Genomic DNA, 144179 nt, shown 5'->3' with positions numbered 1-144179 from the left:
AGTTTTATTTTTGTGACAAGTTATCCAAGTGATTGATTTCCAAGGGCAGTAAAGGAATGGAAGACAACTCTGATTAAACCTCAGTAGATCCAAAACCATAAATTAAAGAAGATAAATAAGGGAGCCTCCATTAGTCTAGCCTTTAAATAATTTATAGCAAGTGAGTACCCACCTGTAACAGGTTGTAGAGTTTTTTGTAATTCTTTCTTTTTGCTTAAGGAAGCAAGTCTGAAGCACCAAAGCACAAGAAAAAGAAAGAATATACAACTCAACCAAAATGCAGTTGTTGGTGTTACTTGTCTTTTACCCTATATTTGTATTGTGCCAAGGAGAGGGAGACTTTGCTCCTCTTTTTTCTTTTTGGCATGGCCTAAACATGACCTGAGCTAACGAATGACCAAGTCTGGGTTTTATGTCGGTGACATGCAGCACAATGACTGACACCAGCACTGTTTTCCTGCAAACAGGATCACGATGGCTCAACATGCATTTCTTACTAACATACTATTTTAGACCTTGATGTGGCCCCTGTAAAGCCTCAAGATGGTTTTGCCCTTCAGTACTTATTTTAGGGGTTAATTTTGTGATTGATCAGAGCTGAGGTGGGGGTTCTGCCACTGCCTTTCGGGCCTCTTTTTTGATAGCTCGAGAGTGGAGCTGGAGGCAGACAAACCTCACCTGCCTCGTGCAGATGTGGATATGGGGAAATATTGCTCTTCTGTATTTCACAGGGCTGTTGTGCTGGCCAGGCTGAACAGCAGCCATAGGGAGCAAAGCCATTCAAATTAGAACAAGCATTCCTGATCATGTTGTTTCAAAAACTGGCCCAATAATCCTTGATCTCCCGCTGGCAGATTGCCTTCCCCTGATTCCCCTGCCTGAAGAACCTTTCTTCAAGAGATTTCTTTTGCTGAAAATGCTTAAGCTTTTGAAAAGTCAGAACTGATAAGAAATAATCTCTAAGCCCCTTCACTGCTCTGCGCAAAGTGCCACCAGCTCCTGTCACTGCTGCATGATCCTGCAGGGAGGGACCTGCTCAGCCCCGGGCTTCTCCACAGCCCAGGGTATTGCCACCTGTGCTCAGCTTGGGCATGTGCTAATTTTTCCCCTTCCAGGATTTGTCAGCAGATTTGGTTAGTGTTCCTAGAAAATCCTTCAGAATCAGTAATGATTGATACTGGAGACCCTCAGTGCTTTGCCAAAGAGGCTGTAAATCTTCTCAGTGGGTAAGGCTGACACAGAGCAGCAATCACTGCTGGCAGGTGACCACTGCAGCCATTCCCTGCTCCTGCAGCTCCAGCAGCAGGTCCTGTGGATGCCCCCAGCCAGGACTAATGCCTTTGATCTTCCCCAGAATGGGGAGCAATTGCCTTTACTTATCTGTGTGGCCCCAGTTAAAATAAACCCTGCTTTTTATTCATGCTCTTTATTTTCAGTTTATACTTTCTGCCCTGCCCTTGCTCTTCATTTGAGCTTTTTGCTGCTAGATGCTCTAACAAGGCCAGGAATTGCTTTTTTCAAGAAGAGAGACTGAATTATCGCAATGGATATTTTATGTATCTGTGCACCTACACATCTGTGGTTGGTCAAGGTGCTCTCACTGCTGGGGTATCTGTGTCACACTCAGCATCATCTCTCTTCTAATACTAAATCAAAAGCCACCTCCTGAGTTCACAGGGATGTTATTCACCACTTAGTCATGAGTGAGTGGTGAATTGGGTGCAGTATCACCCCATTCATCTCCTTCAGCTGAAACTGGCTTAACCTCTGCTGGGACAGATGCACTCCTCTGGCTCAAATTAAATGCAAGTAGACTCCTCACAGTTTTCTGACTTGAAAACAGAGTTTAAAAACAGCAGCAGAAGTACATCTGATAAACTGGGTATTCCACTCATGAAGGAAAAATCTGTTTTTTCCTTTTTGCAATAAACATACTACACAAATATGTGCAAATCATCACTTTTTTTCTTGCTTCAAGAAACCCACCTATCCTGTCCGACCTCACACAAAGGCAGCTAACTCCAGGGAAATGCTGAACAGACTCAAGTAATAGCTCTACAATAAAAAATAGCTTTGCAGGCAGAGCTGGCTGTGTTCAGCCCCAGCCGAGAGCTCCCTATTAATTATTTATGTGGCACTGTGGATTAGCACGGCGCTTCACGGAAATAAATGCACAAGGAAATGCAGTCCCACCCCTTGTGAAGGCAGGGCCAAAGCCCTGCTTGCCCTGTTGGCTGTGCCCAGTGCTCTGCAGCCAGTAGTGGGAGTGGCACCACTTGTGGGAAGGACTGGATGGAAAGTGTCTCAAGGTCTGTGAGGGTTGGCAGTTTCCCTCTGATCTAGCCCCTGCTGTTCCAGTCAGGTTTGGCATAGAGTATAGGGTGAGTGATTTCAAAATTCCATCAAAGATTTTACTAACTCCAACCCATAAACTCCTTTCAAACTCCAGCCAGTAAGTCAATAATGTGGATTCTTCCTGATTCCCACACTCTGGTATTATCTGCTATAAGCATGGGAAGCGGGCTGAAATCCTCACCACACAGAAATCATCAACTCGGCTTCACTGGGATAATAAATTCCTCACCAAGTTGAGCTTTAACAAGTGCAGATACAGCTGAGTTGATTGTCCCCCCTTATGACAGAAATTTATGCTCCAATCTGAAAACTGAAAATAAAGAATTTGGAATCCTGGTCTTGCAGTGACCCCATCAGTGATGTCAGGCTAGACACACTTCTTTACTGACAGCTTTTCTGTCAGAAAAAAGCAGTGGCTAGTTATTTCACACCTTCCTCACAGTCAGTACTATGATTATAACTACTTTGTGGTATTCCTATCAATTCCAATTCTACTGGCTTTGAAAATTGCCAAGACCATAGCAGGCTTAGCCAGATCTTTTTTTTTTATCCTAGCATAGATTTCAGGGAGGGAGCAAGAGCGGGAAGAGGCAATCACAAAATCACATCCTGACAGCAGCTGCTTGCAGTGCAAAGAAACATTGCTGAAAGTACTCTTTGCTTTTTTTTCTTTCCCCAGCTGGAAATTTAGAGCAAAACTATAACTTTGTAGTTCTCCAGCTTTCCACAGACCACCAGCAAATTGCTTCGCAGAACAGCTTGGGAATGAACCTCAGGGCTATGTAGCTGCACAAGCATTAAGGACAGATGTTAGGGACAAAAATGAATAAATGCATTAAAAGACTTCTTAGTATTATAACAAGTATATGCCGTAGAAGCCTGAGAAAACTGTCTGGCAGTGAAAAACAATTTCAAATGGAAGGGGTTTCTGGAGGTGATCTAATCTAAGCCCCAGCTCAAAGCAGAGGTAATGTCAAAGTTAGGTATGTGCAAATATTTGCACATATTTCCTATCTACAGTACATATAAATAAGTAGTATTGTGTATCTAGTGAGCATATACATATTTTATGCACACACACCAGAGAGCAGAAACCTACAGCAGTGGAATCACTATCCAGCACTAGGATCTGCTCCCAAATGAATAATGACTTTGAGTAATGGCAAGTGAGCCTGTTTTTGACAAGATTCTCAGTCATATCCCTCAGAAAGTGATGGGACAGTGTAACCTCGGCCACGTACCCCTGGGATGCTGGGCACTGGTACGTCCTCCCATGCCAGAAGCACTTCCTCAAACAAGTCTGTGCAAGTAAAATAACTCGAGATGACAGCAAACTACAGATACACTGCAAAGCAGGAATATCTAGCTTCCCCTCCTTCCCCTGATCTCCCTGCAGACTGAGTGAAGAACTCATGTCCTTTCTCACCTGCCCCCCACACTGTGCATTCTCTTCAACAGGCTCTGTAGTAACTTGGGATGGTGTTTCCTTGGGCATCTCTCCTTCAGGGAATGCCCCAGAGGCTGGGTGCTCTGGGCACCACAACCACACAGATCCTGCCACAGAGACAGGAACCTCCAAGATCTGGAGGTTTTGTTGCTTCCCAAAACTTACATTCACAGCATTGCCTCTGGAAGGTCACGTGTATGAGCAGGAGCCCTAATTAAATGCCAGACTTTCTGCTCCACACTGGAGTAATGTTGAGTCCTGCAAATCTTGTGTCCCTCCCGTGCTTTTCCTGATGCTTTCAGTTTCTGGGAATGTCCCTGAGATATCTGCAAGTGTCAGGAATTCGGTTGTGTTTTGCAGAAATAGTCTTTAGACGTGTCATAAAGACATTTTGACAGCTGCGGTTTTCAAGCTGAACAATGTCTATGTTTCAGAGACTGTTAGCATTTTCCTCCACAACCAGACTAAGTTCTCACCAGCTGATCTCACAGACACTGGTCCTCTCTTTCCCAAGAACCCTTCCCGTCTCTAATGCTATTACCTGCTGTGGAAGCAGCATGAAAAGCACATGAAATATATATATATATATAGGTTAATAGAATGCTAGGAGGACAAGGCTCTATGTATTAATTCCCATAATTAATCCTTTTTTGGTTTAACTGATGTTTCAGGGATCACCAGTCCCTGTCTGTGCATTTGCACACACACAAACCCACATCTGCCTGTACCATCTGTCTCCCTACAAACAGCCCCAATACTGACCCCCAATATTTGCCTCACTTTCCTCAATAAGAAATACAAGATTCCGTTGTGTCGGCTCGATCCAGCTGGCATCTGTCCTTCTCACCCCCAGCACCGATGCACATACAGGGAAGGGCTCATGCTTTAGCAGCTCTATTGATCCACACAGACCTTTGGGTGAGGAGGAAAGCCTCTTTAATTACTTTGGCTGACTTTCAGGTTCTGTTTTGCCTTAACAATGTCTTCAGAAATCCAGTACCGTGTTTTAGCGTTGTTGTCGCTTAGCTTAGATTTGGAGTTTTGTTCCCCAGAGAGACACCTTCTACCTCAGCCTGGCCAGCCCATGCTTGGCATCAAAATCAGGACAAGTCATTCATTTGCCTTCTCTAAGGATTTGATAACCTCTACACTTCCCTTAGCCAGAGGTGTTTTGACCTTTAATTAAAAGGAAAATTTGTTGTCTTCCACTCAGAAGGCAGCAAATAATGAACTCATTAAAATGAGGTTACTGTTCAGGCCTTAGAGCAATAAGAGCCAAAGTCTCATTAGCAGCTAACAATCCAGAACACAGCACATAAATAAACCTAATATGGCAGAGCAAAATGCCTTGGTGTATTAAATTTGAGCAGAATCAAATGTTTACAGTCAATGATGTCTGGGGCATGAAGTTTTAATGTACTTAATGAAGGAAAGCAAATTGCTTCCTATTAGGCATGAAATGTTCCTGCAGAAATCGCCCCAAAAAGTTTATTATGTAAATGAAGGATAGAGTTATAATTAACAAGGACATAGAAGGAAAATACCACTTCTTCCTAATAGATGCACCAATTATGAAGAATAGAGACACGGCAGCTTCAAATCTACAAAAGGTAATTACATGGATTAATGTGAAAGGCTGCTGAACGCAATATAACGAAGAAACTGTATCTTGTGGGTGTCACAGAGAAGCCTCACTGGCAATGCAAATAATCAGTTAATAAAGTTAAATCCGTGAGTTTTGAGGGATTCCAGGCAATTAAGGGTTTGTATTTGAAAGAACAGCTTAGAATACCTTAAAAAAACCCCAGTTTTTGCTTAGTCTGGCACAGTAACGTGCCTGTTCGTCCACGTGCAGTGTCCTCCATCGTTCTTTCCTTGGAAAGTGATAATTATTAAGTATGATCTATTTAACTGTCCAAAAATAAAAACCTGTGGGTTCAACAGGGAATTCTGGTTGTATTTCCACAGGCGTGCAGTGGGAACAGGGATGGGATAGGGACCACTGAGCCTCCCCTGAGGAAGGGAGGATTCCTATGGAACAGGGGACAGGAGGCAGGACCAGGCAGAGTGGGAGTAGCTGTGTGGCACCCAGCCTTGGAAAGAGAACAGTTTTCCAGCTGTTAAAATTCAATAGCCCTTCTCCATCCTGCAGAACCTTCAGAATAAAATAAATACCTTCTCATGCCTCACATGGAGCCTGGGCAAATCTCAGGAAGGTTTCTGGCACTGAGTGCCAGGGATGTGCAGTCTCTCCACCCTTTCGTGAAAGACAGGGAAGGCAGACCCTAATCACCTAAAGAGTTTTTTCATGTTAAGGGTGTGGAAGACATTACTGCCCTTCCCCCAAACAGACAAGCTGTGACAAAGTAAGTTTGGACTGGCCTAGCTGACAAGATCTTCTTAGTGTTAAAAAGAGGGGAGGTCATGACAACAAAATTTAGCTGCATATTATATAAATTAATATGCATATATGGAGATTGAAATGGCAAAAAAAAGTCTTTAGGACCAAGCCAAATCCAGTTTGAGCGACAGATTTGCCCTTTAGACAGAGGAAAATGCTTGACACACTGCAGGTTCCAGGATTTACATCTTAATCCTCACTCTGTTTTTAATGAGACCTCTCTGGGCTGGAAGGCTCCTGCCTATCCTGCAGCTCTGTCATCTTAATTGAGATGTGAGGGGAGCAGGAGAGAGGAGCCCAGGTGATGAAATGATGTTTGTTTTGTGCCCCTTCTTGTGCTATATGTTAAGCGATGATAATTTCTCAAGATGTTCTTCCCTCAAAGGAAAATTAAATTGATTTTGCTCAGCCCATCAGTCTTTCTCAACATATCTAAAATGCTCTAGATAGTTTGGAAAATTACGTTCTAAAATATAATGACTCAGATTCTATGCTTCTGACTTTAATGGTGTCAATTTAGTGCCAGTTTTTACCAGCTGGGGATTTTCCTCAGTGTCTCAGCTAACAGTGGTGTTCATCTGTGAGGTTTTGCATTTTAGTGAACATTTACTTGTTATATATTATGTAAATATAGTCCCCCATGTGAAATTGTCACAGGATTGAAATAATCAACTTACTAAATGGCTGGCAAGATAGGCTGGAAACCACACAGCTACCTTAATATTTAATGCTAAAGCACAAGATTTACTGTCATAAGATTATTTCCTTTAGTAAGGAAAGGAATTTGCTTGGTGACTGTTGCAGCTGATAAACACTATCTCTGTTTTACATCTTCCTTGCTACCCAATGTATTTTTCTATTTAAAAAAACAAGGCAGTTGCACACTGCCTGAAAGTCTCCTGTATTACACTCACACACCTCAGCTGCTGAAACCCTGGTTTCATCATTTATCCTGCACTGGAGATACTTCTGGTTTATGGTCCCAGGCAGGGGTGGTGGTTGTTGCTTAAATTAGACCAAAAAACTATCTTCCTGCAACATTAAGTGAAATTATGACCATACAAATTGTAATTTTACAAATGAAGGACAACATTAGCTGGACTGGGTGTATGTGTGCAAACCACTGCAATCATTTTATCTTTGAACTCTGCAGGAACATGAAGGCCCAATCAATAGAAGTGTTATTAATAGATGATAGGAAGAGTTCTCTAGAGCCACATAATGGAGACACGGAAAATTGATGAAAACAGAGTTTATAACCCATTCAGCATTGGCAAGGCCGGAGGGAGATAGGGAGATAAATGCACTCCCCATCTCACATGCACCTCACCCAAATTCCATGGGCTGGGGATCCAAAGCAGGTCTGTGCACAAGGACCAGCTCTAGAAGCACTGCAGAGCTATAACAACCAATAAGTAAACATAGATAGCTCACACAGGCTTAACCATTCTCTCTTTCCCTAGTAGCTGGAAATATGTCCAAAAACAAAAATTGGACAAGTGGCCAAGACTACCTGTTTCTGCTATAAGCAACACCCTTTCATTCCATTTCATTTACAGTGGCCTTATCTTAGCTTGGAAGAGAGAATAAAAATAAAAATTAAATTAAAAATTCATTTATGACATATTCATTTATGGACACTGCTTCTACCATGGGTCAGAACTGAAGCTTTGCTCATTGACATTTAAGCCTGAATTTGCTATTCAGACACAGCCCAAAATGTTCCAGCAGGTAAGTAAATCCCAATGTCTTCATGCCTGGGTGGCGAGTAGTATTCCTAATTTTATTTTGGGTTTTAAGCACACGTTATCAAGCTTCACTAATTACCCAGAGCATGGGTGACTTAGTAATCAGTATATTGCTGCCTCTGAATGGCTGGATCTGAGTCCTACCATAGATCACTGCCCTGACAGATATATCCTGGGCCAAGCCACAGAACCATCACCTCCCTTGGGTACTTAGGCACCATCACTACCTCTTCTAGACCATCAAACTCTGATGGAACAAATTAAGCTCTCTGTAACAGTCTTATAAAAATGGATGAGCCCGAAATAACATTAACTTTTCTAAATGCATCTTAATTTCTTATTTATTTCAGGCTTTACTAGAGACTCAAAATTTACTGCGCACTCAGGTTGCAAATTTTACCTTCAACCTTGGATTTTCAGGAAAATTTTACCACACAGGTAAGAAGGAACTTTGTGCTCTCAGGTAGCTGCAGTTAAATAGGTGACAGAATTTTAAACCTAGCTTTAAACATTCCCTTTCTAAACAACCCAGTGACTCAGTGGAGCAGCGGGAAATAAGTGTTCCACCATTTCAGTGTCTAATTCAGGGTACAAAGGGTAAAGACACACTGTGGGTGAGCTGCTCAGGTACAACAAGGATACCCTTGGTGTTTTCCTGAAAGACGTGTGGTGGTAAATCTCAGGTTTATAAAGGAGGCAAAGTAGCTGCAGAGATCTCTCTAATTCCACAGGAGACAGGACAGCATGGAAGACAGAGTAGGGTTTTTCGGTATGATGAAATATAAAAGATTGGGAAAATCATGTCTCAGAACCTCTGAGGAGGCAGAAGCATTTCAATGGGATGCATAAGATTTTGTTATGCCTGTGAAGGTAATCTGTCTCAGGGATCTGCAAATCAGGAGGGATGATAAAAGGAAAGCATAATGAAAAGGAATTTTTATCGAAACCCTGCCCTTTCCACACTCTGCAGTAACAAGCTGCACACTTGCACTGTGCTTCTGTGGAAGATGAGGCACTTCCACATCTGCTCCTCCTACTCCTGACACCTTTCTCATTTTTGCTCCATTTCTCCACAGCACAACACCCCCTTTTTAAAAATTTTATTTCTTTTCCTCCTCTTTTGCCTTCCCCGTTGCTGAATGCACCTTCATTCAGGCTTCCCTCTGCTGCCTCTCAGCTGTGCTGGTCCCTAGTACTGCTGAAGCAAGAAGAGACTCCCTGCAAGGGAGAACCTCTTGTCCTTCTTTCCAAACCCCATACCCTTCCCACCCCTGCAGACCAGCTCCAAAATCCTCAGCTGTCAGCCTATTCAGCCACACTCACTGAGTGATACCAGGGAAACTTACGGAGCAGAGGAGGAGGCAGCAAGAGGATGGGAGGGTGAGTTTAAAACCTAGGAATGATGCAGTCCCTGCTTTCCTAGACCCTGAGGCAGCTGTGGAGTAAGGCAGGTCACCCTGGCAGAAGGGAGATGAGGAAGCCTCTGAGGAATGAGTAGAGAGAAGGCAACCAAAAGGATCTATTTGTATCACTGTCACTAAGTCCAGGCCGTTTTCCCCTTGTGCAAGCACTTAATGCTGAGCAACTGCTGCCCAGGAAACCTCATGGACTAAAGATACAGGCTGGAGAGCCTGGGGAAAAATTAAGAGGCAGAGAGAGATGGAATTACCTGCCTGGAGTCATATAACAAGGTAGTGGCAGACCTGTGGTCAGAGAGCAGCTCTGGAAACAGAACTACAGTGTTCTCCTCACTTCATCCTGACCTGCCTGTGTTGTTATTCCTTCTGGAGATTAATTGGACATGCGTGTAATACAGCAAAACAAACAAAAGCAGCTCGAGGCTCTGAGCTGCTCTAAAGCAGGAAGCTGCTTGGTTGTGGCCATCTCCAGAGCAGAGCTGGTATCAGTCATTCGTGTCCTCTGTGAGGTAAGGTGATCCATGGGGTAGAGGAGATGGAGAAGGAGATGGTTTTCTTATTAATATTATGACATAGTGGGCAGTGGCTGGCAGAAAACATGCAGCCTTTGTGAAAAACCCACTCCCTGACCTGCCACTATTTTTCCTTCCTTCCTTCATCCCAACACCCTCCACATTGTCACAGGGTTTCTGATACAAGGCTGACCAATTTCAGAGTTGCTACTGCTGTAGAGAGAGAAAAGAGGAGGATATGCACGTGTGTCCATCCTCCTAAGGCTCTCGAGGCTCCCCAAAACAGCACAGAACTACTTCCCGAGGTGAAGCATGCCCTTGGCTCCATGAAGGGCCTGGATGCAGCCGGGTTTTTAACAGAGCATTTCATTTATAGGGTGGGGATGGCCCTTTGGCACCTCAGCTTAGTGGAAAGGTTTTGGCATACTCTCCACACAACATGCACTTTTTTGACTCATTATAAATAAAGCACGGAAAGGTGCTCTTTAATTACTGTACACGTGGCTTGCTGACCCACAGAGGCTTTTACTATCAGATATTCAATGTGTTTTATTAGTGCACTGCACCTGCTATGCCTTACTGACTTCCTTAGTATGGGATTGTGCTTTCCTTTCCAAAACCTGGATCATTTTAAAACTACAGCAGGGAGATGAGTGTGGGGATGTGTTGGCAAATTAAACAGTTACACGTTTTCATGGAAAGATGCTGCTGACCCATCAGATATTGCAGTACATCAGGACACATCACCTGGTAGACTCTGCACTGTATTAACACCATGAACAAAAAGAACGAGCAGATCCTGTTAGTTCTGCAACTTTTCACTTGTTCATGCTGCAGCAGTTGAAATTAAGACAGCCTCAGAATTTGTATATAAGATGTACAAGAATATTGGTAGCAGCTTCCAGTTTAGCTTCAGTTTTGAACTCCAAAGAGACTCTAAGTTATGGTTATAGTTTTAAAAATGGAATTATTATGCACAAAAAAACCTTTGAATTACTACCTGTGTAAAGTGCACCCTGCATCTCAAAGCAGACACATGCTCACCCTGTTTATAGGTTTTACGCATTTTTCAGATTTAAATGAAGAAAGCTACAGAAAGAATGTTGGTTGTAAAAGAAATTAAAACCCCAAAATCCCTTGTTTAGCCTCCAATACTCTGAATAAGGGGTTGGGCAAAAAATATTTAAACAATATGAGCAACCACCAAATGCTCCATTAAAACTTTGCATGAGTGTTCTTTGAAATAACACTACCTAAGAATTCATAAAACCAAACAACGTTCTTTTCTAAGATTTGCAAGAAAAATAACCTCATAAGCAATGCCACTACCTAAGGTTAAACTTCCAACCTCTGGCATTACAGGATGGCATTACAGGATGGGGTTATGCTTCTTTAAAATGGAAAGCATTATGCTTCATCTTGTTTGATTTTTGTTACATTAAAAGAAGTGCAAAGTTTGATTAGTTGTATATCTAAATTTACAAAGAAATTTGTAGGAAAAGGTAGGATTTATTTCAAGACCCACACTCTACTTCAAATATTAATAAGGCACTAAATTATACTTTGACCTAAATCTACTCTGGTTGTAGTTCTTCATGTTTTTCAAACACTCACTTTTTTCCTCTTCATCACTAACTTTGGCTTATCACAGAGATCCTCAATTCCCTCACAAACTCCATTTTCTCCCTCCTCTGTCCTATTTTGAAACCTGTGTTAAGATTCTTCCCTTGCCCGTGGCCTGAGTGACTGCAGGTGAAGCACATAGCCCAAAACCAAGCCAGCAGTCATTCCAAAAATGCAGGGCACAGAGGGAGCAGCCGTCAGGCCTTTCTTTTCAGTAAGGAATTCCCTAGTAAACAGGGTTGTTTTCTTTTTCCAGTAGCACTCCCATCAGTGGGAGCAGCTTCCTTAGAACTTGCAGAGTGCTACAAAGAGGGGAGCAAGGGGACTCAGTGACTCTGGGAGAAAGTTTCAAAGTACTGCTCTCCTTGTGTAGTGGCATTCTTCAAAAACCACTGCAGAAATGGAAAATAAAAGCCAAGAGCTGAAGTGCAGGCACTGAACAGGCATCTCTGGATGTTCCTGCCAAGTAAACAGTGACATCCGTGAAGCATTTGCTTCCAGTGAGTTTTGCAAAACATTAAAAGGCCTGTAAGAAGATGGGATTTCTATGTTTGCATCTGGAGACTGATTTTGGCAATTACTTCTTAGACTGAAGCAAAATAAAAGCATTCAAATGGCAGAGAACACGGAGGAAAGCTTCTAAAAAACAAATGTTGTCGGGTAGTTTGAGGGTGAAGCTACTGGGATGTCACTTTGCCTTTCCAGGCTGGAAAAGCAGGGCAGATGTGTGTCCACAGATGGTAGGAACAGCACTGGGTCCTTTCCCAAATGGAAGGTTTCCTTTGTTCCAGCCACAAATCCTCGCTTCTGCCTGAAGCAGATACCCTTCACTAACACAGGAGGTTTGATTTGGTTTACTTTAAGATTAAATCTGACCAAAACTGAACCCTAAGAAACATTTGGAAGCCTTTTGCCATTAGAGCTTCATGCTTTCCACCTAATTATATTTTGAAACTTTTTCACACTTTACCAGAAATTATCAGATTTCAATTAACCAAGGCTAATAAAGTCATAGTTACAAGGAGGATGGAGGGGTGGTATTGATAAGACTTCATTTTTATCCATACATTGCCGTTACGGAAAGTATTTTGTATTTAACAGGGACATTATTATGAGGACAACATGGAAAATAACTGATATATACTGAACCTTTTCTTAACACAGATTGAATGTCTTCATTTGTCCAGCTTTCAAAAGACCTGGCAACCAGCATTAGTATTCCTGACACTGTTTTGTCACGTTAAATCCAAGCTGCCAGGTTATGGGCATGAAAAGATAGTGTGACATTAAATTAAAGCAAAGAGAGAAAACGTGGGGGGTGGGGGGTGGTTTTTCAGATCCCATATGTTAAAAAAAATTCTTACTGTTTATATGTAACATTCCCATAGTTTATAAACATAACAGTAACACATTGAGACACCCAGGCCAAGGACAGTAGGGTTTTTGGCAGCCTCTTCTGTGTTTAAAAAACAATTATGGGCCTTTTTCACTTTTCTAGTATTTTTTTTCTCCCTTTCTTCCCTCTGCAGGGACTGAGGAGGAGGATGAGGGCGATGACCTGCTGCTGAGATCTGTGGATGAGTTCTGGTGGTTTCCCCACATGTGGAGTCACATGCAGCCACACCTCTTCCACAATGAGTCCTCGCTGGTGGAGCAGATGATCCTCAACAAAGAGTTTGCAATTGTGAGTAGAAGTTCCCAAGAGATTTACTAGGATGCCTTCACTACCCTGGCCACGCTTTCCACACTGGTTTTATGCTTGTCAATACAATACCTATATACTTTCTCAGGTATGCAAACAGAGGCAGTGAGGTTAGAAACTCACCTGAACCCAGCCTTTTTGTGACTCAAAAGGAATTTGGTCTTAGCCTTTCCAGGCTTTCTGGAGAGGGAGCAGTCCTTCCCCAAGCATCCTGGCAAGACCATAGGGATCAGAATCAGTGAAAACAGAGCAAATACCAGCTGGCATTCTAAGCTTTAAGAAGCAGTTTGTACACAGGTTACCACCTTCCTAAAGTCTGCTGCAAATATCCTCACTAAGGCAGGGAGGAATTTGCAGTGAGCCTTAAACCTTGTATATGGTTTGGGAGAAATCTTGATGCTGACAGAGCCAACAAGTGAAGCTACTGGATTTCACTGTGCCTTTTTAAAATTACCTGCTTGAAATATGCTCTTGATATAACTAACCTCTTGCTAATATTGATAGATAATGGTGCTCTCCTTTTCCTCATGCTCTTGACTTCCAAGAGCCATCCTCCCCACCTTGCCCACAGAGCTCACAGTACTTGTGCTATTTACAGCCCTTTCAGGGTAATTCTGCTGCCTTATTGAGCACGACAAAGAGAAGCTGAAATCTATAGCTGCTGGCTTTGGAAAAGGCACTGTGTGGTCTCTGGTGAGGCACAGAAATGCCAAGCAACCAGAGCCACTCACAGAAGCAGAGGGACACAGTGGGGCTTTCTCAGCTGCTTTGGGAACAGCAATCCCAGCCCTTCCCAGCTCCAAAAGGCCAGGCCCCTTCCTCCCATCCCTGACACGAGCCAAGGCACATCAGGAGAAAGGCGGAGGCAGATGCCTGAACAAGCAGTTGGAAGCAATTTATTCTCTTGTTTATGAAAATATTTTCCTAACAACCTTTAAAGAAAATTAATTAAAAATGGCTTAACTGTTTACTCGTTATGCCAGACTTCCCCACTTCCCATCTCCTGCTTGGCAGGATGACTTCTTTTCCTTTCTACAGTTCTGCTTCTCTGTCAGCCTCATTCCTGGCACAGCCTGTTCATGCCTTTTGTGTAGCCTGGCCCAGAGACCCATACAGAGCTGAGATTTTAAATGCAAGAGTAATTTTTTAAACAATCCATATCTCAAAAATACACAGTCCCTTCATCTTTAAACCTACAGGGAAATTCTCCTAGTATTTTCAGGAAACACGAAGTCATCCAGGTCAAGCCACCTTTGGGAGTAAAATCTATAGCATAGCCTGAAAACAGAGCTGGTAATGGAATCTGTTTGTAACTTCAACTCCAGAAAGATAAAGCCCATGTCCTGAAGGGTAGAGACTCCTTAGGGTGCCTATAAATAAGGAGCTGATGTCAGTGAAAAGCTGCTGTTATTACACTTTTATTTCCTGCTAACATTTGGACAGGGGTTGTATCAACCCTTTGACCTTGAATCTATATGAGCTGTACAATTTACTTAGGAGAACATTCCTTTTCAAAAGCCTTCCTCTGAAATTCTCTCTTGTGGGAGAAATTTATCTTCCCGATATGACAGCCTTCCTGATAGCTATCAGAGAGGTCCCAGCCATGACTTCAGAGTGGGTTTGATTCCTCCCTGGCTTTCTCATCCTCAGCATCATGTCTTACTTGAGAAAAAACCTCCCTGTTCTGCAGCTGCACTACTCCAAGCCCTCCAAGTTAAAGCAAACCTCTTTCCATTATTCTTTGATTTCACAATGTGGATCCAGATTTAAATTAGACATCTGGAACAATGCATAGAAGATTTGCTTGTTGTTACACATGTTTTGTTTGTTGTCCACTATCTTTATTTAATACTATACTCAGGAGAACACAGCTTGATGCTGGTGCCATTTTCTCTTGCATTTCTCATTTATTGACCACATCTCCCCACCTCCTGTTTTGGCTGCAGATGGAGGTGATACCTTGTGTCAGCTTCTGCAAGGAAAGCTGCAGTAATTATTTGGAAATGTGATCACATTAATTCTTTACCTAATACGCGATTTCTTTGTTCACTTGTTTTAAACATGGCTAAGAAGGTAACAGGGTCTTCAGGAAGGGAGAGCACATCATTATATCCAAGAACAATAGTCAAGGTCGCTTAAGATCCCAAATAACACACTGAAGTTCTGTGTATTAAGACCTGTTGGCTCCTCTGGCAGGTAGATAAAAGCCTTGGCTCTGTTTCCTATAGCTTTATCCCCACCTCCTAACAATGCTCTGTAAAATAGGAGCTTACAATTGCAGCTGCCTCAAACAGCTCTGTCACAACACACAGACTGAAATCAGGTATCTAAACAGTTCTGTACACACAGAACTAATTGCTAATTAGGTATCTAATAGCCTTGATTTCAGTGCAGATATAGACACCTCTGTACATGTGGGGCTTAGTAAAAATCAACAGCCTTCAAAGGATTCCCCTCCACGTGCATTGCTTGTGAACCAGGGGAGTGCCTTCGACCAGAGCCCTCCAAATTGTTCTATCAATCACAGATATTTATCATTTCCACTGTTTCATGCCTACATGGTGAGAGGAAGAAACTCCCATCTTGCATAAATGTCATTGTCCCACCACTCTGGATCTGGCAGGCAGCAGGGGATGTTAGGCCTGGCAAAATCCTTATCCATGTGTACCTGAGTAACAGGCCCCACAGCTGCCCCATCCATAGCCCCATTCCCAAAGTCCTCACTGCCAAATCTCTCATTAACATTGAGATCCTCAGCCTCAGAGGATCAAGGGACAGAGATTTTAACTGTGGTAAAGTAAGTCGCAGAGCTTTGCTATCCCAATGCTATCCTGTTTATGTAAATATGGATGGTGTGTTCCAGAGCCTGCCTAAAGAAATGGGAAACTACAATTATTTTGATTATCAGTTGGGTTTGAGTTGATTGTGTTTTGTGGTTTGGGTTTTTTTCTTTATCAGACAATCCCAAAACCCTTTAAAGACACTAATCAACAAAACCTCAGATTAAATTTTACAAACGGATACTTCCTCAAGTATTATTCTCCTTGTTTATAGGCAATGCAATGGATACACAGAGAGGCAAAAAATTGCTCAAGCAGAAGTCTCTGATAGCATATATTCCAAAAATAAAGCAAACCAAGTTTTCCCTGCCATCAATAGCAAGATATTCCTCCTCCCCCTTTTGTACAGCCTTATCTGACAAAAACAAGTAGAATGTATCTAATCCAAAGCCTGTAGCTCTTTATTTCATCCCTTGATTTGTTTGCTCAGTGATTATCTTCTGTGCTCATTTGAGTACAGAGCCCAAAGCACAGCGGAGACAGGGCAAAAACTGTCACTGACTGTACAAGGCAGCTGTGAGCTGATAGGAAGAAGAAAGAAAGATGTAAAACTAAATAAATCAATTGAGAACCTGTCTGGCAGCACTCCTTGGCTTCCACCTGCTGCTTACAACAAGCTGCAGATGCACATCAGCACTTCCTCTGCCTGGAACTCGTGAGCTGCCCAAACCACAGATACACCATGAGCTTTTAATACACCAATTAAATGCCAACAATATGAGGCCCAGTGACCACATAGCCAAGGCAAAGTATCTACATGTGATGAAAAGAGTCTAATTTGTCCCATTATTAATACCTGTTGTTAATGTGGGGAAGGAGAGATGCCCACTGGAGATTGCCTCTAAAAATGGGCTGTAAATATAGGGATAACATCATCCTGTGCAGCAGGATGAGATTCATTCTGCCTCACCTTAATTTCTCCTGAAGTACTCATTTGCTGCATCACCTACTATCAGACAAAGCCAAAAGGTTTGGCAAACTTAGCTGAGGTTGTATTTAGCTTTTTCATCTAATAAAAGCCTTCATCCCTGCACTTTGACTGTGTGAAAAGATCTACATAAAATTTTTTAAAATTAAATGTTTGCGTTCTTATTTTCTCTGACAATGACCAATCATAGCTATTTTCCAAACTAAACAAAAAAGCACAAGTTTTGAAATGAAGAAAAAGACCAATGTACATTTTGAATGAAAAATCAGGAAATTGTTCCTTGGAATAGATAAGAAAATATGCTCAGTACAGGTATTTCTCATATCTTGACACACCAGTATACTTCTCCTTTAGCATATGAGTTTTCACTCCCAAAGTAAGTCTAATTACAAAATGAGAGGGAAAAGAAGAAAAGAGCAACAGAAAATTACTGCAAGGGGACACACAGTATTTAATCTTCCCAGGTAAACTGCAAATAGAATTGCCCAAAGAAAACACAATTATTTGTTAGTTGTTTCTTCTTAAATCCATATTGGATATCTGAGTGCCTGATGTATTTGTGTGATGAACTGTGTAGTGTGCAGGTTTTACTCAGAGGCCAATTTGCTTCTCCGTTGAGAACTCACGAAAAGCTGCCTTATTTTATTTGTGAATGGCAGATCACCATTCCAGTATTCTGTTGCTATGGCAATTCCAGCATCAAATAGTAGGGAGATAAACAGGATCTTACGCATATTCATCCAGATCCCTTCTTTGGGACAGGCCATCCAGAGCTGTGTTCATCACCAGCCTCAGGGCACATTCACCTTACATCTCTGTTTCTGTGGACTCCCTACCTCACATTTGGTGGAGGTTTGTGCATTCCAGCTGTGACAGGATATTCAGGTTAACAGTTGGACAGACTGAGCATCACAGACCTCTCAGGCATGGCAGTAAATGGCCAGATTTAAAGAAATCTTTTGATACAGCTTTTTCCTTTTACCATGTCCATGGCAAAAAAAAACAACAACAAACCAACAAACAAACAAACAAACAAACCCCACAAAAAAACCCCCCACAGAACAGGGTAATTTACCATCTCTCATTATAGAGCTATCCCTCCTTCCACCCTTAAACTGACTCATGCCTCTCAAGTAGGTAACAGCATTAATAAGCTGAAATTACGTTTTGTTCTCAATAAATTACAAGAGAGTTTGGGTTTCTCTTCTACAAGAACAGTCAGTAACCTGAGATCTGTACTGTAAGGAATGGATAATTTTAAGTGGTTGCATTATGTGATGTAGGAATGAGTGTTCCCTACAGATTTAACTTAATTTTTGCCAATGAATCAAAATCCCTTCTTGTTTAAGTACTTGAGGATGCCCAGCAGAACCTGTTGTTCCTGGAATTAAAGGAATCAATGGATAATGTGGGCAAAAGGAAGGGCAAAAAAACCCATAAAATAATCTCATACTTTAGCCTTTTCCCTCTGCACATCAGTTTTAAAGGAATAGAAAAGAGCCAATGTGTCCTGTAGTACTGGGAGCAAGATGAATTTGTGCCTTCAGAAGAGATTTTCAAGATAGCCTATAGATTATATTCATGAAGATGCACATATTTCCATATAGAAATGGAGCTAAATATAAGTATTTATAAAATGAAAAAGTAGTCCAAGCTATTTTTTACTACTACCTTAATACCATGGAAAAAAAATAAAGAGGTTCAGAAGATATGAGGAATATTTATTTATTAAATTAGGAAGGAATCTTGCTCCTATTCCAGAACTGGGAAACAAAATCCCATGTATGCCACTGCAACTTATTTTTTTTCCTGTTTACTAGCTTAGTAAATAAGCAACATTGGTTCACTGGATTACCTTTAAAAAGAACCAGACAGGTAGGATGCATATTAAAATAGATGCAATATGTAACAGAACAGGAGGCAAATCTATTCCATGCAACAGCAATGTAACATCATCCAGGAGGATTATTTCTCGCTGTAGTTGCCAAACTGTAGTTCCCTCCTCCTCCCCCCATTTTCAGCTGCAATTAGTACAAGTCTAAGGCCAGCAACTTCTCCAGTGCCACTGTGTGCAGGAAAAAAGCTTTGAATAATTACATGGCGGGTTTTTTTTGTATGTTCCTGACTCTCCCCATCCCTCTGGTGCACTGCAGGAGCACGGCATCCCGACTGGCATGGGCTACGCGGTGGCCCCGCACCACTCCGGGGTGTACCCGGTGCACATGCAGCTCTACGAGGCCTGGAAGAAGGTGTGGCACATCCGGGTGACCAGCACAGAAGAGTACCCACACCTGAAGCCTGCACGGTACAGACGGGGCTTCATCCACAATGGCATCATGGTACACTGCATTTCCATGTTCATAGCAATAGTACTGCAGGGACCCCAAAGGGGGCTGGTCTTACTGAATGCCTCAAGTTTCCCAGCATCGTTCAAATTCCCTGGGATCAAAGAGTTGTAAGGATGCCAAAAGAGTGCATTTGTTAAGCAGTTTAAAGGAGGGGGAAAAAACCAAGTCACACAAACTCAGGCAACTGCAAGAGTATTCCTGAGAAATTAAATGTGCTCGTGGTCCCATCAGCTGCCAACCGAGTCATGGCTGCACTCTGTGAAATCATTAAACTGCCTAAGACCTGTGTTCCAAGCTCTGCTTCATCTTTATGCATGGCAGGATTAGAAATCCTTCACCTGGGAAGGTGAACGGGTGTAAGTAATCTCCTCCAGCACTTCTCTGAGGCTGAAGTTTCAGCTCTGCTCCTGAAATTCCCAGAGCCAGGACTGGGACACCTGCCTGGCTCTTCCAGCCCATGCACGAATGTGAGGAGAGAGAAGGCTCCTCCCATGCGCCTAAAAGTGCACAGAGGACAGGAGAACTTACCAAGTTCTTTGGCCTGTCCTACCAGCCAGCTGCACCCTCTAGAGAGGGGAGACACAAAGATTGGCTGTGCTTAAGTGAAGTGACAAGTATTCCAAGGGTGGTTGAAAGTCCCAAAAGCTGATCTGATTATTGCCTGTGCATACCAAGTCAAAATTGTGATCCGCTAAACAAGGCAGAGGGAGTGTCTCAAAACCAAATTCCTGCACAGAGTCCAATTACTGCTGGAACAGACTCAAAATCAGCATTGTTTTTACACACGTATCCAAAAGCTCTGCTAAATGTCGGTTTTGGTTGTTGTTTTATCTGAGTGAAAAAAAAAAAAAAATACTGAATTAAGGGAAACAAAAGTCCTTGCCCAGGTCGATTATGTCTCTGCAATACCTGCAAGCTGCTGTTCTTTTGTTCCCAGGTGCTCCCTCGACAGACCTGTGGCCTTTTCACTCACACTATTTTTTACAAGGAATATCCTGGCGGTCCTCAGGAGCTGGACAAAAGTATCCGAGGAGGTGAACTCTTCCTCACCATTCTCCTGAATCCCGTAGGTACCTTCTTTTGCTCTTTTTCGGACGTGCTCACTAACAGGAGGGAGGGAGGAAGGGAAGGAGATCAGTTTGGGAAATAAAAACCAGGACCACTTGCTCAGAGGTAATAAGCAGTTTAAGAAGAAAGGAGAAAAATGTCTTCTGCCAATTTCCACCTACAACTGTACGTGCAACAATTTCCTGGGAAAAGCATTAATTCCAGCTCCTTAGTGTTTCCCAGCCTGAAGCCAGGTCCCCCTGAGAGACTTATCTGAGGCTGAAACCAACCTGTGAGGGTACAAAAAGCGGGTCTTGTTCTTTTTTTCCCCTTTTCCACAAGCTTAGCTCCTCAGGCTCTCCTGATACAGCTCAATGGAAGCCCCAGGGCTCAGGCCTGATATCATTCCTCCACCACTGGCTCCTAAAAATAGGTTTTGAGCTGCTAAAAACCTGCCTGGTGCCATTTACAACAGCAGCCTAGAGGTGCAAGGAGGAAGGGAAAGAGCCAAAACCCCCCATATATCAATTATTTTTTCTTGCCATTGTCCTCCCTCCTTCCCATTCCACCCAAACAAGCTGCACTAGGCACAAGATAAATGTCTCTTGTCTTGCCAGGTGGCCTTGTTTTCAGTGAGTTTAAACTGCAGTACTCATTGGCTCCTCTGCAGAGCTAAAGAAACTTCAGGTGGAGCTGACTCTCAAATCCAGGTCACTTTTATTTAGACAGCTAAATATAGATTTTTGGTATTATACAATTAGATGCTTGTGAGTGAAAATTTTGGCTGGGTAAGTAACATGGTGTCTGAGTCAGATTCAGTGGGCTTAAAGAAATGGGACATTTCTATCAGGAATTTTTCTATACTGTACACGACACCTCATTTGAGAATATAATATATCCCTCTTCTTTATCCTGTCTCCCCATTACTTGCAGTTCTCTCAGGCTGGCTTTTCTTCCCATAGTTTCCTTAAGTGTAACTTGGAATTGACCCTGAGCTTTATCATCCTTTGATCAATGCCTGTGCATTTCTCACTCATGTGAAGATTTCCTCAGACTTGGGCAGTGCAGCAGCCTGCAGCAGAGCATGTTCTTACCCCACAAACAACGCTGAGAACAGCCCAAATTCCTCAGCCAATCTATGTCCCAATAACATGAGAGTGACACAGATACTCGTGGTGGTATTTGAAAAACCTTCAATAATCAACTTTTGATTAAACAGTTTTTCTAGAGGTTTACAGAAACTCTGTCCCTTCCTCGGGTTGTGGTTAGCAATTTCAGTAAATGTATTACAAATAAGTATTAAGCTCAAATACCAGAAATGTTTGCGCTTCCATGAAGCAATACCACACAGACGGTTAAATCAGAAAGTGCCCAAGGGACACTGCACTGGAATAAAGTTTGCAGAGAGATTGTCAAGGGGATCTTCTGATGGAATTTTTTTTTAAATGGCTTCTGCTGCATACTCTGTGGCTCAGAGAGGTATTTTCACTTTCTAATTTATGAATCCTAAAGATGAGTCATGTCTGGCAGAGATGATTTAGTAGTAGGCAGAGGAGGGATAAATTCCACCAAGACAGACAGAAATCAAACCAACTTCCTTCGAGTTTTAATGAGGGTTATAAGAATCCCAGGCAGACCTTTGCAGAATCCAGCTAAGGCAGCAGGCTGCTCAAGTCTGCAGTTTGGGGTACTTACTCTGTGCATAAACACTTCAAAGTAAAGCTCATTAAAGTTAGTGGGAAAGGCTCAGCAAACAGACTGGGCTTGAAATAAACCCAAACAGTGAAACTCTTTCAAAAGGTATCAATCCAGCTCCCCTCTGAAGGGTTTCCTTCATTTGGAGGCTTAGAGCAATAACAAGGAGCTTCAGATGTATGTGCAAATAAATACAAATATAGTTTGGGGCAGAAAATGCAACATTATCTTCTTGAACTTTTGTTTTACTATTTCATACAAGCAAGAAAAATTTCAGTTGAAAGTTTCTTATCTCCCTTGCCAGGCCAAAGCAATAAGGGTTAAGTTATAATCATCTTTGATGTTATTTACTATGTGGTTTGACAAACATCAAAACCCAGTGAGTCACTAAATCTTAATTAGGACAGACCTCCCAAAAGCCGTAGCACTGCACAGCAGCAGTGAAAAGAGAGCAGCAAAACCACCACACTCACTAGAAAGAGGGGAAGAGGAAAAAATGACATCTAAAACTCCAATCAACCAAAATGTAAAAAAAACTTTACAAAACTGGTTTTGTGCCCAATAATTTTGATAGCAAAAGAAAACTTTTCCCAAGACTGAGATTCTTGTGACAGCATAAATGTCTCTATTAAGTATAGTAAGATCTTAAGCCAAGAAAACACATTATTACTCCAAATAGTGCATTGCTACTCATGGTGTATCTCCAAAGCCAGGAATTTAATGCCAAAGAGCATCAGACAAGAAGAACACCATGTCCTTAACAGGAATATAACACTACCCAGCTATGTAAATATGTTAGAAAATTCTCTGGTTCTGATCAGCCTTGTGAAAAAATATTTAGGTTTTCTGCAGGTGTGCAGCATTCCGCAGCTCCGGCAGCTGAAACAAAGTCAACTTGAAACTCCTAAAATTTAGTTTCTGTTTAAAACCATTTTGAACAGCATCACATAATTTTTTCTCTCCCTAAACCTTTCCAATTCTTTACAACTTTTTGCAATGTTTTGAGATGCCTTCAAAGATATTTTTTTAACATTTGCTTCACTGGGTTATGCAAATAGAAAAAAAATTTATGGCATTTCAAGGAGTTCAACATTTCAGTCATTTTCAGCCTTTTTAAAATTCTACCTATCATTATTTGCTTAGCTCAATTATGCTTTAGAATATCTTTTTCTTCTCACAGAATACATTCTTAAAATCTCCCTTCCTCATTGTTTCCTTCAGCACTGCTGTGCCACGTTCCTTTCCATTTAAACATCTTCCCATCAACTTTCCAGGCACTTCTGGTTTTGCCACACTCCATAGAGAAAGACAAGTTAACCAGCATTAAAACCAGCCTGCTTTGAGGTGCCTTTGTTTTTTTTTTTTTTTTTGGAAAGGGAGTTTGGTGTGGAAGCTGTGGTGTGCCAAGGTATCTTCCAAAGCTCCCAGCATCTGCTGTCATGACCAAACACGGAGCAGGAGGTGGAATGAACAAATGGGATGAGCGGAGCAAATCCCCTGCTTTGCTTCCAAATGTAACCCATGAAAATTCAGAATTTCAAAGACCCCATTTGTAACATACAGTCCCCAAAACTGAAATGCTTTCAGCAGCAAAAAAAAAAGCAAGTTTCTCACAGGAAAAGTTAGAGAACTCCATTGGAATTGAAGGGTTTCAGGGGGATTTTCCACATCTGAATGTCAGGCTCCAAACAAAGTGGGTTCTCTGACCGCTGCCCTTCATTCAGTCTCCCGGGAAAAGCTGTGACATGTTTAATGCTTTTACAAACCGTTCTATTTATCACCTCTTCAGCATCCACAAGGTCTCCCACTATCTGTTTGATAGCTCCTCTCCTTTCCTCCCCTGCTCCACAGGCCATAAACAACAGCCATAAACGTTTAACAGCCAAGATAAGCTAATAAATACAGCCCTAAATATTATTGCCTCTACAAACAACAGCGAGAGAGTCATTTCTCCTAAAAAACCCACCTCTTTAAACCAGAGAGCTTTTTATTAAGCCAGCAAGTGACAGCACAAAAGGCACCTCAGTGGAACACTGCAGCAGAAATCGGTGTGTGGGGCTCTGAGGAGACCCAGCAACACCCACTGGCTCGGTTGAGTTGTCAGTGAATTGGATTTATTTGCCAATGCGGTGCATTTTTTCCCATTACCTGGTCACCTTGAAAAGTGTTTGGATAACCCAGGATACTGCCACCCCCTTTCCTGCAGCACCCTTCCTATTCTTCCTTTCTTTGCATCCTTGTTACACAGCAATTTACCTGGGCTGACTCTTCCTCTCGCAGGGCATTTTTGTTCTGTCTCCACTGTCTCCTTTCTAAAGTTCCACCATAAAAATGGGCACAAGTCATTTTTCTCTATATTTTTATATATATAACCCTCCCTAGTCTAGATTTACACCTGCCTCACCGCATAGGATCTAGAGTCAGGCATACCCTGCACAACACTTGCCCACAAAACCAACAGAGTATCACGTACTTGCAACTGACAGATCAGGTTAAAAATGGAAAAGCAGCAGAAAAAGGGAGAAGTTAAACGCTTCTTCAGGCTTCTCTTCCCACTTCAATCAAACACCCGTAAGAAGCTTTAACCAGAGGTGAAACGTGGCAGATGAATTTCAGGAAGATTAGCTTCTTTTGCAGGAATTTGGTTGTCAAGAGCAAAATCAGACCTGTGATTGAAAGGTAACTTTGAACTCCCCTCAGCAGAAGCTACAGGCAGCCCATAATAATGTACATTATTATTCTAGCTCCCTCGGAAGTGGCATGGGACGCTTTTAATTCTGAAGGCCACTTAAAGGCATTTCCATTTTTAAACTCTCACCGTGACTAAAGGGTTATTGCTCGTTTCCAGCCTGTTAGATCAACATTCTCCACGTCCCGCATGTGCCACACTTGGAAGATTTTGTTCTTGTTTCCTGCTCTCGCTCATCACGGAGACAGAGGAGAATCACACGTTATTGCTTTGGAATATTAAAAGCAAATGCAGAGAGGGGTTAATTTATACCTTCCACTAGAGACTTGGGAATGTTATTATGAAACATCGTGAGTGTTGATAATATTTTTCTTTTTATTTGCTTTGTTTCTCTGAGCATAGCTGTAGAAGGAATAAAAAATAACCTTGGGCATTGTAGGAAATGTGCTGCAATCCAAAAGTAATTCACAGAGCAGTTCTGCTGAGGGCCCTGTGAACTGAGCATCTCAGCACATTTTGGGAACAGGAAAAAGCAGGCAGGCAACCTCCCCACTACATAAATGTCAATATTTGTGGAGCTGCAATTATCAGGGTACAGCCCATAGGGAGAGACACGTCCCTCTCCAATCCGACACTAGGGAAAGGTTCATTCTACCAAATTAAAAGGGAGTTTTGTTAACAAGTTACATCAGAATTTATCTTAATGGTGATAAACACACCAAATCAGCCCGACCTTTCTCATGTTTTTCAATCTTTTCCCCCCTTGGTAAATCATTATTTTTCCCCCTCATCCCGCATGGCTACCCCAGCTGCACAGAGCTACTACAGGGAAATATTATCCCATGGAAACTCAAGCCTTCAGTAGCATATTTAGAAACTAATTAGCTTAAAACCCAGAGCATGAAGAAAACGTTTCAAGGATAGCACATCTCCTTTCCTTCTTTCATGACATTTTCCAGCTTTATGAAAGCTGATGCTCCACTCCACATATTCTGATATTTTACCAGAATTACTTCCCAGCAAGTTGGGTGGTGGCAGAAATAGCAATAAATGACTGCGTGTCAACAAGGGGGTTATTGGGGAAAGAGGGAAAGAATCTGTTACCTTCATGCACACACCATGCAATAGTTTATTAAAGTGTCAGGAGCGAGCCTTTAAGGTGAAAGTGAGCTGACTCAGAATTCTCTGATTATTGAAAATGAATCCTTAATAGAAGTAAATGGACAAGAACAAAATTTCCTCGCTGTGTTCGCCATTCAAAATTAATTGGAAAGTGGATGATTTGAGAATATTATATCCTCTAGTGAACTGAAAATGCTGCGTTTTTTCTCTGAAACCAAGAGCGGGGAATTAAATTAACTCTGAGGTTTGTTTGCTCAGAGTAGGCCACCAAACTGGATTAATTAATCATCATTTATGAACACTCTATAACCCAGGGCAGTCAGAAAACTGCTAAAATAGCAACATGACACTAGAACCATTATAAAAACAAATGATAAATTTCCTTCATCTCCAAGCTGTATCAACTTGCCAGGCATTTCTTTGCAGTTGAAAAGAAAATATCCTGAAGAAAACTCTTACTTAGTGTTTGTAGGGGTGCTCAGAATAAACAGAATGATGTACTCTTGTTCTGCAACTTCATGTGCTGTGCAGGGTCCTGGGCAGTCATTTCCATAGGAAATGCCAGGATTGTGTTTCCTTCCTCTGCCTGAAGACTATAGGGTGTCGTGTTAGGGATAAAAGACATCATTCATCTGATCATTCCAAACTCAGTTAGAAGCAGATCTTAATTTACCACATCTCTAAAGAGAAATGGCAGAGAAACTGTCATTTATGGGCATTTATCCAAACTAATCATCCTTTGGACTTCTTTTTGCCTGGATGTCCCTTGCCCTCCATAGCTCTGCTTCATATTAAGCTTGACTTAAGCCAATAGGACCCAAACCCATTTCAACCTGCTTAATTTCCTGGACTTGAACTTGGGTTTATTCTTGAGGCTGAGCTGAATAGATTTATATTTTTTTTAGAGAGAGTTTATAGTCTAAGGAAGTCTTTTTAATGAGAAAACACAGATGGCAAGAAAAAAAATACCTATATCATGAATTTCACTAGAAAATGGAAATAACAAGAGGATTGAATTGCTGTAGACTTCTGCAAAGGCTTCCTGGGGCCCACAGATGTGAGTGGCAGCAGCGCATTTGGGCAGAATTTATTCAGCTTTGGCCACAATTAGCTGTGCTGCTGATCACTTACACAAGTGTGACAAATGACCAGACATAAAACATCCATTCAGATTTTCCACCCTCACGCAGCTACACGCCAATTGCACAAATTCATCAAAAGCAGCAGTTACTTTTTCACAGGCTCTGAACGCATGTGCTAAGAGGAAAAAATAACAAAATCCATTTTTTCTAATTGCAAGCTTTGAAAAATAATAGATATATTTGAAAAATAATATTATTTGAAAATTAATGGATATATAACTAATATACTTAACTAATGGATTAGAACTTCCCAACCAATTTTCTTCATCTGGGACCCCACACATCTGTGGTGTCAAAAATGTGTATGACCTGGGAAACAGTGGCTGTGTTGGCATGTATTCATGACTTAGCCTTTATTTTATAAGCAAAACTTGGAGAGATAATAGAAAAAAAATAAAATATCAAACCTAGCAACTGTATTCTCAGAAGGAAAAGAACAAGGCACAGGATTGTTCTGTCAATACTAAGGAATTCATTTAATCCTGCCAACTAAACAATGGAAAAGTAGAAAGTGTTCCCGGGTAAATGAGAAACAATTTTGCTCTTCCAGTAGGGAATTTTAAAACAACATAGAGGCTCTACAGCATTTCTACAGCTGTCCCAAGGCCACTTCCCACCAGTGATGGACAGCAGCTTCCACTCCCATCCTGGGAGCACTCGAGGTGGAGAGCAGACATGGTAACGAATATGGGCATGGGAAATAAAATGCCATTCAATGGTTTTGTTTCCCCTTCAATCAAAGACAAAAATGCTTCTGTCCAAACACTGACTTTGTTGCTTTCTTTAGAGATATTACCTTTGGAAAATATTTGATTATCCTGTCAAGAACATTAAAGTGTAAACAGATGTGCAGAGTGGAAAGGGAGTAAAAGTAAAAACAAAACAAAACAAAACAAAACAAAAAAAAAGGGCGATTTTTCAGGCACATAAATGATTTTGCTTCAGCAGCAGAAGGGTCATGAATATGAATAGTGCTGAATTCTAGAGAAACCATTTGTCATTATTAAAATTAGTGCTTTGTCAACACAAAACTCTCCCTCCCAGCTTCCTCTTAGCCACACAAACAGCTGCATTACGGGATTCATTATCAGGAAATGGGGCTCTGGCGGGACAAGCCTGTAATCCATAATGGGAGGCTGCTCAGGGTGGGAAAGGGATGAGACACTCCAGACTGAAAGAGGTGGTGCTGTGGCCAGCCTGGCACGGAGCTGCTGGCGATTAGCACATGAAAATGTGTCAGGTCTGCATTCCTGAGCCGTGGCCTCCCATTTGCACAGCCAGGAATCCAAGGGGCTGCCAGCCAGATCCCGGTCCGGGAGCCTGCGCTTGGAGGGGCCGCGCGGCAAAACTGTGAGCACAATGGAAAACCGCGGAGGAGCAAAATTCATTTCTGTGGGAGACAGGCGTGCGGGAGAAGAGCCGAGCAGTAAATGCACTTCCACATTCCTGCAAGAACACCACGGAGTGCCCGACACGCCTCTGTTATGCACAAGGCCCAGCTACAGCCCTTGCATTAATTCCTCCCTTCTTGCAAATCTTATTGCGAGGTGTAAACGCAAGGCAAAAAGCTCCTAATACAGTAAGCATCAGTTTCCTCTCAGAAGAGCAGAATTCCCACATGAGACCCATCTCTGGCTCCTAGGCTTTCCAGCTATGGGCCAGGGCCAAACAACCAGCAGGAGGAAAGGACCTAAAAGGGAACATTGATCCTATTTAATTATGGAATAGCTGAGAGGATGAGGTGGAACACATTTATACCTAAGTTTGGTAATTGATTTTTTCATTGCAAGTGTTTGATCAATGAATAGGGAGAGTTTCAGATATCATCAGAAAGGAATCAGCCAATATTTTATTCCCAACATGGGATTGCCATCCTTGAGATTGTGTTGCGCTTCAGCTGTGCCCTCCAAAGCAGGGGGCTAATCTTTGTCCAAAAACAAGCGCTTATCAGCTAATTTTCCCCCCTGACAATTACAGGGGGAAAAAACCCTCTTTATTCTGCATTAACAGGGCTGTACTTCCAGAACAAGCACACAAACTCTGAGTACAGAATGCAGTTTCAAGGCACTGGTTTTACATTCCAATATTTTTTTAAAGAAGCCCTTTGTTTCTCTCTACTAGCTACTGGAGGTTTCATTTTCTATGTAACACAAGCATGCACATACAAACATTTCATATAGAGAAAACACTGTATATCTAAAGTCTGGATGTAAGTGGTGTTAAATAGCCCTAGGAACAAAAACCAAATAGTGAAACAGTGTGATGGGCCTGCCATTAGTTTACAAACAATCTCATATCATCCATGCTCTAAGTATGAACAGTTAAAACCTATTGCCTTTAGTCTCAAGTGACTTGGAGGTAGAAGGCAAAGAACTAAATACAGTTTTATTCCATGAATAACGCATCATATCTGGGTTTTTTTCACTTCCAAAAAGACCAACAGGGCAAAAGAAGCCAAGAGAGATGTCCAAGATCTTTTGACTCCATAGAGTGATTAATTGGATCTTTTAAATTGGTTTGCAGCGCAATGAAACTCCTAAAATAAGCTAATACTCATCTCCTACAAGTAAATTTTAACATTAAAAACAATCTCATCCATTTTCAAGTGTAAACAAAGCACAAAGAGCACACAGATTTACTTGCTTACTTCATTTGCTGCAATAATATTAAATGTCATTGGCAGACCCTTTAGCACTTATCAAACAAACACTCCAGAGACGAGGTGATATTCTCCACCAACATTTCCTACGAGTCTTTTCCTTTTCATCACTTTAAAACAGTTTGCAGCAAGAACTTTTCACATTTACAGGAGTTGAACTGCTTGAAACTAGGAAGGTTCTGTTTGTGTTGGCTGGGGTTTTTTTGTGAGGAGAGAATGATTTATTACCTTTCTTATAAGTTTCTGGGGTAGTACATAGAGATATGCACCAAGTTTAGGGTAATTTTAAGATTCGCTCTGTTTATGTCAAATACTTGGGGTCGTAAAATGCACAGGCACTGGAATCCACCAAATCAATCCACAGAAAAAAAGAACTTGTACAGTTTCCAATCTCTGCTCAGCAGAAGCCCAGAGCAAAATAAAAGTGAAGAATAAATTACTTTTTGTGGCATGAAGCGTGCACAATGCAAACCCACTGCAGAGGGGCCATGAGGGACACTTTCTCCTAAGCTCCATCTGTCTCCCCCTTTCAAAAGTACTAAAAGCCTTGTTAATAATTTAACAAGCTAATGGATGTGTTTTCAAACATCGGGGGCTGATGTTTAAAGAAGCACCACCTCAGCACAGCAAGAGGGTGAGAGTGGGAAGCTAGTGGCTTCTTATCCCAGTGGATAGTGGCTGTTGTGCTAGGGACAACAGAGCAGGAGCCTGCTGGAGGGAAATCTCTCTCTCCAGGTAGATCAGTGCTAACAACCTTCCTGAGACACACACAGAGGTATTTTAGAGCTTATCTCCAGCATATCTAAGCCACACTCCAGGCTCCACAGGCATGCTGCCTGAACACTGTCCCCCATGCCTGGGTTGTGCAAGGTGTCACTCAAACTACATTCAGCTGCCCTCCAGACACATTAATTCAATTAATTTTGAGTTTAAAAAATCAAAATTCACTGACCTAAACATGACTCCTGTAGTAGTTTTCAAAGGAGGAGTTGCACGTGCTCTCCTGCAACCTCTTCCCTGCTGCCTGCACATGACTTTACAATCTCAGTCCCATTCCTAATCATCCGAAGCAAGGATCACCTGGACACAGCCAGCTCTCTGCAAAGCAAACCATTTCCCTGGGAATCAGGTGTCCTCACTGTTGATAGCTAATTCCTTCAGAATGAGGTGCTTCAGTCCCCCAAATCTGCCTGGTTTACACCCCCACCCCTCCCTGCAGCTGTAATCAAATTCCACTGTCAGTCCATCCTGTCTCAGGCCAATGCACTGACTAAAACAGCCAAGTGACAACATTCAGTTTGATGGCGTCTGCATAAAAGTAAATAATGACAATCTACAGGTAAACCAGCTGCAAAACTGAGTTTAATCACCTCGTGGAAAGAAAATGCTGCAAAATATATTTGTCACATTTTTCTTATAAACTCTCTTTACCCCTCTGAAGTAAATCATGAGATCTACAAAGCAGTGGCCACGTAAAGGCTGATAAAAAGACAGAAGTTATTTCAGCTTTAAGGAGAAAAAAAAAAAGACGTACTTAGGTGAGACACCATCATTCCCAAAGCCTGGGAGTTTTCCTGTGTCAGAACTTATTCCCCTACTTACAGCCATGCTATTCTAAGCAAGCCAGCCAGCATGGGGAGGGACAGCATATCAGATTTTTGGTGTGCCATGCCTGAAAGGCTCCTCTTGTCCCCAGATCAGCATCTTCATGACCCACCTGTCCAACTACGGGAACGACCGCCTGGGCCTCTACACCTTTGCCAACCTTGCCAGCTTTGTCAAGAGCTCCACGAACCTGAAACTGCAGACACTGCCCCCAGTGCAGCTGGCTCAGAAGTACTTCGAGCTCTTCCCCGAGCAGACAGACCCTCTCTGGCAGGTAAAATCACATCCTCTTCCTCCTCCAGCTGCAATCTGCTCATTGGAATAAGCATATTTTCCTCTAAAAAGCCTATTTTATGAATGGGAATGTGATCTCAACAATGTAATTTCATGGTTACACGTACCTGGCTCTTCTCTTAACTGTAATACCATGAGCCATGCTGTGCTTTTGGCTACACAGGCATAAATCCAGGGTGGCACCAAGGAAACCTGTGCAGTTATTTAGGGTTTACACTGGCAAAAAGGTGCAGAAATTTTCCCCTTTTATTTTTGGCCCAGCTACAAAGGAAGTATAAATCTATAATATTTCCACTGAGCTGCAGCAATTCCCATCAGTTAATGATTTCCTCCATTATATTTTGTTAATTTTATTCACCAGCAAAGTGCATCCTCTGTTAACAGTCAACACTTTGCAAAAGCAGCATCTGTATGATAACTGCTTTAAAGAGCAGCCAGTCCCAACCTCTTCTGCGGGGCCTTTTGTTCACAGGTTTTTATTTTGCATTCACAGGTAGTAGAAAGATAAGGAGATGAATAATATCCCACATTTCTCTTTTGTCCTTCCCTTTTGCGTTCTCACGTAAATTAAAATTGGCACTAAGCCCCGTGCATCTGAAACCATTCTGACAGCTCAAAAAGTAATGCCTCGAAGCTATTCAGAGGTTTCCATTTTAACCTCAAATGGAAACGTGATTAAATCAATGTTTCAATCTTTTTTTTCCACCCCTTCTTTTCCGTTTCTGCTAATGACTGAACCTAGTCCTCAGTCATTCAAAACCATTATACACACACTGTGGGATTTTACTACTCAGTGTAGGGCTCTGGCATTAGTGCATAACATTGAGACCCTGCAAAGATTTAGGATCCCCCCAGTGTGATGTGCACAACCACCTTTTCTCCTTCAGAACCCGTGTGACGATAAACGACACAGGGATATTTGGTCCAGAGACAAAACTTGTGACCACCTACCCAAATTCCTGGTGATAGGACCCCAGAAAACAGGTAAGAAGCACAAGTAGAGCTTTTAAAAAGTTTCTACCAAGTCAAAGGTATTTTATTTTTTTTCTGTTTCCTAATGGCATCTCTTTTTGTTGTCATAGGAACAACAGCCCTTTATTTATTCCTTCTTATGCATCCTTCCATTATCAGCAATCTCCCCAGTCCAAAAACTTTTGAGGAAGTTCAATTCTTCAATGGCAACAACTACCACAAGGGAATTGACTGGTAAGAAGAATGACAAAACCGAGGTGTTCATTCTTAATACATGGAAAATCACAATGGAACAATTCCAGGAGCAGGTGTGACATCGCCTTAATTACTGGATGAATTGGTTATGCTTGGAATTATCAGACAGAAAGAGAATCTAATTGGTAGTGATGGGACATGTAATCAAGCCCCTAATTTTGTTTAGATATTACAGGAAGAATTTTCTGAGTTTTCACACGAATGCAGGAGGCAGCTCTGTCATGATTTCTGTCTTCATGCTGAATAACATCTCTGTCTTGTCATCGCTGTAGGAGCTCTGACTTACACTCTGTTCCTTCCAAAGTGGCTTTTCATGAAGTGAGGTTTGATTCATCTCTTCACGAGAATCCATCCAATCAATTTTAGATGGAAAAGACCATTCAAAGCCAAAATTCAAATCTTGCATTCTGAAAGTGTCCAAAAGCAAAGATGTGTCAGTTCCAAAATGAAGAACTTCAACAATGTTAAATTTAAACAGTTTGACATTTAAATGTTGACATTAAATGTTGACATTTTGAAGCTTTTCCCATTTTTTTCTGCAGCTAAAACTGAACTCACTCCAAACTGGTGAAAGATATCCCTTTGACACTGAAGTTATTAGCAAAAATCCCATCCATCTCGGGAAAAACCTAATTACCAGACTTCATGAGGGCTTTAGCTATTACCAGCACCACCTAAGAGCCAAGATGCATTCCCATTATTCCAGTCTGGGCTGAGCTGAGAAATTCAATTTTGCTTCTTGAGAATTATGTCTGAAAATTCACCTTTTCACTCACCATGAAAATGGGAAGCATGGGGACATGACCCTTTTGTGCTGCTGCTAATTCTAACAAGTCTCTTCCCCTCCAAGGTACATGGATTTCTTCCCCACTCCTTCCAACATCACCACCGACCTCCTCTTTGAGAAAAGTGCCAACTATTTCCATTCTGAGGAAGCTCCCAAGAGAGCTGCTTCCCTCATCCCCAAGGCCAAGATCATCACCATCCTCATCGACCCGTCCGACCGCGCCTATTCCTGGTACCAGGTACGGCCCTTGCCTCAAGGAATGGACAGTGGGACCAGTGGCAGGGGATGATGGCCAGCATAGTGGGATTCTGTGTCCTTGAGCAAGGAGTGGGGGCTACTGCACAGCACTGGCACTGTGTGGAAGCAGGAGGATGCTGGATACCAGTTTTTGCAGTTGGCACCTGTGACACCTGTGTCAGAAATGATGAAACTTCCCAGCGCAGAGCTGCCACCAGCTGTAAACAAACAGTTTAATCTCAATTACAGCTGACAGGGCAGAGAAGGAGAGCAGTGCTCCTCACCCAGGGACCTACACAGGGAGAAGGAGGGTGGCCCAGCCAGGGAATCAGAGCTCCTGATGCTGAGGGTCTGGCACCACATCCCTTCCTCGAGTGTGTAAGCTCAGCAATGTGCAGCGGTGCACAAATGGATCCAGCATCTCCAGCCGTTTCCAAGCAGTTATGAAGAGCTGTGTCTGGAGACACTGGCTTTTTTCTCTCCTTGGAAATAAAAGCAAGGCTGTTGTTTTCCCCTGGAAACTTCCCCCTGGAAACTCTTCCTTGCCTTTTACTGAGCCCACACCCATCTGCAACAAAATCTGCACTATTTAAAACCTCTATTTTTAGAGAAATGTATAAGCATGCTTGTGAAATCTGGCGTAGGCGTACACATAAGGGAAACACTAAATGCAGTGTTAAAATAGACACAGATTAATAATGCTGGAATAAGCATGAAATACATCATTTCTGATACTGCCAGGAAGTTCTGCAAGGAATAAAACATGGCCAGGGGCTGCAGTTTGCACCCTTGTAATATCTCATTGACGCCTTTACGACTGCCAAGGCAAAGTAGTAAAACAATGGCTCCTCACTCCCCAGGGAGAGCCTTGACTGAATGGTGTCCCCACCCTGCTTCCTTGGCCCCCATCCCTCTCCTACCTGGCAGAGGTGGCACTGAGGGGGAGCCGAGGGCTGCCGGCACAGCCCTCCTGGCAGCTCCCGGAAGATTTAAGGCTTAATCTTCAGCGTCCTTGTGAAACGCATTTCAATATCTCCCACCAGCACCAGCGCTCCCACGAGGACCCGGCTGCCCTGAAGTTCAACTTTTATGAAGTGATCACGTCCAGCCCCTGGGCGCCGTCGGAGATCCGGGCGCTGCAGAGGCGGTGCCTGACCCCCGGCTGGTACGCGCTGCACATCGAGAGGTGGCTCACACACTTCCCTGCCTCACAGGTAATGGCCAGAAACCTGCAGCTGCAGCATGAGACATTGTGGGAATGTCTGACAAATTCCTTTAGAAAATTCCAGGGCTTTTTCTAAAAAGAAATTTCATCCTGCTTCCCACTCAGTCCCTATCATAGAAAGCTTCACATTTATTTGATCCTGTTGTGGAATTGGCCTTTCTCAGGGCTAGAGCATAGATTCCTTCTTTTGCCCCCTCTTCCTTCAGATATTTTATTGAATTGTCTTTTATAATCTTTCCCATGAAAAATTTACCCAAACACATAGACCTAAAAAAGATTTCCATTGCTAAAGTAATAATACTGAAATAACCCAAAGCAAACATTTTAGTACCATAAAGTACACGCATGGGCACTCTTTATCCAAGGACATGGTCACAGGTCAGTTCATATCTGTACCTACTGTAAGAAAAAGCTGTAAAAGGCTGTATAATAAGTGAACAAAGGAACAAGGATCCCCAGAGACTGCTCTGTGTGGGACAGAATTTTGCTGAAAGGAGGCAGAGCTGAGTGTTGCCTGCTTTGTCATGGATCCAGGGGAAAAAAAGAACTAGAAGCTCTGTCTTCTTGCACTCTTCCTTTTTTCTTTTTATACAGCCTCAGCTGTCCTACAGAGAGGAGAAGCAGGTCAGTCCCTTTTCCAGGAGAAAATCTCAGTTAGTTATTTACTTCCTTCTTTCACCTCTGGCCTTTCTACTCTTTCATAAATGGGGTGGGAGTCCTGCCCAGAGCTGCTGAGCTTGCAGCAAGGGCAGTATTGCCCTGGGAGCAAACAGGCCACGTCTCCTCATTGCCCACCTCATCTTGACTTAGTCCTCCAAAGGAGATGAGGATGTCCTGGCAAATTCTGAGCATGCAAAGTGTGCTGAGCATCCCATGCCCTGTTCCCTGGGCTCCTTCTCTGCTCTCACCTGGGGCTGCTGCCCTCTCTCCTCAAGATTTTCCACAGACACATCATAAACCTCAACAATATTTTACATTCTCTCCTTATCTCTTTTTCACAGAATTCTCTGAGACTCAGGTTTGGCTTGGGAGGTTTAACTCCTGCATGTGAACAAGGTGCCCACACAGAGTTACAAGGTGCCCACCTATGCAAATTCAACTCAATGAAGTAAAAAGTGAACCTAAGAAGTTCACCCATATGAATGTTATTAGCACTGTACAAAGTCATGTGCTAATTTAAATCCAGGTTGCCACAGAAGTGAAATAATGCCATTATTTTGTTAACCTTGGTCCTGTTTCCAATTAAGTGCCATATTTACCCCTGCAGTTGCTCATTATTGATGGACAGCAGCTGAGAAGTGACCCTGCTACTGTGATGGATGAAGTGCAGAAGTTTCTGGGAGTCTCTCCTCATTATAATTACTCTGAAGCCCTAACGTGAGTGTATTCCTCTTGTGTCTGCCCTGTGGGAGCCCAGGGTACGTCCCCTCCCACCAGGATTCCTTGATTATTGATTACAAACAGATCAGGACAATGATAATTTTGAAAAGCTTGGGGTTCTCTTCCCTCAGTCTCCAGGAGCTGAAGCCCGCTGAGTGTCAGGTGTGGAAAGTTTGGCTTAAGTGTTTTTATCATTCCAATAGGAGCCTGATGGCAGAGGTTGGGTTAGAAGCACTCGTTCCCTAATCCCATTTCCTGTCTGGATTTCCATGTACGGTTGAGACTCCTGCAGGGCCAGGAGTGGGCTGAATTCCCCTCTCCCCTCTTAGTCCAGCAGAAAATTGTAAGAAGCTTTTGCCCTGAGCTTCTCCGTTTGAGGAGCATCATCTCCTTACAGCTCCAGCCCTGGGATATCCATGGGCTGGGAAGCCTGGCACTGCAGTTGAGGCTTTTCCAAGTCCCCTGTGCAAGCAGAGAGCACGAGCCAGCACATGCAGTGGGAAGCAGAAGAGCCTCTACTTCACCTTCCCTGCAGGCTGGTCCTGAGGGAAAACACAACTGCGGACTTTCCAGCTGCCCCACACTGCTCCTCTCTGCTCACAATTACCATTTAATGTTTCCTCTCCTGGGAGGGTTCAGCTTATTTATATCATAGGTTCAAAGTAAGACTTCAGTGCTTAAGAAAGTTGGTCTGCCAAAACCTTTTTCTAGAGGAAATATTTTGGATTTCAGAATGCAATTTTTTAAGTCACTGGTTTCCTAAGCGGATGGAAGAGAGGAGGAGTCTGAGCACAGAGCTGAGCTACTGATGTTTGAACAACTCACAATTGCACATCTGCAGTGCCTTCTGCTGGGTTTTTAAAATACACACCCACAGACATACATCTTCCTTTCTGGAACTAAATTAAAGTCAGTGGAGTTGCACAGCAGGAAGAAATTTGGCCTCTCTACTGGTTTGGACAGGAAAACTGGATTGTAAACAGATCCATAAAATTATGCACTCCCTGTTTAGAGGCATCAAGAATGCAAATGGGCTATGGAAGCACACACTTCTGCACGGATTTGGGATGGAAGGGAAAAATGCATTAAAGTATGTAGCTGCTTTTTGTCCAAGGGGAAAAGATTGCATAGGATTCTTCCTAGTCATTACTGCCTAACAAGTGCACACCGCACGTTTTTAAAGGTGTCAGGAAGCAGCCTGAGGACCCAGTCCTGTGAACAGCACTGAGCAACAAGTCCATCACCCTGAGTAATTATGTGAAAGTCTTGCAGGGGAGTAAAATCGACCCAGGCAGAAGGGAGGCGCTATCCAGAGCCATGGGAGGGGAGCAGAGGGACCCAGAGGCGGGAGAGGCAGGGCTCGAGGAGAACACAAGATTAGAGGAGTGTGCTTAGGAAAATGTTTTCCCCTGGAGGGCTGCTACATTCTGTCAGAGAACAAGAGAAAAATCCTCATGGTGGCATTGCTTGGCTCTTCCCTCGGAGGCGTTCCCTGCCTGTGGCATCAGGTACTGCCTTCCCAAAACCCTGCCTCTCCCCCAGGCTTAGTCTGCAGGGATGGGAAGATAACCAGGCCTCAAAAGGTTTCTGCTGACAGCTCTAAAACGCTCCCCTGTAACTTTAGCCTTAGGGCTATCACTATTTTTAAATAAATACTTCCACTGTGCCCAATTACGTTTACAGAAGCCCTGAGAGTTCCGTGATTTCTGAACGCAGAGGGTTGAATTCATCCTGAGCTGTCTCACCCTCTTTTCCCTTTCCCAAATTTGCACATCCTTTTCATAATGTTCAGTAAGCTCCTTCTGAGACAGAAATATTGTTTGGGGCATAGTTTTGCAGTTTCCCTTTTACCCAGCACACGATATTGCTGCTCCTCCTGGGAAATTAATGCAAGGCAGCTAAAGCACTTCACCATGCATGGAGCAGATGGGAAAGGCCAAAGCAGAAATGAATCTATCATCAATATACCCATTTAAGCAATGATTTATTTGTTTTTAATTGATACAGCTACAGAGACAATTTAGGAAACAAAGGTCAGGCCTGCATTAATAGGCTGGGCAAGAAAAAACCCACGAAGAAGGTTCACCCTTCTCCTGAAATTCGTTCACTTCTGTACAGCAGCAAATTGCAGGTGCATCCGTGTTGTACGGACAGAGCTGGGGCAGAGAGGTGCTGTGTACCTAATTAACTCCGTGTCCTGGCCAATTATCCTTCATCTTTTTCAAACATCTGCTGAGCAGCAGGAATGTGCAGCGTTTGGATGTTTTATGCCTGCTGCAAGTCCCACAGCAATAAATTCCAAACTTAACGCCACGTGCTGTTCATTCCTCAGTGAGTGCGTGTTTCCAAGCCTTAATCTAAACCTCCTCTATCTCTGCATTTCAGACATCACAATCAAATTGCGTGCTTCAGATAAGGCTGCTAAGACAGTGTTTATGCTACAATGCCATCTTAGGAACGAAAATGGTATTTAGATGCAGTGATAGGGAGCAGCCAGCTTCTCAGGCGGGTTAAATCATCAGCACCCAACCTGCGCTTCCTTAGGAGACCTGCAGATCAACACTTCACCCCGTGTGCTGGACAAGTAGAACAAACATTAGCCAGTGCAGGTAGAGCACAATGGGAAAAGCTTCCCGCCTTGAGCTACTTCCAGGGCAGATTTGTGGGAAAAAATGAATCCCCAGAGTTTACACAGGAGAGGAAAGCTGTTTGCCACTCTGTCCTCAGAATTCCAGTCATCTCGAGAGATGTGTGCAGCATTAATTGTTGGCTAACACTGATGTCTCAGTAGCCAGGAGATGTTTCTGTAGTGAGGTCTTTTAAAAGATGTGATCCTCTATAGGTTTGACCCTCAGAAAGGCTTCTGGTGCCAGTTATTGGAAGGAGGGAAAACAAAGTGCCTGGGGAAAAGCAAAGGTCGGAAATACCCACCAATGGACCAAGAGGTAAGGGCTTTTCAGAAATTTATGGGAGCAGTTTTAATATTGACCCTAAATAAAGCACTTTTAAATTTTATTATTTGTTGTATTTTCACTGGGTTGATATTCCAAAAAATCAGAAACTTGAGCTTTGAAAGAGAGGGGATTAAGTGCCCCTGTGAGCGCCCTCTGTGGGGCTCAGATGCTCAGTGCACAAATGCCCGCCGGGTGGGTTTCCTTTAACCCTGATCCTGGTTTGTTTTTCCCCCTTCCCAGTCTCGAGCATTTCTGTCGAGCTACTACAGAGACCACAACGTGGAGCTGTCCAAGCTGCTGCACAGGCTGGGGCAGCCCCTGCCCTCGTGGCTGAGGCAGGAGCTGCAGAAGGTCAGGTAGCACCGGCGGGGACCCCGGCCAGGCCCATTCCTGCCCCTCAGACCCCCCCGCTCCTCCGGCTCACTCGGGATCGTCAGGACAGGACCTCATGGACACCGCTCTTCCCAGCAAAAACAAACCAACAAACCATAAGAGAAGAAAAAAACCCCAAATCCGACAACTGTTCGTATGCACGTGCTGACAGTGGAGTAGTGTCGACCCCTTTTGTCAGCTCCCAGGAAAGACCACGGAGCTACGTGGCATCCCCCTTTATCCAGACCAGGATCCGTGCGTAGCCTCGTTCCTCCCTTCACCAGGAAGTACCAGAAACTGTGTGTAGGACGGATTGACCTCGGATTGACAAATTGCAGTCTGCCAGGACACGGGCAAAGGATGGGAACATCTCTCACTGGACTGGGAGGTTGGTCATCCGCTGGGCTTTTTCCACATTTGTTTTCAAATCCTTTTAAATTCCAGGCAGGCCATGAAAGCAGGGCACTGCCAATAGCCTAATATTGACAGTTTTGTTTCTATCTGCAAAGCAGTGTTGTTGCTCTGAAGCCTTCAGACACTGGGTGAGTCATTTAGGGCCTCAGTCTGCAAGCTGTTGCAGAAAAATTACTTGAATGACCTTTTTTTTAATGTTTTGGACACAAACTACAGTCTGCTGAAGCACAAACTCTTTCTGTAGGCTTTTATGGAGTTGAAAGGACAAACACAGCCATTGTATATCACATATACATGTATGACATATATATATCTTCATTCCCAAATATCTACCTGGTGTATCTCTAGATCAGACACACAGTTAGTAGTCTTAAATGCCTGCTTTTTCTGCCCACAGGGAAATGAAAGGGCTTTTTACCAAAAAATGTTACATGAACTGTTCTTGGTTCTCAGAGCTGGGGGAGCAAGGTCAGCAAGGCTGGGCAGCAACTCGTTGTTTGTCCTGTATGGAGGTCATTCCTCAAAATGTGGAAGTGGCAAATACATGTATTTGTGTGTAACATACAAACTCACACTCCCTTATCTTATAGCACTGATAACAGCACAGATGACTGCAGTAAGGAGGGCTTTGGATAAGTAAGGCTTGGTCAGAGAAGAATATCTAAGTCGGCTACTTGATAGAATTATAGCTGTTAAAATGCATTAGAATTGGCTCAGCTTTAATTAAAAGAGGACTGCCTATCTTCTTGATTAAAAGCTAAACAAACATGACATTGGTTTCAGGAGTGTTTCAAGGAAATGAGACAAACACTATAAAATCCAGAAAATTATTTCTTGTTCTTAGCTTTTCATTTAGAAAGAAGTCTGTCTCTCCAGCTCTCAGCTCTGTAATGCCACCATGTCCTGAAAATACACCGGGTATTTTTATACCTCACTGTTACTTTTTAAGTTTGAATGGGCCTCACATTTCCGAGGGATCTCGTGTTCTATTGAAAAGTGACATTTGAATTGACTTCATTATGTGTCATAAAGATGAAATAACAGTATTTCCAAGTTTCATTCCCTCCACTTGTAACAGGACCCATCAGCACGGAATTTCCCTGGACCACCGTGTGACAGAGGAGCCTTTGTGACCTGTCTGTAAATGATCTCCGTTGCTTTTATGCCTTTTTATGTCGCTGACCACACATTTGCTGGGATTCTTACAGACCAGCAAAACAAAGGCAGCAAAAATGAAACAATTATTCATGGCGAGAGGGCTGTGGCTGGGAAAGATCATGCTGGTCCTTCTTTCCTGGTTGTAAGCCACAGGACTCCCATCCTTCACGTGCTGCAGGCTGGAAATCAGTAGGAGTTTTACACAGCAGGGAGGCTGCAGCTGCAGTTTGCTCCCATTCCCCTGGAAATGTGGATTCCAGGAGCCTCGCCACACTGGGGATGTGACCCTGTGGGGCAGACACAGGAGTCAGAGTCCATGGCAGCAGATTTGATGATTAAAGCAGGGCTGTGGCCCTCGGAAAGCCGAGCTTGCATAATTGAGGTTGTCTTTGAGCAAGAAGCAATCAGAACGGAATCCAAAACCCTCTAAATTATGCATTGACCTCTCAAGGTCTAAAATAAAGTTGTGGGATTAACTGCTCTGAGATGTTTTCTAATAAACCACGTTTCCTCTCTGATAGGGGAGCAGGCTGCCGAGTGTCCCCAAAACAAATTAAAATGGCGGAATCAGAAATTCTTGGGGGAGGAAATGGTTGCGTAATGAAAGCGCTGATGGGTCCAGGCTCTCTGATGTGATAATAAGGCAGTGGGGATGTGCCCTGAATACAAAAGCAGGAGCTGGGTGTTTTCTCCTCTTCCTTCCCCCCACTTCTTTCCCTCCCCATTCTGAGTCAGGGAGATGGGAGATCTCTCATCCCCTGAACGATCAGCCGACAATAAATGGGGTGTGGCGTGCTCATTTCCCCTCTGCTGGGCCACCAGAAAGGGAGACATCAACCAGTCATTTAGTTCCTGTCAGTAGCAAACTATGTTTCTAATGGGCTTAAAATTGATGTTTCTAACAGGAATATGAGTGTGTGACATCTGTGTCAAACAGGCACAGCACAGGTACATGGATCAGCAATGACCACCTGACAAATTTTATTGTACTTAAATAAGGCTGAGTTTGGGGTTTCTTTTACATAACTCTATGGCCATGGGACAGGAATTTCCCTGTCAGACAACATTTCTTACACTGTCTTTATTTCTCTTTTTATCCTTCCAGTTCATCCTTTTAGTGTGACTGCAAAGGTGTGGACCTTCCCACGGACTCGATTCCTCCATCACTCTCCTATCTAGAAAAGCTGCCAAAAAGAAATAAGGATTTGTAAGCGACACAGATTCTGAAGTGTCCAGTGCTCCAGTGACTGGATAACTTTTATAAGACGTCCTATGATTTCTGTAGTATTTCGGAACAAAGGACATCCTGTTGATAGAACTGAGGAAAAACTTCACTGTCTTGCCCAAGCTCTTTTTTTTAAATTTTTCTTTCCCCTCTTACGTGACGACAGCAAATCCAGTTGAAGAAATACTTGTTGTTTAAGCAGAAGGAATCAAAATAAATTTTGATCGCTCCAAGTATTTTTGGTGGGGGGGGTGGTGTGGGAGGTCAAGGGCTGTATTTGCTGGAATTGTTTCAAATAACTGATGTGCACACACCTGAATATCGGTTCTTCTCACTGCCGCAGAATAAACACTTCTGATGGTGTATTACCAAAAGAGAGAGCTCTGCTTCTTTCCTTAAGTCCTCTTTCCCATTTCCTGAGCCAAACCCTGCTCTTCAACAACCTGAAAGACAAAGCCATGTCTTTCAAATCATGCACCTTCCCAGCTCCTCCTGCCTCAGCATCTCCCCAAGGCTTCCACCCGCCCTCGGCACAGCGGCCCCGACAACGTGGGGTTTCCTGGTAGTGCCACTGACCTCCTCCTCCTCTTCCTCCCAAGCAGGAACACGGATCCAGGCAAGTGTGACACTTCAGTGTTTGTCACACACATTTCTGGGCCTGCCCTCCCAAAGTTTTGCCTCCCTGCACCCCATAGGAGTGGGACATGCAGCAGCCTCAAGCGAGGAATCTTAAAAGGCCCTGATTCCAACTATTGCAATTTCCTCAAACTGTGCACTCAGAAGTATGAGACAGATTCCCCCCCCCCCCCCCCCCCCAGTCTCATAGTGCTTCTACTTTTTATGATAAAATATTCATTTGTTTTAATGATCTGTGTCAGAATGAGGTTAAATCATATCAGAGTCAGGGATTCTTTCTACAAACCTTACAGAATAGCAAATTCCACCTCGCTAGAGCTTCTGTCACTGAGCAAATTAGAAGTGACATTACAGATACCTCACTACAAGTTTTGGCTTTTTCTTCCACGTCAGCCTAGTGCTTGTAGACAAAATTTTTAAAGGTAGGTAAAATTTTCAAAGTATTTTAGGAGTCTAAATCTGTTTGTAAAAAAAGCCTAAAAACTTGTAGGCCCTTAGAAACTAAAAATCAACTGGCTTTCCATCAGGCTTTCCAGGCCCAGGCAAGCTTCCTGCCCCAGACTTATTTAGTAAAACAATAGCAGAGTTCTTCCAAAAATTTATTACTTCCACAAAATTCATTAATCAGAGTATTCCATCCCAGAACCTGGAAACCTGAAAGCACCAAACAAACTTTTGAGGTGTTTGTGTAAAGAGCTTTTTCTATGAGGAGAGGAGAGGAGAGGAGAGGAGAGGAGAGGAGAGGAGAGGAGAGGAGAGGAGAGGAGAGGAGAGGAGAGGAGAGGAGAGGAGAGGAGAGGAGAGGAGAGGAGAGGAGAGGAGAGGAGAGGAGAGGAGAGGAGAGGAGAGGAGAGGAGAGGAGAGGAGAGGAGAGGAGAGGAGAGGAGAGAGGAGAGGAGAGGAGAGGAGAGGAGAGGAGAGGAGAGGAGAGCTCTTTGTCAGGCCTGTAAATATCCAAATCCCAGTCAGAAACTGATTTATAGAATGGCAGAAATGAATTCTGCATATAATTTATACTCCTATTTCCACTCATGAGGAATTAAAGACTTCCCAGGAAACCAGATTGATATTTGCATTTCAGTTGGCTGCAGCTGCTGGGTGGGGAGAAAAATGTTTAAAATACCTCAATAAAGCCATATCTGCCACTTTGGGTTTGCAAAGCTGTTTGTCCTGCTGCAGCTCACTCAAAGCAAACACAGGCCAGCTTTATAGTGCTCTTATTTCTTTGGGAATGGGAACGTGACATGTTAATACACAAATCTGTCTCCATCACAGAAGGTCAGCTAGGTTTATGGGCTGGTAGTTAGACTCATCCTGGGGTTTTTGCAGAGGTTATTTTCAGCCAGGGGAAGGTCAGCAGTGGGTGGAGTGGGATTTCTCAATCTAAGTTGTGATTCCATAAAATGCTGTGGGGGTTGATAAGTGTGGTTTATAATTTGGGAGATAATTGCATGCCATTCAATTGACTTTGTACTTGCTACTTCTCAGAGTCTGGTGAATGTCCTGCTGCCTTGCAGAACTTATCTGTAACACACATCCCCTGTTGGGTAATTTAGCTTCCCTTCAGAGGATGAGCTGAGCTTCAAGGAAGAGCTGGATGTACGAGGGGATGAGTTTTTACAGAACTTGCTCTGAGGCAGATATTTATTTACAGGGTTTTTCTTTAATTCTGTGTGTGTGTGCTTCACTGCGTTTGCCTTGGCTGGGGAATCATCTCCGTATTAAATCTGCATGCTCTCCAAAGGCACACAATTCCCATCAGCATCGGTGACAATTAAATATTCTGGTGAAGGAGAGAATAAACCCACCAACAGAAAATGTTATTTAATGACATTGTAGCTGCAGCACATCTTCCTGCAGAGCTTTGTGTAATCATACCAAGTAAGCAAAGAGAAATTGTTCTGCAACGTGAAGCGTTTAAAATTTCATAAGCAATCTCACCAAAAAAAAAAAAAAAAAAGCACAAAATCACCTTTTGAGTACCTTTTTATTTTAGGAGAAAGTTTTCTTTCTTAGATTTTGGGTTTTCTCTCTTCCTACATGAAGTACTGTAGCCTGCTTCCCCTCCATGGTACCCTGCTCACCCACACTCCTTGGGGCTACTTCTCATCATCAACATCTATTCATTCACCTGCAAATTTCAGTCCCAACTGACTTTCTTCCTTGGCTAACTTCTGCTCCTTGCTTCCAGAGAGGAAAACTGCAGATCTCCCAAGCAAGCATCACCCTTCATTTCCTAGACCATACATGCTTCAATTACTTTTAAGTTATTGCAGTTAATTAAGACAACATGTTCTAGGAGTGTGCTGAGGATCTCTTTGATGTGGTTTTCCTGCATTATTCCCACAGTTTTCCCACTGTTCCAACGCCCAGAAGCCAGGCAGGGAAGCTCCTCGGTCATAAAGCACGGCAGAGCTGGATGGCACCGCGTGTAAATCTGCCGTCATTAGGTTGGGAGCTGCAGTTAAATTATAAATTGTCATCCTAAGTAGGAAGAACATTTTTATGGATCCTGGCTCACCCTCTGCAGACTTCAGCTATTTCCAGTAACTGCCACACAGAACACACTAAAATTTGTCAGCTGCTTGGAAAAGGAGAGTTGAGCCTGGAGACTTAATTCCCTTCAATCTTCTTAAAAGATATGATCCCATACCTCGGGATGAAAGCTTAGGCAGGTACAGGGAGGCAATCCAAAGCAGCCAGGACAATCAGAATGGACAAGCACCTCGGCACAACACTAAAACTCATTTCTCCAAAGGTCAGATGCACACCCAGGATGCCACTTCTTTTATTTCCCTCCGTGTTAGAAATGTGGCAGAAGAAGAAACATTTGGAGGCTCGCCTGGATTGCTGTGGGAAGGTGTCGTGTCAGGGCTTTAACACAGACCACGTTGTCACATTCTTTCTAAAGCCCATCTCATGACAAGCAATTTTTTTCCCCTCCCACGTGGGACAAGCCGAGACACAACATTTTGACAGATGTGTTTTACACTGGTGACATCCTGCAGCAGTGTTTTGGCTCTGGTGTGCAAAACATCTGTAGAACAGAGAGATTTTACTACACAGGAGCCTGCTTGGCAGCTGAAGGTTTTAGTGTGGATCCTAAATCACCATTCCTGTAGTGCTGGAGATCCTTTTTTCCCAAATAGCTCCATATTTTCATAAACCCCAAGTGCTTTTACTTAAGGCTTGGCACGCTCACAGAACAGAGCCAACCACTAATCAGGCAATGAGGTGAATTGTGCAGGGTGGGTCGATGAGTGGGCTTAGAACAGAGGCAGGAATCAGGAAAATACTGTAAATTAGAATGTGTGTTTATAGGAAATCCTTAAGAAGGAGAATTGTGTGTCCTCTTGCAAATCTCAGCTGTGCTTAGAAAATTTACACAAAGATTTCACTGCTTTTACAGCTCTGGCTTGTCTGAAAACTCCAGCTCTTAGAAGCTGTCAAAAGCACAGGCTGGGCAGTTCCTCCCCTTCCCTCCACAGGCAGGTGCTGACACACCAGCACAGGGACATGTCCAGGCTGCTTCCATCGACATTCCTTCGTAAATGAGAAACTCATTTTTGCCCCCCTTCACAGAGACCACCCTGGAGAATCGAGCTCTGAGGGAAGTGAAGCATTTACCAACAGCCCACTCTGTGTGGGTTTTTTCCATAAAACATTATTTGACAAAATATTGAGTGCTAAAGTAGAAATATCCTTCACAGACTTGACTTTGCCATGGACCTATTTAATACTGGCACATTAAACACATTTTTATTTTACACATTAACGAATAATCATTCTGGACTCTTAACAGTGACACGATGAAGACATTATAAAATTTGGTAATGTGCAATAAAACTGCTTTCGTGAGTGCCCAACCTTAAGTACATCCATTTTCTGGTTTCCTTCCAGCGTTAACTTTTGCGCTCTTGCACCTTCAATTACAGAGCTTAGTGCCCGTTTAAAACAACTGTTTGGCCCACAGATCATTCCCTTTCATTTTGGCTGCCTTTTCTGTTTGCTACCTGTTGATTAATGGCCTTAATGATTTATTCCTTCGCTGCTTGGTTGTTTTTCCAATGGAAGAGCTGAATTGTGGGGCAGCCACCCATCCTCCTGGGCCGAGGAAAACCCTGCAGTTCTGTGTGTCCGGATTACAGAGGGCTTTCCCATAAAGCAGGGGCTGAGCACTGCAGGGAAGTGTCTTCTGACACCTGAGGGGAAAGCTTGGAGATCCAGTTTGGCCCAGTCACCACCTGAGAATCATCACTGCACTCAGACGTGTTGATGGAGAGGAGACCGTAAAGCCAGTGACAAATTATAGAAAATGGGGAACAGGAAATGAGTAACACATCCCCAAAGGAGAAGGCACTTCTTTGGAGACAGAATTTTGTCTATGGAAAAGAAAGTCTGGGTTCCTAGCAAACCGTCTCAGGAAAACCAAGCCCATGAGATGCTCTTTAGGGTCCCTTCCAAGCCAAACCAGTCCATGATCCTATGAATTGCCATGTAAAATCCAGCTGACCAACCTGACACCTGTGGCATTTCCCAAATTGAAAAGCACATTTCTTCCAGTCTCTTCTCACAGCACACAGGTTTCATGAACTTTGTCAGAGGGTTAAGCTTGTGTCTAATTTAAGAGGCGACTACCATGTATTATTTTAGCAAGTGAGAGTAGGAGAAAATTGGCAGCCGCATGAAGAACGAGTCCTCATCCAAGAGAATTCAGTGGCACAGGGATTGGATACCCTATCACAAGGGGTACTTCTGCAGGGCCTGGAGCACAGGAGCAATTGCCAGCTTTAAATACTCGGTGTTACTAAATGCTGGAGGAGTGCTGGAGGTACTTTCAGACACGAGCCAGCTGCTGGAAGCCAAGCCAGCCTGGCACGGCTTCATCGGGAATTCCCACTGCTGGGGGAGCTCCTGGGGTCCCACCACACCATCGCCCACAGACAGAAACCACTCTGGAGGTGCTGACCCACCTGACAGCTCACAGAGGGGGTTTTTTTGGCTGCAGACTCCCTGGGAAAGCCAAAACTCCCCCCTTCCAGGCGTGGGGCCTGCACCATGTGAGCCGCACCACAATTAGCATGGTGAATCGCAGCATCGCTCCCCAGCTTCCCAAAATAATCAAAAGCTGTGGGAATCCAAATCTGATCTCAAAATGCTGCTCTGGAGCTGGAATCATTCAGGGTTTAAAAGCGTAATCCTATTATGGTGACAGAGTTTAAACACTTTCCCTTATCCGCCGGAGCAAAGATGACAGCCAGCACAATGACCGGATCCCCACACCGGGCTGGAAACACTTAGGAGGAGCCTCTGGAAAATCCAGCTGCATGCCTGTAGGTACAGCCAGGGCAGAGGAGGTTCATGTCTGGATCTGCACTTCCAGCACCACAGGAAAGAGAAAATAGGGATTGAAGGAGAAAATAGGGATCAAAGGAAAAATCTGCATTAATCTCAAAAATCCCAAATCGCCGCTTCAGGAATAAGGAGCATAATGCCCTAAAATCCTTTGGCTGATCCCAAGAAGCCAGGATGACTCAAGGGTCTTGAGTCATAGACCACGCAGGCAAACCCGCTCTGCTGAATAGAGCTGCACGGAGCAAAGCTGAAATAAAGTGGTCAGGGCTGGAAAGAAGAGCAAGTGCTCGGAAAATTCTAACAATTTTTTTCAACCGCTGGAGCAGAAAGTTACCAGAAAAGTTAGAGATGAATAACACAGACATCAAAATCAGGTATTGTGCCTCAAAGCAACTGCCAAGTCAAAATTAAATCCTATATACAATCACATATATATAGTGCCAAAAGCGTATTTGCTTTGCTTTGTCTCCTCCCAGCATTTTGTGTTGGTGGGTAAAAAACCCAAATTCATCACTATGAGAAAAGCATGGAATCAGAGAATCATTAAGGTTGGAAGAGACCTTTAAGATCATCAAGTCCAAACACTACTATTAAAAGAAAAAGGGGAGGTGGGGAAAGCTTTGCCAAGACATTAGGTAAGGTTTAGCCAAATTTAGCTAGAAATTAGCACGCTATTCAACTTCTCCTTTCCTTGCACTTCTAAATATCTTGCAACTGTTTAACAGCAAATTCACAAAGTAACCTTGCACTCAGTATTTCTTTAGGCAAGGGAAGAATGAAAAGTGGGATAAATAAATGTCTATGTGAGAGATTAAAAATAAGATGCCTCCAGATGCAAAGTTCCCCAGTGTGTCAGCCTTCATTTCCCTACCAGCCCTGCAGTGAAGGAGGCACTTTTAATTAAGTGCAAGACAAGTATGGAAAACTGAGTTGGAGAAACAAGGAGGAATAGGATTATTCTAATCCAATGTGACATAATTAAATGCAGGAATCAAAGGCTCTTAGTGGCACAGAACTTGTTAGAGCCTTGAAGTGGGTATTTGCACTTTACTCTGACGTGCTGCAGCCTCTTCACAAAAACAAAGCTTTTTCAGAAGGGATGAAACGGTGACAGAGACGTTCGTAAATCACTTGGAAAAAAGGCAAAATAAGCAAAGAAACCCCATGAAACAATGTTACAGCAAAAGGCTGTTCCTCAAAAACACCCAGCAAAACAAAAGCAAAAAATCCCCTGGCAGCACTGATGGTGGCATTATTTTGAGATCTTTTTTCCCAGTTGTGTCTTAATAATCTTCCAAGCTAGCAGTATAGGCTACCAGAAGGAAATCTGCCCTCTGCAAAGATGATTTCAGGGAATGCCTAGGGAACAGAGAATTTAGGTCACAAATAGGAAACTCATGAACTTGCAGGTGCATTTTGTGTCTGAGCTCCAGTTTTTTGTTTGGTTAGTTTGGATGAGTCTGCAGTTGGGGGTGGGGGGGCAGAGTGATCTTAAATCAGGTTTCTGGCTCCTTCATGCTGCTGCTCTCCCCAGATAAGGCTTGTCACCCGGGAGAGCGGGAATTTCTGGCTCTTTCATATCCATACTTTTTCCCTCTTCCCCGCCCCACCCCCCTTCAAAGCCATACCTGGCTGTTCCCAGCTGTCCCTCGAGCAGTTTCACACAGGGCCGGAGGGTGACTTAAACCAGGGTTTCCTGCCTGGGGGGGAGAATGATCTTAAGGAACGTGAGGAATCACCAGCAAATCCTCAGGATCCGGTCGCTGGATTTGTCATTAAACAGAGCGGGCGGCCCCTGCCAGCTCGCTGTGGCTCAGGGATCTGCACTTCCCAGGGGATGATGCCCTGGAGCTCTCGAACTTCTCACAGGTGGTTATTTTTTCCAGCACCAACCCCCCACTATGCCTCCCAAGCTTAGCTACAATAACTACATTTAATTCCAGGTATCAAGCTGGAATATTCCACTTGTTTCACTCACATCCTTCACTTCTCACGGAGCTTCCCGGAAACGCGAGAGGCTCCTGCCGATGGAGACAATTCCAGCTTCTGCAGCGTAACTCAGGAGATAAACCAGAGACGGGTGTCCTTGAGGGGCAGCCTTTCTGGCTGCCTAATTCTGAAATATGCTGAGCACACCCGGCCCTTGGAGTGGGAAAAGTTGTGCCAAGGCAAGGTCTCGACTGTTTGCAGGAATAAGGTTAAATCCCGGTGCTACAGAGCCTGTGCAACACAGCTCCCACTTTCCATACCAATGAAAAGTAATCCAATTCAGTTTTTCAATAATTCAATACTAAACCAAATTCTGATTGGATTAATAGAATGATGTCAGGAGTTGTCTTTTAAGGGTTGGGGTTTGGGTTTTTTTCCTCTTTTGGCATCCTTTCCCTTTTAGCTGTCATCCTTGTTTTCTCTGCTCCCAAGATGGGAAAAGAGGACAAAAGGTCAGAAAAGAAATAGATTAGATTTTCCCACTGTCTAAAAGAATAAAAGAAGACCCAACATCCCCCATGTTGGGGGTTTTTTTCAGCTTTTTAGAAGAGAGAAACAGAGAAGAAAACCAGGGCATTTCTTTCCTTTTAACAGGCTCAGAGATGGAGCGGGAACACACAAAAATTTATTGTCATCCCTTTCTGGGTAATCAATACACCTGAAGAAGCATTTCCTATCGATCCCTCATCTCCTGTATCCTTGTGCTGGCGTCAACACCACATCCAAGGATCCTGGGTGGTGTATAAACAGCAAATAAAAGGCAATGTGTCTGTTGTGATATATTGATTACTTGGCTGTAAAACCATTGGGGAAGAGTTATCCATGGGCGCCTGTCTTTTATTGCTGTCAAAGGCACGGTGCTTTGGTTGGAAACCCCTTTGATACTCACAGAGATCCAATATTTAGGGAAGACAGAGCTCTGGGAATAAATACTATGGCTCATTTTAGCTGCCTGAGTATCGCACAGATTTTTCTCTGGCAGGCTTTGTTTGGAGCATGAGGTATCGTCTGTCTCCCTCGGTGGAAAATCTCCTCTCCCCACACAGTAACAGTGACAGGATCGCTGAGGCACTCGGCTGATCTGAGACTACGGATGGGCACAGGGTGACAATCCAGTCTGACAATCCTTCAGCACTGGAGAGGAAGCCCCTCTCCCACTGTATCCCCACTAAAGGAAACATGGAGGTGACTCCGTGGCTGCTCGGACATGTGGATGTGGGCAAGGGAGGGACCACACCTGAAATCAGGTATTTAAACTGCCCTCCCTTCTCTGGGCTGGCCAGAGCCCTGGCCCCTAAAAATGAGAAACCACCAGGAATGTACCCATGACTACCAGAAAGAAAAGAGGGCAAAAACATCCCCAAAAGAGGACTTTTCCTCCACTCCCCTTCCCTGGGCCTCTCTCCTGGTAAAGCCTGCTCAGCTCTCTAGGAAGGCTGATGCAAAGGGGCTGTAACTCTTGTGTCCCACCTTTCAGAGCTTCAATACTCTCAGTAGCAAGGAACTGTGTCTTCTGCCCTAACTGAATTTATTCAGGTTCAGATGCATTTCCTTCCTTTTTTTTTTTTTTAACGAACTGGGTATTTTAACTCCATCTCATGTAAGAGGAGAGCGGCAGCAGTAAGCAAAGCAGAAAAGCAGAGCTAAAGAGCCCCCTGCACCTTCTCCCGTCCCTGACACGATCGGGCACCCCGGGTGAGCAGCCCCACAGTGCCACCTTGCTCATTTATTTGGCAGCAGTTGCAGGCAGTGCAGAGCTGGATCATTTCCCTCCTGACTCACACACACATCGCTTCCCATAACGTATAAATGCACTAAAAAAAGCGAAAACAATAAAACAAACCCCACCCCACTCCCCCAAAAGAGGTACTTTTCCACCATCCAGCCCTGGTGCAGACAATCAACTTTCCCATCCCAGCCTAGGGAATTGGCTCCCTGGGCAGTGTTCCCAGGATTATAAAGCTCTCAGGTGCTGCCGTCCACCTGCTTTCCCCCTGCTGACCTGTGAAAAGGGGAGAGGGCTAAAAGTACCCGGGGGACTCTCAGAGAGTTCTGAGAGTGGCATTTATACACTCCTAAAATAAATAAATGTCCCAGGGGAGCAGGGCAGAGCTGCCATGGGCAGTTAATGCCCTAAAATCTTACTAGAAGCAGCCTCTGCATTCTCCAGGTGTGGAATGTGCTGACTTATGGACTTTCACCTCCCTCCAGCCTCGGAAACCTCCTGCCACCCAGCCCAAAAATCCACCACCACGCAGCTACAGGTGGTCACGTGCCACCCTTGGGGACAAACCTCACACCCAGCAATGCCTTTGTCCTTGTGCTGCACAGGAGCACAGCCAGGTGCTTACTGGAGCCAGAAAGGCCCAAAAGGAGACCAAAACTGGCTCTTCCCCACTCAAAAGCAAGGAGCTACCCACACCACTCAGGCTGCAGAGCCGCTGCACCTCCCAGCATCTGTGCATCACTGACACCCTGCTCGTACAGATGTTGGCAGCCAGTCCCATCCTAAGGTTAACTGCAACAATCTGTTCCTGCTCGGAGACCATGCAGCTCTTCTCAGCAAAATCAACCTGAAGGGCACAAAAAATGTGCCCAAATGTTTCCTGCTGAAAGATTGCTCCTAGTGGGAAGGTCAGTTCTCCAGGGCTGCGCTAGAGCAGAGAAAGAACTTTTTAATGCCCTTTCAAAAAAATTCCACGAGCAGAAAAGCCATACAATCTTGAAACTTGCTTAACAAAAGGCTGTTCCTGGATGATACAGCATTAAATGGGTGAACTTTAAGATAGTTAAAGAATATTAATATACATCCTGAGGACTACAATAGTATCTATGCACTCCTTACAAATAAAGCAGCAAAGCAGTATCTATGCCCACAAATAAAGCAGCAAAGCTTGGGGGGAAAAAAAATCTGGAAGAAATCCAGAGAAATATTATGGCTAGGAGCTGCAATGCAAAGAAGATTCTTGGATAATGAATTAATTAGAATTAAATTACTGAATATAGGTTTTAATTTTTTTTTTTTAATTCCTTAATCTCAAAGCTGTCGTAAAGCCTATGACACTGCAACGCTTGGAATACTTAAAAGCTGCCAAGGAGAGAACCTGCCTTTAATTTTTATGGATTAATTACGTGGTGCCGGGTAGGAGGCTTTGCTCTTGTAGGGCCACCTGCTAATCTCATTATAAAATGTCTTGTACTGAGTCAGAAACTGTGATAAACTACCCAGTGATGCTGCACAGGTACGGAGAGTGTTTACAGAGCTGGTGTCAGATGTGGTTCTGCTCTTTACTCACCTCCTGACAGGCAGTGATGGGCACTTTGCCAGTGTGAGGAAAACAGGACCCCCACAGAGCCCCCTGAAACTCTGTTCACACCCCAAAATATGCACAAAACTGCATTTTTTACTGGAACACTGCAGTGCCTTTTGACATCACCACTAGGGTGAGATGGGGCAGTGCCGTGATTGCTTCTGCCCTGCCCTGGCAAGAGGTCTGCCCAAACCCTCATAAATCCCAGCGGCTCGGAGCAGTCTGAGCCTCTGAGTCACCCTCCCTGCCTCAGCTCCTGGCTCCTGCAGGCTGAGCAGACCGAGAATCTGCTGTTAAACCTCCCCTTTTGTCCTCCAGCAGAGTTAGCCAAAGCCACAACCAGCATTTACCACACTCCTCCTCTCCTGGCACTCGCCCAGTGAGAACTTCCTCGGGTTTGTTTGCTCTCTGATCCAGCAGAAGTTGAAGAGGGGCACTGAAAACAAAGTCACCTTTGTGGCACCTGTCAGCAGAGTTTTATTATTGTTTCCATCCCGATGGCTGTTGAGATAAAAGGAGGAGTTCTTTCAAATCACACAATGGATGTAATTTAATAAGTGATCAACACGGCGGTGCTGAGCAAAGAACTCATACTGTTCCTTCTCCTCCCTCTCCTCTGTGGTCAAGTCATTTGTCTCTCATCCCTCACAATTCCCAGTGTTAATTCTTGTCTATGGCCAGGGAGCAAAGAGCTCCCCCTCGTACCCGCTGCGGCCACAGCAGATGGTTTAATGCCTACCTGAATCAGGAGCTCTTCTGGAAAATAAAGATCATTTTCTGGAAAAAAAAAATTGAGGTTTGCACATTTATTTTCCCTCTAATTAATTAATATGTCTCTTCTTTTATATATCTCTGCAATAAAAAAGTGCAGTGTCTGGCATACTCCTGTGAGAAAGATGTCATGACCTGTTTTTTTTAGCATCATCTGAGGCCTTTCACCCTCAGAAAGGAAACAACAAACCCCATTTTAGCCTCCTTACTGAAGGAAGCCAAGAGCTGACAGTTCAGCTGTACATATGAATCATAAGAGCAATCAGATGGAGACAAGCACCAGGAGATTTACAGCTGGAACAGCAGCATCCGCGCAGCCCCGGGGCTCCCGTTTCCCACCCCGATCCAAACACCATCTGCCTTTGCCAGAGCCTAGGAGAGCAGGGTGTCACCAGGCGTGTTCCTCTGTATGCTGCCACCTCATAAAGCACGCCTGAAAGAGAGCTCCCTGAATTTCTCAGCGAGTTTCCTCAGTTTGGGGGTTCCACAGCACAGATTTACCTTATCCAAAGGTGCTTTTGTCCCAAAGCCTCCACTGACAGATCTAGCATTGCCTACATTCCATAGTAACACTTCAGCATTGGGAAAGTTACGAAGGTCTGAACATAACTGACCAATTACGCAGCAAATCAGGGACTAAACCAAACGGCCGAGCTCCTGAGGTGCAAAGGTAACCTGTGTGGGACAGAGAGCAGCTGAGCACCACCATTCCAAGGCAGCAGTGAAGAGCCTCCCATCCCTGCAGGACAGCAGCTGGATGTGACGATACTGTGAGAGATGGGTAGATTCTTCCCTGAATAGAAGCAGCTACCTTGGCTTCTGCTGAGCAGACCCTGGGGAGGTCCCCTCACACCCCACATGAGACCATTTGGGCTTTCAGATGGAAGCTGATGCCAAACCATAGAATTCTTGAATGGTTTGGATTGGAAGGGACCTTCAACATCATCCAGTTCCACTCCCTGCCATGGGCAGGGACACCTTCCACTATCCCAGGCTGCTTCAAGCCCTGTCCAACCTGGCCTTGGACACTTCCAGGGATCCAGGGGCAGCCACAGCTTCCCTGGGCAGCCTGTGCTGGGGCCTCAGCACCCTCACAGAGAGAAATGAAACAATGCAGCTCAGGATAGGGCTGGACATCTGCCTTCTCTTCCCTTCTGCAGGGCCAGGCTCCCCACACGTTGTCCCGCAGCTCTGCCGGCTCCCAGTTGATGCCCTCGGGCTGCAGATGATTCCCATTCCTGGCAATCTGCGGCAGGGCCAATTTTGGAATCAGTTGGAGCACTGTAGTGCTTTGTTCTGTAAATGTTTACCCAGCACACATCAGCCCGTGCGCTCCAGCATGCCGGGATAGCAATCTGCATGGGAATGAAAGGGAAATGGAGACGGGCTCTGCTGTACAGATGCACACAAAACTGCCAGAGCTTTGGATCCAGCCACTTGGAAGACATCGCGCCATTCCCCTGATTTATCTCATGTTGTTCCAGCCAGAGAAAATAAAACCCTAAATAATTCCATCATTTTTGATGTCCAGCCTTTTATGAATTTCAAGGGACATTTGTGGGAACGCTTCCCACTCAGCTTCTAATTTGATGGAGGTTATTTGAAACGCGTTGAATATTTTTTTTCTCCCTTTACAGATAAAACAGCCCCTCCAGGAGGATGTGGAAATAAATAGCAAGCGAGGGAGATGAACGGGAAACCTTCACTCACAAGGTAAAGACAGGATTTTTGCACGCTATCATTTTTTTTCCCTATGGAATGATGAGTTCTGCAGCAGGCATAAGTGCATGAGGAATATTCCTTGTTTGAATGCCTCGGTTAATTTAAGTCTTGGAGTCACGGGCTGGCAGATTTAACCTGCTTTGCTTTCTCACTCTGGCTGCAGAGACAATCCCCACAGAGACATAACGCCCGTGGCCTTGCCAGGTCTGAGCCATCCCAAGGATGGGATGAGCCGGAACAAAGCAGGAGAGTCCCTGGAGGAGACAAAGCACCGCTCTCTGTCGTGAGCACAGAGGCAATTTCAATCCCATTAGCTCCAGGAGACAGGACTTCTCCCGAGGCAATGGGAAGCTCTGCTCTAAAGTAGACAGACACACTTGGGACCATGGGGAATACAAGTCCTGGCTCTGGAGGGACACAACTATTCTGAAATGAGGGAAACGAGGCAGGGACACCTTCCAATAGACCAGTTTGCTCCAGGCTCCATCCAGCCTGGCCTTGGACACCTCCAGGGATGCTACAGCAAGAGCCCTGCCTGTAAAGGACCAAGGTTTAGGCAATGCTTGTGCTTCCTTTCTTTTCACTTCTCACTGTTAGGGCACCGCATCCATGCAGGTGATCATTCCCCAAAAACCTAGAGAAAGCACATCAAAGCATTTTGCACAGAACAACGAAATAAACAAACTGGCGAAAGGGTTTCAATCCCTAATTCCCACAAAATCACTCGATGACAAGGGAATTTGCTTCCCTGAGCAGGTCCATTGTCTGTTGATGGCAAGGACTTTGCAGCCACCCAGGAGGGTGCTGGCCACCACCCCAGCTCCCATGGCTCTGGCTCTGTCATCTTCCACACAGCGCTCCAAAGATGGACAAAGCACATGAATGGAACCTCACAACAGGAAGAATTTAAATACTGTATATATCCATGGGATTTATAATTAAGGTGCTTCAGACAATGCACAAAGTTATTCATTCTTTCCACCAAAGTTCAACAATTCGGTCAAAATCTGTGGTTTCAGGCACGTTTTCTGCAGCACAACCCTCAGCTTACTCAGTATGACACTTCCTTAGGATTGAATTCAAATGTAAAGACTGATTCTGATTTAATCTTCAGGGCACACAGGAAAAGGGAAAAGCCAGTAACCTATGTTAAGCCCTTATTATCCCTTGATTTGAATAAGTTCTTAATATATTTAGTGAGCAATGGAGGAACATTTTAACAGAAATTTTTCCATCTGCTCTACTGGGAAGCAACAGCAATTAATTTTGAAAATATTTATAAATTTTGTTTTGCAATTACTCTGTGTTTTGGAATTATTTGTAAGCTACTAATTTCTGTAAATATTTATTTTTAGAAATAGCGATTTCTAAATGGATATTCCTAGAAATCACTATACATTAGGGGGAAAAAATTTACTTTTCCTCATTTGTGCAGCCACTCTTAAATCTCTTCAGAGAGGGAATCCCAGGATTGTGTTGGAAGGGACCTTCAAGACCATCTTGTTCTCACCCCCACCATGGGCAGGGACACACCTTCCACTATCCCAGGTTGCTCCAAGCTCCATCCAACCCAGCCTTGGACACTTCCAGGGATGGGGCAGAGAGGGAATAACAGAGGCAGCTGCTTCCCTGTTTTTGCCCTGGGTCTCATCCCGGGGGCTGGTCAGGCCCTGTCCCATCCGCACAGTTCAGAACCTCCAATTCACAGGTTCACCACACTGTTCCCCATTCCTTCAGAGACAGGGAAGAAGGGAAAAGCCAAACTCGGAACCATTAGTCCTGTTCTGATATCTCCAGAAAAATAGCTAGAATTTAGACCGTGATCTCATGGTGACTGCCCTTGTCGAGTTCAGAGGGAAGACCCTTGACTAACGAGGATAACGCACTGGGAAGTAGAGGAATTTCTGTTTACCCTAAGCCAACACCAAGGCTTCACCCCAGGATGTGCAGCCCTCTGGGTGCTGAGTGTTCACTAAGCCGCTCTGGGCACTGCTGGAAGTATCTAGCAGGCTTTTGCCATGGGCAGTGATGTTTGCCGTCAGGGCAGTCCCACCCCCATCCCGTTTATTCCAGAGGGATGCTTTGACAGGGTTTCATTATCCCCCGTGGGGCCCCTGACAAGCGAACAGGCTCTGAAGTGAGAGCAGTGGGAAGCATCCTGCAGCCCGGCTCTCTCACTCTCTCTGTGGTTCCCACTTCCAGGCAGGCTGAGCCCTTGGCAGACTGTCATCTCTCTGTCACTGCTCTGTCAGCTGCCTCCGGGGAACTGGGAATCAGACGGAAAGTACAGCTCTCACCAGCCAGCATCGGCATCGCCCTCCTCCTGCCTGACAGCAAATCCCCAGATCTTCCACGCGGGTTTATTATCCTTATCAGAGGTGTCTCCGTTGTGCAGGCAGTGATCCAGGGAGCAGGAGGGTTGCAGTGACACTCCAGAGGATGGTGGCAGGCTGGGGAATGAGACGTAGGTCAGTGCACAGGGCACGTTTGCCCTCGTTTGTACACAAGCTTTGACTTTGGGCTTTGGCCACTTAATTTCTCTGCAAATAAAGCCACAGACTGAAGGCACCATCCAGGTGTCAATCCCGACTGTCAAACAGCTACTCCACAGTGAAAATCCCAGCAGTGACCAGTGCTATGGGCTTCAAGGCCACATTAGATGGGGCTTGGAGCAACCTGGTCTAGTGGAAGGTGTCCCTGACCATGGCAGGGGGTTGGAACTAAATACACTTTAAAATCCTTTCTAACCCAGACCATTCCAGGATTTTATGATCTTTCAAGAACAAGCTTTTAGACCTTATTCCAGGAAGAAGAACTACAAATATGAGCTCAGGCATGTAAATATTCCCCACAAAGGTCCACACCTCCTGATGTTTTAACCACTCCTCCCCAAAAGCATCAGGTACTCTGCCCCAAACAGACTGTGAAGCCACCAGACCCCACTGGAGCACAGAGACGCACGGAGTGGCTGTGGAATGCGCTAAAGCAACAGGAAAATAGCTGCAATATCTGAAATTCCGGTCATTGTGGGAAACCTGCCAAAGCTCTCCGGCTCGGAACTCCCGCCCCATCCATCGTGAAGGCCTTGTGGCAGCACGTGTGGCAGATAAAAATCTCTGACGGCGCTTTACTTTTGAGAGTGCCATCCATCCCAAGCAAATGAACCTTTTCCTTACAATCCATCTGCTCCGGCTCCAGGATGTGGCAGAACACTCTGTAAATGGGGACGTGATGAAAATCATCTCCCACGGCGAAACTCCCCCGTTCCCTCGGCCACCAACACCCCCAGGCTCCCCTTCCTTGAGCAGCACAAAATCTATGGGCTGTGTTTGGATTTATTTATGTGCCAACTACCTTTCCCAGTACACCTTGTGCGGGAGGAAGAATGATTGGAATGACTGCTGTAATTGAGGAGCACAGTCCATTCTACTTCTTTGTTATAATCAGGAATTCTGACAAATCATTTTTCCCCAAGCCTCTGGCCGGTAAAATGATTTAAGACATCAGGATTTCAGCCAAGCAGGGTAAGAAAGGCCTTTTCCCAGCTCGAAGCAGTGGCCAGCACGGCCCCTCTGCGCCGCTGTTTATTATACACCTCATTTACTCTGATCTACAGCTAATACTGAACCAAAGCTCAAAGCCTGTGAAAGTCACATTTTCCTACATGAGGAAGGCAAGTTTGGCTCATCTGAAGCATGTCCTTCATCCCTACCCGGCATCATTTCACCTGGGCTATCCTTGCCTCCCTTCACTTAAAACTTTGGGTCTTGTATCATCTCTTCCCCAACCTACAGATCAAAAGGCTTGGAGCAGGATATTTCATATATTTACCCTTCCTAAAGATGAAAAAGATGGACCATCTTCTGTGTAATTTGGATAACACCTGGATTTCTCTAAGGCTTTTCTCCAGCCACACCAGCTCCTGCACTCCTTAATCTCCTCCCTGTAACTTTTCCACACTTTTTGTCTGTGCCACAGGGGATTTCTTACCTCTTTGTGCATCTTCATAAACCGGATGTGTCCGCAGCAGTGGAACTCCAGGAAACACAAGGCAAAATGACAAGGCTGCAAATCCATGTGCCTAATTTCACAGTCCGGTTCCTTGACATGGAAGACAGCCCTGTCTCCCTCGTGCATCCTCCAGCCTCGCAGGCCTACGCTGTTCAGCAATTTATATTCATCAACCACCTGACACACCTTTTTATGGATTAAACTTCCAGCCTGGAGCCTATTAAAACATCAACAGACAATGCAAAAGTTACTAAAAGCTCTAAAACCTCCCTCTGTCACTGCAGGTAACCAGCATCCTCTAACAGTGGTTTAATACACAGACAATACCTGCACCTGAAACATCTGGATTCACCTTGGAAGGGTGAGGATTTGGGGAATACCTCCACTGGAAGCAGCTGCAGCAGGAGAATCCGGTCCCCTGTGTTTCCTCTACCTTTTCTGTCCTCTCCCAGATGCCACCATGGCCCTGCAGCTTTGCAGCTCCTGCCTTTGCAGTTTTTCTAACAAGCTAAATCCTGCTGTGCGTGGAAGCCAGCCCCTGGAGCTTCAGGCTATGCCCAGGATGTGTTTTCGTCTCCTTTACAATAATTGTTCCTATATATAAGCAGTCAAATAGCACGCTCTGGTACAGGTAAATATCCCACTGTACTAATGAAACCTGAAGCAAAAAGCATTGCTAGAACAAACCACATATTTACAAACAAAACCAGGAGGAAATGGGTCCTGGGGGGAATCACAGGAATCATCCCACAATATACTGCACTGATATGGCATCATAGATTGTATATGGCTTAAATGGAAATAGGAAGCTGGAATTCAAACCCTTCACTTCTCTGAGGGGCTGATTCCTCTCTGCTGCTGAAAAAAGACCTGAGGTGCTCAACCTATAAAACCTGGAGTGCCTTTCCCCGTGTTTGTGGATTGAAATGCATCCGAAATCTCAGAAGAATCATTCCCATGAGGAACAAGGCCAAGCCAAGCAGAATTCCTTTTCAACATTTCAAGCACTAACTTGGTTTTTAATTTCTTTTTTAAGCTATTGCAGAATCCATTTGGGTTGAAGACAGATGTCACAGCAAAGCCATTAAACAATGCCAAGGATGCTCTGAGCAACCTCCAAAGTTGCCTTGAGGAGGTCAGGGTGCTAATTCATCAGGAACAACTTTATTTGTGATATCCGCTGATTTCTGCTCTGTGACTCATTCGTACCTTTCCTGAGTTAGGGATACACTGAGGAAAGGAATACACTGAAATCTTGAACTAGCAACTATCCTCCAGTACTTAGTAACAGATCATGTAATTTATTCCATACAATCTATGCTAATCTTGAAAGGGAAAATGTATGGAGAAAATTTGCTCATTTCCCACCCAGGAAGGCGAGAAATTCCTCCATTAAAAAACCAGGGGCTTAAAAACATTCCCACCTTAGAGAGAGAGGATGCAGCAGAATCAAGGGGTAAGACATGACCCTGCAGACCTTAAAATTATCCCTGCCTAAGGTCACCCTTGTTTGGCAAGACTGAGACGAGAGAAACTGGTGCCTTGGGGTTATGTGCGCATGCATGGCTGTTACTCCCACATCCAAAATAAATCCCTGCCTGCCCATCCTGGCTGTAATTTTATATCACATTTCCCTGCCATCACTGACTCCTTTCACAGCTGCATTTACATCCAGATTTTCTTTCCCTCAGATTTAAAGCTGCAGAGCAGCAGCGGATTAGGGAAACAAGGCCCGTCCTCGGCACAATGCAGGGGCTGCAATTTCATCCCCGGGATGGGGCTGCTCCACTTGAATCCTGCCTTTGTGCTGGGGGCACCAACGGGAACCTCTCCCCGATCCCTGAATCACCCCCTTGTATTCGGTTACAGACGGCACTCGGCACCATCCAGCTCCTTGCAAATCCACATCTCCGAGGGAAGGAAAGGCAGGACAGGGCTGGAGCAGGATACACCCAGAGCTGCACCTGTGTCATTTAGTCCCCCAACCTCCACTTCGGCAGTGGTGGCACCGTTCAAGCCTGCAATTAGTATTTGCCAGGCAGATTCCTTGTGAAAAAATTGCCATTTCCCATTCTCCTAAGGAAAAATAAATATTACCCCTTCTCTTTCCCCAGCCTTCAATCTCAAAGCCCGGCATATTAATGGCCGTGACTTTTGCTCCTGACAGCAGAGGCCTGGTTTTTCCCTCAGAGCCTTGCACAACCGAGGAGATGCAAATAGGGGAAATCAGCGGGAAAACACAGGTCCTAAACCTCAGGGATCCTTTGGGAGAAGGGCAACACGCAAAAGACTCCACTTGATTTATTATATTTATCAAGGAAAGGGGACAAGGAAAAGGATACTGCAGAAGGGGTCAAATCCCACTACATTATCTAATAATAATTATAATATAGAACACAGAACATCCAATAAAACCCCTTCCCAGGGAGGCAGCTCCAGCTCTCTGGGAGATGCCGACAATGTCGCTGTGCTTCCCTTCTTTTGTTGGTTTTTTTTTTTTTGGGGGGGGGAGGGTATTTGTTTGTTGATAGGGTTTTTTGAAGGTCGCAGAGCCGCAAGAGGCAGCAGAAAAACACTTTTCCCAAGGAGCGGGATGCTCCTTCCCGGCTTGCCGCGATCGCGACGCCAGGTGGCAGCGCAGCCCCAGCCACGGACTGCAGCGGGAACAAGGGGCGGATTGGAAAACGGGATAAAAAAAAGATGAAAAGGGGAAAAAGCGGTGGATGCCTAACAGGCTGTCCTACAGGGAAAGCAGCCCTGCTGCGGGAATAGCTCCAGTGGGATGCTTCAGCTTCTAGCCCTGGGAAAAGCAGCCCAAGGTGCCAAAGGGCTGGCACAGAGGACATGGATACATGGACACAGATGTAGGATGCTGACACATGTACAGGGATGCATACATTTGTTATTCTGCCTCGACCCCTCAAAAAACCACAAATCATCTTATTTCTAATCTGAAACACATATTAATGTAAACTTCAAATAATGCCATAAACTGGGATTTTGGGATCTCAAGTTAAACATCAGTCAGGCTGAGCAGCAGATTTTGGTTTGGTTTACGCCTTTTAAAATGCAATTTAAAAGCAAAACAGCACATTTGCTGAGGAAAGCCAGCCTTTGAAACAGATAGAGAGAAGCAAAGGTGATGCTGGGAAACACAGGGCTATTTCCAAGCCCAGAAATGCCCAGAAGTGGAAAAGGTTTTCCAGTCTGCATGGGAGGCAGGAGGGGCTGGCTGCAAGTTTATCAAGCTCCAGGGTAAAACTAAGAAGCATTTTCTTCCCGTAATACAATCAGAAAGCTATCAGCCTAAATCACAGAATGAATCATGGATCTACTGAACAGTTTGGGTGGGAAGAGACCATAAAGCCCATCTGATTCCAGCCCCTGCCATGGGGCAGGGACACCTTCCACTAGACCAAGTTGCTCCAAGCCTCATCCAACCTGGGCTTGGACACCTCCATGTTCTCCTGGCCAACTTCTACCCTTCCCTTTTTGCCTCACAGAATAACTCTTTGGCTAAAAGCACTTCCCAGGCCCTTTCTGCTGTGTAACCACAGCTCCTCCCAGCCTTTGTCTGTCGACAGGACTGAATGAGCTGGGAATTGGCCTCTCCTTCCCTGAAATTGATACCTTCAGTGTCAACAAACCGAGAGCAAGGCAGAGAGCAAAGAGCAGCACTCGAACGACTGAGTGCTGGAGCAGCCCATCCAGAGAGGGGCTGGGAAGTCTCCTTCCCTGGGGATATTCAAAGCCATCTGGACATAATGCTCTGGGGAGGGGAATTCCTGCCGAGCAGGGATTTTTCTGGGAGGTGGCTGTGTCTTCATATTTCTCACAGCGTGAAGCAAAGCATTAGGAGAAAAATGCAAATAAAGGCAGTGAGGAGAGTGAGGAGGCAGCAATGCTCCAGTAGTTGTGGGAATATTGGTGTTTATCTCAACTGAACTGCCCCTAAAATGTCAATAAGAACTGTACTGGCTTGCCTTGCATGACTGGTCTCTTGCCATGGATAATAAACTCTCACAGCACACCTGACACACCTTTCAATGGCCCTGCACTGGGCAGGGACTGCTCAGTGCTCTCACACAGCTCCACCCCTGAGAATCAATTGTTCTCCACCGGGAAGTTTCTGAACCTTGTGGATATGGGAGGCTGAAGGAACTCTCCCTTGGCACCCAGACTTTGCATGGACACTGAAGAGGGGCAACAACCTGGCCTACATTTCACACAGGTCATGGTGGTTCAGGTAATTCAGCCTCAAATATAGTTCAAACTGAGTTTGTAGGCTAAAGGCTTGAGAAATCAGCCTTAAAAGAGTGACTGGAATTACACACTGCTTAAATCCCTCCAGCCTGAACAATGATATTTTAACTTGGCCTGAACAGTTGGCCTCTGGTTGCCACCCACACAGCTCCTTTATTCCCCTCTCCCATACTGGGATATAGATCATCTTCCCAGTTGTGGTGTGAGAAAAGGGACCTCTCATCCCAGCACCCTGACCTTGAGGGCTCCTGCACGGCCCAGGGCACCTGCCTTCTCCTGCATCCCAGCCAGGAGCAGAAGAGAGGGATGTGAGAGCAGGACATGAAGGGCATCCATAAGGAGCCCCTACACAGAACACCCAAGGTCACCGAGTGTGTGGTGGGAATAGTCCTTCCTGTCCTGGAGCAGAATGGGGAAAACTGAGAGCACTGAAGACTGAACCATGAAAAAGCCTGGCCAGAGAAAGGCCACAGGGGGTACCTTCTGGGGAGGGCAATGACCTGGAAAAGGTGCAAGGACACGGCGGGAGCATGAGGCAGTGGACAGCCAGCACCACGAGGGGACAGCCCAGACATGAGCTCCTGAGAGCATCCACAAACACATTCCTCATGCCATAGGATGGATAAATAAAGGAGAAGGTCACACACTTGCCCTTCCTGCCTCACCCCTCAAGAATTCCCTCTGTGTCTTCTCTCCTACAGCAACTCTGCCAACACACTGAGGTGTGCCCTCGCCAGGGAAGCCACCCAGGTGGACATGTGGTGGCTCCTGTGACGCAAATAAGAGTTTCCAGCTTTCCCAACCTTTCCTGCCACACCCAGGGAAAGCAAGACCACCCAGAAGCTGTCCATAACAACACATCTGGTGAAATGGTTTGGGTCTGTGGAATATTTCCTGAAGATGCAGAAATGATCTAAGAAACTAGTAGCAAGGAAATTGGTTATGGGTCTGGGAATGATAACCTGTCCTAAAGTTGCTCTTGTATTATTTGATCAGTGATGACAATTTGTTACTTCCAAAAAGTTGTTTTACTTGTAATGTTACTTTAACCTTCTTAAATAAAAGTTATTCTTAAACACCCCCCTTCCCCTTAATTTTCTACAGCAATCCCATCAGGCTCCCATGGATAGGCTGGAATGTTTCCTGCTGTTACCTTGAGATGCTCTTCTCTTTACAGCCACTAAATGTACACTTAAAACACAAAACCCAAAGAAAAATAAAATTAAAGAAGCCAATGAATCTTTCAGGAATCCCAAGTGTCCCACACAGGTGTGGATTCGTTTGCCTTTTCGGGAAAAGCATGGATTCTCACAGTCCTGCCCCTCATTACATGTCACTCCTTACCCTTTGGTTTCTTCACTGCTCCGTCTGCTTTGTGAGGCAGCTCTGAAAGAGACAAACAAACAGGGAATGACCTCGGGTTTATTCCCATGGGGTTATTTTTAACCTGGATCTTCTCACCGGGTTTGTTTGTGGTGCAGCTCCACAAAAAGGAGATGAGTCTGCAAAAACAAGGAGCCATTTGCAGTCCACGGCAGGAGGAGTGGCCAGCGGGAGTGAGTCCTTAAAAAAGAATGGATAAAGCTCTTGTACCTGAGTAACAGGAGCAATGGGATCAGGGAAAAAAACTGTTCCCTTTGCTGTACCCAACCATCAATCACACTGCAAGTTCTTATCACTTCATCTAAAAAACCAAACTGTAGCATTTTTTTCTGGTTAAAGTAATGCAGATTTTAATTCATGCGTCTCCTTGTCACGCTTTTCCCAGCACCACCAAAAGACCCAACAGGGCCCCTTTTCCCAGACCAGAGGCTGCAGAGCCAAAACCAACAAAAAGGAAAAGCTAAATAAACATTTCTTTCATCAAGAAGCTCATAGGTGAGGCTTGAAGCGTTGAAAGGTCTTATCTGCGGTGAAATCCAATGCCCAAACTAAATCTCGGCTTGGAAACATTCCCTGGGGTGAGGCTGCCTCCACCCGAGAGCCAACAGAGCCGAGGCAGGACATAAGGGATACACAGGAGCTTTCCATACCAGAACTGGGATGGAGCTATTGGAACAGCTTCTGGCGGAGTTGCAGTGTCCTCAGGTGAGTTATCCTGGAAAGCAGAACCAGGAGGGCAGGAAAATGCCAAGGGGGCTTTGGGAAAGTGGCAAATCAACACCTGGCACATTCAGAAACTACACAGAGTAAAAATGCTGCTAGGAAAGGGTGATGCACCAAAAGGGGAAGATTCAGAAACATTTAGAGAAAGGTATAAAAGCATAGAAAAACAGGGCACAACAGAGGAGAGCATCTTACAAATACAGGCAAACGTGTTAATTCCTCACAGAACTCTATTTTCTCTACATATCTATTTGCTGTCTCTATTAAGTTTTCCTCAGTGGGCATCTCCTGGAGCTGAAAACTCTTATCCTTGCTCTAAATCTCACAGGAGGAGAAGATGGGAATTTATTCAAAGCCTCTATGTGATATTATCACGTGTCTGCTGCTTCATTTCAAGAAGCAAACGAGTTGCTTGTGTTTGGAATGAGAACAACTTCTTCCCATCAGGCTGTCACAGGAACTCAGTGCATCTTTTTGCACTGAGCATGGAAAATGACCAGGTGAGCTTTGGGGAGCACAAAGAACAGAGAGATGTCCATGAGGATGCTGAACATGTCTATGCCAACTGCAGCTCATGTCCAACCAGCCCCTTAATTCCAAGCATCCTCCCGACCTTTGCCCCTTCTAGTTTAAAACACCTGCTCTAATTTGGCATTGTCCTGTAACAGCAGCACACGCAAACACAAAAAATGCCGCTTGTATCTCTCCCAGGTTAATCATTACACTGCACAGCCCACTCGGTGCAACACTGTGTCAGGAGTAGTGGGACAAAGAACTCTTCCTTATGTCCAAAGAAACATCTCATTTTCACCTCCAGCCAGCCCTCTGGGATTTCCCAATCCCAGCTTCACCCATTTGTTTTCCAAAATTCAAGATTCTCTATAAAGGAGAGCACTGTCTATATTTATGTGTATGTGAGCTACACTCCTCACAAGTAACCTCCCCACTTTATGACATCTAGCAAGACTTGTTTCCCTAACAAACTACACCTGTAGATACTAAATTAAAATTTTGACAGTTAGCTTGTCCTAAGTGATTCTTAAATACATAGGAAGCTAATAAAACATTTATAATAATATAAAACTCTGGTAAAATTTGATCACTACGTGACAGAATCACGGGGGAACAAGATGAACAGGTGCACAGTAAAACAACTCTATTACTATCATTACAGAAATATACAAATTGAGATTACTTTAGTCTCTTAGTCTGGAATAAAAGTGTGTATACGTGTTCCCTCCATTAAGATTATTTGACCGCCAAAAATCTTGGTGCTCATCTGCAAAAGTCAGAGTCTCTGTTGTTTCTTGCCTTAGTAACCATTCCCCACCAGTTCTTCCACCCATTATTTCATTAAAATATAATTATACCAACATTAGAGAGTTAATTAACGCTCTGAGCAGGGCAATTGTGCTCTGTAAGTCAGTGCTTCTGTTTTGCACAGACCAGCACTCCTTACCCCATGGAAGGCTGGTGTTTGTGCCTCAAAAACCCGTCTGACACACTTGAATCCTTCAATCCCAGCCCATGTTGTTCTTTTAAGGAGCAATTCCTAAATCAGCTCAGTAACAACCCAAGGAAGGTTTGGTATTCTTGATCTGTTCATTTCCTTAACTACTGCATAGTACCTCAATAACATAAGCCTCATGTACATAAACAAGTGGCTGATTCTATCCCCCTACTCTAAGAGTAAATTGCAAAATAGGAATTTCCAAGACGTCCCTAAATACTGTTCAACCTTCCATCCCTTCACTATATGAGGAATACAATCTTTTCTATCCAATTTTTGTTCCATTACCAGGAATGCACAACATTGTGTGTTTCGTTATTTTACAGTGAAATGACATTCAGCATTTGCTGGCTTTTTTTTGAGAAAACACACACATCTGTAAATAAATCAGGTTTGTAACTTTTAAAAGGTGTCATTATCATTAGGATAAGTAAGGCTCAACTGTGGTATTTTCCAACCAGTGGCAGAGCACTGTCTTAGAAGATGAATTCAGTTTCTTTTCGGTGTCTTCTCTGCTCAGTGCATGATAACTAATATTGATCAGAGGGGTGACTAAAGCCCCAGACCCGGTACTGGGATGCAGTCTGGAGTTAAACATGTATTTTTAAACACTTTTTAAAACAGCCATCTGGCTGATTTCAACATTGGCTGGGCACCAACAGCAATCACTGCTAGATTCTGTGTCTGAAACACAGGAACAATTTGCTTGCTGTGGGAGAGAGGGGATTGAGATAACTACAGTAACAGCTCATGCTTGAACTTAGAAGAAAGTTGAAACACAACAGGTATTTCTAGAGATGAGGTGGATCAGACTCATCATGAATTTGGCAATACAATTAACGCAGCAACTGCCTCTTCTTGCAAAAGAATTGCAGCATGTTTGTACCTACAGACACTACTCAAGAAATCCATCATCTCACCTATTGTGACTGTGAAAAACCTTTCAGCCCTGCTTTTGAAGTGACGAATTTACCATGTACAGGAAAACAACAAAACAAAAACCACTGTGCCAGGTATGTCCACCAACTGCAAAAAATCTGAAATCTCATTAAGAAATCTAACTAAGAAGTCTAACTAACCATTTTATATTTCAACTGAATCAAAGCTCCTACAGGAAATCGATCTACACTCACAAAAAACAGCAATATTTTTGATTTCAAATACATATCATGCACCATAGTAAATACTGAGAAGAAAAACTGTGTATCCTAATAAGCATCCACATTTATATACAAGCACAGGGTGAGTACTTTGAGGCAATCAGCATTCAATTGAACAAAAACATACTTCCAACAACAGCATTTCTCTATTAAATCCATGTTTATTGCTTAAGTTTTATCACAGTGGAGATTAAATTATGCTTAATCATCCGGTCAGTGCTTTTGTACCTTCTTTAATGCCAAAAGACCCCCACATTTTAAACCAAGTCATTCATACACTCTAAGTCTTCTCACCATCCCACCATTCATCGCCTCTGTGTGCTCCTGTAGTTGCCACGGGCTGCAAGATTGTAAAAAGGTATAGCTAAGAGGCTTATATTTATAATACCATTTTTTTCTTCAAGTATTCAGAGAGCAGCACAAATAGCTGCCCTGCGTATTAGAAACATATCTGCACTGTTATTTATTGCTGTAGGACCGAGGCTCCTGATGGAATGGTAGTGAAATTTCGCATCACTGTGTATGAAGATGAGCTCAGCATCCCGTCATCACCCCAACTCCTCCCATGTTAGTGAGCGACAACAAGGCAAAACGGGCTTCCCTCCTTTCTCTTTCAGCCACGGGACCTCGAACTACAAATAAATAAAGCGTAGACTCACAACGTGTGTAGTGCAAATTCCAAGTAAACAGAATGACACGGAAAGAAAACTCATAGTTGCCAACTTTGGTTCAGCAGGGCAGCAATGATTCCACACCCGGCATTCCCGCCCTCGGAGCACACACCACCGCCAGCGTCCCGTGGCGGCGACAATGATTGAAGGAGATTGGTGGAGGCAGGGGGACACGGGGCCGCCTCCGCACGCCGGGCGGCCAGGCCTCACCCCACACATCCCACCAGCCCCGGGCAGGACAGCTGGACACCGCCCACAGCGCGGAATTCCTATTGGCAACTACGTGGAACATGGATTGCATGGCCCAGACTAATAGAAGGTAATATTTCTGTTTTTCCAGATACAACCATTGAAAGAGAACATCTACAACATTGCGACTCAGAAAGAACTTAATGAGAATTAACAGGAAAGACATTCAACTCTGGGGGCACAGGGGGAGTGCTGTGTGGGGGTTGTTCCCTTTAAACAAACCCCAAGGAGTGGTTTGATTCTGCACAGCTCTGGGCCATTACAAAACCTTCTGCACTAAGCACAGGGCTAGGTTTTTATAAGTTGCTGTTTTTGCTTTAGGATTTTTTTTTTGTTGCCGTTGTTTCACTTATTTTTCTTAATTATGCAAATCTGCTTCCCACACAGCCATATTTGGAACTGCAATAAGACTCCCTAATATTTTCGTGGCATAAATTCTGTATGCAGAGAAAGGCGACAAAATTTTGTCTCAATTAAAGTTAGGACACACTGTAGACTTGCTCAGGACCCTTTTCTAAAGTACTGGTAGCGAGCAGAAGAGTCATGCAGCTTTATCAGTAAAACGAGTACATATTTTTGCCATTTTTCTTCAGTGCTCATTAAGATTATTTCTTTTTTTTTTTTTTTAACGTCTGTGTTCTCAGTCCACAACTTGCTGTTTCTTGCAAAAAGACTGGGGGAAATCATTTATGTTTTAAACAGCATTCTTACACAACAGGTTGAACCTTCAACAAAGAAAACACAGAACTAGCACTAGAGAGTTCTCTCAGCTAAAAGGATGGATATATTAAAAGAATAAAAAAATAAAAGGAGAACACCTCTGCAAATAAAAGGAAACCTCTCCGCATTTGGGACACACACATTGAGCTTTTAAAAACTGAAAATTCATAAATATGGTCATTGTATAGAACTTTAGAGAATTAAGGCTTCTAAAAACTTCAGTGCCAAAATAACCTCTCTGCATCAGTATTAAGAATAAAGTATTTTCCATTTTAGGTTGTGCTTGCCTTTTTTTTTTTTTTTTTTAAAGACTGCTCTTAGTTCCGTAGAATTTTGTCACATAATATTACATACTGAAGGGGAGTGTTAGAACTGCTTATTGAGGTTTTAAGTAGTTGTTAGACTAAGTTACAGCGATAAAATTCGATTACTGGTCTGATTCGTTACTACTTTACATGGGGCTGTTGGCTCATTTCACCTTTTTTTCATGCTTAATGTGGCCATTTTTTCTATACTTGCCATTGGGGATCCCGTTCTGGCAGTGTCCATTAACAGCACTATGTTTGTCATTTGACCAGAGATGTTTGCTCTGCTTGCAGATTAATTTTGTCATCCTGGCCAAAACATAGTACAGTAAGGCAGCACCCACTAGTAGGACCAAGGCAATATCCAGTAAGAAATACTGAAACAGGGAGATGCTGTAAACAGCGGCACGTAGATGCTGGGCTCCGTTGTGGCGCAGGATGTAATTGATCCAGTACACAGTCCGGTTCACGGGGTGCCCAGGCTGGTCCTTGTGGATCTCCGACAGCCTCTGCGCCCGCTGCCGGTAGCTGGGGGGAGGCAAGCAAACAAGAAGAAAGGAAAAGCTGTCATCTCATGTTATTGTGCAACTAGATTACTGGAGAAATGCACAACAGCGAGAAACCTGGGCTTGATTTTGCAATAAACCATTTCCGCCTGGGCCCGGAGTTTCGCCCAAAACTCTTTGTTTTTCACCCCAGCAGCTGATCCTGTCAAATTCTTCCTCTCCTGCCTGCAGGGTCGACAGGTTATTTACACAGGACTTGCCTTTACACCAAGGATAATTGCACAAGGGAAAGGTGATGCAACTAATGTTATCAAGGTCGCTATCAACATTCCTCCTCTCTGCTGCTCACTCCTGACAGGATTCTCCTTTCTCAGAAAGACTCTGTTCTCATGAAAGCAAGAAGCATCAACAGCACTACACTCCAAAACTAGCGTTAGCCCAATACCATATACTGCCAGCTAACCCTACTTTCAATGTGGAGATGACAGGGATTACTGGCCAGAAAAGGAAAATAACACTTTAAATATCACTATTTTATAACAAAATCACACAACTTAGAGTCACTCTTTCTGAATACCTCCCCATTTTAGCTACAACCCAAACCATGTACATGTATCTTGCTCCAGGCCCTGCAGGTAGCACGACAGCCAGACTGCTCATGTGGAGTAATCAAGATGGACACAAAGGTCTGCAATATGGAATAAGTCAGGACAGGTTTGTCTCCATAACCTCTGTGCCCTCCATATGGCAAATGCTACCAAGAGCAAGTGAGACAATTCAGTTCTGGTGCTGAGCAATGAGCCCAGCACCCATACAGAAACCTCAGCCATTGGGTAATCTTGGGAAATGGGACAAACATCCAGACTTGCCTCAGCTGTACACACAAATAACAAAACACAGGTTGTTTCCACTGCACAAAGGTTTCATATCCACATTTAATGCACAAACAATCGCTCATTCCATACCTGGGATCATTAATAACTTTTACTAGGGCTTCATACAATTCGCTCTCAGTCATGGTCTTCCAGTTCAGCAGTATTCCCATGCCTTTGGCCTGCACACGGGTCATGGTATCGTAATGGTCTCCAAAGAGGGGAATGCCCACCACCGGGACCCCGTGGTACATGGTTTCAAAAATGCTGTTCAAGCCTCCATGACTGAGGAATGCTTTAATGTTAGAGTGACCTGGAACCACAAGAGGCATGAAGGTTACAAAATGCACTTCTATCTCCTTTATTAAGTTACTGAAGCACCCAGGTACAAGTTTATCCCCGCGTTTCTATGGCTGCAACTCGGGTAGGTAAAAATGACTGCAGCTTGTTCTGAAGTTCTCCCTAAACCCACTGTGCTGAAATTCCTCATGCATTAAATCATTTCCTTATACACTGAGAAGGAGCAGCCAAAGCAAAGAAAATTCTCCTGTGTATGAGTTGTGGAAAATGATTAATGGAGTGATTAATATGCATTGCCTACTCCCGAGTAGCTGCAGGTGGTGACTCCAGCAGGTTTAGCAGTACACGTGAACGAGGGGGAACACGTTTTTGTACGAAATACAACTTTTTAAATGGCAGGACAACTGATGTCACACTCTCCCCTAAAGCTTCACATGCCTTACTTGAGGTTAGTAAGACATGACAATCAGAGCAACAGCCTCATGTAATGGAAAAAGCAGCCTGCCTCAGAGCAATCCTGTAACCAAAACAAATCTACCTGCTTTAGGAGTCATCTGCCTAACCACTATGTTATGGGAAATTCTCCAGCTCACATGCGCACACACAGATGCTTAATGCACTCATCAGCTCCCATCAGAGCTGTTTTGGGAACACCTTATCATCCAGGTCTCCCAGAAACAGTCAAATATTCTGTGGCCTCTCAGATCTGCAAGGGGCTCAGGTACACTTTGACAGGGAAGGAGAAGAAAAATAAAATATCAGGTTTCATCTCCCCCTGAGAACCTGGAGCACCTCAGCTCAACAGAAAGATTATCAGCTTGCAACACACACCCAAGTTCTGGTAGAGCTTTCTTGGACAAAAGTAGCTGTATAAAACAGTATTTACAGACTCCTAAAGCTTATTCTGATGCTATGTGAACATAGCTCAGTTTTATGACTCCTCCTTGAACAGTGTTTGAACTTGAGGAAAACATGACATTCTTATCAGAGAAAGACAATTAACAGAGAGGTGTTCAATTCTGTCTTCAGATCCTAATTTAATATTCTTGCCCCGTGACTTTCATGACAGAAGTTATCCTGGCTTTATAATAACTGCTAATTCAGTAGAATATTTTTGAAAGAACAAACTGAACTCAAGTGAGAATAAGCAATAAAGAATGGAAACAGATACTCACCAAGGAGGTCATTTTGTGGTAACCATTCGATCAGCTTGGTATTGTTGCCTAAATTCCTTGGTTTGTTTCCTGAAAACCTAAACCAGTATCATCAAATGGACACAGTTACCAAACCCTCCAAAATGACTACTAAAGGACAGTACTGTTTTGTTCATTAGAGAGCATTGAAACTGTACCTTCAGAATGAATCACCCACACATTTCCAATTAAGCAAGACACACATCGTTACAACTGCCTTGTACTTCTGTATGTTGGAAAAAGACTAAGTTACTCATGCTAAGTTACATAAAAGCAGAGAACTGTGTTACTGGTTTGTCCTCCCTAACCAGATGGGCATAAATAGCCACAAAAATCCCTTGATTTAGCATTGTGACATAAGACCGCCAAGCAGTACTCACCACATTTCTGTCCAACACACAGGTCCGTGATCTGAGGAACAAAACCAAACCCCACATCCCCAAAAAACTCCAAGTTACATCTGACTGATGAACAAATACCTAAATTTTAATAGAAGGCTTCAAATGAAATTGTTGGGTTGGCATTAAAAAAAACTATCCTCAAGAAAAATCCTCTCCATTTATTTACTACAAAAAGGGGATGCTTCCTAAAGATAAATATTCCAGGGAAAACATAATAAAAGGAGAGAAGAAAAGCAGTAAGATAAATTGGGATTACTAATTAGAAGCCAAGCAGTGTTGGGGGGCTCATAAGAAAACAGTAACTGTCCCAAACAAAAACTGATGCAACCTTCAGAACAGCTTCAGTGCCAAAGGCTGGAAAATTCCCATTTTCCTGTTCATTAGTGGAGTTTGCTCCTTGAACTACACACAGCAGTGAGGACACTCCCTAAGAGATGGTGGGGAACAGGCCACCAGGACTGTTAATACAACTCCAAGAGCGTGGCAGGGTTTTGAGACACCCACATGAAATGTAAGACACTGATTATCTGGAAAAAAATGGTTCCCATAAACTCCACCAAATTATATCAGCAATGCTTGACGTGAAGCAGAGCTGACTAAACAGTTTTTGGATTTTTACAGGGAGTTGAGAGCACCACTCAAGACATTTTTAGAACTGAGAATGCTTTTTACTGATTCTGACTCCTGAAAATTTCTCTTCCCTCAGTTTCTCACAGAAGGACAAGCAAATGGGAAAATCAGTAATGAAAGCCTGTGCTTACACATAAAAGAAGAAAAGGGGGGCCTAAAAAAGAGAAAAAGGGGGAAGAAGACAGAAAATGAAAGATTTTCATCATCAGGATTCATTCTTGAGCCCTTGGGTAGTTTCTTCATCCAAAATAGGGACAGTATGTCCTAAATGTTATAATCTTCGCCTGTTTTCACTGTCCGCAATCCTTCCAAGGATATAAACTCAGCCTAGGAGTATAACCCATGCCTTATTGTGCCACAACAATAACTGCTTCTCCTTGTTACCAGAATATTGCAATATTTTCATGCCGAGAGTTTTTCAGGAGTGTCATATCATCTGTGCCACCTAGGTAATCTCAATTCCAGCTTCTGCAACTCCAGCAGGAAACAAGCATGCCCCAACCCATGCCAAGTTCCTCCAAAACTGCCCTTACCTCCAGATAACCCTCTGGGGCAGCCTGGCCAAGGCATGTGCCAACTTATTGGCGATGTCTTCCGACAGGTATTTCACTCCAGCGCCGAAGGAGACGAGGACAAAACCGTTCTCGTGAGCACCATTCACCCACGCCTGGAGATCCTGTGGGAAGCAAAGTTCACACTGAGCACCGCAGAGGTCAAGCACAGGAACAATAAGGAAAGATGGCTTCGAAAGAGCAGTTGTCGGTAACTTTGTTGCTTCAGAAGCCAAGTTTCACAAATCCCAAACATTCTAGAACAATGAACACACCAAGAACAATGGCTGATGATTCAGAATCCAGGGCACAGGCCACGAACAGCAAAACCTTTCCGTGTTGGTTTAGCTTCAGTATTAACCGCCAGTGTCTTAAGACAACTTGTCCCTCCTTAACTGATCAGTTGACACCCATTCACAAGTTAACAGGCTGCATTTTAACCCAGCAAAGCATAAATAGATCCATCTCACAGTATCAGCTTGGAAGCCCTGCACAGGAGAAGCACGAACAAAACCTGGGATTCAGCTGTGTCATTTCCAGCCTTTAGGAAAGCTTCAAAAGCCTTGCTTTGTTTTCATTTATATAAAAAGAATAAACATAACTTGAAAGAAGCCAGAGCTTCCATAAACACTGTCAGGTTCTACTGCTCAAGGAGTAAAGAAAATGTACCCTTTACTTTTTAAAGCATAGATTTAAATTCTGGGTTTTTCCTAACACAACTGCTGGCAATGGAAACAAACAAACAAAAAAATCCTACCACTGGCATACCAGTCAGATGAACAGTATCTTCTGTTTCTCGGGATACGGTTTAATTCTGGTCTTGTCAAGTTTAAGCACAAGCCTGCTCAACACCAGTAAAGCAATAGGAAATGAGCAAAGAGAAAATGAAGAGCCGTGCTCACAATGTGCCTCTTGTCCTGGTAATAAATAGGAGGGCAGACAGTAATGGAGTAATGCCGCGCTATCGTATCTGAGCACAAAATCTAGCACGTGGCACTGGGGGTTGTGCCCTGCCCTCTGGAATAAAGCAAAAAAGATTTCCATTTTCTTTAAAATCCACAATTCGTCCTTTTCCAGTGCACTCTTTTCCTTTTTTTTATTCATGTGAAGGGAGAGGAAGAAAGCAAAGGAGGGGAAGCAGCTGTGACCCGCCTCGAAGCTGAACCATTTATTAGGGGCTGAACTTCTGACACAAAAGTTTCCAAGTGGTTTTGTGATTTATTTAAAGCTCATCCTTGAATCTTACTTCAGGACCTAAGGCATACTGCAAATGTCATTATATTATAGTCACTGTAGTGCTTCAACTAGTTACATCTTGAAGTACTTCCCATAAGCTATTTAAATCTAAAGAGAGAACTTTTTGTGGGCTCTAGGACAAACCATTCTGAAAAGCCCAAAATTCACAGGCCCTGATCTTCACAGGGCACTCACCCAGCCAGAGGGGCAGATTCCTTGAGGTCTCCAAAGTGCCTTCTTGATAACACTTCCCTGATACAGGTGCTCAGGAAGCCACAAACAAGATATTTGTGCTGGCTCTCAAATATACAAACGTGGCAGACCTTGTCTGGGATGCAAAGGTCCAGGCAGCCTTGCCTGCAGTGACCACGTGGTGGAGTTCAGGATACTGAGGCAACATGGCAGACAACAGCAGCATCTCCTGGGCTTCAAGAGAGCCAATTCCAGCCTCTTCAGAGACCTGCTTGGAAGAATACCACAGGACACAGATCTAGAAAGACAGGCTCAGGAGAGCTGGTTGATGTTCCAGCACCACTTCCTCCAAGCTCAAGCACAGTCCATGCTGATGAGCAGGAAGCTAGCAAAGCTGGCAGGGAAGATAAAAAAAGACTCCTGGGTAAGACTCAGATTTAAAAAGAAAAAGCACATATGAGTCAGAAACAGGGACAGGCGGACTATCCGCACATTGCCTGAGCTTGCAGGGATGGGGTTTGGGAAGCCAAACCTGAACGGGACAAGGGACCTGGTGCCAAAAAGCTCAAGGTGCTTCCTGCTTTCTTCATTTTAGACTTTATTGGTACGGCCTTTGGCAACCCCAGGCCCTCAGACCAGAGGGAAAGACTAAATAAACTGGACTAAATAGACTACTTATATGATAGGATGCACCCAGAAATGCCAGGTGTCTGGAAACTGGTGTGGAGTGGTTGGGGACACGGGGTGAATAGCCAGTGCCACTTGTGTTTTTATAGAGGAGAATCCACGGAATGGGCTATTCAGCCTCAACTTGATCCCTGGAAAGTGATGGAGAATAATCCTGGATCATCCTGGCATCAGAAGTTCCTACCTGTGACTACTTCTCCTTGGCCAGACACATGGTTTCTGCTACTGGAGATGAGTCTGTTCTCGCTGAGAACTGGCTCCCAAGGCCACTGCTCCTCTGTGCTTAATGAGAAATTCTGTGAGACTTCACAGATCTGATGTATTCACACAGTAACAACTGTACTTCATTATGTAAGCATGGAGGAGATATATTTCCTTATAATGGAATTTCTAAAACAGCATTCAAAAATCCCCATGTATAAAATATAGCTGCTAAGTATGTAGAATTTTATGTACAGGAATATAAAAAAAAAAAGGAACTTTACTATGTCACCTACAAACTTTTGTGTTTTGTTGTGCAACAGCAAAGCAACCTGCTCTGTGTTATTACTGTGGTTTCATAGCCAAGCCTCTTTAATCCTTCCCTTCAAAGGTAATCCCACTGCTTCAGTGGGACATAACATGGACAAACATGAATTTAAAATCTTGACAAGACAAGATCCTGCCATCAGGCTCAAAGCATGGGATTTGTTTGTCATATTAAACGGGATTATATTTTAAAAATAACTGGAATACAAAATACAGTAGTTTTTATCAACAGAACCTTAATATCCAGACCAGAGCTGAATGATACCTGGCCAAAGCAGAAGCAGAGGAAGCTGATCTTGTCCTTTGAGTTTCTTTTAGAGCGCTAAATTAGAAAGAATGTAATTAATTCCTCAGACAGGGTTAAAACTGCCCAGTGCCAACCTCAGGAAGATGCAGAGAGTCTGATCTCACTTTGCTGTATTTTGACATCAACTGAAAGGTTCTTTCCCACCCCAGATTTTACTTATGCTTTACATGGTGCTGTTAGCAAGAGAAATTACTTACCTGCCTTCTGATCTGCAGCCCCTTTCCAATCTGCTCCCCCAGTGGGGTGCTGGACATCACTACAGTGCATGGGCCGCAGAAAATCAACTACAGACTTGTAACGACGAGGACTCTTCCTGCAAACAGCTGTGTAATTCCTGGCATAACATAGCCTTGATTAAATGGGATCACTAAAAATGTAGGGAGTTGGGTAAAAATTAGGCAACAGACAACAGGGAACTTACACTGCCTCCTTGTAGAGCTCTGGGAATTTGATCTGGATGAGTCCATCATTCTCAGGTTCCTTAAAGTTATTATAATTATTTCTGTGACAGCTTTTTAGCACAGAATTTCTAAACAGAAGATCAAGTGAAACTGAATTCAAGGGAGTGGCATTCCCAGGCCTTCTATTTTAAGACCGATCTGAATGTCCTGGTACAATTAGCCATGCCATGACACGAAGCCTCAGTATTTTCTTGTACTTTGCCTGTTCTTTGTGTAGTATACAAGGTGTAGTCGTGATAACCACAGCAGATAAAGAGCAGGCTGTGCTCTTGGCACATCTCTGAAAGGGACTGAACACTTCAACAGCACCACGGCTACGTCTGCGTATGTCCTTTAATTCTTACATGGACAGTCCTAATGTTCACAAAAGAGAAGCTTGGAGCAATGCTCACAGAACCTGAACGTTGGAAAACACACACTGATGCCACAGGACAATTTTGTTTGCCTACGATTTCAGCAGCCTTCAGCCACTTTGCCACCTTCCCTTCTCTAGGGCCATAGTAGCCCAAACAGCCCCCACAGGAGCCTCAGTGAATGGCCACCCACTAAAAACCCTCAGAGACACCCAAGCTCATCCCCCATGAACTCACCCCTTTCTTCCCCTTAAATCCACTTACACTTTTGACCTCCAGCACATTCTGCCCTGGCGATCTAATTACGCTCTGTATGAAAAGGCACTGAGTCAGGATGAGTCATTAGAGCTGCCCTCATTAAAATCAACATTCCCTGATCGGGCAGCACTTCGCAGCTCCTTGCTTGCAGCACAGCGACCTCCTTTTGCCCACTTGAAAGAATTTTCAGGTTTCCTGTCAACTCAGGATGATTTTCTTTTAACACAAGGAAAGGACCTTACCATTTTGGAAGTCTAACCTACAGAAAAAAAATCGGGGGAGGGAGTTTGTTACATGATGAGCTGCTTTGAGCCTTCCTCAAATTCTGGTTCAAACTCGAACCAAGCACAGAACTGAGAAGTTAATTCAAGCTTAACATTCACATCATTAAGACACGCTTGTTCAAATGGTTCTCTCTTTCAGTGACTGGAAGAAAGCACCTAATCCTTTCTGTCACCCCCAAATATAAGTAATTTTCAGTTTTTCTTTAAACAAAGGCAAGGGCTTTTCTTTCTAAATCCTAGCACAGCCAAGGGACAACATTGCCTCGTTGAGGCTGCACTGCCAACTTGACAAACCTAGCAGTGATTTAGAAACAGGGATCTGGCTTTTCCCTTCCAAACCAGCAATCAAACCTTAAGGAACTATAACCCCCAAACCTCGATGAACTTCACAGCAAAACTTCCAGCAGGAATTCTAATAAAGAATTAGATCAGATGCTCACAGAGCTCATGTACATCACATGCACTAAAAGTAGTGTGGGCCTGGCAAATCTAAGACAGCACATTCACATTCTGAACTGTGAACGACATTTTCTAGATCAATTTTGTGTTTCCTCCAGTTACAGCTTTACTGTATTTACTTTATTCATAATAAAGTATCACCTAATAGATATATTATAACTAATTCAAATTGTCACTTATATGGTTTAAAAAATAATAAATAATGCAAGTATCACCTAATGCCTATATTATTTACCATTTTCACCGAAGTAATTTTAAAAAATAATAAACAATGCATTCTAATGTATGAAAAACTTAAAGGACCTCTAATTAGAACACTGTGCCCAACCCTGCCAGGTCTCTGCTTGTTTCCATGTAAGTTCAGTGCAAATTCATGTCCTTTGGGAGAAATAGTACAGGACTCTGTGCTTGCATAGGAAGAAGAAGCACTTATTGATCTGTGCTGTACTATAGGAGCGAGGGGGGAGGAAAAAAGAAATAAAATCCATCTTTTGACCAATGTGAGACAGGAATGCTATTGTGCCAGCCCCACTGTGTGGGCTTTGTTCTGCCTGGTTTTCTAATTAGCCATTCTCTGCAGGCCCTGGTGCTGAACACACAGCTGTGAGCAGGGAGTGAGGGCCCAGCTGGCAGTAACCAGTGGTGCCTAATACTGAGCTTTGTTTCAGATAAACAAAGTGCACAAATACAAACATAACCGGGTGTAATATCCGAAGCTTTCCCTGTTCAGCTGCTCGATTCAAATGCCCAATAGCACCAATGCCTGCTCTTTGAATATGGTTGCAAACCACCCTTTTCCCCAAGGCAGAGCACAGGCATCCTCTGCAACTTCTCCTACAAAATGCTGCTTAGAGCAAACAAAACCAGATCTACTTTAAAATAAGAAGCCACATTAAGCCATCTTTAGAAAGGAGATACTCACTAATAAATAAACAGAAAGGTATAGAGACCATTATAAGTGTCCAAACAATTCTGCTGTCCTCTAAATAGTACTTCTCTCATGCGACATATTTAAATTCTGTATTAAAACATTTTTATTTCAGATTTTACTAACATAACATATCAGAACACGTGGCCTAAGGTCATACAGGTACCCTTATACAACCTTCACTATCACAAAACAAACAGGACCATATCACATAACCTGAAAGTTATAAAAACCCATCATTCCACAGCAAACCCAGAGAAACTATCAGTTCAGGCAAAGTAAGCTGCTTGTATTTACTTGCCATGAATTTTTAAGTGAGTCTAGAACCAAAAATAGGAGATTAGGCAGCAAAGGACACAGAACATCACAGTGAACACCGAGGGCTGAGGCAGAGGATGGAGTCAGCCTCCCTGACTCCACACATCCAGCTACTTCTGCTGGCTCTGCATCACCCGGCGCCTTGGTCGCACTCCGAAGGTTATTTTCCACTGACTGAATTCCTGCTTTTTAAAAACAATGGCTACCAGGCAAAAGTGATTCTCCCATTTTATCAGGGCTTGGTCCTTTCCATATAGTCTGTCTTAATTAAGTTCTTAGTTCAATTAAGAGCAGCCACACAGCTCCTCATGAGGACAGGATCCTCATGAGCCCCCATTTATCCTCTGCATTAATAACAAGTTAATTGTTCTCTTCCCTGGGCTTTATTAAGGACACCTACCATAAAAAAAGTGCATGCAGTTAATATTCACACTATTTTCCCATATTTTGTAATTCATATTGGCACAGAGTAAGGTAACTCCAAAAACAATACCTTGGGCCCATTAAAGAAGCGTACTCAGACTATGGCATTAGACTAAATCCCTGTTTTCTTGCTAGCTAAAGCCACCCTACCAGTTGGGAAACAAACTCTAAAGAACTGAACTGTTTCCTATCAGAACCCCAAGCAGTACCAGGTACAGTCACCACATATTAATCTAACAATGCTGTTAAGTTTTTCAATACAAGACACAGATTCAGCCCTGCTGAAATACAGATGACTTTCTCTGTTCACATTTCTCACTAATTATTTGATGTCTATATATATACACACTGTATCTGCCTTCTCAAAATACACTGGGTATATATAAAAAAAGTCTTTAAAGCCTTACAAAACTTTCCAGTGCCTAAAATGTTCTATTTTCTTATCCCTGATTCTACTGCCTTTTCCCATTTAACATCCAACAGGGACAGAGCATTTAAGTCCATTTAACTTTAGAGAGGAATAAAATTCACAGTCAAAACCAGAGTAAGGAAATGCAGTCCCCCAAGCCCTTGTCTTTGCTCCCATACCTGAGCCCCCTCTAGAGTTGCAGGCATATCCAGTGAAGCTCCGGGAACACGCTCTACCCAGAGCTAGAGGTCAACCAGGAAAGTGCCGCGCAAGGACTTCCCTGATGCAAAAATCCATTACTCACCAGACCTCTGGCAAGCACCCTGGGAAAGCAACCTTGCCTTTCAAATGAATGGGAGGAGTGCAAAACAAGGAGCCTGCCCTTCAGGAGAGGTTATTAAAATCACTGCAGAGAGCAGCAGGTGCAGCAGAGGGATCCTCAAATCCAGGGTTCCAATTAAAAACCTTGCTTGCATTACCCCACAGGCAACATTCTGTTAAAAAATACCCAAAAATCCACCTTCCTAAGCATGAACTTGCACATATGCACAGGAAAGTTGATGATTACCAAACACAAATGCAAACCAAGGTTTTATCAACCCTCCTAGAGTCTCAGTAGCTCCCTATGGAACAAAAAGCTCTACAGGAGTAAAGAAAAAACACTATTAAGGACAGGGACTAGTTTTACTTACTCTGTCTACAGAACACCGGGTCAAATTAAATTGCAGATAATATAGTTAAGAAGAAAATGGACAAGACGATAAATTTTAAATACAGACCTCTGTATTACAGATACTGACCTATACCCCACCCATAAATCCACATGATCATCTCATTTAGGTGGGAAATTTTGTCTGTCATTGTCCTAGTATGATACCTGTGCTCTGTGGATGGTAGGAGATACAATTCTAACCTGCAGCTTTAAATCTTTTAATCTAATAATTGCAATTTCTTCTTCATTTTCCTCTTCAGATAAAATAGCTTTTCTTTCTTCCTGGAGTTTACCCTCTCCCTTCTCTTTTTTTAAAGATCTACAAATACATGTAAAGTGCATATGTATAAAATACCCATATATTTTTATATTATATTTATATAAACAAGCCATCAGACATCACCATTCCTATGAAAAGCCTAAGATCCGCTGGCTTCTGAGACCCACATCCTTCACTCTGACTCCCCTTGGTCAGGGTTAACAGCAGAACACACTGCCTGCAGAATTCCCCCTGTGAACAGCCTGGGAAGGTTCAGGCAGATGCCTCCTCACAAAACCCTTGCTCCAGACACCTCATCCTCCAAAGCAAGGTATTAGCCATAAAAAAATTATCTGCTTCACCTTTAAGCAACTAGGACATCTGAAAAGCTGTCTTGATTAAAGACTTGTCTTTCTTCAAGTCAGTAATATTAATAATTAGGCTTGCTGCTTGTAAATGTTGAGTTTTGAGCACATTCCAACTTCCCAAAGTATAGGAACATGGTAGCCAAAAATCAAGGATGTTCCAAATACCCCAGGGAAAAAAGAATGCCCTTTGAAATCAATTCCTATCTTCTGTTCTATGCTATAAACAGAGAAACATGGGAAGAACACTAGGTCATTATTTCTCCTCTGCAGAGGTCATTCCTCAGAATTTCAAGCGATGCTCAGTTAAACCACTGCATGTTACTGAAGTGAATAAATCTTGTTAGTTTGGGTGTTCCAATAGGAACATGATAAATTAGAATATTTAAAACCACAAAGCCTGTTTACAGTAGTAGCTTATTAAGGTTGGGGTTTTTTCTGTAAGAATAAATATAACAAAGTAACTTCTGTTGCTTTTAGCTTTCACCATCTGACCTATCCAACATCTAAGGTCTGGAACTTTCATTTTCCATTCCCAACAAATAACCACCCTGCTTGAAGTCAACAAATAACCACCCTGGACAGTCATCCGTGAACCAAGTAAACTTGCTTTTTGATGGACAGCACAGGCTTGCTGAAGGTTTGGTGCTGCTTTGTCAGCTCAAAGGATGCCAGCTTTGTCTGGCATGTGCACCTGGAGGACCTACCTTCCTCAAGTTTAACTGGAGATACTTAACCAGGCTCCAAAATCAGCCCCGTGCCCTTTTCCCTGTGTCTTGCGCTAAACAGGCAGATGCTGAGTCACATTTCTCCTCAAATTTAAAATGCAGCAGGACAGCATGGTTCACCAGCCCTGTCCTACTGGAGCAGCTGAGACTGGAGACTACAGTTTTAGGACTGTGGGTACCCGGAAAGCTCCAGCAACGCTTCCCTGTGGATCAAAACATCAAATTCTGGGGCGGGAAGAAGCTTTATCTAAAATGTATTTCAGAGCCAAAATACACAATCATACAGTTCAGTACAGAATTTACACAGTGCTGCATCACCTCCATCATCCTTAAAAGACTTTTTTCCTCCCCAGCTGACAATCACATGCATTTTAGAATAGCTCTAGAATTGCTTCACATCACCAGACGTTTACTGTCCAAACAGCTCTGTAAGAACTATTCCCCGGACTTAAATAATACTAAAATGATGGTGCGACGCCATGCGCAAAAATCTACCGCTACAGTCTGCAAGAGCTGATGTGTCCTTGAATCTGAACAAAGGAGAAAAGCCAGGTTTAAGGAATAAAACATCTCTTGATTATTCCACCTCATTTTCAAGATAAATATCAGTATCAGCTAACACGCCTAGTAAATGTACAACTGTCAGCAAGGCTCAGGGGGGCAAAAAATCCCCAAAAACCCAAACACTTTCTAGTGAAGATATTTCAAAGCCACCAATTTGCTACATGGACTTCTATCTGTGTAATAACAAGCTCAGATAAGAGATATCCAGGAAGAAGCGAGGAAGTTCCTGCAATTATCTGTTGACAGCTGTGGCTGAAAGGACAACTTATTACTCCAAAATAAGAACATCCTCCTCTGCAGCATAAATTTAGTTTACTCATGGAGTGAGTATTTCCCAAGGCAGCTGCTTGTAGCACCCCTCGGCTTCCTGCCCTGATTCAGGGACGTATCTTATCAGGCTGATTAATGCCTAGTACGCATCAACCTGGTCACAAGGTACAAAATGCCAGAGCAGAGGTTTCCCTGTTGTTGCTTAAAAAGGGGTTCCTTTAAAAAGCCAGCTCCATGCAGATCCCTCTGGAAAACTGTAGTGAGGAAGAGGCACCTTTGATTTTCCTAATGGCCAATGCAGTTATCTGGAAAATACTGCCAGGGAACACCATACCCTTGATAGTTTAAGTCACGGATGACCTCAAGGACTCAATAGCCAGTCTGTCTCTAGCTTTTCATCTTTCAAGGCTAATTTGGTTCACACTGTCCTCTATATTAATTCAACATACAGTTTTATGAGTTAAGTACACAAATCCTGGACTCTGCACCCATCACCCAGAAGTGAATAAAATTTGACATGCACATGGGATAGTCACCTTAACTATGTCCTTGTCTTTTACTGCACAGCACACTTTATGCAAGAAGTACCTTCTAAACTCAGTTTAACCAGTGAAAATGTCACCCTGGCTCTCACAGAGGACAAATGGAATTGCCTACGCAGAGCTTTGCAAAGCGACCATCAGCCCTCCCACCATGGCAGAGCAGACTGACAAGGCATGCTCGGCTTCATCCGACCTCAGCAGGGATCGGAAGGGGGAATGTGCCATCCCCAGGCATCGCAGCCACTGCCTGCACAGGTAAGGCTGACCCTGCCATGCTAAGGAGGGAGCCGCAAGGCACCGCAAGGAGCCGGGCAGAGCGGTGACCTCCAAAGGACCCGCTGCTCTCCCCGCTGGCTCCCCCTCCTTGGCACGCCGATCACTGCGACTTCCCGAGGGACGCTGCGCCAAGCGCAGACCGACACCGGGGCACTGCCGGGGAGGGAGAGCAGGGAGGAGGATCGGAGCCTTCCCGAGGCATCTGGGCAAGCTGCAATCCAAAGACACGCTGGCTGTTTGTGTGCCACAGCCGGGGGCTGCAGCGTAATTGCTACAGAGCTCAGCAGCAGCTAAAAATCATGCTTGACACAAGCTAACTGCAAGATCAGCAGGGAGGATGTGCCCCAGGATCGAAATATTAATGCAGATGGAACAGCAAAGCTGGGTCAGTTTATGTGTGTGTATATATATATATATATAAAACATATTAACACAGATGACCAGAAAAGCTGGGTCAGGTTTGTTTCCCCTCCACACACACTGTAACATGCCATGAATATTCAGCACCCACTGCTACGTGCTACCTTTAACGCTGTGGTTTTCTAACTTCTCTTTCAAGAAGTTCAAGGAACAGGTGCAGAATCTGAGCAGCCACAAAAGAGCTACCCCATCCCCTGCAATGAAAGAATGGCCACCCTGTAACAACTTAAAATATCTTGACATTTATCCCCTCATTGACTGCTTAATTGTTACTATCTGCCTCTTAAGATGCTACTTTTGAACAGAAAGCTAGAACTTAACTTACGTGTAGGCATTCTATTATGGCCAAACAATGTGCTAATTTTGAGGGGGGGGGGAGGAGGAGAGAAGGAAAAAACTGTTGACAACACAGGGGTGCCACTACTGAGGTGCCCAGGTAGTCTGATCAGGCATATTGGACTTGAAAGAACACCCCTGATCTTTTTTCCTAATACCTCCCTAGCAGACAAAGTGGACTAGGCTACTTATTAGCAGTTTCGGTGAATTCAAGAGACCTGAAAGACTTGTAATAACAGCTTTAGTGGGCAAATTCTAGTTACTGTGTCCAGCTACACACTCCCCTTTTCTAATCATCGTCCCTGGACAATAACATTACTCGAGAGAGCTCCTGAAGCATCACCAATTCCAGCCCAATGCAGGAACATGAAGTATCTCTGCTTCTGGGTCGCCTTAATGCACCAAACTAGAAGCTGCAGAAAATAAATTAGCCAAGGCTGCTGCCTTGGAGACGCAGCAAGAGCAGAGAAAAGCCACAGCACTCGCTATCTGCACTCGCAGTTTTCACCTGCCAGGACAGAGGGCCATTTGTGAATTTCATCCAACTGCTCAGCAAACACAAAATGATTGCCCAATAATTTACCTAAAATACAGACCACAGGGGTATGTGTAACAGCTTAGGCACGGACAAAATACAGGATAAAAGATGAACATGCTCACTTGGTGCCCCTCTCACGTTCAGTGAAAACTCGTGCTTCGAACACTGAGAATGAATTGCCTGATACAACAGAAAATAATTAAGTAATGTCTCAGCTCACAAATAATTATAGGTAGTTTCTTTCCCCCACTATAATAAATATTTGCCACCACGAAATCGACGTACAGGTCTGTTTCAAGGTCTCTATCACTCCTGTTACACTAAACATCGAAAGACACTAAACAGACAAGGTTAACCTATTGCCCAAATTGATTGCGCAAATACCTTTTTTCTCTCACAGAAAAAGAAAGCACCAGTCTGGAAAATGAAGAAAAAACCCAATCCAGCCAGCAAAGTTTTCCTGGCGGGAATAGGGATGAACTTTAAGACAACCCAAGGGGACCTTTTGTCTGCTTTCTTAGGATAGCTGATCCTTTCTTAACACAAACACTGATGCACACATGGAAAGAACCAGTTAGAAGCACCACTGCTACGGTCATCTCTGATGACACCCAGGAGAACAGACAATAGCACTTTTCATACAAAAGGCAAAAGCTGAAAGAGGCATTTTAGATTGAGCACCGCAGGTCTACCTACACCTTTTTATCATCCAGCCAAAAGCATCCATTAACAATCACCTCCAATTCAAGATTTTGCTTATGTACACACAAACAGAAGTGTAAATGACATGGTTTTCTGTGAGATTGTTCTGCCTGCCACGCACCACTCTATTGCTCAACAGAGGCATTCTTAGGTGTAACATATCAAAGATCACTGAAGTAATCAAACTTAATAATTAATCTGTACAGCCAGGATTTCTGGAGTCAGTCCAGTCACTACCACTGTTTCAGTCTGAAGTTCATACCTGATGGCCTGCATGTGCACAGTAAAAATTCAACTCTGAGTGCAGCCATAGTGTCATGTATGTCAACTCTTATCTCCATTTGTCACTCTCTACAGTTTTTTCATGCTTATATACTCGTAGTCTTAAAGACACTATCAAACCTAAGGTAGGCATAAAAACAAATACCATAAAAACACCAATACCATGAAATTACCTAGTATACCCTACCAGCAGGCTTCCTTAAGCATAAGGAGTACTCATCCATTCGCCCTTGTTCCCATTTTAAGCCATGTTTGGTTAGAAGCTACTGATGTGACTTCCAAGACAGAGTGCACTTTCACCACTAGCACACCATTAACATCTCACTCAAAAGCAAAATACTTCCTGCATCCACAAAAGATTCATTTTGTTGAATTTGTGACCAGTAGGTCCCCTCACCACCACATGAAGTGACTTCCAGGGTGTATTTCACCAAGCAACAACAGAACAGGTCCCATCTGAAAAATCACTGCTTAAAAAGTGTCATTCATCACATGAGGTCAAGCAGAAACCACAGAAATTACTGCAAAACTCAGCAAACCTTACTTCTGGCAGAGGGCTGGCCGGCTTCGTTAGGATTCCTCCCACATAAACAACATTGGGTAGCGTAGGTCTCGGAAACTCCAGTGCTACATCAGTACAAAGCATCCACAGGCTGGATCCATGGACCAAGTCATACATGGACCTTTCTGGAAGAACCTTGTGTTTCTGCATTATCCTTTCATATTTTGGCAGAACCAAAAAACTAACTCCAAATCTTGAAATAAGATAAACGACAGTATTTTTAATCCTCTCAAACAGGTTCATGTGATCTGTGAGCAGCGAGTTAAATTCTGGAACATAGGACAGGGGAGCTGGAGCGCCCACTTCTGCTGGATACCAGAGGCCAGTGGAAAACACGGCGTATTTAACCCCTAAAAGATGGGCTATAACAAATCCACACATCTCATTGGGATCTACCAGGAGCAGGTCAAATTTTTCCTGTTTGAGGGCACGCATGAGGTTTCGGTTGCCAACGATCATGTCGCAGTTCTTGGAGTAGTGGTCCAGGATATCGAACAGTTCGAGGGCAGTCAGTCTCCCCGAGAAGATACTCCTCATCTTGGACTGGAGGAAATCATCCGAGGTGCTGCTGTTAAAGATCCCTGGGTAGCGCTGAAGTCTGTAGTGATTAGATGGAGGAATCTCTCTGCCCTCAGAGAGGAGAAATACTGTCTGGTGACCTTGGTCATGCAAGGCTGAGGCCACAGTCTTGAAAATATAAAGATGGCTTTCAAACATAATTGGCGGCACAACAACAATTTTGGCAGCCCTCGCTATCCCGACAGCACTCCACAGGAGAATGAAGGCTGGAGCGTACGGCTTCATAGCTGAAAGGAGAAATAAGAGCATTACATCACAGACAACAGGACTACAGTTTGCAGTTTAAGCACACCACGCTTTTGTTAGCATGGTTATGAGCATTTCCACTACGAGGTCTTGTCTGATAGCTGCCCACAGACTTCAAGTCGTCCTCCTTCAAGCTGCAGCTCTCTACTCTGATTTTAGCATAACATTTCTGGGGTTTTGTTTTCACATAAGCTAACGGGATAGAGAAGATAGAAGGCTTTTGTCCTACTACAAGGACACAAAAATTCATGCCGTGTTTTTCTTTATGCTGATCAGACACATGAGAGTGGAAAGCCAAAAATCAGGCAGGAAGATGCTACCATTGAACAAGAAGCAACTTTGAACCTCCAAAAATGACACTCTGCTTACAAGAACAAGTGTAATAACAGGAGTAAGTACTGCACACATGAACATTGCAACTTCCACTGAAGCACTTTAACAGGTACTTGATTCTGAATCTACTTAAATCAGCACTTAAACACCCACTTGAACACCAGCTCTGCCTATGCTGAAAACCCCACTGCCATCCTAAACGCACAGTTCCTGACAGCAGCACACTGCTGAGCAAAGGGAAAATACTTTTTACACGTGGTTTAGTGATTTAAAATGCTGTATGCAGCAGAAGAAAACCAAGTGCCTTAGAAGCACAGTGAGGACATGTCAGAAGCTCCTCAGTCACCATCACCCTCCTAGGACAGAGAAATGAGTACAAGCCAAACCAAACAATCTGCTCTTTCCTCATGCCAAACCAATCCACGTGGATGCCTGAGTCTGTTGCAGTGTCCTTTATAAATAAGAACAACAGATAACACTGCTACTCAGTCCTTGTTATCTCCCTACAGTATAGTCATATAACCTTCCTACAACAGATTGCTCAGGACTTTTCAGTTAATGTTTCATGGGTTACCAGCTCACAAATAGAGCATTTCATATTTTATATTGCTATTTATAAATTCCTACATTCCTATACATTTACTATGTAATAAGTTTAAGGGGCTTTTTGAGTTACATTACCCTATAGCAAGTTTTCTGAAGGATGTGCCTTTCAGGTAGTTGTAGACAGCAATTAGGTCTCCCCTGAGCTTCTTTTTCTCCAGGCTCAACACTCCCAGCTCCCTTGGTTACTCCTTACAGGACTTATTCTCCAGATCCTTTACCAGCTTCACTGCCCTTGTCAGGATGTGCTCCAGCCACCTCCATATTTTTCATGAGGTGAGAGACCCAGAACTGGACATAGCACTCGAGGTGTGGTCTCAAAGTGCCAAGTACAGAGGGAGAATCACTGCCCTGGCCCATGCTCAGTTATCCTGAACAGGACCCTGCTAGAGGATAACACTCCTTAGCTAAGAGAGGTGTTAGAAAAAAAGTAAGTAAAAAATGGTTCACCAAGGAAACATCCAAGAAAAATGATAAATCAAACTTGGAAAAGTCCCATTTTTGATTCCATCTCCCCATGCTAGAAGCATTCCCATGGTATTGAGTTACTGCTCGTGTCAACAAGGGCAATATTAGAAAACCATGAATGGAGGTGCCAGACTAGGAAACTCGGTTATGTTTCTATCAGCAGCAGAAGTCAAAGGTTACAGGAGCCTAAGGGCTCATCATGATGCAATATGTTACCACAAGCCAGCTCTACTTCCATCTCCTGATCCGAGGCCTAGAGCACAGCACAGAAGATACAATCCTCAGCCCTACGGCATATTTTCCATGGCTGGGGTGACACACATGCCCCCAAAAGCCATGGGAACTACAGCTATCCTTCCCTAGAATGCTGACAGTGTTTCCCCATTGCCTCCTGTCCCCACACTTACCTGGAAGCCAAGTTTTAAAAGGGAATCCCACAAGACATTCTACTCCTTGCAAAGGTATTACAAATACTAACATGAAAAGCTGGCAGTATAACCAAAACCATTTACCAAACATTTTTTATCCTCTTGCAGTGTATCAGCAACATAAGATGACACAACACACTTCCCTAGCAGTCTATCCCTTGTGGTACCTTCAGAACTGGTAAAACAATAATCATTTCTCAAAAAACTATTATGCAACTCCCCTTTTCCACATAAGTACCTTCCATGGGAACTGGAAAATATATGTACAGGACCTGCCAAGCTATAGAGATATTAAACACATGACACTATTAGAGAAATGTCGATTAAGTGACATTTTTACTAGGAAAAATTGCATTGACCTTCTAGTGAACTTCTGGCAGGAACCTGCAGCCTCATCATTTCATGCCCTGGCCAGACAGAAGCAGGAAGCTCAGGTTTGCATTTAGTAGGAACAAGGGCAATAGGTAACAGCATTCTGTAAGCCAATTAATCATGAGCACAATTCCCATTTGGCAGACTGGGACCAGGGAATAGGTGGGTGCCCAGGGCCATCAGCAGAGCATCAACACACAACCACCCAAGCTCAGCTCCAGGCTCTCTCCCAGACACTCCACCACTCCAACTGCCCTCAGCAATGAGCTCCCCCCGCACCCCGGCTATTTCCACCGGGACAGACTTGCCTATTCCAGTGGCAATTTCTGATTCAGCTCATACCCAAAAGCAGTAAGCAGTGCCCAGGCACAGGAGGCGTTCCAAGGGTCAGGAAAACGCCACGGCAGTACTCAGCTGGAAGCCAGCTAATTTCAGCTAGAGCTCAGGGATTCTTCCTACTAACTCCCAGTCACACTCTGGCAGTAAACTCCCAGAACAAATCACTTGCCAAAATAAATAAAAAGGATCAATGTCCAATGCAATTGCTTTTCATTTCTGCATGCCAGGAGCATGAAAAAGAATCATCAGGTGTCCTGACAGAAAAGGGGAAAGAAAAGCCCTGAGACAGAGAACGATGCCTTTCTCCAGGATAGTTAACAATATAAAACCATTCTGTACGTCTATCTTAAGTCCTTCTTCTTAGGATTTGCCTTCATTAAGTAAGACTGTTTCGGCATCTGACCTGGCATGTAACATCCTTTTGTCACAGAGGGTGAAAAGGAAAATTCAAGTTTGCTAAAATTTAAAAAAACCCCAAAACATAACGTAACCCCCAACCAAACAACATCCATAAAATGATCACTGAATTGAAGCTATTCCTTTCAGCCAAAAAGCCCTAAAAATGAGGATATGGAGAAGAACCAGATGTGGAGTGGCTTTATAGTAGTGAAACATGATTGTAAAGAGCTGATTGTAAAGAGCTCTCCTATTGGAACACAGCAAGAAAAAGTTAAAGACACACCAAGAAGTTAAATATTAAACCTACTCCAACAGCTACTCATAAAGTTAATGACCTATAGTGGGGGTTTTCAAATGAAAGAGAAAGCCTGAGTTTTAAAGCATTACAGAAAACCAAGCACACTCCTGACAGTCAGACTGTTGGAGAGATGCTTTCAGCTGACCAAAACACTTCTAAATAGTGTTTGGTTTTTTTTTAGGAAGTATTTTTCCATTCACCCAGAAGGACCAAGCAGGACCTACAACAAGAAGTGTGACTACACAGAAAATAATGACTTTCAGAAGAAAAAAATAGGGGGGAGGATCCTTCCCCCCTTCTTTACAAAGCTCTGATACTTGAAGGTTGGACAATGTGGAAATAAACTGAATGACATTGAAATAAGTGTAGTGCTAGTTGGTTTTTATAATAATAATTTAAACATTAAGATCTAATGTAATTTATATAAGCACCAATCTTCAATTATTTTAGATAAATTCCAATTAATAATTTGTGTAATTGTCAATTACAGTCCTGGAACATGTACCCAAGATTACATGTAGATTTGCTGCCAATCCTTAATAATCTGCTACTCACTGCTAATAGAACTCTTTGGCATGTTTGAGGGTTTTTTCTGCCTTACACCACTGGCTGCCCACCTTCTATTTCTGAAACTCAGAAACAGCTATTTTCAAGCCAGCAATACCATTGTCCATGTTTTCCTCCATCACAGAGAGATCTAGAGCAGAAGAGCCTCTCAATCATCTCCATCCAGCATGGCCTGAATGCAAACTGCTCCCATGTTCATCACTACTCAAAAGATTAAACAGTTCTTAGGCACTCACACGAAAGGATATAAAAAGTCCTTTTTATTCACTAACACTCCTGATTTCTAAAGCAGCAAAGGAAGTTTTACAGAGCTGGAGTTCAGCAATACAATGTGCTTTTTTACGTGCCTCACTTCCTTTCATCCTTTCTTTAAATTTGCTAACGTTTGTTGAGTTTACCTGGGCAGTTTAAGCGGGACTTCTGCCAGGAAAGGTGCCCTTCATTCTGAACAGCAGTGCTCTTCTGACAGCAGAGGAGCAATCTCTGAGCTGCTGATCACTCTCACCTTACCCAAAGGGCTCAAATTACTCATTACAATTTCACAGAGACAGCACAGGTTAAAGGAACAGGCTGCCACCTCTGCAAGCCCAAGTCTGGGAGCTAATCAGTAATGAAAATACTATGCCCAAAAGGAAAACTAATGTGTGCATCACAGGAATATTATTATTTTTTAAAAAGGGGAAATGTGGGATTTTCATGCATTTCAGCAAACTGTGTGTACTACAAACTGCCACAGTTGTGGCACTAACATGCAGATTTATTCCTTCATCTTGCTCTCAGTATTGTTCCCCTCCCTTTACTACAGCTCACTATAAAAAACTCAGCATTTTAGAAGAAAGAACACAAACTCTGCTCTTGGGCCTGTAAACTCTCCAAAACTTCATATTAGTGGCTGAACCAATGAGACCAAAAAGGCAGAAACAAATAAAAAATATTCTTTTTTTATTTTTTAAAGGAAGACGTATTTCATCAGCGACTAAACTTATATTAAAAGTTGCAAATCTGATGCAGTTTCCACATAGGTAGAGGGACCTTGACCAGTTTTCACTTACCTACAGCAACCACCTATGCCAGGCTCCAGAGCCAGTTGCTTTTCTCCCACTAAGGCAAATTTGACCTCAGTTATCACACCTGTTTGTGCCTCCACCTGGGGTCAAAAACTAGAACAATGAATAGGGCAGTGTCACATCAGGAACCAAGCCCACCCCACCACGTCCAACTGCAGCGTTCACCACAGATGAACACAGTGTGTTTATTTCTCTTAAGATCAGAGGTACTGTAGCTGTAGGAAGAGACACGTGGTCAAAAGCATAGCAAGAGAAACGATGAGGGAAGTTGAAGAACAACTGGTCACAGAGAGCACTACAAATTGCCTCTGGGAGCAGACCAAAAAACCACCATAAGCAGCTGCTGACTATGGTTTGCTACTGCTCTTAATAGAAAGGAAGCATTAAAACAGGGAAAGAAATGACCAGTGACCTCAGATTGTTACCTGACATTACCCAATTCACTGCCGCTCCAGCCCTGCCCACTCAAACCCCATTGACACGAACTTACTTCATGTGCAATTCTGTTTGGTTTAGCTATTAAAAACAGGTTTACAGGTAAAACATGGTACCCAGCCTCCAGAGGCTTGTGACCACCTCAGTTATACAAATACAGAGCCAAGCCCTACAACTCAGGTTGCATGACCAAAGGCCCCGTAAACAAAGCCTTTTATCAAGCCCAAGATAGCCAGGAATGACTCACAGAAAGCACTTGCAGTTAAGTGTAATGCTGAAAGACAAAGAAAATACTTCAAGACAAAGGGTTTCACTAATACTGAGTGCAGGATGATTCTATGCTAAGAAAGTACATATACTTATCCCAAATCTTAGCTGTGTCAGCCACATACATGCAGCTGATATTAAAGACAAAGTATATATACATACACACAAACATGAATGAAGTCCATTGATTCAAAACTGTGGAGGAGTGACCAAAGGAAAAAAAAAACTCTTTCCTTCTACACATTCTTCAAGATATCTCTAATTTTTCACATTCCCCCAAAACATTTTAAGATTTAATAGCAGTTCACATCAGCATTTTTTGCCAAGCACCCAGAAACGCTACCTACATGAGGAAACACACTGACCAAATTATGTCTGACAGCAAATCCCAGAATATAATTTTATCATGGAGACAGGAAGTTTTTAATTAGTGGCATAACAGATGACAGTAAGAAAGACCACAATCTTCAAGCTTGAAGTGCAACTTGCCTCCTAACCCCTTTAAGCTGGGAATTGTAAAACATGTTCTTAACCCATAATACTGTTTGCTGTGCTGTACATATTCCACAGGCAATCCAAAATACTACTCCCTAATCCTTTAGGAGCATTACAGTAAATCAGGCCTGTGAGCTGACTTCAGGCACCAAACTGCAGTTTAAGATTAGGAAGCAGTTGGCACTAAGCGACCCACGTGCTGAAAAGCAGGCAAAAACCCATCAGAAACACGGGAACATGCAAAGCTGCAGAGCAACAAACCAGGAAATTATCTGGGAAGAGACTCTGCTAACAGGTATTGTACAACCTTTGGATCTATGTCCTTAAGTTTTCCCTATCACACATCCTGTTATTAATTGCTGAAGCACAGTGTGTGCTGTGATTGCTATACTGTGTTGCAACGTTTTAGATGAGTACTGTGATTTGGCTTTCAACCACAGGCTCCTTTTCCAACTAAATGAATAAATTAAGAAATTAGCAAGACACGTGTACCAACAAGAGCAGGCTTTTGCATTTGCTTTGTACAGGCTCCCAAAAAACATCTTATCCAATGACTGCAGCATTTCAATGAGTACAAAACTCTTTTGTGTGTGGATGAGATGTAAGATTTATAGGCATTACAATGTCACTGCAATCCTCTGTCAGACTTACTGTATCAGCTATGCAAACAGCAAAGGTGCTATTAAGAGGGTAGTCAAAAGGATTTGCAATTTAGAAAACCACTTTTAGTAACAACTTACTGTACGTGCAACAGGTTTTATCAAACACTGAAGGGTTTTACCTAAGCTTTTGTACTTAATCATGGTAGAAAAAGGGTTTTAGAAATCCTCACTCCACAGGTAGGCAGAAGAGGCACTTGATCAAAATACAGGTTTTCCACTTCATACACAAAATATTTTCAATAGGCATGCAAGTAGACAGATCTTTCAGAAGTTACATGGGAATACAATTCACATGCGAGGCATTCTGTCCTAGTAAGATGACTTTATAGCAAGTGGTCAAAGTATAACACTCCTGGTAACACTTTGGCACTGGCTTTCAGAAAGAAGTGCTCCAGGAGTCTTCATGGTTATGGAAAACTGTCCCAAACTTCCGAAAAGACTGATCATATCTAAAAAGATTAAATATTTACAAATATTATCTTTATGAAGTGATTATATTCTAAAACTACTTTGGATTTCCAAATCTATTACTAGTAATAATTTGATCTTTTAATCAAGTCCCTTATAAATCCAAGCAACGCCTGCATGCTTTGGGGTCATAATGCTGCAGTGCTGACTTTATCAGCACCTTCCACTCCTTAACTACATGCCTTAACACTCTATGCACTAAAACTGAGCAAACAATATGCAGTAAAAAAATATAAACTTTATTGAAGGTCAGTATTGTACAAGTATCCATTTTCTAAGTTCAGCCCAAGGGACTGCATGGAAGTGAGTTCCATTAAGATTTTAAAACCTGTGAAACATTAACCTCTGTAGACCTACCAGGTAGGGTAGTCAAAACAAATCAAAAGACGTTCTTGACGCATTTTAATAACCCAAATAAAAGCAAATAGAGCAAGAACAGCCAGTACTTTTTGTCCTGTTTTGCACTGGGCATCTCAAACAGGGCACTTCAAGATCCCTATAATTTGTGATACTTTACACAGTGAGGATTAGCAAAGCCAATAGCTTACACATTGCCCCAAAACCTGTGTGCCTTCCACCGAGGGCAACCTGACGCCACGTGCCAGCGGCTCGGATTTCTCCACATTGGCGCTCTCCATTATGCAGCTCTGTTCCTTGTTGCCCACGGTTATCCCACCCCCCGCACCTTGGAAAGACAACTGCTGACTGCACACAGCGAAGAGCCATCTGTCTGCAAGCGAGACACACATATTCCTTGTGGAGAGATTTGTCTGCTTCATCCAACACGATGTGAGAACCTTTCCTGACAAATTACGCGTCTTCCTTCGCAGCTACCGGCAACCCACACAAGACACAGTATTTTGGCAACAAGATTCAAGTCCCTTCAGCTCCTGGAGACCTTTCATCCAAGTACCCAGACCTGAAACAATAGGCTTCTTGACAGGCTGCAGCTATTTTGCACCAGAAAGAACCAGAAATATTGCTGTGATATCCAGGGCTGGAGGTAGTAACAGAGAGAAGCCAACAGGTTACTCCACCTTTCCCAGGGACACCAGTGCTGGTAAAGATGAGTGACCCTGCTCCTGCTGTGTGACCACAGTGCCCTGAAGAGCCCAGGAACAGAATAACTCACGACAGGACTAAGTGCTGAAAATAAAAAGAAACCTTCTACCTGCAGAGAGCATGAGGCACAAGTGCCACAGCAGCTGATGGAGACAAAGATGCCACCACTGAAAGGTCAAAGCTGCCCCTGAAGTCTTTGCTCTCACACTGGCATCAAAAGACAGGCTGAAATAGTGGCTGAATGAAGAGCTAAAAAGAAAGAAAAAAGGAGAAAAAGAGAAAAAAACCTGACTGATTTTCAACACTTTAATTAGCAACTGCATCTCCTTTGATAAAATGGCCCTCTGAAGAAGGGGCTGGAGGAAACTGCAGCGCACTTTGTTGTGAGCTTAATTCATTGGTGCCTGTAGTTATATGCTACCATCACCCAAGCATGAATTTTCCTCATGAACAAGCCTCAGGACCTGAAACAACATTAGTTTTAAACTTAAACCCACTTGACTGGGACTTTCTTTTAACTTCAATAATTATTGAGGGGATGCTTTGCCTTTCACTCCAGCTGGCTTCAGCTTGGTACAAGCTCTCCCTGGTCACGCCATCACATGACACCCAGAAGCACTCAATGAATTTCTTTGTTCTGTTTCTGACTTCATCCTATAGCAAATAAGCACATTTTAACAAGCCACACAAACACAATCACAAAGGAAGCTATCACAGGTTTGTTTCTGCAGTGGGAAATACAACTCGGAATAAAGTAAAAATACTTAGTTTCATCATGCTTTGCTCTTATTCAGCTCAATTAAAATAACTGCAGCAACACCACACATGCCAAAAACATTCAGTTTATTCAATCTGTTAATTAATAGCTGCTGTTTTGAAATTTACAGGTTGGTTTCCCTCAAATTCAGTTTTGTCTGTTGCTTTCAGATCTGTATTTTGGAGTGCCTGCTTTGAACTATCTCCTAGTAGAATCTGGGCCTAGAGTAAGGATAAAAGCAGCATAACAGCTTTCCTATGTAGCTTAATCCTGAGATTCTGATTTTAAGAGCAAGACCACATCACTTACCAGAGCTACAGGGGACAGAAACCAACTTGGGAATCTTCTGAAAGGTGCAAAACACACTCCAGTAAGGGTTGGGGCTTTTTTTTTCTTTTTTGTAGCTGTATAAAAACTTTTAAATACACAGAAGCTTCCTGCGAATTTCCAGCACCAGTAGTTGACTAAGCCTAGAGCATAATTCCAGAAAGGAATGGTCTAAAGACAGGATTTGTAGATTTTCAAAGACAGTCTGAGACTTAAGTACAATCTGTTAATTCCCAAATATTAGGGAGAAGAGAAAATAAATCCAAAGGCTACAGAAGATCAAGACGAAGACGGCTCCCATCTCCACGACTACAATTTCCAGAATGATCTGGGTGTAAAACCAAAATAAATGAACAATAAACCATCCAGACACAACCCAAGTGGTTCTACACATGCACATGTCTGTTCCTACCCACCAAACTGGATATGAATGAATAATAATGAATACTTCCCAGGTATTCCTCCACTTCTGGAAAGCAAATTAACTTTCTGAGCATGAACACTGTAAGTCTCTGATGGGGGTTTATAACAAAAATAACTTTACAGCCTACTGCTGTAGTTCAGTTACTTCATTAGTAAGCAGTTAAAGGGAAAACTGATTGTCTAATACAAGTATAGTCTGAGATAAAATAATGTGGAATACTCCAATCTTCAAGTGTACTTTGATGAAAACAACGCTAATTGATAAACAAGCAAAATAATTACCAAAGTGTCACGAAGCACAGTAATGAATGATTTATCATTATGAGTGGTTAAAGAAAGATGCCAGCTTTACTCCTGTATTTTACACAGTCAGATCTGTTTTTCAAGATTCTCCACATGAAAAAAAAAAATATTCAGATAATCATCAACTGTCCTTGGGCAAGTTTCCACACAAGCCCTCACAGGATTTACACCAACAGCTCCCATTTACTTTTAGCCCCATAATTCTTGGATGCCCCAAGCACTAGATTGGCCTATCCAGACATGTTACTGAAATAAACATTGGAATTTTCCACTTTGCACTGCTAGGAAGCAAAATGTGTGCGGACAACATTTCACACAAGCATTTTAAGCTTGATTATTTATGATAAAATTTTGTGCCCAGGGACCAAACACCACACGCATCACCACACAGCCCTCAAAGCTCAGTTTCAGGAAATAACATTCTTCTAAGGACCAGCAAGGCTTGATCAGGGGTGTAATTCTCCAACAAAGCTTTCTTGGCATCTACATTGCATTGGGGTACAGGTTTTAACTGAACTGTGGTGACTTTGGATAATGCCAAACCCAGCTCTCCAGTGACAGCAACCTTCTAGTCAAGAAGGCTCCTGAGAAGGACACTGCTACAAGGTCCGCCCTCAGCACACCACGCTATTGAAAAGAAGCACTTTTGAGCAGACATTTGCATTATGATAAATTGGCCGAAGTGGCTTCCCAAGCAAACCTACAAAACAAATATTTAGCTCCTTGCAAACAGCACCTATGCTCTCTAACCCTAACTATCTCATTTTAAAAATCCCTAGTACTTATAAATCTGAAGCAGATACTACATAAAGTACTACCACAGCTGCTGGGGCTGCTCATGGCAGTGGGCTCTGCAGCCACACTTCCCACCTCACCAGCAAGCTGTGCATCTTGTGCTGAAAGCTGTATCCTGGGTAAATTCCTGTTCCTCACCCAGATTTCATTCAGAGAGAGATGCTCCTTTCGCCTCGTTTGCAGTGTAAGCAAGAAAACACCTCACCTTGCCCCAAATTTGAGTATTTTTCAGTTGAAACACTCAGTTGGGAAGATAACAACGATATCCTGGAAATAAAGCTAAGGGCAACACATGAGTACTGGCCACATGTTTTCTTGAGTCCTTTTTGTTTCTCTTTTTTGTTTGCTTTGTGCTGGGGTTTTTTTGTGGTTTTTTTTTTTTTAAAGCTAATACTTAATTTTTGTTGAAAATTTTTGCAATACTTTTTAAAATGTGTATTTCATGAATTGGTCTTCTTGGCATTAAAGCACCTTATTCCTTTGACTTAAGTAACTTTCAAATTGGATGGGGGCCACGGGAAAAAAAACCGAACAAAATCAAATACAACATATGTAACTGCATTTTAATCTTAAGTCCTGGATGTCTAAATTTCACGTTTGCAGGTTTTGTTACACTTATGCACTCCATCTTCAGGCATAACAAATAAATTAAATACCTTTTTCCAGACTGGTGGTGAACATGATTTCTCTAATGGAGTATAGTCTTGAATTAAGAAACTTGGAAGGTCCTCCAACTTCTACATTGACACTGTTACCTCCCTCTAAATACACTGAGACACAGCCTTAATATTTTAATTTTTTTAAAGCATGCTGTTTCTGCAGGGCATCAAGGCTCATTTCCAGCTCAGCATCAGAAGCTGACTCAAGACTTACCATTAACTCTCCCTTTAGTTACTGAGTAAGAAGGGAAAACAGTCTTAAGTTGCTTATTTTTTGTGAAGCTGAACCATCCATTCATAGGAGGAAAGAACAGCACAGAGCAAAGAAGAAAGCTATGCTTGTTTCTCTACACAAATAAAATTATGGGCATGACAACCGTGCTGTTTAAGAGAAATGGTCATAACAAACCGGTTTATAGCCACAGTTTTGGCTACAAACCATTTAAATGCTTATTTTTTACAAGGAATATCAGGACCTCACACCCTGAGCATTTTAACATATATACATCCAAGTGTCATAAAAGATCAAAAATAATTCATCAAAGGACTCAAGAAACCTTATGTCATAAGCCTTGGAAATTGCCTCCAAGAATAGCTGTCCTGGGGGAAGGACAGAGAATTCTATTAAAGGCTTCTAGGGTATTTTACTTCCTGGAAAACAAGAAGAGCCCTCTACAATACCTATTCACAAACACTTGGAGCTGTATCAGAATGACAGTTTTCAGCCCAAAGATACTTTCTAAAACAACAATAAGAGGTCAAACCATGCTGAAATTTTTCTGAGGACAAAAATACCAACAAAGGAGGTGAATGATGTCAAATGCTTCTCATGTATCAGCATTTCTCAAACACAGTTCTGTTCTCTTCACAAATATGACTTTGTAATAATCAAACAGAAATAAAAATATTTGTTGAAAGTCTAGATCTGGAGAAAAAAAGGTATTTCATTTGCTAAGCATCTCGTGAATTTGGTCTCACCACAAACAACCCAATAGGCTTTAATACTGCAGTGGGATTTCTCTTGTAAGTAAAAGACAGGGCACTTGACCAATAAGGAATAAACCCTGTGCTATTCTAAAGGGAGCAACCTGGTTAAAACAGTGATGTGGACAATAAGCACTTCAAAGAGCCCAAAGTGGAAAAAACCCAAAAAAAGTAGGCACGTGCAATAAACACTCAGCAATTTAAGTCAGAACTAATGTATCTCATGTTCAAGAAAGTCAATTAGAAAATAACCAAGTCAGAACAGACGTTGTTACACTTACAAATATAATTACTGCGAAACATTTTTCAAGTAGTAGGAAGTGTACTCCAGCAAAGCATACCCTCTGTGCCCTCACAACAGGTACAGAGAAGGCCATACACAAAGCTATGCCAGTAAGGCACAACAGCTGGTAGCCATTCACCAAGATGAAATTGCCACCAATTCAATCCACCAAAACCAATCCACTGCTTCACGACCACTTACTCAGCAAGTCCCTTTTCTCCAATCCACTCACACGGGCAAGGAGAGGACTCAGAGTTCAGGTGACATCACCCTGCACAGAAGAAGGATGCAGGATCATTTCAGATGTCCTCTCCTCCGGCCCTGGTTAGTCCCCTGGGTTTCTCCACCCAAATCCTGCTTTAGAACAACCCAACTGTTTAGCAGCACCCTAAGAAAATAAAACTTAGAGTTTACAAAACACTGACATGTTTCTCACCTCAGAGTCTCAATACTTAACAGATACATCACAAAACAAATATTTTCTTTTCTCGTGTTCTATAAAGAGCTTCTGTTAATACGAAACATAAAAAAAAAAAACCAAAAAACAAAGCAAAAATAATTCACAAGCATTTTGTGCTAAGTACTCATTTCCTTGTATTTCAACTGAAATATTTTCACAACAGCATGAAAACTATCTCGGAGCACAAGACTCAAGCACAAACTGGAATCTTTTGGAAAAGAAAAGCCACTGCAGTATCCAGTGTTCGGCCGGGAGCAACGACCAAAACAAAGGAACAAAACCAAGGAAATGCGAAGCAAAGGTTAATTGCACACCACGTAGTGTCGGTGCTTTAAAACTAGCTCAGCTAAAATAACTAAGTGACCATGCACGATAATTGCCTGGAAAAGCAGGCAGGCACCTTCCGATCGCAAATGTTAACTGAGAAAACGTTTGTAATAAAAGTCTGGAAATAAGTGGTATCATGTAAATGATGCCATAAATTAAGCCATTTGGTTGTTACATGAAAAAAAAAAAAAACCAAAAAAACAACCAAAAAAACACCAAACCAAAAATAATCATTTCAAGATGTTTGCTTTGGGGGACGAGACCTTCAAGGATGCCTACTACTGGAGTTACTCCGTGCTGTCCATCCCCAGGGAACTCTGATGAGCATGCAAAACGGGCTGCGCAATTCCCAACGATCCCCTGTTGTTCCACGGCCAGGGCTCAGACGAGGAGGTAGACAGTAGGAGACAAGATGCCACTTGACCTCCGCTTAAACACCGCAACTTCAGCGACGTGTCGCCTGAAAAGTTCACGCTTGACCGTCCGTCTTCCTCCTTTTTGAGCCCAACCGGGAGGCGCAGCAGCAATTACGCAACGCTGCTCCTTCAGAAGCGGCTGGGATGTGGAAACTCGGAGAATATCCAGGGAGGGCACTGCATCCCAGGCGCGCTGGGAGTCATCCCAGGTCTAGGATGTCCCTCAACACCACGTCCCCAAGCTGGCAGCCGGCTGGCAACCCAACACGGGGGGCTCTGCGCCCCCACACCGCGGTGTTACCCCCGCTGACAGCACCGCGGGCCGGCTGTCGGCGGCACCAAGTAGTTAAAGGGGACCCGCCAACACAAGCCAGAATTCGGTGTCCGAAAAGCGGCGGCTTCCCGCGTCCCCCCGCTCCCGCCCTCAGCGCCCCGCGCGCGCCAAGCACCGCGCGCGCGCCTCCCCTCAGGGCTGCGGAGCCGCCGCTGAGGGACCCCGCGGGCGGGCGAGTGCCCCCTCAGCCTTCCTGCCGCCTCTTCCCTCGCGGCGCTCAAACTTCCCCAAGGAGCAACGCCGGCACCTGCCGGGCTTCTCCGCACTCACCGCTGCGGCGCCGGACGACGACCACGCCAGAGCCCGCCTGATGAGTGCCCGCCCGCCGCACCACACAGGTATCGTGCGCGCCGCCCCTGGGCCCCTCTTCTCTCCCCGCCCGAGCGCCCCTCACGAAAAGGGCGGGAAAGGACGCGTCCTTCTGGCGCCCCTCAGGACATGGCGCTCCCCGACATTCCCCCAGCTCCCTCCTCAGGTCACACCGTCCCCTCCCTCGGAGACACCGCATCGACGCGGCTCCCCTGCGGCTCCTTCCCTCGGCTCCCTCCCCACTTCCATGGCTCTTCCCCTCAGCCCTCCGGCTCTCACCCCGGCTTCCATGGCTCTTCCCCTCAGCCCTCCGGCTCTCACCCCCACTTCCATGGCTCTTCCCCTCAGCCCTCCGGCTCTCACCCCCACTTCCATGGCTCTTCCCCTCAGCCCTCCGGCTCTCACCCCCACTTCCATGGCTCTTCCCCTCAGCCCTCCGGCTCTCACCCCCACTTCCATGGCTCTTCCCCTCAGCCCTCCGGCTCTCACCCCCCCTTCCATGGCTCTCCCTCCTCTCGCTCCACTAGACCCTCCACCGCGGCCGCCCGGGGGCTTCCCCTTGCGTTGCGGGAAGAAAGAGGGAGAGGGTAGACTGGAACAAGCAGCGGGATAGAACAAGAGCCCTCCTCCACCTCCACACCCGGCCCCTCTGCTCCGCGCCGCAGCCGGGACCGCCTGGCCCCCCTCGGTACCGCCGAGGCCCCTCACCGCTCTCCCTTCAGGGCCGCTCCTCCGCGTCGCTGCCTCTGGTAAGGAGCCGACGACCGCAGCTCCGCTCGGGGCTCTTGTCCTTCAGCCGGGTCCGCCCGGCCCGGGCTGCGGCGCTGCTGCGGCGCCGGGAGCGCCGGGCCCGCCGGTGCCTCCGCCCGGGCTCTGCTGCACCTGCTGCGGGGCTGGGCTGCCCTGCGAGCAGAGGAGGCTCCCTCGCTCCGTCCTCCCTCAACTTCTCATCACTCCGGGCTGCCCCCGCTCCGCCCCACCGCATGCACCGGCGCTGCCGCTCGCCCCTGGGTCCGGGGAAAAGCTCGGCCGCCCTCCCGCCCCATGCACTGCCCCGCTACCGGGACGGCGGGCAGCTCCCGGCACAGGGCAGGTCTCCTGTGCCCGCCTCTGGCGGGAGGGACCAGAACCGCCTCCGCCAATCAGCCCCGGCGCAGCTGCTTTTCGGTTCCAGCCCCGTGCCATAGGCAGGTACACCTGGTCCAAGCGCTTCGCTAGTTAACTGCCAGCTAAACAATGTAGTTATCCCGCCCTCTCTCACCCGGCACACTTTAAACACATACGCTAAATCTCCAGTTGGTTTTGTGTGTGCGTGGTTTGGGTGGATGTAGATTTGTTTTGGTTTTTATTTTCTGTTACTCACTTATTATTTGCCAGTGATATATCAAAATATAGTAAAGCTGTAGTCTCATAGCTGACAGACAGTAAAGTCCTTTGAAAGAACAAGATTTGCCCCCTCACCTCTTATACGCTCTAACATCTAAACTTTCCCTGTTTCTTTTAACTTACAAGTTTGCTGGAGTTTTTGCAATGAGCTGTAAAGGACAAGAATTCTCAGATTATCTTTTTGATTTGACAGATTAAGTTACTCCTTTAATAAAAGTGAAGGTTTAAGTCTCATCAGACAAAACAAAAAAGTTAATGAAATAGGAATGATAGGTTAATGAAATAGCACGATAAGAAAAATGAACATGAGCTTTAGATTGATCTCCATTCTAGTCAAGAGAGCTTGCAAAAGAAAATGAAACTTTACTTTCATTCAAATCAATCCAATTTATTTGGGGCATAAAATTTTTCTTATATTTGTTATAGAGCTTTTTAAGAGCTCTTCTGTTTCTCACGTAAATAACAAATCATTAAAGTTTCTCAAACCTCATGCCCCTTTTAATGTCCAGTTAACATTAAATCGTGGTAAACTTTCATGGATGGTACTGAAATCCTACAAGCTAATGGTGGCCCTTGGTGTAAATACTGAGCTCTGAAAATGAAGTTCTGAACGCAAATGTCCCAAAATCAACTATATTCACTCTATTTTGTTGAAAAGTTTAGTTACTTGTAGGCAAAATAAATTTCAATTTATATTAGGTAAGAACTGAATAAATTCAGTTCCTCTGCCTATCCAAATGACGTTCTTATTCCAGTGGCAACCAATTTAGTAAATCCAAAACCAGGAGAACCATTTCTAAGGCATAATCATGGGCATAAGTCTGGATTTGAAGCAAGTGTAGATTTTGTTCAGACTTTCCTGAGCTGTGCTGGGATCACCTGCAGGTTTCTCAGTGTTGCTTTGGTTTCTTGGGTAGCAGCTTTAATAAAGCTGTTCTCACTGTGAAAGTGGCAATCGGTACAGTTACCTGGGGAATTCAGTTACAATTATTTACCAGACCTTGGCAAAAAATTAAAGGTTTCTTCATGGAATGTTGAACTGAAAATGTATCACAGTGGTGGTAGTACTTTGAATTTAATTACTGTGTCCTATATCATACTAACTCAGGAATGAATGTTATTTCTAAAAGCTTTTGTATTATCCCCCACACACTCTACCTTTCCTGTCAGCTTGTCAGACGTGCTGGATTTCCTCACTGTTCTGCCTTCCCAGTTTCCTATCTTGAGCAGATGAGAATAGGTCAGACACAATATTTTATTGAAAATTAATGTGTTCAAGAGTTTATGATTTTCTCATAGAATCCTACATTTGTTGTAATGGCGTTTTTCCTTGGTGCAAATACTTCAACTCTAGGTATATGTACATCATATTGTCCTGTCTTTGCCTGATATGGTTACATGCTATTGCAAAATCGATTTTATTTCCAACTCCAGATATGCATATAATTCTGTATTTAACAATTTTGTATTTCTTTCAAGGTAAATATAAGGCATTCCTTATTAGCTAAGCTATTATTATAACTGTAAGATGTATAAGGTATACAGCCAAACACTGAAACAGGGATTTTTTGTTCTCCAGTAAATTCCAGATCCTAACAAAGAAATTCTGCATTTCAAAAATTTTAGAGTCTTGCAATTTGAAATTGTGATAAGGAAATCAGATTCAAATAAAGTAATAAAAGTTCACAAAATGCTATAAATATGAAGCATTCTTAATTTTTGTTAAAATTTTAGAGAGCTAATAAACATTTCAGAAGTGATTTTGAAGAATCTTCTATTGTTGTCCAAAGGGACACCTTCAAACTATTTTTCAGGAGAGGAATTTAATTAATTTGCTTTTAAGTTGGACAGTGATGTCATCAAAGTTATTTTTACTGGCTGAGGAACAAGAAAGGCCTCTTGATGTGATGTGTTTTTCCGAGGTTGTAGAGTGAGAACTTCATTCTGTTGGATTAAGACAACTGTTCCCTGTTGTGTTTTCCTCCTGGTAGAGTTTATATCATGTTCATAAGAATCAAGAAATACTACACTGTTAATTCCAGATTTGTGATTCTGCAAATCTAATTAATTGAACTGGAAAATACATGTAAGTTCTATTGAAGATTATGTCTCTTGTGCTTTTCTACTGATTTGCACGGGTCTTCTGACCAAAGAGGAAGGAATTTCTCCAGTAGACTTCTGGATCATGATGATTCAGTAAGTTCAGTAAGTGGTTTTTCCTCAGCCTTGATTGTTTTGGCTATACATGCACATACCTCACAAGATTTTACAGAGCAAAGTGAGAGTATCACTTTCCTTGTAACTCAGATTCCAAGACAGCGTTAGCAGCTTTTGCATCCTAATTGATATGCAGTCATAAGCAGCCAAACGAATTTATTTAAATCGGGTTTGTAGTTCTTTAGCCTTCCAATATGCCAAAAGGAATTAATCATCTGAATTGCATAGTACTGAATTTAACTGCAGTGTTACCAGACAACCAGCACTTCTAGATCTGCTTCCCATGTCTTTGGAACTTGCTCACAGACCCTCATAAAAGCAAGAAAAATGTACAAACGAATCTGCCTTTGCTGTAGGCAACTGTTGGCCTTATTATCTCACAGGAGTGACACTAACACACAAGTTCATTCTACCCTTATGGGTGAGTCCCATAACTGCATTACAGCTGTAAGTGGTGCTTCCCAACAGAGAACTGCAGAGTGATCGCCCTCTGCTTTGTGGCTCGTGTAACTGGGAAATGGTAGTTTGTAGTTAACTGATGTGTTTGGGTGGCACCAGACAGTTTTTCTACTAGATGAGAAATCTGTGATGCGCCTGCAGTTGTTCTTTCAGTGCAGCCTGTGTGATTACAAAACATAATGTTCTATTTCCTGGGGCAAAAATTTTGACAAAGGAAGAAGGACACTTTTATGGACAAATTTAGGTGACACCTCATCTCTTATCATTCCTTGTCTGGCAGTACTGTAATTTTCTGCAGAGGTTTGTTGACCATGGGGTCAGAACACTTGAATGTAGAAAAATGTTAAAACCATAAATCCCACTTCACTATGCCTTGTTATAAAGGACATTCTGTGGTTAGAGAAGGCACAGGGAGGAGCACTTAAAGTGTTTGAGGGGATCAAGCAGTGCTCTCATGAGGAGAGACTAAAGAAGGTAGAACTCTTCTGTCTGGAAAGGGAATAGCTGAGAGAGGATTTGGTCAAGATCTGCAAAACCGTGAAGGCCGTAGAGATGACACCTACACAGCTGCTAGTCACTAGAAGCTGTGATTCAAGAACAGGTGACAGTAAGTGCAGTGAGCACCAAAGCAGGTTAAAGAGATGAAAGGAAGCTCTTAATGAAAACCAGCTGACCTTGATTTCCTTTATTACCCCCTGAAAGTTAAAAATGCAGGCTGGTTGAGCAAGGTTTGTAAGGGTGTGGGTAGTTTTGTGGGTAAGAGTGCTATAAATCAGCTCTGATGGTAGTGTTTGACCCTGTCACTGTGCAAATATAATAACTGAGCATTCTGAGTGAGTAATAAGGAAGTTGATTATCAGAGGGGGTTATGCTGTCTCTCAGGGTATTTTCTTTTCCACTGTTTGAAAGTGAAGAGTGGCCTAAAGAATTTTGTTAACCCTTAGGGTGTTTCTGGTGTCGAGAACTCTAACTTAGAGAGCAGAGAAGCTTATTAAGTGCTTTTTTTTGTTGTTGTTGGTTTTTTTTGTTCATTTTGTGCTGCTTTAAGCAGAATTCTGCATGTGAAAATGTAGTCAGAAAAGTAAAAGACTCTTCCTGAGTGGTTTTCTTGTTAGTAAGTGGACGTCATGCGTTTTTACGGAAATTGGTTCTGGAGACTTAGGCTGTGTTTATCCTTGAGCATTTTAAAGTTTTAGGGTAATGTTGAAACACATATAGGTAGGAGGTGTTAGGTAAAGTGTAGGTACTTGTCAGGTGAGTGGAGTTTTGTTTGGTATCTGTTTTAGTGACTTTCTGTTAATTTGGTTTTTTTCTACACTTAATGGTCTTTCAGTGAAGTGGGTTCAAAACCTGTGTGACTCCGTATCATTCCTGCGTTTTAATATTGTTCCTCCCTAATTACGCAGTTGCTTCTTGACTTGTGTGGTAACACATTCCTCGGTGTGCCTTTGAAAAGGAATATAGAAATAATAAGATGGATGTTTATGTTCATGCTTTAAAGAAAGTTGCTTTAAATTCAATTTCATGAGATTAGTCATTAAGTTTGTAAAAAACCTGTATCTGAAAATATTGCCTTTTTTATTGTAGTTAAAAATGCTTGCACACATAGTTGGCTGTTTTACGGGTTTTTGGTATCTTAGGCAAATAATGTATGTGTAGCTATCCTCATCCCTCTTCAAAGAGAGCAGCTGTGACTTTGTCTCTTTAAACTTGAGGAAAACAGCATAAAATAGGTATTGGTGGTAGTCTTTTTTCCATTTAAAATACCAAGTGGTATTCCAAGTCTGTTGTATGCTGGAGGTTGCTTATTTAATTAGCTCATTCAGACAGGAAGAGGTAATTACAAAAGGCTACTAGACTACTATTATTTTAGGAAGCAAAAAAAAAAACCTATAGTACCAAAGGTTGGTGTTATACTAACTTTATACCTAGCTCTTGCAAGAGGCTTTTTCCGGCACTACTGACATTATGTACGTGTTTTAACAAGTAGTGAGTTCCAAATCTGGCTGCAGAGAGAGCAAACTAATCCAACAAGATGCTTGATTGTGTTCTGGTTTTACACTTCCTTCTAAGTGGTTTGAGGAAGTACTGCTTAGTTTTGCATTTACAATTCTAGCTTAAATTATCCATGACAGTAATTTATGGGGTTGGTTTTTTCTTTGTATAAGCAGAAAAGGTTAGCTGGTATGTAATAAGTAAGATAATTAATATTGCCTGGATACTCTACTAAAATGTGTTGCTGTTTGACCGAAAGGAAAAAAGAGCAATAAAACAAACAAATGTATTGCTCCAGCATATTGTATTGGTTTTGGTTCTTGCACCATTTCTCATACATAAAAGAGTTTTTGCCACACCTATTGAGAAAACACTAAGTGCCAAAGTTCTGTGCATCTTGTTTGCTCTCCTTAGCCCATCTGGGAAGCAACAGTAATGAACAGAGTGAGTGTGTAGCACCTCAAAAGGGTTTCAAGGACATAGTTAACTGAACTGAGATCTAGTTGGTGATTCTATACTGACACAAGTGATAGGCGTGTGATATGGGGGGTGTGTGTTTGCTTTTCTGTTTTATAAATTATTATAGGAGTCTTCATAGCCCTGGCTGTAGAGCAGTAAAAGCTTGACAAAACAGTAGTTATGAACCTCCTTTAAATGAAATTCTGCGCTTCCCCTGTCTCCTGTGCAGTTGGCTCCTTTTCTCTTTTTCCTTCTTTTTTTTTTTTCTTCCTCCTGTTGCCAAGCCCTCTTGGGCTCGGTGTGTTGAAGTCTTTATAGTCAAAGATGACACTAAGCAGTAGCTTGAAAACATTTGTTAAATAGTATTAAGAGTTTGCCAAAAAGAAATCATGTCCTTCCTTCATTAGATGTCTTGTCTCCTCAGGTGGTGCCAGTCTCTACTTGGTAAACTAATCATGGCTATAACTTGTTCTACCATTTCCATTTGTCAGAAAACTACTCTGATTTTTAAGATGAGCGTGATGGGTCTGTAAAAGACATTGCAGACTGAGTTCCTGCAATAGTTAGTAGTCCCAGCCCAGGAGGTCCTTTTCGATCCTGAATTGCTGCTCAGATATTTATTAGAAGTGAGAGATTAAAAACTAGAACAGGGCTCTCCAGGCTTCTTTTTGGGATGTTTGTAACGGGTACAGGAGAATAGCTCCTGAGTTCAAGCTCCAGTGCTAGGTGATTGATAAAAATACACTTATATACAAAGCTGGGAGGGGTAGGGGACAGTGACTTGTAGCAACTGGTAGGATGTGAAGTAACCCAGTAACATTGTGAATCCAGTCTTCACTGGAAATAAAGTATGGCCACTGCTGTGAGTCCAGAGAGGGGAGAGCATATGGTATTCCAAGTGCCACAAGTGTATCTCAGCTGTGCAATGCTTTGGAAAGCCAGGAACTTCTAATACTGAACTTATTGCACAGCTGTGGGCCCTCACCAACAGTGCTGGTTCATCTTGTTGTAACTCTGCTTTTGGGTGTGATGGGGAAGCATGCCAAAGTCACTCTGTGTACCTACCACGTGCCAAGAAGTTGTTTCCCAATGTCTGGGTAGCCATCACTACGTCCTCATGCCAGATCTCCTAAACAAGTTCCTCACTCGTGTGTCTGCGTGTTTCATTTTGCAAGCGTTATGGTAGACTCTGAGAATGTCAAACTGAAATTGCTGCTGTCCACTGCTTCCAATGTCAGAGGACCTCTTTGTGCTTCAGATGGAGAAGCAGGCTTCCCAGGAAGCTGTCCCATTTTTTTCTTCAGTCTTTACAGTAACAGACTTTCATCTTTATGCATTCCTGTCTGTCTTATGAACTATTTTCCCTTGTCTATGCTTTTAAGCAGCCCCAGTAATAAAAGCATTCTGTCACACTGTCTTTTAAATGCTGCAGAAGCCTTTTTTCCTTAGGTATCACTTCTTCTGCTTGGATTGAAGAAATGAATCCATACTCTGCAATTCCACCTTCAAAGTCTGTTTGAGACCACAGCTTTTTGCAACTGAAGCTGTATCTTGGTTTTATAGCTACACCTTTTAGAATACCTGCTGGGATCATTTTATATTGTCCCTTTTGTGGCTTTACCATTTGCTGCTAGTTTTATCTGTTTTTAAAGAGTATGTCTGGTACTGTTTGCTCCTATGTTAAGTTCTTCCTTGTTTCAACTGTTTCATGCTGTCTTTGTGCTTAAGGCAACCAGAAAGCTTGGAGGCCTGAAAGTGTAGAATGAATCACTAAGGGCAGGCAATCTGTTTTGGAAGAGAGAACAAATTGAAAGTCATTTTCTCTCCAAAGTGCTCTCATTAATTTAGTTTTCAGTGTAGCCTTTCTTCTTCCCTTTTAGTTAGAAGATGAACTAAATACCAAGAGAAGGATGGGAAAGACACTTCTAAGAATGTCAGGAACCCATTTCCATTTCTCTCAAAACTAGGGGAAAGAATAGCCTTAACAAATTAGAGCTCCAACAAGCTAAAAAGAAATTTTTAATTATAAGTATAGATACTAGAAATCTCTTGGTGTGCCATGTCGTACCCTGATGCCATGCTTGTTTCTTTCAAGTCAGAGGTCTCAAATGAGTTATGTTTGTCCAAGTTCTTCATGAGTTTCTTATGCACTAGCTTTTAAACTTTTCATCCATTTAACAATTTAGATGTAATTCTGAATAATGCAATGCATTAAATAGAACAAGGGAAATATTTTTAAACAAGTAGCAAGTTTGTACAGAATATCAGCAGTCTGACTTACACAAACTCTAGGAATTTGGTTTTAAACAATTGCAGGAAAAAACAACTAATAATTTGCAATATTGAAAATCTGTTCTCTCCTTTTCAAATAAGCATTCTGTCTGGTTTTATTTTCTACGATTCTTCTTTTCTCCTCTTGGAGGGAGAAGTTGCCTTGTATTAATCCTCTTTTTATTTTCTTTGCATAGTCTTTTCATTAATACATTCTCAACTCACTGGCTTGTGTCCTGTATCTATGGATATCTATGAAACCCCATCTGTGCTTACCACCAAGTACACCAAAATTGGATGGGAATAACATAATTGCAGACAGATGTGTTGGCTCGATCTTGTGACGTCGGGGAGAAGCAGATGCTGTTTCTCAATACAGAAATCTTCCATCTATCTGCAGCCTGGTGTTGATATCATCACATAATGATGTGTTTCCTGTGTTTGTCTCCTCATATCCATGATCTTCTTCTGCAGGACCTTGTCCTTTACTCAGCCCTCAGTGATTTAATGGAAGCTATTATCTGTTGCTGAGTACGTTCATAAGAAAGCCCTCGTGGGAACCCTGAATAATACATCAAATGTTTTGCTAAGGGAAGCTGGGTCTTACTTCATATCAAGAGTGTGTTAAATATATGCAAGAGCATGAAAATATTTCGAGCAGTGACCTGTTACACTTTGATTTGTCCCATTATCCTATTTAAATGACAACTCTAGTTGTAATGACTGAACTGCAGCTGATCAAAAGTATGTTTAGGGAAGAAAAAAGTCTGCTCTCTCATTATTAACCTCTCTTCCTGCACTGTACTTTTACCAGAAATTTTGGAAGGTAGGTTCTTTTATTGATAAGACATAGCAAAGCTTGATCAGTTTGCAAGTAATGTAATTATTTCCTTTTTTTTGTGGTGCAAATTTTTGGGGTTTTTTATTTTTCTATATGTGATTATTAACTGAGACTTAGCAACTGATTATTGAGATTTTTGGTTTTGTGTGCTGTGAATGGAGAAGTGTATTAAAATCCATTACAGGACTGTCATATATAGATTTGAATATCTGGGAGCCTCAATCAATCTTCCTTCTGAAGTAGAGGTGTCTGCTGCTTAAGGTTGCCCTTGTAGAAATTTTGGAACACGGTTTTGGAGATAGTTACTGGGTACAGTTACTCCAGATACAGACATCCCTGAGCATGGGAATCCTAAGATAACACAGGTTGGAAGCTATGTCTGGAGGTCTAATCCCATCCCTGCCCAGGACTGGTCATACTAGTTTTTGGTGCTTAGGGCCTGATCACTACAGTCTGGAACATTAGAGTATCAGGACTCCATGGCCTATCTGGGCAGCCTTTCTCAGTGTTTGACAACAATGCTGTTTTTTTCAAGTGTTTAGTCAGCTCTTCTGGTCTTGGCTTTTGTGTCCATTGCCTTTCGTGGCATCACTGAGCACTTCCCAGAAGAGCCTTGCTCTCCCTTTACCCAATCCCATGGGACAGCTGAAGACAGCAATGAGTTCTCCCCTCAGTGCTCTTTTGAGATGTGGGACACCAGAGAGACTATTCACCTGCATTCTTTCCATCTTGGCCAGAGTGTGGATTTTGGGTGAGAGTATGGAAATATCCCTCCACACCTACTGCAATGTTGGCTTGGTTTGTAACTCTGGTGCTGTGGGGTTCGTGTGAATCAGAAACAGTGATTTCCAGAAATAAAGTGTTCCTGACTCAGATGAGATGTTTAAATATGATAAGGCAGGAGGGAAGGCAGAATTGGTTCCTCCCTTTGAATTTGCATCTGTGAAATAGCTGAGAAGATACTTGGGAAGGAACTCCTTGCAGAGGAGGCAGTTTGAGGGATGGAATAAAGCAAAAACAAGACAGGATTAGTGAAAAGGAAGGCATTGGTAGTAGCAAAACCAAGTGTTAAGTATGGGTGGTGCAGATGCAAAGAGCAAGTTGGAATTACTGTGTGGTGGGCAAGTGATCACAGAAATTACTGCATGTGTCTTAACTGGCTTGGGTTTTCTCCTTTTAACACCACAGTAATGTGTTTGTGGACAAGTTGAGAGTGAAAAAATTAACACAAATATTGCAAGAGAGGGATAATGGATACCATGGACTTTGGTTTTTTGAGAGGGGAAAGAGGAGGAAGGGGGAGGAGTTGTTCTGCTTTTTCAGCCACTGCTTTGAATAATGAAATATTTATTCCCTGGGAGAAGAACAGCTAAAACAATAGAGCTGTGTTTATAGAAAAATGGCCATTTGTCCAGACTCTGATTTCTGGTTCATCAATACCTCTTTGTGAGAGGTACTTCCCTCAAATATGCCTTTGTTTCCAACGGAATGCAACCAGGGGCGTATAGTGCAAGGAGTCTCAGTTGGGCTGGCTTAAACAAACAATAAAACAGTGCAAAGACTGAAATTAAAATGTATATATTTGTTCTGTGCCATGTTCTATTCATTACCTGATTAGAGCATGAGGCAAAACAACACATCTTGAAGCTTCCAGCTGGCTGAGCTGTGTATCTGTACAGCAATGTTACATGTGTTTTAAAACATGATTAAAAAGGCAGTTGCCAAGCTTTTATTATGATTTGTTTAATGAGATTCTGAATGGTGAAAATAACCAGCAAATCTCTCACTTCATGCCTGTTCATAAGGACAAACACCAACTCTTTTTCCCTTTTTTCCCAGACCACTGAGCCCAGTGATCCAGTGTTGTGCTTGGAGGGACTATGACAGGTGGTAAGTGAGATGGCTTTAGGTCGCTTTGAGTGTAATTCATCTCTGTTCTCAAAATGACATCTGCTTGCCCAGAGGGTGCTCTAGTCTATTTTCTTCTCTCCATGCCCTGGTATCCTTTGCTGGAAGCAATTGAGGGCTTGGAATATTTATTACCACGTCATTGTTCGTCATGTCCCTGTTGGGATGACAGGGTGTGTTAAGGCTCCCTTCTCTGCCAGAGAATGACAGCATGGCCTAGAATGCAAGTTTAATAACATAAGTCTAGGTTCTTAGTTTGATTTGTTGTACGTTTTTCTCTCCGTTCTGCTGTGTTGACCTTGCTTTGACTTAAGTTGTTTGGTTCTCTTCAAAGCACCATCTAGTGGTGCAAGCTCATCAAGAAATTAAGGAACAGATTCTGTTCCTGCTTCACCATTGCATTCTGGGGCAAATCTTTTTCTTGTTTCATCTTTGCTAAAAATAAGGGCTCAAGAGTATTTCTCCAGGTCCCCCTCCAGCCTAGTTCACATTTGGAAAACAATTGGCTGCATCCCACCTCTTTGGTGCCCTTTTTTTGAACTTATGTCAAATGGGTTGATCTCCAAGAAGTGATCAAAGATAAGTATAAAAGATTATTGCTGTATTAGAGAAACAGGTGGTACTGCACCATGGTCTACAGGCAGAGACAAGTCTGCAGGAGGGGTAGGTGGAGGAGAGCTGCTGTTCTGCCAACTGTTCAGGTTTTTTTTCCCAGTAGTTTGTGGATATTTTGGATACAGCCAAGTAGTAAGTCGCAAGGATATTGCCCTCTCTGCAGCAAGAAGGCCCATACAAGAAGGGTGGCTTTCAATGAACAATGAGTGCAGAGTTAAGCAGGATGTGAAATAAGGGCAAGGATGGCAGCTGCAGAGAGACAGAGACAGCTTCTGCCACCTGTTGCAGAAGCAAGCAAGTGCCATGGGATACAGGGATGGAAGTGACCAGGAGCCAGAAGGTAAAGACCTGTAGGAATGATAGATCATGGAGAATATGAATGTGAAGTCAGTGAACTGAAAGCAGCTGAAAACAATAGTGCTCATGGGTGAAGACTTCATTAAGAAGTCAGGACAAGTCATCAAACAATTTGTGAAATGACTTGCACATGTTGGTGACAGGGCTGGCAGTAGTTGGTGTATTGTGTCCATATGACAGCCTGGGTTCAACAGGATGGACATCCTTGTGCCAATAATTTATTTGTTCTGGTCACTGAACAAAACACAAATACATGCAGCACAGTGAAATGAACAATATTGCATTTTGACTACTTATTGGTATTCCTGTAACAAAACAGAAGAAATACTCATGAACAGCTAAATTCCATTACCATTGACAACCACAGTGATGGGCAGATGGTGTCACACCTTGCTGTCTTGTCTGGATTGAACACTTTCTGTGACTGATAATAGGAAAATCTCTCATGGAAAATTTCTCTCTCCCTCCCAGATGAACACTACCTGCCCTTTTTATTGTTACCATGTTATAGAGCACCAGAGGCATTTTTCAATTTCCTTGAAAATATCAGGGAAGAAGTGTTTACTGATGCCCAGTATGTGAATATCTAAGGGTGGCATCTTGGTAGATACATCATAAGAGACTTGTCCTGTAGTGTGGTATAAGCTGCTTGTTTGAGCATTTGGAGAGCAAAAACTGATTTTGAGCATCTTTAAAGAGAAAGGGGTTTGAAATTCTGTCTTTTTTGGCCCATGAAAATGACACATAATTACAAGATTAAAATAATGCTTTTGATGTTCTTGATTCTAGAAATGTTTTCAGCCTAACCTCATTCAGTTTTCAACCAACTGATATGAGGTTTGTGGTCAAATCAAGAATCAGAAATGAAAGAAAAGGAGTTGCTCGTCAGTGTTACACTTCCCTACGAAGCTCCTGGTTACAACCAAGCCAAGATGGTTTTTAGACAACTTTGCTTCAAAGATATGCTTAATAAGCAAGAAGGACCAATTGTGTTGACTATAGAGGGAATGACTGTAGACTGACAATGAAGGTGAAACAGATGGTTTTTTTTGTGTGTGCACAATGCACAGCTGTACCACCATTTAATGCGTGGCATTAGCAGCCTAACAGTGTATGCCCAAAAGGAAACACAGAATGAGAAAATCTACAGACTGAAACAGGGAGGACAGTGGGCAAAATGTGGAAATGCTTCATACCTAGAGTATTGCTGAGGTAAGTGAAATTTAAGTATGTGAACCTTGCCAAAATAAAAGTAACCAACTCCTGTTCCAAAATTGCAACATCCTAGTAGATGAAGTATTTTGTAAATAGTGACACATCTAGAAAGAAATGCGTGCTGGAAGTTGGTAGGTAGGGGATTCAATTTGCATTAAGGAAAGGGTCATGTAGTGTTGCAATATCAAATTATGTGTGAGAAAAGGAATTGATACCATCTGTGTGAGATGGGAAGCTACAGGTAATGTTTGGTACTTCCTGTTGTAGATAGGTTATATTTACCTGGTTGAGTCTGAGAATATTTGGGGCCTGGAGCAATGCAGGTTAGCCCTGAAGACCAAGGAACTCTACTGGTATTGTACTGGTATCCTGCTCTTGGTACACCACGCACATGCAAAAACCCCAAACAAAAAATAAAACCCCTGAATATTAAAAACAGAAAAAAAAAACCCCAAACCAACCCACAAGCCAACAAACCCAAACACCACCATCACCAAAAAAAAGAAATCAGCCAAACCAAAAAACCCACCACTGACAAAAAAAAGCAAAACAAGAACTGCAAAAAAAAACCAAAACAAAAAAACCCACACCACCAAAAATACCCCGTGATTTGTAAGGCAGAATCACTTGTGCTAGCTAACTTTTCACATGCTTCCTGATTCTGACCAGGTCAAAGACTAAATACAAGCAAGTAATTTATTTATGGCCTTTTATGCCAGCAAGGTGGAATAATCACTGCTGCTGTTGGTTTGTGTCTCTTTGCAAGTCAGTCAATTAATTTTGTTTGATTTCCTATTTAGTCGGAGTTGATTTTCATCTCTGTGGTGGAGTTTTCAGTACCTCAATGGCACTTGTGCCATACTGTCCTAGTTGGTGAATAAGTGGGTTTCCCATCATAGTTGTATTAGTGTTTTAGGGGTTTTTTGCTTGCCCTTTCTTGGGCTGTTCTGTGTAATGGCTGTCACACTATTTTCTTTGTTTTTCATAATGCTGCTAATCTTCTTTTGGAAGGGAAGATGTGCCACATTGCCCTGAGTCCCAGTCCATTGTAATGCAGCTGGGCTAACAGAAATGTTGACTGCCCACTGATCTGACTACATGAGCTGATAGCTTTTAAAAGAGCAGACTTATTGATAAAGGTCTTGCCAAATGTGATGTTAGTGGTGGTTGTGTTCAGATAGACATAAAAAATGCATGTATTGATATTTCAAAATGTAGCTATGCATTTCCATTCAAAAATGGATGAACCTCCAGAAGCACCTTGGGGATATCTGCCACATAATGCACTGAAAACACTCGTGTGCCAAGCAGGAAAGCAGGGTTTGTGCCATAAGAAGGTAATTGGTAAGTAAGGTATTCTTTTCTGAGTTTTAAGCTCCTGAAGCAGTTTCAGCTTCTGTACCTAAAAACCTGGTCGGATAGATGATATCTTGCATGTGTATCATTGTATGCAAAGGGTTCCATTTTCCAGCTTGCAGAACATCTACATGTAGGAGTCTGTAGTTTTATTGTAATGATGATGGCACATGAGTATTCCTTTCTACACACAGGGTAGAACTCACATGTGGCCCCATTATAAAGTTTCAAAATAGGCAGGAGAGTTTTGCATGCTCAGTCATCTTATTCTGGTATTTTTCAGTCTGTGGGAGTTCACAGAGGTGACCTTTTACTGAGTCTTCTGTGACTGTGTGCCCAAGGGTTTGCCTAACAAGACTACCTGTCCCTATGAGCCTGATCTCTCTTAGATCACCACAGCAATAGAATTACTATCTCAATTTATTGTGACAATCTCTGATTGGCACAGCCTTTGGGACATGTATCTGCATATCCAGCTCCAAGGAGCCCATTAGCTGTCTGAGGCACTGCCTTACCAGGGCACGGCAATTAAGGAGAACACAAGAGTTAACTTGGAAATGTAATTAGGTTCAAGGAAAGCATTTGGGGCAGGATAAGCTGGTTTAGTTTTTGGGGAATGCCCTTTGCTCTTTGCAGTAATTTCAGGAACAGAACTCTAAAATGGATTTATTAATGCAAGAGTTCCGAGCATATAGCTCCCCAGGTAAGTTGTAGGTCCAGGGTCATTTTCTTTAGTATGAGATGCTTATACTAAACACGTTTTCAGATGGACAAAAACTTTGCGAGTTATGGTTTTTTCCACCTTCTTTCTCAGGGTCTCTCCAGTCAGAGTTGTTGATAATATCTTGGTGTAAATGAGAAAAAATCTTCATATGTTCTTGTTATTCTTAAAGGGGAAGCTGTGAAATGTGAGAAGCATTATCCATGGGGTTTCTCCATTCCTCTGCAGTTTCTGTTTTTATTATAGTCAAGATATTTCTGCGTGACTTAATTTTTACTTGGTTCTTTTATTCTTTATTCTTCTTCCAGCTCAACCCATCTTCCTGTTGGTTCCATTTTAACTTCTTTATGATTCCTCTGTCAGTTACAAAGTCCAAATATGTTGTATATGTAAGTATCAGTATATGTATATATTTTAAAAGATAATCTGGACCCAAGTGCTGAATCTTTCTCTCCCCTGAAACATTGTGGTGAATGAAATTGGGATGAGAATTTAAACATAGAACCATAAAATTGAGAGTAACTTTTTTTTGTGAGATACTGCAAGGACTTCAGTGAGGATGAAATATGGGCTTAACTCTGGTTAGACACAGAGGCAAACTTCCTGCTATAATCCATTGTTTTAAATATCTCTTAGACTCCACAGGGGAAGGAAAGGGTTGATATGTGGTACTGTGTAAGGAATACTACAGTAACAAGGTCATGTGAGCCCTGCTGAGCATTCAGATGGCCTGCACAATCAATGTTCAAGGACATCAGGCACTTGGTACCACAGACATTTCTCTGGGTTTTCAATAGCTGTCACCTAGTGTGCCAGGACAACTCACTGTGAATCACAAGCAAGTTCTGGACAAATATTTCAGTTTCTTTTATTTATGGTACAGGAGCAAAAGCATGCTAAGCAGAGTTCTCGTCATCTTCATGCTTGATGTGCTTCCTCTTAGGCAAAACTGCTGGATTGGGTCATAGCCTGGCATTTGCCTTGCCAATCAGTGCCAACCTGGCCACAGTGGCTGGGCTGGATTCTGCCCCAGACAGACGTGTAGGTGTCAGTGCACTGATAGGCATCTCTGCTAGATTGATATCCCAGCTCAAGCATCATCAGATTAAGGGTTGTTAGTGTTTGCCTGTGTCTGGACCACTGGATTCCCAGGTATGTGTTGGATGCCATTTGTCTGTGTGCCAAACTGTTGTGAGGATTTAGAGCAGAAGACTGACACGCACTACTTATTCTTTGCATCAGTACTTGGAGGGGGAAAAAAAGCCTAATGTATACCTGCCCCCCGTTGCCAAGTGTTACTGCAGTACAGTTGGAGCTTAGGAATGTACTAATATGTTTCTGATAGAAGCTCCATTATAGTGCATAATTCAAATTGCTGACTCCGTGTACTTTTGTGTATGTTGCCTTTGGTATACAAATGGTAAAATCAACAAGCTTGTAGCTTAAGCTCAAAAGGCTCCAGGTCAGAACTCAGGAAATGAAGTTCTAGTTTCATCCTTTGCCAAATTTTTGTGACTGATTCAGATTACTTGATCTTTCACTGTCTCAATTTACTTCCTTGGGAATTAACATAAACCCACTCATTTTTTCCCTAAACTTTTTCTGGCCATTGTTGAGGCATGAAAGATAATGGCTAATTTCAGATGTTTTCTTTAGTAGGATTGGGAGGGAGTGCTATTAATTTTGTGGTGTCATTCAGGAAAGCTACTGAGGAGAAAAATGCCAAAAGTAGAGATTGTATCATCATATGTGTATTGCATAGTGATTGTTGTTGGTGTGTGACAGGAAGAGATCGCCGGATAATCAAAGGCTATATAAACCTTATGGAATTGACCTTTTGGAGGTCTGCTTTCAATATCAGGAGATTATTCTAGATATGTAACTACTTGATATTTTCACTGCTAAATGGCATTTATTTGTTTAAAATGTAAGGTGACCAAAACTAGGGATGCAGGTCTTTTGAAGTTATTTTATTGGAAAGCATCTTCATGCTGAAAATGTTACCCTGGACTTTCTCTGTTGAACTATAATGTTAAGGACAGATTTTTTAATTTAAAATCTGGGTCAGGAATGTGGTCCAAGAGGTTTAAAGCTAAGTCAGACAATGGTAATCTTTGGTATTAGGAAGCCTTCTCTCTGCTGGCATGCTTTAAGAAAAGTTAACTAAGCACACTTCCCGTTCAGATCTGTTCCTGACTGTGTAGCATCTTCTTCCAAGGCATTAAAACACTGGCAGGACCACCTCTTGGATACTGTGTGCAGTTGTGAGTTCCTCAGCATGGGAGAGACATGGATATACATGTGTGCAGCCAAGGGCCAGGAAGGTGTTCAAGGAAATGCACTGTCCTGCCTCTAGAGAATGGTGAGAGCACTGTGGTTTTTCAGCTCAGAAGAGAAGGGTCAGGAGCATCTCATCAATGGACAAATACCTGTAGGGAGGGTACAGAGGAGACAGAACTTGGCTTTCTTTGCTGCCTGGTGCTAAGACCGGAGCCATTGGGCACAAAATGAAACAGGGGAGCTTGCTTCTGAACATCAGGAAACACTTTTTTGCAGTGAGGAGGATTGAGCAGTGGCAGAGGTTGGCCAAAGAGCTGTGGTATTCACTAAGTCACAGCCAGATCTGAGAGCAAGCCTGGGACAGCACAAAGTACCCTCCAAAGGCATCAGAGCATAACTTCAGGAGCTCCCTTCCAACCTCAGCCTGGGAGGATGTTAATGATTCATGAACCAGGACATCACAGGACCAAATCAGTTACGCTTTGAAGGTTTAAGCTCTGACTCTCTGCCATAGGTCTACTAAATAGATGCATTAGTGTAGAAAAGTGTGACCTAGCCACCAGCCATAGCTGAAATGGTACTGGGGCCAGGAATGTCTGGTTAAGTTACCTCACTCTTGTGAATCTGTAAGTCAGTTACTTTGTATATTTGTGGAAAAACACTTTTTATGATGATTATCAGACTAAAAATGCAATTCCTTTGGGTGAAGAGCACTGATGTCAGGGGAATCCAAGTAATTTCTCTCTGGAGTTCTGCAAACTTTCTTTCATTAACTTGTGAGAATTCTAACTTGTTCTTTTTGCTGATATGAATTGCATGCATTCTTCAGACCTAAGAAGAATAATTATAAGAATTTAATAATCCAAAATGCAATTGAAATATAAAGTCCCACCCATGTTATATTATTTTACATTTTTCTACTCAATGGGTCTTTTTAAATTAGTTTGAAAGGCTTTTGTTGTATCTCTTTTGCCTCTGACTTCACTCTATTGTTAAACATTGTGCACTCCTTACTAGATACCAGGAAATAGCACTGCTAAAGGTTTTCCAAACAGATGTTTTAATGTCACTCATTAACCAGTCGTATGAGCCATTAAAAGCCCACTTGCCATTTACACAGCACTGTTCCTCCTAAGCAGGACTCTGAGAACCCTTGAGTTTACCTTAGCTATGGCTCTCCAGAGCAATCTGTGGTCTTTATGTGTGGAAACTGACAGGTTATTAAGTAAAGACTACAACTCTAAGTATGCTTGGAAACATGGCAAATAATATGTATTAATAATGCAAAATAATAGGAAATCATACATATTATTGTTCTGATCAGAAAACCCCCAGAAAGCAGTATTTAGTCAGGCTGTTTGTAGATAATGAAGACTACTGCTTAGTTTTCCTTAGTGCAGTTACTGTCTAAGGAGTATGGTGGTCGTGCTGCCTTGTGTGCCTGGCTTCATGATTTCATTGTCACATTGCTTTTTATGTAGTACGTTTCTCTGTTACGTGTTATAAATTTGGGAAGTCCAAGGACTGAATTTGCACATGGTTCCTGGAAGTGCTTCATACTTGCACAGATCCCAAACTGATGATGATTTAATCTCTTCCATATAGCACTATGTCATCCAGATATCATGGAAAAAAAGGGGTTTTCTTTTCTGTTTTTTTTTGACCTTAGGAAATGATTAATGAGAACTCATTCAGCTGATCTAATAAAACTTTTCTAAGTAACAGCTGTGAAGTAGCAGCCCTGAAGATGATTTCCAAATGAATGTAAATATAGATGGTATATTTAGCAGCTTCCTCAAAATTTGTTCAGTTGGAAAGGCACACTTAGTGGGAAGATGAGCAATTAAAACAGAGATCAAGTACTTGGAACTCTTAGTTTCCTCTTGTTTCTGAGCTTGCCAGGGAGATTCCAGTGAAAGCTGAAGTAAATGATGGTGGTGAGAGTCAAGTGACTTAAGCCACTGGCTGCTTTGGTAGTGATGACTTGTTAGCTACACTATGGGGAGTTGTGTTTATCAAAGTGTTTTGTGACAGCAAAACTGGGAACATAGTGTTCTGAGTCTGTTTTTATCTTTTTTCCTTATTACAATGAATTCCCCTTCTTTCAGGATACTTTGTAGCTGCCTGCCTGGTTTTAGTTTAGCCCACACAAGAACACAAGCACGTGTGGTCTGGACACAGATGAAGAGCTGATTTTAGCAGCAAATCATCAGAGGGAAAGGTGTTAAATCATCTGGAAGATTTTGGTTTCTTTAGGCCTGTGCTGTGTGATTTTCACAGTTCTGTATCTCTGGCCTTGCATTAACTATTGTTGTTAATTTTGCGATAGGGAGAAGCATCTAAGAATATTGACATTAAGGTTTCATCTCTCTCTGTAGATACACCCAGATTTCAGTACTGTAGTTTCAAACACATTGGAGCCACTAAAGGAATATATGTTCAGTAAAGGTCATTCGTGTGACAGAATGACTGTTAAATTGTAAAATATTTGTCATTTAAAATCATTTAAATGATTTTAAAATGAAATAAGAAACATCTATTTCTCCCCAGCAAATCGGTTTTTCATGTGAGGCCTTTATGATCAGGTCTTCTTGTAATCAAAGTATTATATATGTCCAGGGAAGTTTTGATAACTTGCCTGTATATCTCTTTTAAGAGTAACAGGCTTAGGGGTGGGAAGTTGAAAGTAAAAGTACCAGCCTGGGAGTAGATCTAGATGTAGTGAGGAGTTGTTCAAATGGTTAACAAAACCTTTCTTAGAAATCACTAAAATATGGCTTAGAATGCAAAGATGCTAAACTTTCTCACCTGCTCAGACAATTTGACTGTCTAAGGACACTTAGTGTTCACAACTTCTGATATGTGCTGGTGATCATGAAATGGAAAAGCTCCATTCCCCTCTCCAAAAAAAAAGAAAAAGAGAAGTCATCTCTGTTTACCTCAGCAAGGCTTCTAAAGCTCTTTTTATAAGTGTTACAGTGTTTTTAGTACACTGTTGGTTTTACTACAAACCTCTGACTAGCTCAGTTGCCCTGCCCTTCCCAGGATTTAAAGCTGTTGGAAGGAAGCAAATCAAGCTATAGTTTCAAAGGTGTAACCTGAATTTGACTATTCATAAACTGTACTTTCATGGGTGTTACCCAGCACACAGCAGAGTAAGTCCCCAGGGGATGTTCTCTTATCTCCTGCATTTCATGCTTAAACTGTACTTCAGCTTTTTGCCGCACAGATCTCCCTTTTCAGGTCTAGTTCTGGGAGTTACCTGAAATACTGCTATCTCAATATCCCCTTTAAAAAAGGGAACAGAGATATTGCTAATAAAAATGTTAGATGATGTTAGATCCACACACATTGATAAGTTTTGGTATTCCCTCAAGTTAGTGGCACAGAGCTTTCCTGTGGTCCTGCTGTGCTTTGAAATTAATGAAATGGAGACTGTCTTAAATTTCAATATAGTTAAGTGGAAAAGTTTAATGTGCTCTTGACTTGAGCTGTTTTGCTGTTCGACCTGTAGCTACCAATGATAGTTTTTAATTGTTATTTTTTGATGTGGTCCTAAAAAGATTTAAAAAACAATTGTTGCTCTGATGAGCAGGGCAACCACATGTAGTACAATAAGCTCCACTTAAATGTGGGGTTCTTCTGGATAATGTACCTCCACTTTGCATCTTTTTCCCATGCAAACAAGTACTGTTTATGCAATAGAAGTATTTCCTAATCTCCCATTGCTGTTGGCAAGTATGCATCTGTCCCCTCCACAGAAGTCCCACAGTGGCCAGGGAAGTGTTAATGGGTTGCTGAGAGTCCCAAGCTGTCGGAAAGCACCATCTTTAGGCATTGTTTGGTGGGAAAGAGAGATGCAGAATTAAATCAGAAATTAGGCAGAAATGACAATCAACTTCTACCTTTCCCTGTCCATCGAAGGCTATCAGATTTGGGTTTATCTCCCCTGAATAGGGTCTGTTTTTAGAACGGTGGTGACCCCTCCTGGGACCACAAGCTGCTTTTAAAGCTGCTAGATGTCAGAATATTGTGGCATGAAGCTTGGCTTTCCCTGTCATCTGAGAATTATCTTGTTTATCAGAGACAAGGCAAGGCTGATTCCAGAGGTACAACCGTGCAGAAGATGAGGCTGAAAAAAAAGTCAACTTCATTTCTTATGCGTGAGCAAATGGGGCTTGTCATGAGCTCTGCTATCTCTATGGAGCAGCGTTACCCGGGGCTCCAGGGCACGGAAACTGCAGCCTGGGGAGTTCCTGCCTCCGCCTGAGCTGCTGGCACCGACTGAGGGCACGCTGCTAGCCCCGGGCAAGCAGTGTGCCGAGGGCCTGCCTCTGAGCTGCCCTGAGAGTTCCACATCCAGGGAGAAACGGGGATGAGACGCCTGAGGTGTTTGGGTACACTCCTGCTGCACCCCTGCTATTGGCAGATCAGAGACACTCCCTTCCTACAAGGGAGTTTTCCTTCCTGCAGTTTTCTTCCACAAGGGAAGCCATATGTCTAGCTTAATTGCAGTCAAATTTTATGATCAAGGGAGGAAAACCATCAAGATTATAACCACAGAGCACAAAGTTATGGGTTTTAGTGATGCAGTGCTTCAGACAGGTGAGCTCTATAGCTATAGTAAGGCATTTTATCTGTATGATGAACTGCATAGTTTAATTGTAAACTTTTTCCTTGAGGTGTGGGAGGTTGGATGGGGGTTTTTTGGGAGGGTGAGGTGTAAGGGTAAGAAAAAGAGCAAGGTAACTCTAAAGGTGACTCATTGTGATAAAACTTAATTGTTTCTACTTTGTTGCTATTCTGTTGGATTTTTTTTTTTTTCCTGTACTGGCCAAGTTTGGGATGTTTGCATTCCCAGATACGTTAGTCCATAGAAATGGAATGGAGATGTTATTACACCTGAGATGTAAGACCTCATTTTAATGAGTAACTTAATGTACACTTTATAGTTGTTAGCAGAGATTAATCTATCAGTTAAAAGCCAAAGTACAGCTCCTGGTTTTCTATATGGCAGCTCTAAGTCTCTGATCTGATACTGGACTTGTAAATTTATTGGTCAGCTTAGTCATTTCTCTGTATTCATCTAAGACAGGTTTCTGATTTGCAAAGTGATTGTATAAAAGTATTTCTTTATTTCTACAATCACAGCTGTCTAGTATGTTCAGTTTCAGAGTTCAATTCATGGTGACAGAAGTAACTCTTACATTTACAAATACTGCTTGTGTTGGTAGAAGGGGAGGTAGGTGTTAGCTCTTGTTTGGAAGAGTAGCCTGGTGAACATTGCAGATCTAGGTGATCGTGTTGTGGGATGTAGGCCTTTGTGTAGTGTACTGTATTCTATTACTGGTTAATTAGGGGAAATACAGAAGAGGTTTATGTGGAATATATTAAATATCATGTGTGAGAAATTGCTGTCTGATCCCAGATGGAAATAGTAAAAGATGCCTTATTTTCCTTCCACTGTGTGTTGGTCAGCTTCTGAGCTGTTGACCTCAATTTAAGGTCCTAAAACTTTTCTTACTCTTGCAGAGTTACTATAAAACCAGTGTAAGTCAAGTTAATAGGCAATTATAGATACAGCTGCTCTCTGGTTCTAAGCACCAGCAATAGCATGCAGGATAGTGAAAAAATGATGCATTTGGATTCTGAAGTCCTAGCTTTTTCCACAGGGTCCATACTGAAACAACAAATACATCCTTTCTGAAAGCTCAGTCAGGCATGCACCTGGGAACTGCTGTCACAGCAAGAAGAGCCTAATTTGAACAGCCTGAGTAGTGCAATTGCTCACAGCATTGCAGCAGCCTCTAGGTCACTCCTCAAGGTCCCACAGCACAATTTGGTGTAGTTGGGCTTTTTCTTCCAAGGAATCATGATGTGTATGCAAGCTCTTCTGTGTTGTCTGTATTAATAGTAACTGGAAGACTTGTTAGTGTTCAGAAAAATTGTTTGCATAGAAAATGGAGTTCTTCCTTCTTCCCTGGGGAGCGTGTATCAGTGCTTCCAGTGCAGAGAAGGCTGGCTGTGGGAATGGGCAAGAAGGAACAATGGTTTTAAACTGAAAAGAGGATTGTTTTAGATGGGATATAAGGAAGAACTCTTTATTATGAAGGTGATGAAATGGGCTGCCTAGGGAAGCTGTTGATGCTCCATCCTTAGAAGTGTTCAAGGCCCAGTGGGATGGGGCTTGGGGCAGCCTGATCTAGCAAAAGATGTGCCTGCACATGACAGGGGGTTGGAATGAGATGATCTTTAAAGGTCTTCTCCAACCCAAACCATTCTGTGATTCCAAAGACCTCAAGTTATTCTATCCAGCCTATGGGCTGCCTTTCTGCAGTTGGATTTTCTCCATTTAAATTGCAAATTTTGCCATGCTGTCCAGTGTGAGGTACTTGGGATAGGTCAAGATTGTGATTAATGCCTAATTTATATCAATGAGCAGCAATCACTGGCATAATTGCATGTAATTATTTCTGCAATTATGTGGTATTAAGGACTTACGCAGTTGCAAGGTAACAATTAAATGTAAGTTGTTTCCCCTGTAATTAAATAGCCAGTGTTACTCTAAGTAGAATTAGAAGCATTTATTCTTGACTGTGTTTTTGTATCTTAGCAAAGCAGTGTCTGGGTTCTGGGGGTATCTGAAAATGCAGATAAGAGCAAATTATAAATAGCTAATTAGTTTTAGAGAAGCAGAGGTATGATGCATGTCTTCAGTTTTAAACAGAAAATGTGATTTGAGAAATAAGGATACTTAGTTCATGTTTAGAGGACATGAAGGCTTGGGGCAGTGTGATCAAGTTGTTGATACACAAAATACTTGATCAATGTCACCTTTTTAAAAAATTCTTAATTATTTTTACTACTTTTTTGGTTTGTTGTTTTTTCTGCAGCATGCTTCATAGGCTTGCATCTTATTCATGTTGTCATTGTAGTAATAGCAGATACAGTTCCTATCTCCTAAAAATATGCTTTCATTGCAGAGCTAATGCTGCCGTATGCTTCTGTGGAAATTTTGTTTCCATAACTCTCAATCCTTATGGGGATGTCCAACTGGAAGTTACATGGCCTGAGGAAGTGGTATCTTCTCAGGTTTTCTTGCATTAAACTCATAATGCCCTGATGTGCATGTAACAAGTGATGTTCTGTATTGTGTACCTTCTTTTCTGACATTGGAAGAAGCAAGTAAAGGAGGCCTGAAGAACTTGCTGCACTGTTAGTGCTCCACAGCAAACATGCACTAGCTATGTTTTGAAGATCCAATCTGTTCCAGACTAACTCAGATGGAAGGGAGGCTGCTGAGGAATAGGAGTTAGCATTGTAGTTAAAAATAACAGCTTGTCATTTTTATTACTTTATCCTCTTGGTTAGGAAAATGACTGTCATTCCAAAGGGAGCTATGTTGGTAATATTCTATGCACAAGTACTTCTCTGTCTGTGTACATGTAATATTACAGATAACAATACATAGTATAGAACATGGCGTGTAGGTTCTAAAAGGAAACTAGGAAGGGAATGAGGATGGCAAGCTTCTACTTCTGTAAGTAAAAGCATAATCCTCTGGGCATCACACATTTAAAAACAGGCAACCACAGAAAATATTATGCAATATTTATTTCTTGAATTGATAAATTGCTTGAACTGTAGGGAAAGCTCACTTGTATTCTTCCAACTCATTCAATCCAAGCTAACTCATGGTCTCTCTCTAGTTGTGTAGAGGCCATATCAACTGTTCACATTGTGCAAGTGTCTTCTGGCAACAATACTATAAGCATGTACTGAACCTAGCTCTGGTGTGCTCAGCATCAGCCCAGAATTCCTAGCCAGAGACTCAGCCTGTTGCTGATAGAGATGCCCCTGTGTAATGGAGAGTTGAATGTTCTCAGCTGTAACCAGAGTTCATGATGATTGGCCAATGCTGTTTTTAACTGTGTGTTTAAAAATGGTCAGTGGCCAGAACCCAAGAATTGTTCTTCAGGGCTCATGGTCAGTAAAGAGGAAACTTGGATCCCCAGAAGAAAGTTGTGTAGTGAATGGCCCTGGAAAAGAGGACCTGCAGATACAAGTGGGAAAGGAAAGCTGCATGTTTTTCTCAATAAAAATTGGTATTATTTAGGGTTACCTGATGCTTTCTGGTGTGTGGCTTTTCTGGTACACATGCTGTCTGTAAGTCTCATCTGATTTGACAAATAGATTTTTTAATTAATCATATCTCAGTGGATTGTCTTCACCTTTATTCATATTTTAACTTTGACCAGCATAGTCCAAAAATAGCTTATTAGCTGAAGAACTATTATGTATAGAATGCTGTACTTAGTCCCTGTAACTTGCAGAATCTATTTTTTACAGCACTGCCTATGAATAAGTTTCCAATTCCTGATACAGAATCAGTTGGTCTGTTCTCTCTGTTGTATTTATCACAACCATGTGATTATGAAAGAAGAGTTTCATGAGGCCTGGTGTGTCAGCAGTACTATTTTATTAGGAGTAAAAATGTGTCAAGCTCTGAATAACATGAATTAAATAGGAGATGAATTTTGTGAGAAGCTGGTCCATCCTGATATTCACTGATGCATTTCTCTTACTGTCTAATCATTTGACTGATGCTTGTGATTCAAGCACTAAGTATAGGCTGGGATTTTGGTTTCTGCTCCTTAGATGATGATGGGACCATCTGAGTAACAGGAGGTTCTGGTAGAACAGGATGATATTTTTTCATTCCTCCCCCCTGCCACCCCCCCAACTACTCCTCCCCAAAAAGGGCTGCTGAAAATCCATGTCAAGCATGGAGGTGGAGGGTGAGGCTATGGAAAGAGTACTATTGACTAACCCTGGAGTATGTTCCTGCGTATCCAGCTGGCTGTCCTTGGAGTGGGCCTTCCTATTTCCTTCGGGAGTAAGCGCTCACTGGAAGTTAGTGCTGCTCCATGAATCACAGCTGGTTTGTAGCCATGGGACCTGATGCAGGAAGAGCCGAGCACTCCTCTTTTCACTACTTCATGAAAAGCACCTTCTGCTGAGCGGTTTTTTTATCTCAGAGATGGTGGTGCCTCTACCACAGCTCTATTTTGAAACAGAAATATTCACAGAAAAAATTTTGTTTGCAGTTGTGTGAGAAGTTTGTTTCAACAGGCTTTTTTCTGAAGACTTTAGGGGAGAAAAAAGAACTAATAAGCAACTTCACTTACATTAGAAAATATCATAAAAGCTATTAATGACAGGCAACCTAAACATTCTTGTGTTTTCTTTTTGCTCTGCCTTCCATTGTTCTTACCTAGGGTCCTAAACCATGAGTGTAACTGGTTTCTTTAGTTTTAACACCTTCCCACTTTAGTTCAGGTGGGGGGAAAAAAAAGGCAAAAGGCTGAGTTTTCTTAAAGCTCCAAAGCTACAAGGGGAAAAATAAATAATATTTTGGTTAAATCCACTCCATGTCGGGAGTTTCAGCAAGGCAAAGGTGCTCTTTGTAGTTGATTTCAGTGTAATTTTTGAGACTTGTGTGTGATGAGTGTTGAGGCTCCTTTGTCTGGCAGGGTTAATTCCTCTCTCCAGAAGTTCAGGATTTAAAACCCCTGCTAAGTGCAAGTAGCCTAGAACAAAGTGCCTTCATTCTGTGCTGGATTTTTTTTTTTTTTGTCTGACAACAAAGAAACACATTCATTTTATAGAATGTGTTTCTCTCACAGTTCTGGAAATCTCCTTGTTTATTCACGAAGGAAGGCCAGTAAGGCCTGGTTAATCCAAGCATTTCTTTTTTCTTATTTATTTCCTAAAAGGGATGACTCTTGCCTTATCAAATTGGAATATTCATAGGGAAAATGTGTGTGGCTTGCAGAAGGGAAAACAAATGGGAGATGCCAAGTGGGTATGTGTTTAGAGGAATTTTAACTATCAGAACAGATTGTATTTTTCAATTGTAATTTCTTGGTGGTTTTGATCACTGACAACAATACCGTTTGCATTTTCATTTTCTTAAGTGATGATGAGTGAAGAGATAAAAATTATGCAGCAGGGGCAATTTGTGCGCTTTACCACTGTCAGTTGGGAGAGCTGGTTCTAAACCTCTTCTCTAGAAATGTGATCCTGAGGTTCCACAAAGCTGCATCCTTCTGGTGAGTGAGACACTCTGATTCCCCTGTGGAAAAAGGAAGAGGTGTATGTAGGAGATGCCATGGCCTCCAAGCTGCTAGGCACACTGCAGTGTGATGTTTCCTGAGCTGTGACTCTGATGGATGCACACATTGCCTTTGGATTTGTCCCTGATGCAATTTATGTAGCAACTGACTTGGCCTTTTTTTACCAAGTTGCTTCTTACCTTGTGCATTGCCCTTAAAAAATTAAAAAGCCTATTAGATAGTTTAAATAATTCAATTAGGAGAAACTAAAGGGCCAGAATTCTTTCTCATACTAAAATAAAACACCACACTAAAGCAAATTTTGGCTTCCCAGCATTTCATCCTGACACGGTTCTAGTGCAAAGTGATAAAATTTTCCATTCTCAATTATTAAAATGCAGTTAAGCAGCAATTCACAAGCACTGCAGAACACCATCTACTGCTAATAACTTGTTTATAAGAGAATGTGTTAAGGCTTCAAGGTTAATGGAAATGTAGCCAATAAATGCTGATTTATTTGATTGTATTTTTTAAGGCAGCACTGAAGCAGTTTTCTTATTGACATTGTTAGTGCAGCTGCTCCTGTTTTGATTTGGAGTTATTGTGCAGTGTAGCTGAGAGAGTGAACTGAGACACTGACGGTGTGGGAGCGTGCTCAGAGACAGAGATATCAAGTGAGCTATTTGAGCTGCTTATCAATTGTTAATTGTCTACTGATCCTTAAACCAGATACCTAAACTGAAAAGACCACTTTCAGCAACAGATGCAAATTATATGGATCCTGTAGGTGTGCAGGCCCTACAACATAAGTGGGGTGCTAAATTTTTTATTACCTATTGCAGCTTTCATATCTGGGCAGCTCTAGTGTGGGCCTCCAAACCCAATGTTGCTCTGAATTCATTTGTAATGAGAAGGTAACACCAGAACTGAAGCTGGATTAACAGCTGCATATTGACCAGTTGTCCATAGGTATATTTATTTGGATTTCTCTTGTCAAATGTACTTCTTTTAGAATAGCCCTGGAGTTGGAGATCTTGTATGACTTTTTCATAAACTGGGAATTTTAGGTGCATTTTCAGCCATGTTGCTATTAATACTTCAAAACAACACAATGCAAGTGTTGTTCACAGCTACCAGTAACGTGGTTGAGATTTTTTGGTGAAGGAGTTATTTGAATTAAACTTGATATAGATGATGTATTTAATGTTCAGGCTCCTCAGAACATCACCTTTGCTTTCAGTGCTATGGGATAATGTGCTTGTGTTGGGAGTCTGTAGTGCCAAGTTGGAACAGCCCTTGATTTATGTCCCTGCCTGCTTTCCACAGTTATTGTGTGTGCCAGAGGAAAGAAGCACTGTTGGAAACAAGTTACATGGGTTTTTTTTGTTTTGGTTTGTTTTTTTGTGACAGGATAGATTGTTTCCCCAAAACGAGCCTGCGTGACTTTTTATATTAAATAAAAAGTGTATGTATTTGGCAACTTGTACATCAGATGTTTTTTGACAGAACTGTGACTGTCTGGGAGAAGAATGGGAATGAAGAGGACAGCAGCTTGAAGGGATGGATCAGGCTATGGTCTTCCAAGCCACTTGAGCAGTCAGTCTCAGATATCAAGGACTGGGCCCCTTTCTACCATTGCATGTACTTCTCTTGCTGCAAAGGGTGCTGGCCATTCCTAAGGTAAAGACATCAAATTTAACATCCTCTTTTTTCCTTTTCTATTCTCACAAATGATCCCTTAATCAAAGTCAAAAATCTGGCCCTAGCACCTCACCTGTCCCACAGCAATCTGTTGTATGAGGCCCTGGTTTGGTGTTGATGCTGCTCTTTGCGTTACGCACATAATCTGAGAGCAGAATGTTAGATCTGTGATCCTTCTCAATGCAGCAGGGCTTTGTCAAGTTGCAGCACAAGCTGCTCTTCCCTGGTGACCTGACTGAAAAGCTGCCTTTCCTTATGGTACATGAAAAGTCTATACAAATAAGTAAGGAAGGACTGTGCCCTGAATAACAACTTCATGGACAAAATAGCAATGTGACTGAAATTGGACTGATTTTCTTTTTGTTGGTTTGGGGTTTTTTTGGAGTGAGTTTTTGCGTTGGGTAGCTAGTTGGTTTTTTTGATATGTGTGGTTTGGATTTTTTTGAGGGTTTTTGGGGGTTCTTTTTGAGAAGCCCTGTAGGAAACCCTTGTAGTGCATCTCCCACAACCCTTGTGACCTGCACTTTTTGAGCTTTAGTTACAGGTGAATTCATTACTTTGGAAGTTAGCAGCATTAACTGCAGCTTTGTTTTCATAACACTTTCAATATTCAGTACCATTCTCTATCCCACACAGTATCGTGAATTCTAGTATCTGCTTTTGTTACATAGTTCTGTGTTTAACTGAAATCCAAAACAGTCTTTTCTAATGTGTGCTGGTTTTCAGTGCCTGAGATTGCAAACGCCAGCTTCATCTTTGTCTTCTGCATTACCATTTCCATTCTTGCATAATGAATTCACCTATATTCTTATTCATTTTGGATCCAGTATATCCACCAGTTCCTTCTTGGAGATTAAACTCAAAAGGGTAATTAGGAACTTCATATGTGTCCATACATTTGAAGACAGAACATTTACCTAGTAAGAGGTAGTTGCATTTCTGCTTCAGCTTGCATATTGTCTTACAGAATCAGCTGTGTTTTAGTTTGGCTGAATACATTTTTGAATCCTTTGAGTATAGCCTGAAACTTAGCCAAGATTTCCTCCTGGCTGTGGTGTCATTCATCTGATGGTGCTGAGGAGAGAGTGCAGTGACAGCATGAGCTACAACTCTCCTGTTCCTGGTTAGATGGGATTTTGTGCACCCAGAAAACTTCCCTGTGCGGTACCCAGTAATGTCTTTGTTTGCTTTACCACCCGGTACGCCTTAGCCACAACTTGGTGTTTCCCATCCCAAACAAGATTTTTTTTGTCAGCTGTTTCTGGTTGTGCATCTTCTCCTGGTTTATCACTGTAATACCTATGTTTAGTCAGTACATGCCTTTGCAGCTCTTTCTTTTTCAATGATGACTGAAGAGCTTTTGCTGCTTTATAGAATGTGTAAAATCAGCTAAGCCCTTCTTGTCTGCTCATTGCTATTTGCATCTTCAGTTGGAAGTGGGACCTTCCACATAAACTTTTTATCTGTACTGCAAGCAAGATGGAGTGGGTATAGGATTCACTATATTTTGTTTTCTTGGGTTTCAGTGAAAAGTAGCAGTCAACACCTAATGTGTCCTTTCTTTAGTGTCACCTTTCCAAACTTACTGTGTGCAGACTGCACTGTCCTTTCTTTGATGTTTTTTCTTTATCTCTGTTAATTAGAATATTGAGTTTCCTGCCTCACTGTAATAGGCAAATATTTCCCACAAATTCAGATTTTAAAGTATGCAGAAATATTTCGCAAGGCTCAAACTGATGTCCCTGTGATTTGCAGTAGTTTCCTAAGAGCCCCTTAAAATATGGCTGTCACTTGTTCTTATCAACAAAAGCTGGGAAACTGGCACTTATCCCTCTTCAAAAGAAACAATCTGCTAATTGCCTTCCCTTCTCCTTTGATCTTCGTGACCAGTTTTTTTTTTAACATTGCAGGACTTCTCTGAATTCAGAAATGAAAGGAGGTGTCTTATAATCGGTCTTAATGCTCTGCATAATTATTTTTCCCCAAAGAAGCCAGTTCATTGCTCAGCTGAGCAAATGTGTTTAAAAACATGATTTGGGTCATCCAAACAATAAAGCAGCTGGAAGTCACCCTCTAGTTTTCCTTCAAAAGCAAAGTTTAGGAAGTTGTAGCAGACTTCAGCCTGTGAATTGGGATATGAGAGCTTTTGTAGCTCATTTAACAGTGTATCCTGTCCTGGTTGTGTCCTCAGTAGCGAGGATATGGGCTGTCCATGGGTTCCACTCAGATGCTGTCGACCTCCTTGCTTTGGCAGTACCAATGAAGTCAGAAAGTTGCTGACAGATGTGTTTCCTATTGCTCATCTGAAGAGACACTGAATCAACAGAATCAAGATCTCAGGGCTACCTTGCCGCAAAAAGCTGCATCTTCCAGAACGACATCTTTGTCCTTCAGTGTTCATTCAAGTGCTTTTGGAAAACAGTAGCTGAGCATTAAAATAGCACAAAGGCCAAGCCTTCCACAGGAGCGGAAACATAACATAAAATGATACTGCATTGTTTTCTTCATTTATTCTTTTCCTTTGAAACGTACCTTTCTTTTTTGTTGGTATGGCTGCATTGTTGTTCACTTATGCTCTGCTTGGTGTGCTGTATATAAAATTTAAAGCTACATATGAGCAGGTCCCTTTCCTATGGCAACTGCAGCAATACACAGTCTGGTTCAGATGTCATTCATCACTGCAAATGAAAGCATGACAGCTTACATCTTAGAAGCTGATCCTCTTAAATCCCTTTCTGGTCTGAGCCCATCTGCTGAATTCACCTACAGCTGTTTTCCAGGTGAGTTTGATTGAAAGCCTTTTCCTTCATAGCCTACTGCAAATCCCGAATTACAAATGCAAACCTAAATATAGGAAGAAAAAGGCAAAAACTAACCAAGTCTTTCATGAAAGCACTTTGTTACAGGTGAAAGGCAGTTCTGGGATTCAAGTTTTGCAACACAATGAGAGGTAACGCTGCTGTGTGGGGTTTCTTTAGGAACATGGTGTGCAAGTTTGACAGGTAAACATGTATTTTGGACAATTCCTGAGTGACAGGCAATGAATGTGCATAGCACAGTGCAGCAGAAGTGGATGCAACTTCCTCTGTGAATGACGATCATCCGTCTCTTAGTAGGCTGTGGTGAGCACAGTAGCAGTTTTGGCTTAGTGGGTACTGCTGAGGGAGAAGTAGCAATGGCCTTCTTGTGTTCTTGTGTCATCTGTGCGCTTCATGTATGAAGTCAATGCCAGGTGTCATAAGAAACACTTCAGTTTGTCTCAAATGGGGTTTACCAGTGTGACATTTGTTATAAATGGGAAAAGGAGCACCGCGGAGATGGGAAGTGGGGAACGCAGCGCTGTAGATCAGTGAGGTGTGTGCCTAACCCTGCAGATGGATGCACCAAGCATTTTCTTTTTAGTTGTTAAAAACAGTGCAACTCATCTCCAAAAAGAGTTCTCTCCTTATAGTTCCTTTCCTTGCAATCCTTTAATGCACTAAAGATTGTGGAATACATGGGATACTGTCATTAAAACAGACTTGTATATCGATAGTATTTACCTAAACAATATGAAATAGTTGGACATGTCCCATTCTAGTGGAGTTAATGCATCCCCTCTGGAGTGGGCACTAGCACAGCTTTGTGGCACTGGGAAGCTTTCTTTTCCCTATGATGTAGGCATTTATTAGCTCCTCTTTTTCTAATGGGATTCTGCCCATAAATCGGGTTTGAATCAGTGGAGTTGAAGCAAGGAGGAGAGAAGTATTATTTGCTTTAGGCATCAGTCACGTAAGTTATGAGTTACTTAAGTGTGTACTGCTTTAGTACCTCCTTCTTGTGTGTATATATTTAAGGTGGAGAAAATTGTGATCTAAAATTAAATTATTACTTTACATATGTACTGTATGATGTTGCTAATGGGCACCAAGTTATGAATGTGATGTGCATGACTGAAGCCCTGTTTCTATTATAAAATGAGCCAACAGAACAGATGAGATGCTGGTATTTATTGCTGCTGTTCTGTTCTCTTATGGTAAAAATTTTAAATTTCCCGGCCAATAACTACGTTTACATTAATGGGCAAAGGCTGAATTTAGGTTGCATCTGAGTTCAAGTACTAGGTAATGGAGTTGGGGTTTTTTAATTCTTGAAGAGCTATGAGATTACATTGATGTTACCCCCCCACCTTATTTTGTTACACTGCCTTGAGACATTTCTTTTGATACATATCTACACATTCCTGTGCATCCCCTAAGTAATTTTACAGAATTCTAAGCCACTGTCACAGGGATCAATGTTTCTTTATGGGGCTCTGTGGTTAAATTTTTAATTTTTTTTTTTTGCAGTGAGGCACAATAAGAGATTGGCTCTAGTAATTAGGCTACCAAACTTCCATGGTTGTGTCTTGCATTTTGTCTAGCTTGCTTACGAAATATTTGGCACGGGTGAAACTGCCCAGCTGATGTTTTTCCAGCTGTGAGTGCAGACAAAATGCAGGTTTGAACTTGCAGCCGGTAGGCTTGGTGCTGCCATATGATGGAGCTTTCCATACCTAGGCATATGAAAACAGAATCAAGATCAGGGTAACGTGCTAGTTCTGTTTGCAGAGTAATTTTCAAGAAAGGCTGTGCTTTTTGTGATTTCTATAGTGTAAGTCAGTGGCTTAGAAATGGAGTAACTCCAACTGATGATATAATTTTGGGGTGAATTAGTTCACCTCTCCTGGCTGGTTCCTTTGCTCTTACTAGAGTTAGTTTTTCATTAAAATTAGGAACATTTAGTTCAAGATCAAATTGTAAACTAGAGTAGGTTCCCTAGTGCTCTTTTGCATCAGGTAATGCAATGGACACATGTATCACTAACACTTGCTTTCTGCTGTCTTCATTATGCCAATATTGGGGAAAAGGCTTCAAGAGGCCAACTTGGGAAGTACAAACAAAATTCAGCTTGGAGAATGAAAGGGGCTGTAGATTTTAAAGAGCACTGATGGATTTGATTTGACAGAGCAGGAAAAGAAATTTTGAAGCTGTGAGCCTCTAGAACCTGTGCTGGGTGTTGAAATGAGGAGGAAGGGTAAGTGGTAACCCTGGTGATGGTGGGAATGTTCTTTATGTGTTGACCTCTGCTGTGCATGACAGAACAGTTCTCACTCACCCCTGGAAGCAGCTTAGGGACACCTCCCTTTGGTCTGTCAAGCCCTACCTTGGAAACGGCTGTGTACAGAGTCCTCTGTGCCTGGGATGGAACTGGCAGGGCCCCAGTGAGAGCAGCCAACTCAGGCAAGTTTTCATTATCCAATGGGAAGAATACAAGAAGAGGAATAGCTTTGGTAGATAGGCAAAATTCCTGTTGCCTCCCATCTCAGGGCAGACAATACCAAGCTGGGATGATCCCAAAGCAGCAGGGGAGCATAAATATGAAAAGGCTGATTGGTTTGCTTATAAAGAAATACTGTACTGATTGAAAGAGTAGCTACAGGCACTTCCCCATGGATTGTAAAGCCAAGTCTCTGTGAATCTGAGACTTTGTAATGAGCATTTCTTATTTCATGGAATGATGTCTCATCACTGGATTCAAAGAGCGCTTGTGCATCTTTGTGGATGTGGTCTGCTTTCAGACTTGCCAACTAGTTCATAAACTACAGCATGCTTCTGGAGAGCAAAGGTGCAATGAGACAGCTATGGTTCTGTGGAAATACAGGTGCATTTAAAAGTCATTCAGAAAGAAGTTATGAGAGTGCTTATATTCTGATGTAACATTTTTTTTGAACTCACACTAACACAATCATGCTTTTAGGGAAAAAGAACCTGGTGACAAGATACATCAGGTACTGTTAAAAATGCACAAGCAGGAGGAATGCAAGAAATGATCTGTGAAATGACATTGGGTAAAATGGGTGAGTATCAGGGTGGTGGCTTTTTAGGGAATGAGGAGCGTGCACTTATTTTGTCCTTAAGGAGCAATGAAAAATGGAGTGTGTTTCAGGGTATTTTAGAGATCTTGATGAATTTTTTGAATTTGATCTGAAATCAAGCATAGCATGTCTGGTTATTGGCATCTGTGTTGTAATACCCACTGCAGACATGTTACAAATACTGGGTCTCCTCTCTACCCTGGCATTTTGTCCTGTCACTGGGCAGTGTTCTCTGGTGCTTGGCAGTTTATTTCCCAAAATAACTTCTGCAACTTGCAATTCTTCCCTTGTACTTTAATGTGTCAGTTAGGCTTATATTTTTAGGGATGTTCACCAAAGTGATGCCAACTCCTATCTCTAATATCAGCACTGAGGAACGCACTTCTAGGTGCTGCTTTCAGTAGAATGGGAAATGTGAGTCTTTGAGGAGAGGCAAAGCCTTCCAGCTCCGTGTCAGGTGGTTCTTCCTTCGGTTTGGGCTTGTGCCAGGAAGGCTGCTTGAACACTTAGGTGAACGCTGTAACTTAAGCTCCTTTTCAGTTCAATATCAGTCAAACATTAAATGTTTTGACTATCTTTTTGCCTCCCCTCTGCTTTGCTGTTGAAAACTGGTCTGTTGTGTTTGTCTGCTGCTGGTTTCTGCTGTTCAGCACAAGTTTGTTTTCAAAAGAATTAATTACATTTCATAAAATTGTTTTCTTGAGCTATGTTTAAGTAAACTCTGTAATCCTTTATCAGAGATGATGCAGGTGCTTTGTGTAGCAAGAAAAATGCTATAAGTGCATGAAAAACCTAAATCTTTTTGTCCTGAATGTTATCATAAATATACATAGATCATAAGTATTAATTACAGAAGAAAGTGATAGTGCCATCTATTGTTATCTGCTAAAATCCTGTCTTAGACCATGTTACACTGTTTTCTCTCTTGAGCTTGAATTGAGATTTTCCATGCATTTTTGGAACCATAATGATATATAGGCCGCTTGATATATAGGCTATGGTATATAGGCCGCTTGAAAAGGGAGATCAGGAAAAACACCCTACTTTGCCAATGTGCAAATATAAAATGTTAAGAATCAGTAAAGCTTTACTACCCCTATTCTGAAAAGCATGACTTTAGTATTTGATAGTGGAATTGTTTATTGAAAAAATATGCATGCATATGTCAAACTTGACCGATTTTTTTTACCCTGTAGATGTAAAACTACCCAAGCAGAGACTTGGAGAGTGTGGAAGCTAAATTCTGCCAAGACTGAGTGCCATATTCACCACACCTAGGACTGCAGTCACTAAGAAACCCTTTCCTGCAATTGGATCCCCTGATCGGCAGAGGTGATTGTGGCACTGATTGTTTCTGGAACAGAGATCCCCTGGAATCAATTTCTGCTTGTAAATGAAGACACTCTGCTGTGCCTTATTCATACAAGGGAGCAAAATGTATTTCACTGCTCTATTATTCATCTTTGGCTTTGTAAAACATTCCTTTAACTACTTGGTGACAGTAATACATGTTTGCTCTCAGGTATATATACCTGTTCTGCTCTCTAATTAGTATACTGAGGAAAGGGATTCCAAGAAAATGAGGGAGCTGATGGGGAAAAAAAGAAGGCAGAAGAACTGGAAGGTGCTGTGATATTTCTGTATTATTTATCAGTGTTGTTCCTTTTCTCACTGATAAATTGGTACAATTATCATCAGGAAACTAGAGCCAAAAAGCTTTCTCTTCCAAATGGAGAAACAAGAAGGCAATTACCGACTGAGTCTGTCACAGGGATTTGTCATTGCTTCTGACAGAGGGTTATATTTCACAAGATTTAACTAAGGGAAATTTTCTTTATAGGGTGTGTTCCAGTATCTAGTGGGTGACACTTGATGATTGCTCTTCTTGCTGTCCTGCCTGCAGCTTCTGGTAATGTTCCCTACAGGCTTGTTTGCTATGATGTTCCAAATCCCAACTAATCCAATAACAAGTCCAGTTCTTAAATACACAAGGTTTAAGGTTTGTCTGTATTAACTACCTGGGGACTTTGTGTTCCAAAGTTGGTATACTGAGCAGAAAGTCATCTGTCTTAAAATTGAGGAGCTTCCAAACACTTTCCATCTAAGCATGGAAATTGTATCCCTCTTGGTTTCACCAGATAAAACCGGCAGGAATAATAGACTCAGAATGTTAGAAATTCCAAGTATGCATGAATGCAGTATTTTTAACTGTCTGAAGTTTACCAGTAAAATACTACATGGATGCTTTTTTTTTTTCCTACCGAGATTTGTGTTTGTGTCAATGTATAAGATGTTTGAACTGCAAAAGTAGTTTGATGTCTTGTAAGAGATTTTGTAGCGTTTGGCAAGTTATACTGTACCTTTCCTCTTGACACATGAATGACAAGTGTGGACAGAAAGAATTGAAAATTAGGGTAAGAATTATGGCCAGTAGACTCAGATGCTAAGAGTTAAGGAGCATTAGGGAGTCGGCCACATCCACAACTTAGGTGTGCACTTTGCATGGAAAACTGAGTTTCCAGCTATGCTGATCTGGTGAGATATTACAGTGTAAGAAATATGACCTCTTGAGTTACTTTGATTCCCTTTGAATTAAGGACAATTTTATTAAAAATAAACTAAAAAATGGTGCAATGGCTTGGCAAATGTAAGAAATGCCACAAGTCATTCCCAAAAACAAGAGAATGAAATTTGTAGGTCAGAATAGTGGAGTAATGGATGAAGGTGCAGGGCACATCTCCACCAGCTACATAGGAACAAAAGTAACTCAGAGACAACAAATACCACTTGCATCAATCTGACCTTCAAGAGTATTTGAGACACAAATTATTCAGATACTACATGGCTACCTGGGATTTATTAGCAAATTAAACTGTCGCTGACAGTGTAAGCTTTATGCAGTTATCACCTGGAAATGTATATGCACAATTCTTTTTTCCTTTAGCTACCAAAAGAATTGGAATTGTTCCTCTGAGTGGTATGTAGCTCTTTTGTGTCCCTGTATTACCCCCCTCCATGGTATTCTGTTACACTATTGTATCCAGTTGAACTTGCTGGAATGCATTATGCAAATCTGTGACTGTTCCTTGTCTATCAGCAAGAGAGATCTCGGAAATGCAGGAGCTGCTGCCGAGCTACTGATGGAAGTCAGGGCAGTCGAGCACTGCCATAGTCCACCCTTGGAGAGCAGGGTGTGGAGAACGTGGGGCCTGGGCTGCTGACCTACCCGTAGCAATGCAGAACAACTCAGGTGTGCTGGTTCTAATGGTCTGAATAGCAGCTGCCAGTCACCAAAAGAGGGAATGCTCTCCAAGACTGGGAATGTTTAAGAGACTATTGCAGTGGGGATGGGGAAACTGAACCAGTGCTTGGCATTTATAGATGGCCAGATCATAATTCTTCTTTTTGTAATGCTGCGCCTAAGCTGATGTGCCTGATTTTGGATGTGAGTGTCATGGCTAGGGATGTGGTAGCTGGATGTTTTTATAAGCCAGATTCATTTGATATTAGGTGAACACAACTCCTGATTGAGCCATGAGCTTATTGAGCTATGATGTGTCACTTATCACACTTCAGATGCTGCTGTGTGTGCCACATATTCCAGTCATGTCTGAATACTGTGGCTAGGAGAAGTCAAACCCTGTGGTTGCTATTTCTCTTTTGCTGCAGCACATGAGTGTTTAGACTTGATTGTAATCAAACCCTGTTGTAGAGTTGCAGTTGCTGTCCTCATCGAT

General features: G+C 42.8%; 2 protein-coding genes and 3 long non-coding RNA genes across 7 annotated transcripts in view; 2 read left to right on the top strand and 3 right to left on the bottom strand.

Annotated features, from left to right (window-relative positions):
- The window catches only part of LOC138109320 (bifunctional heparan sulfate N-deacetylase/N-sulfotransferase 4), a 55920-nt gene extending 13049 nt beyond the window's left edge, over nucleotides 1–42871 (top strand). Inside the window, exons 2-14 of the mRNA XM_069012532.1 lie at nucleotides 8302–8389; nucleotides 13034–13188; nucleotides 19128–19313; nucleotides 20260–20388; nucleotides 31373–31555; nucleotides 32463–32559; nucleotides 32658–32781; nucleotides 33653–33827; nucleotides 34870–35040; nucleotides 36319–36428; nucleotides 39274–39376; nucleotides 39626–40145; nucleotides 42435–42871. Coding sequence (XP_068868633.1) covers nucleotides 8302–8389; nucleotides 13034–13188; nucleotides 19128–19313; nucleotides 20260–20388; nucleotides 31373–31555; nucleotides 32463–32559; nucleotides 32658–32781; nucleotides 33653–33827; nucleotides 34870–35040; nucleotides 36319–36428; nucleotides 39274–39376; nucleotides 39626–39745 — 1641 coding nt within the window. The 3' untranslated portion in view covers nucleotides 39746–40145; nucleotides 42435–42871. The remainder of the gene's footprint in view (nucleotides 1–8301; nucleotides 8390–13033; nucleotides 13189–19127; nucleotides 19314–20259; nucleotides 20389–31372; nucleotides 31556–32462; nucleotides 32560–32657; nucleotides 32782–33652; nucleotides 33828–34869; nucleotides 35041–36318; nucleotides 36429–39273; nucleotides 39377–39625; nucleotides 40146–42434) is intronic.
- Nucleotides 19232–30706, bottom strand: LOC138109321 (uncharacterized). Its single transcript, XR_011150399.1, has 3 exons — nucleotides 30629–30706; nucleotides 20232–20425; nucleotides 19232–20153 (listed from the first exon to the last, which is right to left on the bottom strand). It is a non-coding gene; the product is annotated as an uncharacterized lncRNA (long non-coding RNA).
- Nucleotides 42872–58107: 15236 nt separating the features above from the next.
- LOC138109322 (uncharacterized) lies at nucleotides 58108–67933 on the bottom strand. The gene is made up of 3 exons (XR_011150400.1): nucleotides 65957–67933; nucleotides 60329–60566; nucleotides 58108–58788 (listed from the first exon to the last, which is right to left on the bottom strand). It is a non-coding gene; the product is annotated as an uncharacterized lncRNA (long non-coding RNA).
- A 1596-nt stretch (nucleotides 67934–69529) lies between these two features.
- UGT8 (UDP glycosyltransferase 8) lies at nucleotides 69530–105777 on the bottom strand. Of its 3 annotated transcripts, none has more exons than XM_069012529.1 (6): nucleotides 105359–105777; nucleotides 89168–89991; nucleotides 75769–75911; nucleotides 74187–74263; nucleotides 72805–73024; nucleotides 69530–71861 (listed from the first exon to the last, which is right to left on the bottom strand). In XM_069012529.1, the coding sequence occupies exons 2-6, from the start codon at nucleotides 89987–89989 to the stop codon at nucleotides 71498–71500; spliced, it is 1626 nt and encodes a 541-aa protein (XP_068868630.1). In that variant the 5' UTR covers nucleotides 89990–89991; nucleotides 105359–105777; the 3' UTR covers nucleotides 69530–71497. The 3 variants fall into 3 exon arrangements, with proteins under 3 accessions (XP_068868630.1, XP_068868631.1, XP_068868632.1); XM_069012530.1 differs by lacking the exon at nucleotides 105359–105777 and adding an exon at nucleotides 103006–103046; XM_069012531.1 differs by lacking the exon at nucleotides 105359–105777 and adding an exon at nucleotides 94216–94274.
- Nucleotides 105778–109456: 3679 nt separating this feature from the next.
- On the top strand, nucleotides 109457–143439 carry LOC138109318 (uncharacterized). The gene is made up of 13 exons (XR_011150397.1): nucleotides 109457–109545; nucleotides 116118–116168; nucleotides 117948–118370; nucleotides 119592–119717; nucleotides 120759–120839; nucleotides 134352–134525; nucleotides 136457–137326; nucleotides 137453–137668; nucleotides 139435–139601; nucleotides 140325–140424; nucleotides 141639–141774; nucleotides 142283–142351; nucleotides 143387–143439. It is a non-coding gene; the product is annotated as an uncharacterized lncRNA (long non-coding RNA).
- Nucleotides 143440–144179: the final 740 nt, after the last annotated feature.

The sequence above is a fragment of the Aphelocoma coerulescens genome, chromosome 4 (genome assembly GCF_041296385.1).
Source record: "Aphelocoma coerulescens isolate FSJ_1873_10779 chromosome 4, UR_Acoe_1.0, whole genome shotgun sequence".
Classification (NCBI taxonomy): Eukaryota; Metazoa; Chordata; class Aves; order Passeriformes; family Corvidae; genus Aphelocoma; species Aphelocoma coerulescens.
The sequence above is the reverse complement of the archived record's forward strand: the minus strand, read 5'-3'. Positions and strand labels throughout refer to the sequence as shown.

Coding starts and splice junctions, on each gene's coding strand:
- UGT8 (XM_069012529.1), bottom strand. CDS start 89,989: ATGAAGCCGTACGCTCCAGCCTTCATTCTCCTGTGGAGTGCTGTCGGG. Junction 75,912..89,167: donor CGGCCAGCCCTCTGCCAGAA/GTAAGGTTTGCT, acceptor TGCTTCCCACAG/GATCTCCAGGCGTGGGTGAA. Junction 71,862..72,804: donor AAAGTTATTAATGATCCCAG/GTATGGAATGAG, acceptor GCCTCCCCCCAG/CTACCGGCAGCGGGCGCAGA.